Raw genomic sequence first — 144,179 nt, forward strand, 5'->3', positions numbered from 1 at the left:
AAGGCATTTACTATGAGTGTGCCGGCGATGTGCAGTCCACAAAATGTGGAACGCACATTGCGAGTGTCCGTGTTTTGCGAATCCGCAAAACTCTTACGGATGTGTGAATGGACCCTTAACTTGCAAGTAATATCTGCAGTACAAAGCAAGTGGATGAAATTGTTCAACGAGTTTACCCTTAAAGGGGTTGTCCAGGATGTTGATACTGATGGTCTATCTTCAGGATTGGTCATCAATATCCGATTGGTAGGGACCCCCACCAATCAGCTGCCACCCTCTAGCTTCAGCGCCAGAACTACACTGCTCCGTCCCTTGCAGATAGAGCTGGTTACAGCAGCGCTGCTCCCATTTACTTCAATGGTAACCAGCTCTGTCCACTACACAATGGGCAGAGCTGGCGCTGGAGCTACAGGGTCACAGCTGACCGGAGGAGGTGTGCGGTGTCAGACTTCTGCCTATCTGATTTTGATGGACTATTCTGTGGACAGAACATCAATATCCAGATGCTGAACAAACCCTTTAAGGCTGAATTGACAGATTAGCTGCATAAATCTTTGCGGCTGTACTATTCCTGTGAATGAGGCTTGTAGAAATCCACTCATGTGCCACTGATTTGCTGCAGAAGTTTCTGACGCATGTCAATATCTCCTAATACTTTACCTTTAAGCTGGACCCCATCGCGATACGTCTAACCTGCACTGACACACTGTAGCAGACAGGCAGCGAGAGGAAATATTTGTGCTGCTGTAGAGACACAGCTATTACATACACTTGAAACTCGAAAAATTTGAATATCGTGCAAAGATAATTTATTTCAGTATTGCAACTTAAAAGGTGAAGCTAACACATGAGACTCATTACAGGCAGAGCGAGATATCTCACTTTATTTGGTATAATTTGGATGATTATGGCTTACAGCTTATGAAACCCCAAAGTCACAATTTTGAGGTCCCCTTTGCTCAGGGGGTACGGATTAATCAGCTGACTAGAGGGTGACACTTTGATCCTAGAATATTGAACCTTTTTTTCACAAAATTCTAACTTTAAGCTGCATTAATGCAATTCCTTTTAATCTGCATTACTGAAATAAATGGACTTTTGCACGATATCCTAATTTTCAGAGTTTCACCTGTATACCATTCCGGCCCTTATTAAGATGGCTGTGGCCCAGACACATCCCCATCCGTGCTACAGCAGCAGGGCATGTATGAAAACGGGAGCGGGGGAAGGAAAAAAAAAAAAAAAAAAAAAAAAAAAAAACTCCTGCAGGTTAAATGTTTTTAAAAATTGTGTTTTTTTTGTAATTCTATTTTTTTTATGTATAATTTTACAACAGTTCAAAATGACAGTTTGCATAATAATCTAACTCTATTAACAGCCATTCAAAAAATTGAACTACTTTTCCAACACTTGCCATCCGGAACAAAGGAAAGAGGAAGAAGAAAACAAAAACAAAAAAATAAAAAACTGAAGATTGACCCTTTCACTGCAAGAGCAATTCTCTGCAGGCTGGTGGAGCGCTGGAAGGGTTAAATAGGGAAAAAGGAAGGAGGGAAGAAAAAAAAAACAGAGAAGAGCAGTGTCTGGAACGGAGCGCCGCTTACAGCATCTACTCAGGGAAAGGAAGGCGCTCGGGACTTTAAAAAAAATTATACGGAAAGGGGAAGAAAAAATACAAACGGATCACGTTCCAAAATCAATGAGCAGGGTAAGAAAAGTGGGTTCTCTGGTTTTCTTCACATTCCTCGCAGCTACCGCGGTTCTTTGCAGCATCCGTTCCTCCTCACGCTCTAACATGCGCTCACTTTCCCGGGGAGAATGCGCCGGCCGTTTATGTGTCGTGAAAGTCCTTTAACAAAGTTCTTCTACGCTGCTCGGCTATATGCATCTGATTCTCCAGGTCCTGAGGGAGGAGAGGCACGTTCTCATCAGTCACTGAGCAGACTTAAAGGGGCATTAGAAAAACACGGCCGTTTTCTGCTATTAATGGCGCCATACCGGTCCGCTAGTTGTATCTGGTGTTACAGCTCAGCTACACTGAACTGCAGGAGGCTAAACTGCAATACCAGATGCAACCCACAGGCGGGCGTGGTGCTGTTTTTTTGAACAAAGCAGCCATTTTTTTTTTTTTTAATCGTATACAACCCCATTATGCTCCATTTACACGTCCGGAATTGCGGACCCGCACTTCCAGGTCCGCATTTCCGTTCCCGAAAAAAAAAAATAGAACATGTCCTATTCTTGTCCACAATTGCAGACAAGAATAGGCAATAGGCATATTCTATTAGTGCCGGCGATGTCCGGTTTGCAAAATGCGGAACGCACATTGCCGATGTCAGTGTTTTGCAGATCCGTGGATCTGAAAAACACACTTCGGACGTGTGAATGGAGCCTTAAATGCCCACACCCTTGACTACGTATGCCCAAAATTATCTACTGATATATTTTAAATTAAAACTCCTTTCTAAACGTATGACTGTCTCTAGAGCAGGGCTCGACAAATCCCGGGCGCCAGGTCGCCATGGCGACCAGGAATTTGGTCCTGGCGCTTGGGTATTTGTCAGCCCGTTTTCAAAGATGCGCTCTCGGCGCGCACCATGGTTTCCTGAGCGGCACAGTGGAGGAGAGGAGTCCCTCCCTCCCCACTGTGCGCGGCTGCCGCTGGCCACTAAGAACAGGGTAGGAGGAGGAGGGGAGGGACTGTGGCCACTGCGCCACCAATGAATGTGCCGGCCATATCCCGGCCCCTATGACTGCACGCTGTGATCCGCGCGATTAACCCCTCAGTTGAGGGGTTATTCGCGCGGATCACAGCGTCCTGTCAGAGGTCGGGGGCCGGGTTCTTCAGTCTCGACTCTCTGCATTGGTGGCAGTGGGCAGTTCCGATCGGAGTCCCAGCAGTGTAATGGGGGCTCCGATCGGTTACCATGGCAGCCAGAAGTCACGCTACTGAAGTCCTGGCTGCGATGGTATGTTAGTGAGCAGCATTATACTCATGTGCGCCGTGGCCGCCGGGCGCTCTTTCTTCTGTCTGTGCGGCTCATTGCTATGCTTATAGCATTAGCAATGCGCCGCACAGACCTATGAGAAGAAGGAGCTCCCGGCGATCACGGCGCACGTGAGTATAATGCTGCTCACTAACATACCATCGCAGCCAGGACTTCAGTAGCGTGACTCCTGGCTGCCATGGTAACCGATCGGAGCCCCAGCATTACACTGCTGGGACTCCGATCGGAACTGCCCACTGCCAGTGCCACCAATGATGGGGGGAGGAGGAGGAGGGGGACCCTGTGGCCACTGCCACCAATTATTAATACTGGGGAGGGAGGCAGGGTGGGTTTGTTACCAGAGGGGGCTGATAAGAGGGAGGCTGGAGGGGCTGATAAGAGGGAGGCTGGAGGGGCGCTGATCAGAGGGAGGCTGGAGGGGCGCTGATCAGAGGGAGGCTGGAGGGGCGCTGATCAGAGGGAGGCTGGAGGGGCGCTGATCAGAGGGAGGCTGGAGGGGCGCTGATCAGAGGGAGGCTGGAGGGGCGCTGATCAGAGGGAGGCTGGAGGGGCGCTGATCAGAGGGAGGCTGGAGGGGGGCTGATCAGAGGGAGGCTGGAGGGGGGCTGATCAGAGGGAGGCTGGAGGGGGGCTGATCAGAGGGAGGCTGGAGGGGGGCTGATCAGAGGGAGGCTGGAGGGGGGCTGATCAGAGGGAGGCTGGAGGGGGGCTGATCAGAGGCTGGAGGGGGGCTGATCAGAGGCTGGAGGGGGGCTGATCAGAGGCTGGAGGGGGGCTGATCAGAGGCTGGAGGGGGGCTGATCAGAGGCTGGCTGCCATGGTCAGCTCCCTGCTGTTGTGTGCACAAAGCACAGGACAGCAGGGAGAGTGTAAAGTCCTATTCACCCTAATAGAGCTCTATTAGGGTGAATATGACAAGGGTTCTAGCCCTTAAGGAGGCTAATAGTTATTAAATAAAGTAAAAAAAAAAAAAAAAGTTTGAACACCCCCCCCCCCCCCCCCAAATATAGAAAACGATATATTGCGATATACATGCTTAAAATTATATCGCAATATAGATTTTATGACGCGGCTCCGCCTGGCTCCTAACTTTTTTAGCTGGCTCCTAGATTCCAAGGAAATTTGTCAAGCCCTGCTCTAGAGGACAACTGCAAACCTCAGAAAATATATAAAACATCGGCAGGGTATGATAATTAGGGCTGAGGTGTCCAGTGGGCGTGTGCAGGACTTCCAAATGTCCAGATGACTGAACTGTAGCCTGCCCCATCTTTGAATGACTGACCCTGATGGCCCCTTCTACACCCCTTTCCAAATGTATTTCAAGAGCATCTGTCAGCATGATCAACCCTATTAATCCAGACGTACAGCCTGGTGGGGTTGATCATGCTAATTAAAACGATACCCTGATTATGACAGTACGTTGCCCGACTGATGAAAAAACTGGAATTTTAAATGATGTGCAAATAAGCTTACTGGTGCAGCAAGAGGCCAGCCACAGCCCTTGAAGCACCAGTTTGTTCCACCCAGTTGTACTCTGGACACATAACCTTAAGTGTAGAAAGGGATTTACATTATCTACAGCGTGGTGGGAGCAGCTCACAGGGATAAACCTAATGATCGGCTCCCTATAAAAAAAGTGTAAATTCGGTCCGCCTGCAGTCACCACTAGGTGGAGCCTATGGAAATATTGCATAATGTGTACAAGTAGTATGTATTAAGCTCCCTCTAGTGGTGGTTACAGGCAGTTTATTTTAGGTGATGTAGGCTATTTCGATCACAAAAGTTAAGCTCAAACCCAAAGAAAGATCTAAACACATTACAAAATCTTGATTGTTGTACGCCGTTTACATAGCCATGAGTTTAGAAAGGGGTTTACACTTGCCACAGCCCTGGGGGAACAGTTCATAGGGGTAAACCTGGTGGGAGGTTCTCCAACTCCATGAGGTTTAGAGGGGAGGTTGCACAATGTTCTAAAGTTCTAAAACAACGGGGGAGATTTATCATTCCCTTTACACCTGAAAAGTAGCGTTAAAAAGTCACAGGAGCAACTTTAAAAAAAAAAGTAAATTGTAGCATCTTGCCTTTTTCGTGGTCATTGCCACTTTTCTAAAAGAGGGTGTGTCAAGGGTAGCACGGGTGTGTCAATCACAGCAGCAAATTTATCTTGATTTCCGCCCGTTTTCTGGAGTAAATTAAGTCGTAAATGAAATCTATGGCAGCTCTGAGCGGTTGTAGATTTCTGGTTAGCCGCACGGACTGTAGGAGGCATACGTCTCATCATAACTTAGGCGCATCCTCTGGCAGCGTGGGGAGATAGACAGGTGCAGAAAGCGCCAGTCTTTATAAATCTCCCCCAATGTTCCTAGAACTTCAGAAATCCCCACGAGGAAGTCACAAACCATGACACGAGAAGAAGCTTGAGACACACATGCCAGTACTCACCCCCCTGTCATAGCTGTCGGCTCGTTCTACCTTCCAGGAAAGGTTCTCAATCTCGGCCTCTAGCTGGGCCTGCTGATACTCAAACTACAAGGAATCGCAGGTGTCAGATGACAGCAATAAATACGTCATAAACATGCTATAGATGAGACGACGCTTGTGGAACTCACCAGCTTCTTACGCGGGCCGGACTCCATGTAGTAAGCATAGGGATATGTATATTGCAGAGTGTATCGGCACTGAAGATGGAGGAAAGAGAGAACGGCATCACCAGCAGATTCTAATGAATTATACAGAATTTACCAGTATCCTTCATCAGTATAGGCCAGGGCATCAATTACTGGTGAATATGGACTCATCGTAAAGCCTCTCCTGCAGCCTGGCTGCTCAGATTTATACAGGTCCCAGGTAGTGCTGGCTATGATTTGCCCAGGAATCTGTATAGGAAATCTTTCAATGCACATGCAGAAGGTGAGCTACCCATTATGCAGGGTCCTGGGTGAATTTTAAAGGGCTTCTGTCACCCCACAAAAGTCTTTTTTTTTTTTTTTTTTTTTGGATAGTTACATTCCTTATAGTGCGATGTAGGAGAATATAATCTTGTCACTTACTTTCATGCGGCCGTTTCTTTAGAAAACGAAGTTTTATAATATGTAAATCCGGTCTCTACCAGCAAGTAGGGCGTCTACTTGCTGGTAGCCGCAGCAGAAAACCGCCCCCTCGCCGTGTTGATTGACAGGGCCAGCCGCGATCTCCTCCTCCGGCCGGCCCTGTCAGGATTTCAAAAATCGCGCGCCTCTGTTCATTCGGCGCAGGCGCTCTGAGATGAGGAGGCTCGTCTCCTCAGCACTCCCTCAGTGCGCCTGCGCCGATGACATCACCGAAAGAGAAGACGTCATCGGCGCAGGCGCACTGAGGGAACTTCTGAGGAGACGAGCCTCCTCATCTCAGAGCGCCTGCGCCGAATGAACAGAGGCGCGCGATTTTTGAAATACTGACAGGGCCGGCCGGAGGAGGAGATCACGGCTGGCCCTGTCAATCAACACGGCGAGGGGGCGGTTTTCTGCTGCGGCTACCAGCAAGTAGACGCCCTACTTGCTGGTAGAGACCGGATTTACATATTATAAAACTTCGTTTTCTAAAGAAACGGCCGCATGAAAGTAAGTGACAAGATTATATTCTCCTATATCGCGCTATAAGGAATGCAACTATCCAAAAAAATTTTTAAAAAAATGACTTGTGGGGTGACAGAAGCCCTTTAAGAATTAGGCCTCATGCACACGAACGTATTTTCTTTCCGTGTCCGTTCCGTTTTTTTTTCATTCATTTTAATGGGTCCGCAAAAAAAAAAGAAAAAAAGGAAGGTACTCCGTGTGCATTCCGTTTCCGTATGTCCGTATTTCCGTTCCGCAGAAAAATAGAACATGTCCTATTATTGTCCGCATTACAGACAAGGATAGGACTGTTCTATTAGGGGCCGGCTGTTCCGTTCCGCAAAATACAAAATGCACACAGAAGTCATCTGTATTTTTTGCGGATCCGTTTTTTGCGGGTCAAATGTTGCAATTAACATTTGGTCCAAGTTTTTTGTCGTCGTTCATAACCCCCCCCCCCCCCAAAAAAAAACACCAAAAAGCCCTGTGTGATACCAGCTAAAGGGGCGTTTCTCCATCAATCCTGAAAATAAAGGGGCCGCAGCTCTGATTTAATGAAGCGTTCTCTTCTAAGTTTCCCCTGTACAGCAGTTCTCCGGTGGCACGGGAAAACAGAGAAGCGTCTGCAGGACTACACCAGCCCTGTGGCCCTTTCATTATTAGGATCTCTGTGGTGACCCAGAGGTCAGACCCCCCCCCCCCCCCCCCCCCCCCACACCATCATTAAGTGATGGCATATCCTAGCAACATGCCATCAATTTATAAGATGGGAGTACCCCTTAAAATGTATCTGTGGGAGAAGAGGGGGGCAAGCAGGAGAGAAAATGGAGGCTCAAGAATAGAAACTGTAAAGATCCAAAAGCAGACATGTCCCCAGCCAAAATATTAAGCATAATCACTGGATGATGCCGGGACCTGCGTGGCTGCAGACATTATTTATGCTGGAATGTCTCACCTTTGCCAGCAGCTTTGCAGCATTTTGCAGGTACTGCCAATCAATCCAGGTGCCAAGGTTGTTCATTACCCGTTCCTGGATCTTCTCCTGAATTTGCTGGTAGGTTTGAGCTTCCAACTGCAGGCTCTTATTATGATTTTCCCACTGCCGGACAGTAAAATGAGGAGGATGATGAGGGTTGTCTATACGGTTGAATATATCATCTCATTGGCCAATGTCTGTTTCTTGCTGATGCTTACTTACCCTCTCGAAGTAGAAGAGGTATTTCTTGAGGGCCTCTCGTGCCTGAGCCTGCTGACTCTGGTTTACGATATCGGGGTTCTCTTTATATCGGCTGCACTCGTAATATTCGCTACCATGTGTTTTCCAGTCACCAAGGCACATCCAGCAGAAGTCTGAGAACGGACACGTCATATGTTATTTCCTGACCGTAAATATATTTCATCCTGTGGCTCTCTGTGCATGCTGAGAGTTGTAGTTTTGCAACAGCTGGAAAGGATCGCTGGTATGCTGTAATGGTGGCTCTGACTACAACAGAGTTACTTTATTTACTGGCTTCATATAAGGAACGTGTGTCATGAAACCTACACAAATATAATACCCGATATATAAACCGAAGATACTTACCATGCTTGCACTTCGAACATTGCTGTAAGAAATAAAGCACAGTGTTACACGAGGTCCAAAAATATACTCGGACAGGAACGTATGATGCTTGAAGGGTCCCTTGAACATCGCTTAAATGAAACCCCCACCTATCGTCAGAACAGGAGTCCTGTGACCTTTCGGTGGCCTTGAAGACACAGCCACAAAAGGTGTGGAGAAGCCGCACTCTCCATTACTGTCTAGCCTTGCACCGCCAGCCATTCTCCTTCCCTTTGTAGTAGGATCTGACAAAACATGGGACCCCCAATGTGTCTAAGAGTCATGTTAAAGGGGTATTCCTATCTAATAAAATTATGGCATATAGCTAGGATATGCAATCAATTTATGTTCTGAGGGGATATGACCTCTGGGACCTCAAAGTTCCTGAAAATGAAGGGGCTGCAGTGCTGGAGAGCTTGAGCAGTACCCAAGCCATGCACTGTTCAGGGGGAAATTGCAGAACGGCTCCATTCTAATGAGTGGCCCTGCAATGACGTGTGGCTGGGAGCCCCCACTGTGCAGGGAAAGACTGTAAAAAGGTTGCCGCACTAAACCAGCTCTGCAACCCCTCAGGATTGTGGAGGTCCAAGAGGTTAGCCTCCCACTGACCATAAAGTGATGCCATATCCTAGCGATATACGATACTTCATGAGATGGAATAGCCCTTTAAAGACAAGTTACTGGACAGTGATCATCATGTAGACAGACACTTTCTTCTTCCCATTACTTACCATGTGGTTGCAACCTCCATTCTTTTCAATACAGATATTGCACTTGGGACACTAAAAAATAAAATAGAGTTCACAGTAAGTGGAGATAAGCGGTGCCACTTGCCCCTTCCACCTAACGGAATATAATGCGCAATCAGTTGAGTTAAAACTTTATGATAACCATCTGTAGTTGTTGTAATGTGAACAAATGAGTTTATGAAGAAAGCGGGTGAGATTTTCTAGTATGTGATGTGCTACAACACAGTGAACCTGAATACGAGCCCGCTATACCGCTGACGTGAAGCTGGATCACTGACCGGCAGCTCTGACACAGCAAACAGCTGCTGGAAATGCCAGGCTTTGAAAGCAACATCGCGCTTCAAGCCAGCTACAGGGTCGATGCTGAACACGCTCCCTTTCCGTGGACAGCATGTTACAGATGGGAGGGGAGGGTTCCCCGACAGATTTGTGGGTAGAATTTGCATAACTTGTCATTTACCTGACATAGTTATTCCCATCTCAGCCTATCGCTGGGATATGCTCATTACATTATGATCAGCCTGAGGCACCCACAGATCCCGAGAATAAAAGGACTGCAGTGCAAATTCAATGCTCCAGCCCTTTCACAGTCTCTCTGCACAATGGCACCCGGCCATCGACTGAGCAGGGGATCTGCAGCACAGCTTCATTCAAGTGAACAGAGAACAGCTGCACGGGCAGGAGCCCCGTGTGCAGGAAAAGAATGGCAAAGGGGCTGCAGCGCTGACTTTGCACTGTGGTCCTTTCATGCTCAGGATGGATGGAGGTTTCAGAGGTTGACCCAGACTGATCATAAAATGTTATAGCATAGCCTAGTGATAAGTCATCATTTCACGAGATGAGAATAATCCTATATTCCAGGAGATAACATTTGTCACCTATTTACGATTCATGTGTGGGAACCCCACGGATCACTGAAAAAAGGGTACTCCATGTACCAACTCTCTGCACCAGCATGAAGACAATGGAGGACTATGAAATGACATGCATGCTCACCCCTCCATTCGAGTCTATGGGAGTTGGAAATGCACTTGGCCGTTACTATACCTCCCACACAGCTGCATGGAGTGGCAGCGTGCACGCTCAACTGCCACTCCCGACAACACCCTATGACCGTGATAGCTAATCTCCATCACCTTAGGTATGGTGAAACTACGACTGACAGCATGCTCCCTTCATTTCTGTGGAGTTCTGAAAACAGCCACGCAAGCGTGCATCTTGGGAGTTGTAGTCTTACCACAGCTGAGCGCCGGAGGTTAGCCATCACAGCCATTTGAGATCATAGAGCATTCAATCTTGATTGACAGTCTTTCCTTTTCTGAGCACATAAACAAGGAAAGCTGAGAGGGGTTGCTCAGGATTAGAAAAAAAAAAAAAAAAAAAAGCTGCATTCTTCCAAAACCGCCAACAAACCCATCCGAAGGCCGTGTCTAATACTGTTGCCCGGCTCCATTCACTTCAGTGGAGCAGAGCTACAATATCTCACACAACCTGTGGACAGGTGTGGCACTATTTCTGCAAAACCTTTACAACCCCTGTAATTGTAATAAGTCCTGCAACTTTCTAATATACTATACACTGCTGCCAATCTCTGCTTGCTTCCATAAATAGAAATATTTTTCAGCAAGCAGAGATCTTAAAAATTGTGCAGAACTGAAACACAAACCTGATCAAAAAAAAAGGAGCAGAACCTTTCACTTCAGGACAATTAAACCTGAAAACCCCAAGTTCTGCCCTTTCCACTAAAGGTTTTCATCCACATTTTACATCTTACATCTTTAGTGTGAGCACTGATGTAGTTTGCCGTTTCAGAGTCGTCTGCACATTTCGTCAGCCACTTCCGGATAGTGGCGCAGTCTGTGGGAGCATGGTACATTTGGCGGCACCGGAAGCTGATATAAAATAATATGCAGAGAAATTAGTAAGGAGGACAACAGCAGATATGGTGCTTAAAAAAAGTGGAAACAAATATATATGAAGAGGATCTTTACATCTGCAGAGTGGGAGGAAAGTCAACGCAGAGCGAGAAGGGTCAAACTAAATGACAGGGCTTTTATAGAACATGGTGTAGCCAGCGGCCTTATAAAAATAGCCCTGGCAGAGGATGCAAGTCTTCTGACTTTTTCCTGAAACATTAACCCATTTGGGTCAGAAGGGCTTATTGCTGGATATTTCATGCCCATGCTGAATGATCTAGTGAGGACAGAATGCATTAAGATTCCATATTTTGGTAATAAAGAGGATATCTGTGCAAGGTTTGCCAAGAGACTGCAAAACAGAGAACTGTGCACAGTAAAATCTACTACGTGTCTCATCTGAGAGGTTGGCGGTATATCGTTAGGATATCCCACCAATGTCAGATAGGTGCAGGCCCCAGAGGTAGGCATCTCCAGAACAGAAACCCCAAAGAGGATCACAGCTGCCCTCCATTCATTTCTATGGGAGCCCCAAAAATAGCTGAGCGTTGGATTGGCCATTTCCGGCAGTCCCACAGAAGCAAATGTAGCGGTGGCTGCGCTCGAGCGGTCTCCATTAATTTCTAAGGGACATCTGATAAAAGCCAAGCACACTCGCTCTGCTTTTTTTTCCCCCCAGAGATCCCATAGAAATGAATGGAGAGCAAGCTGCACATGGCACTCTCCTTCACTTTAGGTGACCCGTTTTAGAGATGGGTGCGGCTTACAGCACCTAACTTTGATGGCATATCCTAGCGATATGACCTCAAAATTCCAGATCATACAACCCCTCCCTTTAAGGCTGAATTTAAACATGGTAGATTTGCTGCAGATTCAACCTTAATGGGGTTCTCCAGGCTTTTAATATTGATGACCTGTCCTCAATGGGGGTCTGTATGAAGGGAGTGTGCGCGTGTGCCATCTTCCTTCTCTCTTCCTGCTGCTATGTCTATAGTAAGCAGGAAGAGAAAAGACGTGCACTCCTTCCCTTCGTACAGCTGATCGGCAGGGGGTGCCAGGTGTCAGACTCCCGCCGATGATAGGTAATCAATATTAAAAGCCTGGAGAACCCTTTAAGATCTGCCCAGGTAGAATCTGCAGAGGAGCACAGTATAAGGCTCAACAGTGAGCATGCTGCGGACATGGTTGTTCTTTTGCAGATTTTCATCACTTTCAAAGCAGCAAGGGTGAAATACATGGTGAACCTTTGTAGTGCACGTGTTGCTGCTCCCAACAGGTCACAGGACGACAGATCTTTAAATCCCCTTCCCAGATGCCTATTGCATCAAAATTTGGATTGAAGAAACACTTACCAGAAGACCTCGCTGCACCTATTGCACTGCACTCGACGAGCCTTTGGCTCCTGAACCTGTATGACCATTGGGCAGTCAGCACCGGGGCAGAGCTGCAGCTGATAGTGGCTCTGGGGGAGAAAGATAATAGAAATCACACCTCACCTCAATATTTCATCATGAAGCGACACAATTATCGGGAGAGCTGCAAGACCAAACCGGAAAAAGGCCTTCTGAAGAGACATCATTCATACAAGCCAACAGTAAGAAGCAGGACCTGATTTAAACGTCCTTTATAATAAGACTAAAATCAGTGGGGTCCGACCTCTGACCCCCGCAATCCTGAAGATGAAGATGCCCCAGTTTAGCACAGTCTCCTGAGCTGCGAGGGGAACTGCAGCACAAGCCTATTCACATGCAGAAGTTCTATATGGCAACAGTGCTTCTGCCCACTACCAGGGAAAGATGGCCGCCTGTCCCCAGAGCTGGAGCATTGCCTACAGAATCCTTCCAATGATAATTTTATGAGTTTATATTCCTTTCATCCGCACTGCAAGGAAAACCACATCAACATGCACTGACTAAGCACGGAGCTGCAGTGTAAAGCATGGGGCTAGAATAGAGCCTGTGCCAGTGACAAGAGGCGTTCTGTTCCCCCATATTCAAGCAACATACCTCTACATAATCCCTGAAAAGGTATCGCCTGTATTTGTCCTTCAGTTCATCGTTCGGCAGTAAAGGAAAAACAAAGTCTTCTGGTGTTCGGAGCAGGCATTCCTGGGCCATGCAGGAGATACCTTAAGAAGAGAGAGGGGAAAAGTAAGGACGAATTGTTCCAAGAAAGAAGCACAAGATGTCTTAGGTGATGATCTCACCGACGCCGACTCCATCTTTCACTAGGACTGTGCAGTGCTGCTCCCAACAGCTGCGGCAAAACTGATGCTGACAGGCGAGGTACAGCAGGTTCTCCTTCCGGACAAACTGCATGCAGACTGCGCAGTGATGGGAGGAATGTGCCACAACCTGAGGACACAGAGCAAAAGACAGACGGCAGGTCACCAAAGGCCACTGGTTTCATCATGGTGGTCAACTCCAAAATAAAAGACCAATGCAGGTCAACAGTCTGAAACTTGTGGCTGCCCAGCTATGATGCTACTACAACTCCTAGCATTTACAGTGATGTACTAACAAGTAAAAAAAACTCATAGGTCAGTGGTCTGCAACTTGTGGCTGCCCAGCTATGGTAAAACTACAACTCCCAGCATTCAAAGTGGTTAAAGGGCATCTGTCAGCAGATTTGTACCTATGACACCGGCTGACCTGTTACATGTGCACTTGGCAGCTGAAGACATCTGTGTTGGTCCCATGTTCATATGTGGCCGCATTGCTGAGAATTTTTTTTTTTATTATATGCAAATGATCCTCTAGGAGCAACGGGGGCTTTAACATTACACCTAGAGGCTCTGCTCTCTCTGCAACTGCTGCATCCTCTGCACGTTGATTATCAGGACCAGGTAATGAAAACATCACACCATCCGGCCCTGTCAATCAAAATGCAGAGGGAGGGGCAGGTGCAGAGAGAGCAGAGCCTTTAGGTGTAACGGCAACGCCCCCGTTGCTCCTAGAGGCTCATTTGCATATATTAAAACTTTGTTTTTCTCAGTAATGCAGGCACATATGAACATGGGACCAACACGGATGTCTTCATCTGCCAAGCGCACATGTAACAGGTCAGCCAGTGTCATAGGTGCAAATCTGCTGACAGATGCCCTTTAATTCACCATACCTCCTCAGCTCCACGCTAGGAGTTGTAGGTTCAACACAGCTGAGAGGTCGCAGACCATGGACAGAGACAAAAAAAAAAAGTCTCACAAACCACAGACCAGAAATGTATTAACCTGTGAAGTCTGAAAGGAATGGAGTCACCGAGATCATATTCTTTACGGGGACAGAACCGCAGCGTTCCCAATATTAGGATTTAAAGCATATGTCCACCTTTACAAACCTATTTTCTCTTTATTGCTCCAAAGTATCCACAAAAACAAAAAATAATAATAGACTTCATCACATATTTCATACCGTTTGGTGTCTACAGCTCCTATGAGTCTCCATGGTGTCAGACCCATGCCCCCTTCCATCTTTCCGCCTTTTACCTAACGTACATTTGGTAGGTTAGCAGGAGGTAGGATTGCAGGGTCAGACTACACAATGTTTGTTTGTCGTCTGTTACTATGGAGATACAGCTTCTATGCAGACCCTTGAAGACACAAAACTGTAGATTACATCTGATTTTTCTGTTTGTTTCATTTTAGATCCATTGGAGCAACAGAAAAATGGTCGTGACAGTGGACATAGCCTTTAATATTGGATAATAGAGAAAATGAACTGCAGGCACCCACCACATCAGCAGCTGAAGGATCCAGACCCACAAGAAGAAATGTATACAAAGACTCACATGTTTAGACGTTAGAGGCTGAACCCTGGCGTCGACTAACAACTGGACAGAATTCAGATTATGCCTAGAAGGAAGGGAAACCATGAGATCATTAGGAGGCATGGAGTAAGAATGTGTACACACAGGGCCTGCACGTCAGCAAGATCTTCTCAAGACGGGGTGATGTATTCGACAGCAGGTGCCCCCGTGATCAACGCGTCTCTGGGGGATTATCCACTAAGAAGGTCCCTTTTTTACTCCATGTATCCCCTTTGTGCAGAGTAATACCTTTTACATTGCTACATATAAAAAATTGCTTACCGGGGCAGCACTGCCGGAATGATGTGCCGTACAGTGGTCATGTGATCCTAGCCTGGTTACAACACAAGGTGCATGCATGGGAATGAGCCTCTTTGCTACGTCTACCGCTCCATTCACTTCTATGGGACTTCCGGGAGCACAATACTCGGAGTCCTATAGAAGTGAATGGAGCGCCCGCTGCAGGTCATGGGGCAGTTCAGCGGCACTTATAGATCCCGTTTTTGTATTCATTGAGCTCCTAGCGGTCGGACCCCCAGCCACCAAACCATCATTCCTTATCCTATGGATGGGGAATAAGTTATTAGTGGTACAACCTTTTCAAATCAGGCAGTGGCAGTTGGAGTGGGGGCATCCACTGTCTCACTTTCTGCCTTTGCAACAGAGAGGTGGAAAGATTAAAGGGGTTATCCGTTTTTTTTTTTCATGTTCCTGCCCCTCGTGTGAGTAACAACTTTTTCAACTGTACATATTAAAAATTGCTTACCGGGAAAAGCACTGCATTATCGGTCCAATTATATGCTCTTGGCACGTACTTTGTGCAAGTAATCCTAGCCTGGTTACAGACCACAACACATGCATGATAATGAACCTCTTGCTACAGCGATAGCAATTCATTCTCATGCACTTTGTGATGTAACCAGGCTCGGATCACCTACCCAATGTACGACACGGACGCCGTGTAAAATGAGATGGGTGCCCAACGCTGCCCCAGCAAGCGATTTTAAATATGTAGAAAAAGTAAAATGTATTACTCTATACAAGGGTGTATACATGCAATAAAAAAAACTGCTTTAAGATGTGGTTGGAGGGGAGCAATCAGGCTGCGTACTGAAAACGACAAGCTCTGCAGCACAGACTGCAACTGCTCAATCACATTACGGGGGAGCTGAAACTCTTCCCTCATCATTAGGACATCCTCCAAACCCAAAATCATTAGTCTATGATGTGTAGCTTGTAATCTGCAATTATCCCGGATACAGCAAGTTATTGTATATCCACTAGATAGCAGGTTACTGTTAAATCACTGGGGGGTCCAAATGCTGAGACTCCCAATATTCAAGAAAAGGGGGGAGGGGGGGTCATGATTCCCTCACTTGAATAGAGCTCTGGTTACACAGGTTCCCTGCCGCTCTATTCAAATTCTATGGGTTTGCCAGAGACAGCCAAGTGCTGGATTCAGCTATCTCCGGCTGGCCAATAATGATCAGTGGCAGTGTGAATGCTCAACTCCTGCTCTATTGACTGGGTGGGTGGAAGGGAAAGACCCCCATTCTAGTGATCACGCAGTTTGATCCAACCTAAGTGGATATGGGATAACCGTATGCTACTGGAATATCCCTTTAAAGCACATTGCCTCCTTGACCTCTCTAGCATTGTGCTTGAATTAGATCAAAGCTTTTTCTCCACTCACATCCAAAGCTGCATTCCAAATTATGCTGAATTCCTGCCCACCTTCCTTTTGTTGGTGGACGGTACAAAGCATGCTCTGCTGTATTGCATCTGGTGGGAGATGTGTTCACACGAGTTGTAGCCCAATGCCCCAAATAACACCATACACCTCTACCTGTACCTTTGCGCCACAAGGCCTCGCTTGCGTGTGTGTGTGTGTTAGCACAGATTCCAGCAGCTCTGGTTGTGATTGGAGTACAAGGCATTCAGGATCAGTGACTGTAGATTTACACTGGAAAATTATGTGGAGTAACACAAGATATATCCCATATAGAGGTCCTGTCTCCTGTATATTTCCATTGTACACTGTGCAGAAAACTCCCCTCGCAGGGGAAGCAGATGACTGATCAGCTTCTTTATGCTGGGATATAGGTTGGGATCAGAAAAAAACAAAAACAAAAAAAAATAAAAAACTACAGAGGGAATTGATCTAATGGAGCACTGCAGGTGGAAATCAATGTGCAGGCGCTCAAGAACGGTTATTATGAGATTTAAGAGACATTTAAAGGGGGAGGAGGGAGATGAATCGTCAGCAGATGAACTGCTGACAACTAGAATAAGCCGAATGTTACACTCACCGTTCTAAGATTTCGGAGACTTGCCAATGAACGTGAACCAAGATGAGTTTCGCCACTGAATGGGATACCTAGAACAAAAAAATAAATAAAAATAAAATGTATAAATTATACAGCATCCCATAATCCAGAACGACATGATAATCTGGAAATGAGAAGCAGAAGAACAAACAAGAATAAACCACGATACTCTCCGTATTACGGTTCCGTCCCCTATACATGGTTCCCAGTATTAATGGTGTTGTGTGATGTCTGTCAGGCACGTCAGCAAGGGGCACAAAAAATTCTTGTGCCCATGAGGGCATTTTTTAGAGGAATGTCATGCGCCTGTCAGTACACTGGTAAGTTCAGGGAGTAGTGTTGAGCGAACTTGTGTTTTTAAGTTCGGCGTCTAAAGTTCGGGTTATCGAAGAATCGCGTTATGGATTCTAAATTCTGTTATGGTCCGTGGTAGCGGAATCCATAAAGCGATTCTTCGATAACCCGAACTTTAGACACCGAACTTAAAAACACAAGTTTGCACAGCACTATCAGGGAGCATACAACCTAAATAAGTCTGCGGTGATGCCACCGGGGAGCGCAGCCGTGCAGGGGGTGACAGCGGACTGTATTAAGCGTCACTCTAGGTCTATAGTCTAAGAGACTGAAGAGTCATCGTGCAGGGAGGATTATACCTATGGCAGCCTCTGTGTTAACCCTTAGGCACCAGAGAAATGCTCGCTGTGATAGAAGAGCTGAAGGCGTGGCCCTTGCGACATAAGAGCAGCCATGATATGCGGCTTCACAAAGATTTTCTCTGGGCTCGTGGAATGGCACACAGCTCATAGGCCGTTATGTAACCTCAGAACGCAGCACATATCAGCCATGACATTAATATTTTGTAGACTTCTCTTCTGTCACCAAAACAGCCTGACCCATCGAGGTGTGGACGCCACAAGACCTCTAAAAAGGTCTCCTGTGGTATCTGGCACCAATACGTTAGCAGAAGCTCCTTAAAGGGGTTGTCTCTCACTTCAGTAAGTGGCATTTATCATGTAGAGAAAGTTAATACAAGGCACTTACTAATGTATTGAGATTGTCCATGTTGCTTCCTTTGCTGGCTGGATTCATTTTTCCATCACATTATACACTGCTCGTTTCCACGGTTACAGACCACCCTGCAATCCATCAGTGGCGGTCGTGTTTGCACACTATAGGAAAAAGCACTGGCCTATGTGCGCTCCCACGGTCCTGGCTACCAGAGCACAAGCACGGCCACCACTGATTGATTTCAGGGTGGTCTGTAAACTTGGAAAAGAGCAGTGTGTAATGTGAATCCAGCCGGCAAAGGAGGCAATATGGAAAATAACAATACATTAGTAAGTGGCTTATATTAACTTTCTCTACATGATAAACTCCACTTACTGACGTGAGACGACCCCTTTAAAGTTGCAAAGTAAAATTCAGATGCCAAGTCATCACCTTTGATCTTGGTCATATCCCTTGTTTCGCAGTGTGGTCGGGGCATTCTCCTGCTGAAAGAGGCCACTGCCACTAGGGGGCACTGCTGCCATAAGGGGAGGACTTGTCTATACAGTGGTTAGGTACATGTTTCATCCACATGATGCCAGGACCCAAAGTTTCCAGCAGAACATTGCCCAGAGCATCACACTGCCTCTGCCAGCTTGACTTCTTCCCATAGTGCCATCTCTTCCCCGGTTAAGTTACCTACATACCCCCAGCCGTCCATATTTTGTAACCCGATTCATCAGACCAGGCCATCTTCTTACCATAGTGAACCATGGTCCAGTTCTGATGCTCATGTGTCCACTGTAGGTACTTTTGATGATGGATAAGGGTCATCGTGGGCGCTCTGTCCCGTCTGCAACTGCACAGCCCCACATAAAGCAAGCTGCGATGCCCTGTGTGACTGGACACTTCTAATCGCCAGCAGTATCACTGTCAGCGATTTGCTCTACGGTAGCTCTTCTGGGGGGATCGGACCAGACGGGCTAGCCTTCACTCCCCATGCACATTGATGATCCTTGGGCTGCCCTTTCTAGGACTACTTTTGGTAGGCACTAACCACTGCATAAGCGGGAACACCCCAAAAGACTGTGCCTCGGCCATCTTATCCATCACGATTTGGCCTTTATCAGAGTCGCTCAGATCCAAGCCCTTGCTCATTATTTCTGCTTCCAACACATCAACTTGAAGGCCTGGCTGTTCTCTATCTGCCTAATATATCCTCCGCCCTAGAGATGCCACCGCCATGAGAGAGCGTTATTCACTTCACCTGTCAGGAGCGTTAATGCTACGGCTGATCAGGGCACATCGCAGAGGCGCAGATGTCAGCCTGCAACGTGTGGGTCTCAGGAGCACTGTTCACACCCAGCACAAGCAAAAAATAAACTGATGCATCAGACGAGAAAACATACCGGAATGTACTTCATCTATATCAGTGTCTATATGATCAAATATATAAAATGGTCTTCGAGCCAAGCTTGGATGTGCATGGAGGAGTCACGAGGGATAGCTCTTAACCGAGCGAGCATTCCACTGATAGCCGCCATAGAATGTGTATGTACCAGTCTTGGCTGCCATGTGACCTGTTTAAAGGGGTTGTGCCAGGTTTGCAAGTTATCCTCTATCCACAGTGATAAATGATCACGGGGGGTCCGACTGCTGGGACAATCACCAATCTCTGTACTCTGTCAGTCCCATAGAGAATGAAAGGAGCGACAGGCCACATATGCACGAGCTGCAGTTCCATCAGATCGAGGCCCCGTTGTCGGGATTGGTGGGGTTCCCAGCAGTCAGACCCTCAGTGATTACTTCGTTATACCCCATCTACAGGATCCTGTGGATAGGCGATAAGTTGTGCACTTTGCACAACCCCTTAAAGTGTTTTTTTTTTTTTTTTTTTTTTTTTTTTACAAAGGGCGTACCTTTAGTCGCTTGTTTTACATGAGCAATCTACAAGCTGTCCATACAAATCAGCTGGATCTATCATGGACAGTGTAAATGTGAATAATGTCTGATCATCAGGTGTCCACATTATGTAAATGAGGGTTTCAGTGCACGGAGGAGTGAGCCCAACTGTCACGGACGTTCCTGCGACAGGAGATGGGCAACACGCAGTTTAATCTGACATGTTTTCCGTTTGGACCAAACGACGTCTGTGTTGTTTCACACCTTCTTTCCCCAGGTATGGCTATTAGGGTCATTTAACATTCTCTATTGTGGTTTCTCCCACTATGCTGTGCGGTTTATAGCTTCTGTTAGGAGTTGTGAATAGCTGGTGTGTGGATCTCGGCTGAGTTCCTGGTGCTGCCATAGCCACTTGAAGTGTTTTCTTTCCCTTTTGTATTTTGTTTGGGTTATTTTGTGTGTTGCATTTCCCTGTCATTTGTATAAAGGCCCGGGAGAGACTCCTGTTCGTTCTTCCTTTTGGAGGAACAGGTTGTCTCAGTCCTGACATTAGTACCAGGGTTCTATAGGGGGAGTTAGGACACTAGGTATCCGGTGTATGAACTCACCTACCTCTGGGGTCTGTTCATGCTGGTAGTCAGGACTTCGATTAGGGTTGCCAGGCCTTATTCCCTCACCCCTTTCCCTCCTATGTTTGGTGTGGTGTTACCCTCTCACACTTGAACGTGACACTAACCCCTCATTGCGCCTCAGTTGTCCAGCGTTGGCTCTGCCGCCCCTCGGTGCACTGAAGCCCTAATCTTTATAAAGTCAATGTCTCTCTGGAAGGTTGCAACTGATTTTCCCAAGACAGGCATCATTTTAACCAGCAGGATCAACCCCACTGGGCAGTATGTCTGGTTTGAAGAGGTTGTTTCTGCTGTCAAGTGTAAAGTTCTGCAATTATGTAATATGCTTTCTTATTTTATGCTTTGCCACTTGGCTTGCCGTCAGTGAACGGAATTATTCTGGCTTGCATTCAGAGGTTGACAACCCATGCTGATCAAGTCCTGCTGACACCGCTGCACGGTTTGCTGAAGGGCTCTGAACGTAATTATGAATGTTTCCATTCAATAGCAGCAAGCAGAGACTGTGAGGAGATAAAACACCAAGTTGTTCACAGCTGCTCTGTCGTCACCTTGGCAGGGTGGGAAGGCAATGTATGAGGACGGCCGCTTACCTTTAGCAGAGCCGCCAGGCTAGCCATCTGCTCATTGAGTGCACCCTCAGATTCCCTGTAGGTGAGGCAGGTAAACTGATACTCCTCAGGGTCAAAAGAGTCTGCCCCCTGCTGCTCCACGTCATTAGCAACTCCCTCATAGTAGTCCTCTATGTCTCCAGGGTCGTCATCTTCCTCTTCATCCTCCTCCTCACAATTAGGGTCGTAGTCTTCATTGCTGTCTGATCCTTGACTGTTCATATCTACAGACATTATACCATCAGGGGTCAAAACTAAAGCTACAAAATCCCGTGCATGACCCCCTCACAGCAGGACGTAGGGCTGGTGGCCGGCACCCATCTGGTGATGTAGTAGTCTGGAAAACGTAAAGCACAGAGTCAGTGAATGGTAAGATAAGGCCACAAGACACACAGTGTAAGGAGTTACCTACACATCAGACAGACTCCTTCAAGAACATGTACAACAGGAAATGATCTACATCAATGGTCTCCAGCCTTAGGCCTCATGCACACGACCGTTGTGTGCATCCGCGGCCGTTGTTCCGTTTTTTTCCGCTGACCTATTGACTTTCAATGGATCCGTGGAAAAATCGGAAAATGCACCGTTTGGCAACCGCGTCCGTGAAACCGTGTTTCCAGTCCGTGAAAAAAATATGACCTGTCCTATTTTTTTCACGGACAACGGTTCACGGACCCGTTCAAGTCAATGGGTCCGTGAAAAATCACAGATGCACACAAGATTGTCATCCGCGTCCGTGATCCGTGTCCGTTTTTTCCTATCATTTCAAAGGCAAACTTGACTTAGATTTTTTTTTTTCATGTCCGTGGATCCTCCAAAAATCAAGGAAGACCCACGGAAGAAAAAACGGACACGGATCACGGAACAACGGAAACAGTTTTTGCGGACCGCTAAAAAAAAAAATCTGTGTGGATGAGGCCTTAGGTTCATGGTGGGAGTTGTAGTTTGGGGATGACTGGAGACCACTGATGAACTCCAAAATGGTCCAAATGCCCAAATTTCCCTACAATTATTGATCGAGTGATCGGAGGTACACAAAAAAAGCTTTACGAGAAAGCAATCACGAGAAAGGGGATCTGCAAGTGCCGCTAAACTGCGCCATGAAAACGCATCAATGCTGCGTCTACTGCTCCATTCACTTCTATGGGACTTTCAGGAGCACAGAATGTAAGTGGAATGAGCGCCGCGGCGAGTCAGGGGGCTGTTTGGCGGCACCTGTAGTTCTCAATCACCGGGCTCCTGGAGGTCAGACATTGTGCATGCGATCCTATCCTGGTTACAACCCACAGCGCAGGAGCGAGACTTGACCGCCAGCGCTGTCCCCTAACAATGAGCTGATCATGCCTAAAGGGGTTGTCCAGTTTCTAGAAATATCTGCAAATAGGTCCCAATCTATTTTTTTAGTGACATGTCTGCATGTCACAGGCTGGGAGTTGTAGTCTCAAAAGCTGGGACAGCTGCAGGAGGCTGACCCCTGGCCTAGAGTAAAACACTAAACCCAAGGTCTGATCGGTAAGAGGACGGACAAAATATCCCTTAAAATCCCTGCCCCCATGATTACTTTATGCCACCCTCAGTGACGTTCAGACCCATAGATGACTGATATCAGCCACTCTTCTTATGATGCTCCTGTACTGTTATAAGATGACGACTAGATTATTGGTCCTATAGGGCTACCGGCAGACTGTGTGGATTTGTATGCAGAAAATCCACATGAAATATGCACCAAAAACACGCGCTGGTTATTCTGGCTTCTGTCAGCCCATTAAACCGTTTTTTTTTTCTTTACCAATAATCCCTACACTGCGATCTCAGCATACATAAGCTAATTAATGATTTTCGTTCAGTAGAATTTGCTAAAAATCGATTTTTATAATATGTAAATTACCTTGCTACCAGCAGCCGCATCCTCCGATGGTAATGACGCCCCCTCCGCTTGTTGATTGACAGGGCCAGGGAAGGGAATCGTTCTCTGCTGGCCCTGCCTGTTTTCATTCAATATCTGGCGCCTGCGCCGCACCTCTCTTCAATCTGCGCAGGCGCACTGAGAGGCGGCCACTCACTCGGCGCTCGCTCCTCAATGCGCCTGCGCCGAGTGAGCACACGAAATCCCCTTATTTGTCCTGAAAGTTTACATGTGGGGCCCGAAGAGCAGTGAATGCAGTGGAGGACTGGTGGGGAGCAGGAGAGTATGCTCCCCACCACTGATCCAACCGGCGGAGGGGGGATGAGTGGTGGAATAACCCTTTAAGGCTCCTGTGATTGACTACTTCACATTTATATATAAAGTTAGTTCTCATTTTCAACTTTATTCCAAGCTCTTAGAGAATTGTGTCATCAGCTTTTCTCTCCCACAATGTAACGATACATCGGTGACAGCTCTGCCCGCCCACACCGTCAAACCGACAGCTCAGTGCAAAGAGGAGGAGGAGGCTTTCATAGAGCATTTTGCAAGCAGAATCTTGTACTGGACGGTGAAAGACGTTGATATAAGGGGATTTTTTTTACAAAACTCATGCAACAGGCCATAAGGGTCCCTTGAAAAGGGGGCATATCGGCTAGTTCACCACATCGCCAGTGCTCGAAGTTACAGGCCCAAAACCTGAAGCTCCTGTATCCCCATGACTACACTTACTGTCCTCGGGACAATCATCCTCATCATCTACGCTTTGCGTGGATGCAGATCACCATCCAGATAAATGTCTGCATGCAAAGTAGACTGAACACAAGACAGCGTCCCGAAAATCAGGGGCAGGACCACTCCTTGCTCTTTGGCCTCTTATGTGCTGTGGTCATAGGGGAGTCCAAAATGTCCCTTTACTACAAAAAAATAAAAATAAAATAAATTATAGAAAATCTGTTTAATTTAGATAATCAGAACTGAACCAGGTCCCATAAACATTAAAGGGGTATTCCGGGGGGGTAGTACAAGTATCCCCGTATCCAGGAGATCTGAGCACTGGGACCCCCACCGATCCAGAGAACAGGGGTCTGTTCCCCCCATACTAAAGGAGCAGCATGTGCCCGGGAGCTCCATTTATTCTGTATAGGACTGTCGGGCATAGCTGAGCCATCTCTGGCATCCACTACAACCCGTCATTCTTGCTAATGTCCCGCTGATTCAGCAAAGCAGGGAGAGGGGTTCACTGCATTATATACAGGGAGATGGTGCAAAAGGAAAAGCAGAGCAGCAGCTCATGTCGGCCAGCCAATCAGGTTGCTTCATTCATTTACCAAAGGAGACTGAAGAATAAGAGCTGAAATCCGATTGGCTCCCACAAGCAACCACGCCATCCTTCCTCTGCACCAGTTTGGATACATCTCCTTTAGGCCGAGTTCACACTTCACTTATTTCCATCACCGATTGCGAGCCTAAGACCTCATGCACACAAATGTTTCCCCCCCCCCCGTTTACGTACCGTTTTTTGCGTTCCGTATACGGAACCATTCATTTCAATGGGCCCGCAAAAAAAACAGAATGTACTCCGCATGCATTCCGTTTCCGGATTTCCGTTCAAAGATAGAACATGTCCTATTATCGTCTGCATAGCGGACAAGGATAGTACTGTTCTATTATGGGCCAGATGATCCGTAAAAAACGGAATGCACACGGATGTAATCCGTATTTTTTGCAGAACAGTTTTTTGCGGACCGCAAAACACGGAAAGTGCCATACAGTCATGTGCAATAGGCCTAAACCCGTAGTGACGCCTCCACAGAGATAATGTGTTGAACCCAAAATGCATCCAGCGTACATTCGGATTGAATCCGTTTTTCACTGAAGCTCCATTCACTTCTATGGGGCCAGGGCTGCGTGAAAAACACAGAATATAGAACTGCCCGTGTGCATAGACCTATTGAAATAAATTGTTCAGGATTCAGTGCAGCTGCTTTGCGTTCAGGTTACGTATTGCACCCGCGCGGAAAACTTGCACGTGTGACTGAGGCTTTAGGCTACCTGGTGCAGGTTTACAGACAGAAAAATATCCCTTAGCGGAATTGTGTGCATTTCGGCACCAAATACCGCATGTGTTACTGTGTATTTTTTTTAATGCAATTTAGCCACAGATATCACCCTAGCATCGTAAAGAGTGTAATCCACACAAAAAAATTATATACATTTGCACAAACACTTGATATGCTGTGCATTTCCAAATCCGATAAATTTCTGGACAGATGAAAAAAAAAGCAAAGTATAACTGAGATTTGTCTAATCCCATACACTTTGCTGGTACTGCATTACACTGCGGTTTTTCCACACTGAAACATGTGCAGGTAGTCTTATAGGTTGTTTTTTTTTTTTGCAGTTTTAAGGGGTAATTCATTAAAAGGGTACCCTGTGTCTAGGAACCCCTATTCATATGACCAGACAGGACGCAGGAAAGAAAAAAAAAAAAATGACTCACTTGTCACCGGTGCTCCGGCTCTTGGAGTGCGCCATGTCATCTACACGTCACTGCTGCCCGCCTATCAATGGCCTCAGCAGCCATGGGCCATAGAAACCTAGGATGTGTCAGCAGATAAGAACCATTTGGCCCATCCAGTCTGCCCAATATACTGAATACTATGGATAGCCCCTGGCCCTATCTTATATGAAGGATGGCCTTATGCCTATCCCATGCATGCTTAAACTCCTCCACTGTATTTGCAGCTACCACTTCTGCAGGAAGGCTATTCCATGCATCCACTACTCTCTCAGTAAAGGAATACTTCCTTATATTACTTTTAAACCTTTGCCCCTCTAATTTAAAACGATGTCCTCTTGTAGCAGTTTTCCTTCTTTTAAATATTCTCTCCTCTTTTACCGAGTTGATTCCCTTTATGTATTTAGCAGTTTCTCTCATATCCCCCCTGTCTCGTCTTTCTTCCAAGCTCTACATGTTAAAGGGATTCTGTCACCAGGTTTCACCCCTGTCAGCTAAACATATGCTGATGTTCAGGGCCTCATCAGGATTCCTAATGTGGGCTTCTAAATGTGATCCGTAGCCTTATTGTGCTAAAAAACAGGTTTTACTAACCTGTCACTCAAAGAAATAAGGTGCCCAAGGGGATGTCAAGGGATGCACGGTGCCCGCCGCACCCACCGCCGTTCGTGCCCAGCGCCGCCTTTCCAGACTTCTGCACCGCCTCCTAATCCTCTGTGCCGCCTCTCGCTCTCCCTCCCTCCCTCCTCCTCCTGCTGTAAGATAGAGCCCTGTGCGCACGCGTGATATCTTACAGCAGGAGGAGGGGGGAGGGAGGGAGAGCGAGAGGCGGCACAGAGGATTAGGAGAAGGTGCAGAAGTCTGGAAAGGCGGCGCTGGGAGCGGCGGGGACCTTGCATCCCTTGACATCCCCTTGGGCACCTTATTTCTTTGAGTGACAGGTTAGTAAAACCTGTTTTTTTAGCAAAATAAGGCTACGGATCACATTTAGAAGCCCACATTAGGAATCCTGATGAGGCCCTGAACATCAGCATATGTTTAGCTGACAGGGGTGAAACCTGGTGACAGAATCCCTTTAAGGTCCTTTAATCTTTCCTGGTAAGTTTTATCCTGCAATCCATGTACCAGTTTAGAAGCTCTTCTCTGAACTCTCTCCAAAGTATCAATATCCTTCTGGAGATATGGCCTCCAGTACTGAGCACAATACTCCAGATGAGGTCTCACTAGTGCGCTGTAGAGCGGCATGAGCGCCCCCCTCTTTCCACTGGTAATGCCTCTCCCTATACACCCCAGCATTCTGCTAGCATCTCCTGCTGCTCTATGACATTGTCTGCCTACCTTTAAAGGGATTCTGTCATGACATTTTAGGCCTATAACCTAAACATATGGCCAGGTCCGTCCAAATAGCATGAATCCGGAACTGTACTTATTAAATGTGCCTGTGGCTCTATTAGCACATAAAACAGGTTTTTATAACCTGTCATTCCCCTACCTAAGGTGCCCAAGGGGACGTCGCTTCATACAGGGTGCCCGGCTGCAGCCATCTCTGTCTGGTGCCCAGTAGGGATCGACCGATATTGATTTTTTAGGGCCGATACCGATAATTTGTGAACTTTCAGGCCGATAGCAGATAATTTATACCGATATTCTGTGAAATTTCATATTTTTTTTTTTTTTATTCCTACACAAATCTGCTGAAAATGAATATTTTTATTGTTAATGTGTATTTTATTTTTTTGGGTAAATCTTTTTTATTTATACTTAATATTTTGGTGGTTTTTTTAAACTAACTTTTAGCCCCCTTAGGGACTAGAACCCTTATCCTATTCACCCTGATAGATCTCTATCAGGGGGAATAGGATCTCACACTGTCCCTGCTGCTCTGTGCTTTGTGCACACCCCAGCAGGGAGCTGAACATGGCAGCCAGGGCTTCAATAGCATCCTGGCTGCCATGGTAACCGATCGGAGCCCTAGGCTTACACTGCTGGGGCTCCGATCGGAGGGGAGAGGGGACCCTGTGGCCACTGCCACCAATGATTAAAACTGGGGGGCTTGGGTGGCGCACTGCGCCACCAATGTTTTTAATATTTGGGTGGGGGGCGCACTGCGCCACCAATTATTAATACTGTGGGGCTTGGGGGGGGCGCACTACGCCACCAATGAACATAAATCTCTCATTCATTCATATACAGGAGGCGGGAGCTGGCTGCAGAATCACTCAGCCGGCTCCCGACCTCTATGAGCGGTAGCTGCGATCCTCGGCACCTGAGGGGTTAACTACCGCGGATCGCAGCTACCGCTCATAGAGGTCGGGAGCCGGCTATGTGATTCTGCAGCCAGCTCCCGCCTCCTGTTCAATTTGAATGAATGAGTAAGTTAACCTCATTGGTGGCGCAGTGGCCAAAGCCCCTCCCCTCCTCTTCTCATCCGTCTCTTCATTGGCGGCAGCACAGGCGGAGGGAGACACTGCTTCCTTCTCCCCTGTGCTGCTGAGGGAACACGGAGAGCGCCGAGAGCAGCGCGTTCTGTGTTCCCAATACGTTATCGGAATATTGGCAAAATAGATGCCGATACCGATAACTGTCAAAATCCTGAATATCGGCCAATAAGATCGGTAAAACCGACAATCGGTCGACCCCTAGTGCCCAGCGCCGCCTTCCCACTAGAAATCGCCGCCCTCCTCACCTCAGCCCCGCCTCCGCAATCGTCCGATCCCTCAGGTTATGCCTAGTGCGCACGGGCGGTATCTGGCAGAGGGACCAGACAATTGCGGAGCTGAGGTGAGAAAGGCGGCAATTTCAACTGGGAAGGTGGCACTGGGGCACCAGACTGAGATGGCTGCAGCCGGGCACCCTGTATGAAGCGACCGCCCCTTGGGCACCTTAGGTAGGGGAATGACAGGTTATAAAAAACCTGTTTTATGTGCTAATAGAGCCACAGGCACATTTAATAAGTACAGTTTCGGATTCATGCTATTTGGACGGACCTGGCCATATGTTTAGGTTATAGGCCTAAAATGTCATGACAGAATCCCTTTAAGTCTTCTGAAATAATGACCCCTAAATCCCTTTCCTCAGATACTGAGGTTAGGACTGTATCACTGATTGTATATTCTGCTCTTGGGTTTTTACGCCCCAGGTGCATTATCTTGCACTTATCAACATTAAATTTTAGTTGCCAGATTTTTGACCATTCCTCTAGTTTTCCTAAGTCCTTTTCCATTTGGTGTATCCCTCCAGGAACATCAACCCTGTTACAAATCTTTGTGTCATCAGCAAAAAGACGCACCTTACCATCGAGGCCTTCTGCAATTTTGCTGATAAAGATATTAAACAATATGGGTCCCAGAACAGATCCCTCAGGTACCCCACTGGTAACAAGACCATGGTCTGAATATACTCAATTGACTACAACCCTCTGTTGTCTGTCCCTCAGCCACTGCCTAATCCATTCAACAATATGGGAGTCCAAGCCCAAAGACTGCACTTTATTGATAAGTCTTCTATGTGGGACAGTATCAAAAGCCTTACTAAAGTCTAGATAAGCGATGTCTACTGCACCTCCTCCATCTATTATTTTAGTCACCCAATAAAAATAAAAAAATCAATAAGATTAGTTTGACATGATCTCCCTGAAGTAAACCCATGCTGTTTTTCATCTTTCAATCCATGGGATTTTAGATGTTCCACAATCCTGTCCCTGAGTATGGTTTCCATTAATTTCCCCACTATTGATGTCAGGCTTACTGGCCTATAGTTGCCCGATTCCTCCCTACTACCTTTCTTGTGAATGGGCACAACATTTTCTAATTTCCAATCTTTTGGGACGACTCCTGTTACCAGTAATTGGTTAAATAAATCTGTTAATGGTTTTGCTAGTTCACCGCTGAGCTCTTTTAATAGCTTTGGGTGTATCCCATCAGGACCCAGTGACTTATTTGCTGACTGCCCTCAGCAGCTATGGACCATACCTGCTCGCATCACTGCTGCCTGATCATCAATAGCCTTAGCAGTCACAGCAGCCATGGGCCATACCTGCACGCGTCACCGCTGCCTGCCCATTAATGGCCTCAGCAGTGACAGCATCCATGGGCCATGCCTTCGCTCATCACTGCTGCCTGCCCATCAATGGCCTCAGCGGTCACAGCAGCCATGGGCCATACCTGCACGCGTCACCGCTGCCTGCCCATCAATGCCCTTAGCAGTCACAGCAGCCATGGGCCATACCTGCTCACGTCACTGTTGCCTGCCCATCAATGGCCTCAGCGGTCACAGCAGCCATGGGCCATACCTGCAAGCGTCACTGCTGGAACCTAAGCACCAGCTGCTAGGGCACAAGAGCATCCACCATCCCTGCAGCTATGCCAATTTACTGCCCCACAGACCAAACCTTGTACTTCTGGGGTTACTACTTGTGCGAAGGCCCGCACCCCTAAAATTATTGGCAGCTTCCCTGGGTGTGCAGAGACCCTACCACAGAGGGGTACAGTGCTCCTCCAGACAAAATCAGGGGTCACATGTCTTTATTCTACAAAATATAGGGTTGTAGGCAGTCATAACCTTGGCATCAACTTTTGCGCCATCTGAAACTTGACAGAACTTAGCGGCTCTCCGCTGGGGTCACGTGACATGATTTTCGGTGCAGGGTCAGCACTGCACCCCCACCTGTATTACATGAGGCCTGGCTACCCCTGCTGTGCAAAGCCAGCCACCCACCCACCCACCTCCAGGTAAGTCCTGCCACACAGGGAAATTAGTATTAGCCCACTTACATGGACACTGTAACCCAGGAACAGCTGCACCCCTCACATCCCCCACCTATAGAGCTCAGCAGACCCCCATCTCCCCCCATGGAGTTACCACTCACTTCCCTGTGACCCCCTCCTCCTGCTCTCCCCTCCCCCATTATTTACCACTGTCATCTCCATCAAACCCCAATGTCAGGCTCACCTAACCGGGGCGAAGCTCTGTCCCAAGGTCCCGGTGGTAGGCGGCGCTAATCACCTCCGCTAGCTTCTCCACCGACTGCCTACACAGGAAGTGCTTCGCTCCTATCTTACGTCACTTCCGCTAGGAGGCGGCCGCTATGACAACATTCGAAGGCGGGGCTTGTGCTGTGAACGGCGGCTGGGGGCGTGGCCAGGTCAGCTCCTGTTTACTAGTCGCGTGGCAGCCCACAGTGGGCGTGGCTACCCCCGAGGCTTCGCCCTGGTCGCATGGTCACATGGTGCGGCATGAGCTCGGTGCGCTTAGCGCTTGGGGATGGAAGCAGGCTGTGGAACGACAAGTCCCAGCAAACCCCACCCGAAGAATTTAGGTTTCTTAACCCCCAAACTGCCAGTTGTGACGCAGCATTTTATTATTTTTTTTCCATTGGCGTTTTTTTCACAGCCGTAACAGTTTTTTCTTCTTTTAATGTAGCCTGCAGAAGTAATTGCATTTTTAATGTCAGCGTTTCTGGGTAAATATAATGTGTATTTTTATTTTATTTTTAGTGCAAATTTTGGGACCTACTAAAAGGAATGACAGAATGGAATGCCCATAGAGAAGAATGGAAATGTAATATTTGAATTAGAGACATAACCATTTGACATATCTAATAATTATTTAGCAGACACAATCTCCAAGTTCAGTGGGATTATTTAATGTTCAGATTACATGGAATTATCACAGTTTTCTGCAGAATGACGAGGGTGAATGACACAGTGGAATGCCCATAGACTATAATGGGAAGTAAAACGTGATTTGGTGCCTGAACCATTTAACATATCAAATAAATCTGTAGGTTTACTCTTCAAGTTCAGTGGGATTATTTAAAATTGAGATTTAGTGGGATTATCATGGTAATATCCTACATTCATTTCAATGGGTCTGCATAAAAACGGAAATGACTCTGTAGGTTTGCAAGTCAGTTCTGCAAAAAAAATAGAACATTTCCTTTTCTTGCCCGTTTCCCGGACATGGACAGGCATTGTTAACATGGATCCACAACAAAAACAGATGTAACATGGGCGTCACACAGATGTCATCTGTTTTTTTTTTTTTTTTTGCGGACCGCAAAATACACTGCTCAAAAAAATAAAGGGAACACAAAAATAACACATCCTAGATCTGAATTAATTAAATATTCTTCTGAAATACTTCTTTACATAGTTGAATGTGCTGACAACAAAATCACACAAAAATTAAAAAATGGAAATCAAATTTTTCAACCCATGGAGGTCTGGATTTGGAGTCACACTCAAAATTAAAGTGGAAAAACACACTACAGGCTGATCCAACTTTGATGTAATGTCCTTAAAACAAGTCAGAATGAGGCTCAGTAGTGTGTGTGGCCTCCACGTGCCTGTAGGACCTCCCTACAACGCCTGTGCATGCTCCTGATGAGGTGGCGGACGGTCTCCTGAGGGATCTCCTCCCAGACCTGGACTAAAGCATCTGCCAACTCCTGGACAGTCTGTGGTGCAACGTGACGTTGGTGGATAGAGCGAGACGTGATGTCCCAGATGTGCTCAATTGGATTCAGGTCTGGGGAACGGGCGGGCCAGTCCATAGCATCAATGCCTTCGTCTTGCAGGAACTGCTGACACACTCCAGCCACATGAGGTCTAGCATTGTCTTGCATTAGGAGGAACCCAGGGCCAACCGCACCAGCATATGGTCTCACAAGGGGTCTGAGGATCTCATCTCGGTACCTAATGGCAGTCAGGCTACCTCTGGCGAGCACATGGAGGGCTGTGCGGCCCTCCAAAGAAATGCCACCCCACACCATTACTGACCCAATGCCAAACCGGTCATGCTGGAGGATGTTGCAGGCAGCAGAACGTTCTCCACGGCGTCTCCAGACTCTGTCACATGTGCTCAGTGTGAACCTGCTTTCATCTGTGAAGAGCACAGGGCGCCAGTGGCGAATTTGCCAATCTTGGTGTTCTCTGGCAAATGCCAAACGTCCTGCATGGTGTTGGGCGGTAAGCACAACCCCCACCTGTGGACGTCGGGCCCTCATATCACCCTCATGGAGTCTGTTTCTGACCGTTTGAGCAGACACATGCACATTTGTGGCCTGCTGGAGGTCATTTTGCAGGGTTCTGGCAGTGCTCCTCCTGTTCCTCCTTGCACAAAGGCGGAGGTAGCGGTCCTGCTGCTGGGTTGCTGCCCTCCTACGGCCTCCTCCACGTCTCCTGATGTACTGGCCTGTCTTCTGGTAGCGCCTCCATGCTCTGGACACTACGCTGACAGACACAGCAAACCTTCTTGCCACAGCTCGCATTGATGTGCCATCCTGGATAAGCTGCACTACCTGAGCCACTTGTGTGGGTTGTAGACTCCGTCTCATGCTACCACTAGAGTGAAAGCACCGCCAGCATTCAAAAGTGACCAAAACATCAGCCAGGAAGCATAGGAACTGAGAAGTGATCTGTGGTCACCACCTGCAGAACCACTCCTTTATTGGGGGTGTCTTGCTAATTGGCTATAATTTCCACCTGTTGTCTATCCCATTTGCACAACAGCATGTGAAATTGATTGTCACTCAGTGTTGCTTCCTAAGTGGACAGTTTGTTTTCACAGAAGTGTGATTGACTTGGAGTTACATTGTGTTGTTTAAGTGTTCCCTTTATTTTTTTGAGCAGTGTATATACGGTCGTGTGCATGAGCCCTAAACATGCAACTGCAGCGCCCTCTGCACCTTGATTGACAGGACCAGGTGTGATGATAATTTAGGCTACTTTAGAGTTTTCCACGCGGGTGCGATGTGTGAAGTGAACGCAGAGCACCCGCACTGAATCCTGACTCATTAATTTCTATGGGAATGTGCACATGAGCGGTGATTTTCACTTGAGAATCACAACACGTTCTATATTCTGCGTTTTTCACGCAGCCCTGGCCCCATAGAAGTGAATGGGGCTTCAGTGAAAAACGCATTGTATCCGATGTGCTTTTCACTGGTGGTTGTTAGGTAATGTTTGTGGGTATATAAGGTGTGGTAAGCTGGCTCGGTGGGTATATAAGGTGTGGTGAAGTGGCTCGGTGGGTATATAAGGTGTGGTGAGCTGGCTCGTGGGTATATAAGATGTGAGGTAGATATATAAGGTGTGGTGAGCTGGCTCGGTGGGTATATATGGTGTGGTGAGCTGGCTCGGTGGGTATATAAGATGTGAGGTGGATATATAAGGTGTGGTGAGCTGGCTCGGTGGGTATATAAGATGTGGTGAGCTGGCTCGGTGGGTATATAAGGTGTGCTGAGCTGGCTCAGTGGGTATATAAGATGTGGTGAGCTGGCTCGGTGGGTATATAAGGTGTGCTGAGCTGGCTCGGTGGGTATATAAGGTGTGCTGAGTTGGCTCGGTGGGTATATAAGGTGTGCTGAGCTGGCTCGGTGGGTATATAAGATGTGGTGAGCTGGCTCGGTGGGTATATAAGGTGTGCTGAGCTGGCTCGGTGGGTATATAAGGTGTGCTGAGCTGGCTCGGTGGGTATATAAGATGTGGTGAGCTCGCTTGGTGGGTGTATAAGGTGTGATAGGCTGTCTGCACACATATCCCTTGTTGCTGCCATGGGTAAAAGGGGGGATTTATCAGAGTTGCAGAAAGGGATGATAATCATCTTTCAGGCCCCGGGTGTCAGTATTTCTGAACCTGCGCTGTTTGTGAACTGTTCATGCGCTGCTGTGGTGAAAGTGTACAGTGAGTGGACAAATGGCGCTGTTGTGAATGAGAGACGTAGAAACTGCGGAGGACCAGGTGCCATTGATGTGAGAAGTGAACGTCGGAAACATCAGAGAGGGAACGCCCTGCAGCCATTGCTGGAAGAACACAAAAATGGTGGGGGCAGCGTTATGGTCGGGGGAAGGTTTTCGTGGCATTCTCTGGGCCACTTATCCATGTGGAGGGCACTCTCAGATGATTTGGGTATGACGCTATCCTTGCAGATCACGTACACTCCTACATACTGATTGTCTCCCTGGGGCGGATGGGATCTTCAAACTCTATGGATCCTCCCCCCGTGCCCCCTCCAGCAGCTGTGGGATGCTGTGTGGTCAGCATGGCTCCAGATGCCTGTGACAACCGACCAGGATCTTATGGAGTCACTCCGGACCAGTCTACTGCTGCACAAAGCGTAAATCCGTACTACATGTGGATATGCGACTGTTGCAACTAAAACAGACCATACACATTGAGACTAGGGGAGAGCGAAACCCAACGTTTTCAGGTTTGACATTCGGGCAGTGGAGGAATTCCGTTATGGATTCCGTTAGCACGGAATATAACTGAATTCTATGACTGAATGCAAAACGGAAGAGGCTCTGAAAGGCTTCCGTTTTGCATTCCGTCATAGAATTCCGTTATGTCCCGTGCTAACAGAAATTATAACCAAATTCATCAAATGCCAAACTCGAAAACGTCCAGTTCGCTCATAACTAATTGAGACTGTGAGGAATATGGATCATTATTTACTGGCAGCCATGATTTTCATCTGATTCACCTTTGTCAGTGTACATGCACAATAAGTTCTCACTTCAACCCTCGGCTTGTCAGATAGCAGGGGTAGTGAACTCCACAGGATGGCCCTGCTTCAAAGCCCCAGCCATATGGCAGGGAACTTCTTGCAGGCCACCTTTGTTTACAATTTCACACCCCATTCAGACAGCATGGATCCTGCAGGAAAACCTCCCTGCAGGGGGTCTAAGCCATTCCCCAGTTCAATCAAATCTAGCAGACAGATTTATAAGGAATTACGAATCGCCCAGCCATCACAGGCGCAAGCCGGATACATATTTGTGTCCCGGTGGCCACGATGAACATGCCCATGGTCTTAGTTTGCTGGTGGGATGCCAGGGAAGGGAGATATACATATCTCCCCATAGAAACCCAATAACGGTACCATGCTTGGACTCTACTGGTAGCTGGAACCCAGGCGGATCCGTTGGTCCCAGAACCATCTCCCTGTGACCTTCTGGACTGGAGCTATGAACATTAAAGGGTTTTGTGGGTCATTTGCTGCCAGCCCAGCAGAGGGAGGGTGGACCCCTCCCAAAGGCTGGAAGGGGAGGGACCGGCTACAGGTTAAAAGGCTTGTGCCAGCAAGCAGGCGTGTCTTTTTCTGAAGGAGGGTCAGATCATGCCATGTGTTTAGAGGGACCTGCAACCATCTGACATCACTACCCTCCATGTGAATGCAGCAAAGGAACATTCATCTACCCGGTAACTGACTTGTGCTCTGTGAAATCCTGTGTGTACCATATTACTTGTATTTGTAACCTCGGACTACTGTAGATATTCTCTGTATATAGTTTTATATCTAGTGTACCCTTAAGGCGATTAAATATATAATTTAATCTTGTGCTGTCTTGTATCTCAATCACGAATCCCCACGTCTATGTTTCGGCCTAGTTATAAGCTACCGCGGGTTGGCTTCTCACCCTATATAATCCCGTTAGCGGACCGGCCTTATATCAAACAAGAAGCTGGTGGCAGATTACCCGGGCTGAGAAGGCGCTGTTTCACGGCGGCAGGGAAAAGGCTCTCTCAGCTCGTTGCCTCTCTGTGCCCTCGTGGACAGGAGGTGTCTGTGTAAACTGTACCAAGCGGACCTTACCTGCTCCTCCAGGAGGGCGTAACGTCATGTCTTGGTAACCAGTGACCATACCGCGTCTCGTGAGCTCGACGTAGTTGACGTCAAGTGGGCGCGAGGAGTGGTATCCATCACATATTGGTGGCAGCAAAGTGGGATCGAGATACTAGTGAGTGTGAGACCCTTACTCCCAGACACTAAAGACGACCAGCAGTAGCTTTTGACGCTGGAGTCTTAAGATCAGCTCAACACTAGACAGTGCAAATACAATAAGGTGTGTGTGTATCAGGTTGCAGTCTGTGTCAGTGATCATCAGTGGCAATGACGGCCAGTATGACAAGAAGCAAGGCTAAGGAGATGGCCGATGCTATGAATGGTGGCGGGGAGGACGCAGTCCAGATAGGGGGCCGAGAGGGGGTGGAAGGCGACTTTCTTCAAGGCGAGGGGGAGCACAGCCAAAGCTCCCCAAGGAGCCCGTTGTCGGAGGTGAGGTCCGCGGTGGGCCTTACTCCACCTGCCCTTCCCGCCAGTCAGGCTCGGCTGCTCTCCTACAGGCTGCCCTAGACCGACTCCAGGCCAGAGACCAGGCTTCATACGAGATCCTTATGGCAGCTGCAGAACATTGCGAACGAACAGAGGCTGCAGAACGAGAATGACGCGAGCAAGCAGCGAATGCAGAACGTCGTGAGCAAGCACATGCCGAGCGTGAGCACCAGCTACAAGTGCTCCAGCTCCAACTCCAGCAGCCCGATGTGAGTCTCCAGAGATCCGGATTCCCAAACTGCGGGCGGAGGACTTTCCCCTACTGGACAAAGATGGGGACCTGGACACCTTTTTGTTGGCATTTGAGCTGGCCTGCCATCAGTACCAGCTGCCAGAGGACCAGTGGGTCAGATTCCTCACGCCAAGTTTCTGGGGAAAAGCCCTTGAAATCTTCGGGTACCTGCCCAGCGAGACCATCCTGAGCTATGAGGACATGAAGCAGGCGCTGGTAAGGCAGTACTACCTGACCCCGGAGACATACCGTAAAAAACTCTGTAGTTTGCAGAGGGTTTCTACCCAGAGAGGTCGACCAATGGACCACAGGATTGGAGCTCACCACCGTCCATCAGCTCAAGGAGCTCATCGCCACAGAGCAGTTCTTGTGGAATTGCCCGGAGGACCTCCAGCAGTACCTCCGCGACCGGAAGCCAAAGGAGGCCTCTGCAACAGCAGCCCTGGCCGATGAGTACACTAACAACAGGACTTTAGAGGCCCGGAAACCAGTCGGCTGGAGAGGGGGTAAGACTCGTGCTGCATCTGCTACCCCTGCCCCTAGGCCCAAGTGGGCACCAGCCCCTGCTACACTTTCCACGTCAGTGGGGGAACCCCGAATTTGCCACCTGTGTAAGCAGCCAGGACCTTTTAAGGCCATGTGTCCCCAGCGCCCAAGGGACCCGTCCCAGTCATCGACCCGGAAACCGTCCACTGTGTGGGTGGGGGTGGTGGGAGGTCCCTTGACAATTTTTAACTGGTCTCCGTGGGCCAGGCCGTGGTCATGGGACTTAGAGACACCGGCGCAGAGAAGACTCTGGTACGGCCCGAACTGGTGGCACCCCATGATTTATTGCCCGGGAGATCCCTTACTGTCTCCGGGATTGGAGGAGTAGAACCGGTGCTGCCCGTCACCAAGGTCTATTTGGACTGGGGCGCCGGTCGAGGCGTAAGGGAGGTGGGGGTATCCTCAAATATCCCTGCCAGTGTTTTGCTGGGGACGGACCTGGGGCGGCTTGTGTCTAAGTACGTGGCCGCTGACACCCCGAGGTACGATTCCCCAGAATGTGATGTAATGACCCCCCCTGATGATACTGTGAATGTACCTAACATGCCTGTTGATGGGGATGTGGGGGTGGGGGATGTAATGTGGGCCTCTCCCCTCAAGGGGGAGGGGGTCATTCACGCCAGTTGTGCTGAGGCCCCAGGGTGTGGCCAGCAAGCCTGCGGGAACCTGTTGTCCTCAGGTGTGGCTACTGAGGGGACAAGCAGGGGGCAGACAGCTGCGGAGGAGGAGGATGCAAATGAGGTCAGGGCTGTCCCAGGAGAAGTAGGGCTACCAGGTGAAGCCTCAGTGCAGGGTTCCTCCACCACTGGGATGTCAGAGGGCCAGGTTAGTCCGTCTGGACTGTTGACTTGGTCGGAAGCCGAGGGGAAGCAGGCACTACCAGCGGTGGCAGCAGCCATAGCTGCTGTCACGCGCAGTGGGAGTGCTGGGGCTCCTCAGGGGTCTGATGGCTTTCCCCCTTCCGACCAAGTGGCTGCCTCAGGAGTTTCAGGCAGCGTTAGTGGCTGACGCCAGCCTGACCGCTCTCAAGGAGCAAGCGGCACAGCGCCCCCTCAGACTCAGACCTTGAGTGGATGGTCTGGGACCAAGGATGGCTGTACCGGGTCACGGTCCAGCAGGGCTCACCGGAGGCGTGGCCTAGGGATCGACAGCTAGTGATACCCTATCAGTTCAGGACGGAGTTGTTGCGCATGAGATTCCGATGGCTGGACACCTAGGGGTCGCTAAGACAAAGGCCAGATTAGCCCAGTATTTCTACTGGCCAAAGATGGGGGCCGATGTGGTTGCCTACTGCCGTTCATGTGACACCTGCCAGCGGATGGGGAAGGCGGGGCGGCGCCCCACTGGTAACGCTGCCCATAATTGAAGAGCCTTTCAGGAGGGTGGCTGTGGATCTGATTGGACTGCTGTCCATTCCCAGCAGCTCCGGGAAACGCTTCATATTAATGGTAATAGACTACGCCACCCAGTACCCGGAGGCGGTAGCCTTGTCCTCCATACGGGCCGACAAGGTGGCCACCGCCTTGCTGGAGATTTTCTCCAGAGTGGGCTTTCCTCAGGAAATGCTCACCGACCGTGGGACCCAGTTCATGTCGCAATTGATGGAGTCCCTCTGTAGGCAAACCCAAGTGCAACATCTGGTGACCAGCCCGTACCACCCACAGACCAACAGCCTGTGTGAACGGTTTAATGGCACCTTAAAGCAGATGCTTAAGATGTTGGTCGACTCCCATGGGCGTGACTGGGAGCGGTACCTCCCACATCTGCTGTTTGCCTACCGAGAGGTCCCACAGGCCTCCACGGGGTTCTTCCCCTTCGAGCTCCTGTATGGGCGACTTGTGTGGGGGGCCCTGGCTCTGGTAAAAGAGGCCTGGAAGGGAGATGTAGCCACCCCTGGAGTGTCAGTCATTGAGTATGTCATGCGCTTCCGAAACAAGATGCAGGCCTTGTCGCAGCTGGTGCACGATAATATGGAGCGGGCCCAGGCCGAACAGAAGCGATGGTATGACCAGAACGCTTGTGAGAGGACCTACCAGGTGGGTCAAAAGGTATGGGTACTGGTCCCCGTACCTCAGGACAAGCTTCAGGCGGTCTGGGAAGGCCCGTACCTCGTGCATCAGCGCCTCAACGCCGTGACATACCTGGTCACCCTGGACCACACCCAGGGAAGGCGGAAGGCCTTCCACGTGAACATGATGAAGGCACATCAGGAGAGGGAGGCATGTGCCCTCCCTGTCTGCAACCTTCCAGAAGAGAGGGAGGAGGAAACCCTCCTGGACATGCTCGCCCAGGTGAAGGCGGGTGGGTCCATCGAGGATGTGGAGGTGGGCCAACAGCTGTTGAAGGACAAACGGTCCCAGCTATGGGCCACCCTTCACCCCTTTGGGAGTTGTTCAGCAACAAGCCCAGAAGGACAGAGTTGGCCGTCTATCACGTGGACACTAGGGAGCACCCCTCAATCCGGCGTTCAACATATCGGGTTTCCTTGGAGGTGCAGCAGCACATGCGCTAGGAGATTGACGAGATGCTGAAGCTGGTCGTCATCCAGGCATCCAACAGCGCTTCCGCCTCGCCTCTGGTCCTTGTCCCAAAGAAGGACCGGACCACCCGGTTCTGCGTGGACTAGAGGGGACTCAACGCTGTCTCGGTCACCGATGCGTACCCGATGCCACGCATCGATGACCTACTCGATCAGTTGGCCGGGACCCAGTACCTGACCATCATGGATCTGAGCCAGAGGTATTGGCAGATTCCCCTGACCCGTGAGGCGCAGGAACGCTCTGCCTTTATCACCCCCTTTGGATTGTACGAATCCACGGTGATGCCGTTCGGCATGAAGAATACCTCTGCCACTTTTCAGCGGATGGTCAACATGCTGCTTAAGGGACTTGAAGATTACACAGCCGCGTACCTAGATGACATTGCCGTCTTCAGTCCGACATGGGAGGATCACCTAGAGCAGCGGTCCCCAACCGCCGGGCCGCGGCCCAGGATCGGGCCGTGGAGGATTGTTAGCCGGGCCGCGGCGATCAGGGCAGTCTTTAACTCTGTACTAATGAAGCGCTTCCATTATGGAAGCGCTTCATTAGTACAGAAGAACCAGGGAGCGGTGAAGGATCTGTACTCACCACTTCCTGGTCCTCGGCTATCGGCTGTGCAGGGCTGCGCACAGCGTGAGGTCTCTCTGTGACCTCATGCTGTGCGCCGCTATACACAGCCAGCCGACAGCAGAATGAAGAGGATCGCGATGGTGACCAGGAGCAGGAGAGGTAAGTGTTTTTTTTTATTTTTTTTATTTGCACTAGGGGCTAATGGCTGACATGAGGGGCTAATGGGGGGCTTATGGCTGACATGAGGGGCTAATGGGGGCTAATGGCTGACATGAGGGGCTAATGGGGGCTTATGGCTGACATGAGGGGCTAATGGGGGCTTATGGCTGACATGGGGGGCTTATGGCTGACATGAGGGGCTAATGGGGGGCTTATGACTGACATGAGGGGCTAATGGGGGGCTTATGGCTGACATGAGGGGCTAATGGGGGCTTATGGCTGACATGAGGGGCTAATGGGGGGCTTATGGCTGACATGAGGGGCTAATGGGGGGCTTATGGCTGACATGAGGGGCTAATGGGGGGCTTATGGCTGACATGAGGGGCTAATGGGGGGCTTATGGCTGACATGAGGGGCTAATGGGGGCTTATGGCTGACATGAGGGGCTAATGGGGGCTTATGGCTGACATGGGGGGCTTATGGCTGACATGAGGGGCTAATGGGGGGCTTATGGCTGACATGAGGGGCTAATGGGGGGCTTATGGCTGACATGAGGGGCTAATGGGGGCTTATGGCTGACATGAGAGGCTAATGGGCTTATGGCTGACATGAGGGGCTAATGGGGGGCTTATGGCTGACATGAGGGGATTATGGCTGACATTGGGGGGGTTTATGGCTGACATTGGGGGGGTTTATGGCTGACATTGGGGGGGTTTATGGCTGACATTGGGGGGGTTTATGGCTGACATTGGGGGGGTTTATGGCTCACATTGGGGGGGTTTATGGCTCACATTGGGGGGGTTATGGCTGACATTGGGGGGGTTATGGCTGACATTGGGGGCTGATAGATGGCTAAAGGTTTGGGGGTTGATCTGAGCCATTGGGGGTCTGATCTGAGGTCTGATTAACATTGGGGGTCTGATTGCTGGTCTGACCTGAGGTGTAATAAAAAATATTTTTTTCTTATTGTTCTCCTCTAAAACTAGGTGCATCTTATAGGGCGAAAAATACGGTACAGTGCAGCAGAGACCAGTGCAGCAGAGACCAGTGCAGCAGAGACCATAGTCAGTTTATATAGTCATTATATAGTGTTATATATTTTAATATGCACCTTGTGTTTTGTTATGCGCGTGAATCAGTCAGCCCCGCCCACCCCCTAAGCCCCGCCCCAGAACCCCCGCCCCCTTCCCCCCCACACCCGGTCCCTGGGAAAATTGTCTTGCATAAAACCGGTCCTTGGTGCAAAAAAGGTTGGGGACCACTGACCTAGAGCACCTGACGCAGGTGCTGGGGCGGATCCACCAGGCAGGCTTGACCATCAAGCCGGAAAAGTGCCAGCTGGGCATGAGCGAGGTCCACTACCTGGGGCACCAGGTAGACAGGGGGACCCTGAAGCCAGAGCCCGGGAAGGTGGATGCTATCGCATCCTGGCCCAGCCCAAGGACCAAAAAACAGGTGATGTCCTTCCTGGCCATCGCCGGGTACTATAGGAGGTTCGTCCCCCACTATAGTAACCTGGCGAATCCCTTGAAGGACCTCACTAAGAAGAAGCTGCCCTCCGCAGTCGATTGGACAAACGACTGCGAGACGGCCTTCCGGGTGCCGAAAAATGCCCTTTCCAGCTTCCCGGTACTACAGGCAGCCGACTTCACTCGGCCGTTTATAGTACCGACTGATGCCAGGAATTGCGGCCTGGCGCTCCAGCCATACCACTTTGCCATTTGCCACCAGAGAGGGTGCGGATGGGCGCACGGGGAAAGACAGGAATGTGCTTCCCCTAGCGCCCTCTAAAAGGGGGAGGTGTCAGGAATATGGATCATTATTTACTGGCAGCCATGATTTTTATCTGATTCACCTTTGTCAGTGTACATGCACAATAAGTTCTCACTTCAACCCTTGGCTTCTCAGATAGCAGGGGTAGTGAACTCCACTGGAGGGCCCTGCTTCAAAGCCCCAGCTATATGGCAGAGAACTTCTTGCAGGCCACCTTTGTTTACAATCTCACACCACATTCAGACAGCATGGATCCTGCAGGAAAACCTCCCTGCAGGGGGTCTAAGCCATTCCCCAGTTCAATCAAATCTAGCAGACAGCATGGAACCGGCGATTTATAAGGAATTATGAATCGCCCGGCCATCACAGACTCAAACCGGATACATATTTGTGTTTCGGTGGCCACAACATTGTCTTAGTTTGCTGGTGGGATGCCAGGGAAGGGAGATTATCTCCCCACAGAAACCCAATAACGGTACCATGCTTGGACTCTACTGGTAGCCGGAACCCAGGCGGATCCGTTGGTCCCAGAACCATCTCCCTGTGACCTTCTGGCCTGGAGCTATGAACCCTAAAGGGTTTTGCTGCCAGCCCAGCAGAGGGGGGTGTGGACCCCTCCCAAAGGCCGGGAGGGGAGGGACTGGCTACAGGTTAGAAGGCTTGTGCCAGCAAGCGGGCGTGTCTTTCTCTGAAGGAGGGTCACATCGTGCCATGTGTTTAGAGGGAACTGCAACCAGCTGACAGGAGGGGTCTGTGTAAACTGTACCAAACTGACCTTACCTGCTCCTCCAGGAGGGCGTCACCTCACGTCTTGGTAACCAGGGACCATACCGCATCTCGTGAGCTCGACGTAGTTGACGTCAAGCGGGCGCGAGGGGTAGTATCCATCACAGAGACTAACATTGCCCAAAAGCAGCAGCATCGGCCGCCTGTCTCCAGACACTGGGTAGAAAAGCATAGTGCATAGTCAATGGCCGAGTCTTTGATCTCAAGGGATATAATCCACTGGACCTGATGGTGATGGTTTCTGTTGCTAGGCAATCTGCCTAATTTAAAGGGGCTGTCCAGCTTTTTTTTTTTATTTGCACCTAAGCCTTGTGAGTATGGATTTCTTCACAGGCATTCCAGGCTGCAATTTAAAAAATAAAAATAAATAAAAGATTGATAACCCTTTTAATTTGTGACAAGCACAACTGTGTTGGGACATCCCAAACGATTGTATGGTTTACAGGGCTTGTCCCACCTCAGACAATGGGGGCATATAGCTAGGATATGCCCCCATTGTCTGATAGGTGCGGGTCCCAGAGGTAGTACCTACACTCAGAACGGAGCAGGGAAAGTGGTGGCTGGAGGACCCCGGGGTCCGGCCACTGCCAAGCACTCTCACCATAGGATTGAGTGGGACTGCACCCCGCTTGCACGGCCACCGCTCCTATTCATTTCTATGGGCCGACGGAAATAGCCGAGCCAGCTCTCGGCTATTTTCAGTGGCCCCATAGAAGTGAATGGAGGGCGGCTGCACATGCGCAGTGCATCCTCCACAATCTTCAGGGGTCCGTTCTCAATGTATGTGCGGGACCCGCACCTATCAGACACTGGGTGCATATCCTAGCGATATGCCCCCATTATCTGAGATGGGAATACCCCTTTAAGTTTTAAAGAGGTTTTCAGCATAGGTCATCAGTATCTGATCATTGGGAGCCCGAATCCCAGCACTGCCACCGATCAGTTGCTTGAGGAGGCCACCGAGCTCCAGTGAGCGCTGTGGGCTGTTCACAGCATAGCAAGCACAGCGCCATCCATTGTATAGTGGCCGTGTTTGGTATCGCAGCCCAGACCTATTCACTTCTATGGGACTGAGCTGTACTTAGGCCATGTGACCGATGAACATGTCATCACATTGGCTAGGACAGGGATCAGCAACCCTCGGCACTCCAGCTGCTGTGAAACTACAGTTCCCAGCATGCTCCATTAATTTCTATCGAGTTTGGAGTAGAGCAGAGTAAGCATGCTTGCTGGGAGTTGTAGTTTCACAACAGCTGGAGTGCCGGAGGTTGCCTACCCCTGGCCTAGGAAAAGGCCTAACCGCTCACTGAAGCGATGTGGCCTCTTCAAACTGATGATTGGTGGGGTCTAGGAGTTGAACCCCTACCTGAGGATAGGTCGTCAGTATTAAGCACTCAGAAACCCCTCTTTAACCCTTTCTGTCTGATATGTCTTCTGAATGTAAAGTGTACCTCTCATTTTTAGCTTAGAAATTCTGCATAGATTAATTGCTTCATAGATCTTTATACGGCTGGAAGTCCGGCTTTTCTGCTACAGAGTTCCAAATGTTCTGCACTTAGAGACTGTAGCACAAAGCAGCCACTAGGGGGAGCTTACTGCCTACAGATGTGCTCAGTAATAAGTCTGTCTCCATTGAACTCCCCCTAGTGGTGGCTGCAGACAGTCATAATGTTATCATGTACATCCATGCCTGGGTGAAGGGAAGCAGGGGGTTTGGCGCTCTGTATTAGCTCTGAGGCTTACAAAGATATATTATGGAATTAATCCACACGGAAATACTTATTTAGCTGATTGTCTTCCTTATTGAATTTCATGTGTGTTCAACTCTCATCTTCATGAGAACAGTTTGTACTGCCATATTCTGAGATGCCCTGAATTACAATTTTCTTACATTTTTGTCTTTTTACTATAGTGTAAAGAAATATATTTAAAATGCAAATATAGAAAGACTTATTAAGCAGACGTCTGACACATGACAGCGGGTAAGCTAGGTCCAAAACTGATGGAAGTGTCCCAGCGAGCAAGAAAATCAACGTCCGCAGAAGATGAGACACAATCAAGGCAGTGGAAAAAGTAGAAATATTAATGAGTTAATTAACATCGTGTCACTCTCCATCTTGTTTGTATGTGTCGGAGGCCGCGCACCACATGTCGTTGAAGTCCAAGGTGGCACCAGTCATCCTGTGGAAGATGTCCCTAATGTCATCGCAGGTCGTCTCAAAGTGAGTGGTGGCATCGTATGATCGAGAGATAAAAATCTGCAGAAGGAGCATGGAGGTCAATTCAATTTTGCAAACGTTTTATTAGGAGAGGATCGAGGTACTGCCCTGCCAGGACCTTCCTATAAGGCCCCTTTCAGACGAGTGAGTGTCACGCTGCAGACTCGCCGTGCAGCTCCCGTCCTGACCTCCCAGCACTGCCGGGGGGTCGCATAGCATTATATTGATTTATGATGCTATGTAACCCTTAGAGGTCTGAGATGTATTGGATAACACTGACAGCATTATGTCAGTGTTATCCAATACATTCCAGACCTCTAAGGGTTACATAGCATCATAAACCGTTATAATGCTATGCGACCCCCGGCAGTGCTGGGAGGTCAGGACGGGAGCTGCACGGCGAGTCTGCAGCGTGACACTCACTCGTCTGAAAGGGGCCTAAAACAGTGATTCCCTGCGCCCCTTTAAAGTGAGGGTTATGGTTACCAGTGGCACCCACTGGAAATATACATCGGGGAATCCCCTTGTCGTATAATGCTTGCACCACACACTTACAAATTTTGGCCGGCGGTACGCTTTAAAGGCATCCTCTGGCGACTTACAGTGTATGACAAAAGAGTGTTTTATCCCAGGGATCCCCACAAGCAGTAGAACGGGCTGAGCTGCAGTTCCGGGCACAGCCACGTTAGTACATGGGGCGCTGTGCCTGGATAAACAGCGAACCACACATTGGTGCCAATCGGTTGATAGTTCCTACAACCCCTTTAAGACAAGGGTTTATCTCACCCGGGACATTCAATGTATTACTAAAGAGCATTTTACACCAGGGATCACCACGATCAGTAGAATGGGCTGAGCTGCAGTACCGGGCACAGCCACACTCCTATGGTTTCAAATATATGAGCATACAATTAGGGCTCGTTCACATGAATGTGTGAAGCCCGTGCCCGTGCTGTGGACCGCAAATTGCGGTCCGCAATGCACGGGCACCTTCCGTGGGGCAGGCGCATGGGGATCGCAGACCCATTCACTTGAATGGGTCCGAGATCCCTAGAGCATGTTCTATCTTTTTGCGGTGCGGAGGCACGGAACGGAACCCCAGAAAGCACTCCGTAGTGTTCCGTTCCGTGCTTCCATTCCGCATCTCCGGATTTGCGGACCCATCGAAATGAATGGGTCCGCATCCGTGATGCGGAATGACAACAGAACGGTGCCCGTGTATTGCGGGTCCGCAATACGGGAACAGGACACCAACGGTCGTGGGAACGAGCCCTTAGTGTGAGGAGCTCGCTGGAATACAGCACAGCCTGCTATAAATACTATAATGTTCCATACTATCATTTCCTTTTTTAGATTGTTCAATTGGTATTTTTATGTGAATTATTTTTAAAATATAATGGCATGCATGATATATGGAGCCGGCCATTGATTGAACATTGCGGGCACACTCCTCCTACCTATGGCGCTGTGCCTATCAATTAATAGTTCTGACAATCCCTTTAAGTCAAGGTCCTGTTATCTCACCTGGTTTCGCGTTCCATCGTGTTTCGGGATATACTGGTCACTAATGGACACAAACCTGCGGGGGGGGAAAAAGGAGTTGAAAATACTATGAAGAGATACTTTTACATTGGAGATAGTTATGGAAAAGGTGAGAGAATTACTTGTAGAGCAATTCCTTAACATGCTGCTATGAATGGGTTACCTTCCTATACAAATGCATTGCGCAAAGTCAACTTTCCCGCACAGTAGCGTCATATGGCGGCACATAATCCACAAGGCCACAGGATGTGTGCATGGCTGTGTGCGTGAGTCCTAATAAAAACTAAGGACCACCATACTGGATTTATAACATCCCCCAATATCCCTGCTACATTTTTTGTATGGTGCCTACTGTGATTACTCAACAATCCCTATAATGGGGAACTGCTATTTATACAAGTCCTGATTTCCATTTCTTAGAAAGCGGAAGTACCAGTGCCTGGTACTCTTGGATGCCAGGTCATGCCATCAGATTGTTGGGGGTTGGGTCTGACCTCCTGGACCCCAGCTGATCCTAAGGCCTCATGCACACGACTGTATGTAATTTGCGGTCCGCAAAAAATACGGATGATGTCCGTGTGCATTCCCTATTTTGTGGAACGGAACCAGGGCTGGGACAAGGCCATTTGGTGCCCAGGGCGAAGATGGCAAACTGCGCCCCCCCCCCCCCCCGTTTTTAAGAAAGAATCAATGTTGTTTCAAAACAAGAATATACTTAAAGCAATAGAACAAAGGACTGTGGGACTTTGAAAGTCACAGACACTATAAAGTTCCCCCCCATCATCATGTGCCAGTATAAAGTCCCCCCCATCATCATGTGCCAGTTTTGTAATAAGCCCCCCCAATGTGCCAGTAACACTATTGTAAAAAAAAACAAAAAAAAAACACTTATACTTACCTAAGTGTCAGCGATGCGATGCAGCCTCTTCCTGTGTCCCACGCTGTAATGTAAGGCTCAGGCGGCACGATGACGTCATTGCGCCGGCCTCTGATAGGCTGCCGGCCTAGTGCCTGCAGCCAGGGGCGTACATAAAAATCACTGGGCCCCATAGCAGGAATCTAAATTGGGCCCCCATTCCCCTTTTATAGCCCCTCCCTTTGTTCCATGAACTATTCTTGCTGCTGCGTTTTATAATTTATGCCATCAGGGCCGGAATGGGATTACAAAACAGCCCTGGCACACAAAAGAGGTATAATAGATGCAGATGTATATTATATACAGCAGTGTACAGTTATGTGAGGTACGCGGTATAATAGATGCAGTGTGTACAGGTATATAGTATATTCCCTAGTGTTCTGATATGTGAGGTACAGGGTATAATAGATGCAGTGTGTACAGGTATATAGTATATACAGCAGTGTACTGATATGTGAGGTACGGGGTATAATATATGCAGTGTATACAGTATATACAGTAGTGTAATATGTGAGGTACGAGGTATAATAGATGCAGTGTGTACAGGTATATAGTAAATACAGCAGTGTATTGACACCTCGTACCTCACATATCAGTACACTGCTGTATATACTATATATCTGTACACACTGCATCTATTATACCTCGTACCTCACATATATAGTATATACAGAAGTGTACTGATATCTGTACACACAGCATCTATTATACCTCATACCTCACATATCAGTGCACTGCGGTATATACTATATATCTGTACATATTGCATGTATAATACTGTGTAATATATGCAGTGTGTGTGCATGTATGTGTGTGTGTATATATATATATATATATATATATATATACAGAGCAGTGTATTGATGTGACACATAGAAGGTATAATACTGTAGATGCAGTGTTTATAGAAATATGTGGTCAGTTATGCATTATAGTCACTGTGAGATACATGAGGTAGTGGTAACTGAAGTAGTATACATGAGTGAGCAATGAGTAAAAACAGGGCATGGGGGGGGGGGGGGTAAATGATGAAAAGTGGAGGACCTCCTCTTACCTCTCCATTCCAGTCTGTATGGATCAATACAGAGCTGCTTGTGAACTTTTAATACTTGCTGTTAGGGGTTGAAGGACCTGTGATGATGTCATCACAGGTCCTGGCAGATGCACTGTTCTAACCTGGGAACTACACTTTACACTGTGCAGTTCCCTTACAGGACCTGTGATGACATCGTCAAAGGTCCTTTAGCTTTAGAAAGGTAAACAGGAGTAATTAGGGGGCGGGGCCTCTCCTCCACTTCGGTGCCTGCCTGCAGCCTATCAGAGGAAAGGGAAGGGACACGCCTCTCCCTCCCCTGCACCTCCGCTGGCACAGACAGTTTACAATGGAGATGAGCGCAATGGAAGCGCTCATCTCCCTGTGCCCGGCGGCGGCTGCTCACTTGGGGGGGGGGGGGGGTCATTTTAGTTGGGGGGGCACATGGGGGGGCACAGCATAATGTAGGGGGGGCCGTGGCTGGCACTTCACCTGCGCCCCCCTCCTGTCCGCAAATGGTAGCGCCCAGGGCACCCGCTCCTTCGGCCCCTGCCTTGTACCGGCCCTGAACGGAACAGCTGGCCCCTGATAGAACAGTAGTATCCTTGACAATAATAGGGCATGTTCTATTTTTTTGTGGAACGCAAATACGGACTTAAGGAAACTGAATGCACACGGAGTATACGGTCCGCAAAAAAAAAAAACGGAACGGACACATAAAGAATATACGTTCATGTGCATGAGGCCTAAGACTGAAGGGGACGCAGTATTCTCTGCACAGCAGCGCTCCCGGCTCCCCTGGCTTATCGGAGAACTTCAGCCGCCCCTGGGGCCACACTGCAGGAAGTTTTTCGCACTCCCTCTCAGTAAGGCCTCTTGCACACGACCGTGTGTCCCCCGTGGCCGTATTGCGACCCACATGCGGCGGGTCCGCAATACACGAGACACCGGCCATGTGCATTCCGCATCACGGATGCGGACCCATTCACTTCAATGGGTCCGGAGATACGGAACGGACGCACTACGGAGTGCCTTTGTGGTGTTTTGTTCCGTGCTTCCGTTCCGCAAAAACATAGAACTTGTCCTATCTTTTTGCGGAACGGACGGATCGTGGACCCCATTCAAGTGAATGGGGTCGCGATCCGCTTGCGGCTGGCACGCGTTCGCGTGTGAGGTCTAAATCCCATTGAATAACGCTACGATTATCTTCCCTGAAGCGCGGAGTGGCTGATACCAGAGAACAATAAATCACGTTGATCATTTAGACCATGGTGCTCTATCGGCTTCTTTCTTGCGTAATTTCTGCGGATTATGTCTTTGAAGTGTCACTCTCCCCCCTCTTTCTTATGAAGACCAGTTACTGTTAGTGGCAGAATTTTCCTGCTCACCCCGGGAACACTGACTCATCGCCGCCCTATTTCCTGAGTTCCCGTTAGGAAATTTTGCTGCCCACGTCTATTGCAAAACTTAGAAATAATCTTAAAGAAGAGCTGTCACCTCCCCTGACGTCTGTTTTAGTAACCACTTGCATCCCCCAATTCTGGAGCATCTATTCTTATGGCTCTATGTTGTGCCGTTCCTTTATTATTCCTACTAGAAGTTATGAATGAATTACCAGCAGTTTGCAACAAAGGTCTAGCTGGGTGTTACCATACTAGTCTTATGACTCTACGATAAGCCATTCTTCTATTATCCCTACTAGAAATGATGAATGAATTGCTAGCAGTCTGCATTGAAGGTCCAGCTGGGTGTTACCAGTTGGGGGGGGGGGTGTCCCTGCACAGTCTGACATTGGCAGCACTGATTGGCTAGTGTCAGACTGTGCAAGGACACCCCCTTCCCAACTGGTAACACCCAGCTGGACCTTCAATGCAGACTGCTAGCAATTCATTCATCATTTCTAGTAGGGATAATAGAAGAATGGCTTATCGTAGAGTCATAAGACTAGATGCTGCAGAATTGTTATTACATTGGGAATGCAAGCGGTTACTAAAACAGACCTGTCAGGAGAGGAGACGGCTGTTAGAAAGAAATGGCTGATTTCTCTGTGAAACAGCGCTATTCTTGCCCAGGGGTCGTGTTTGGTATTGCAGCTTTGCCCCATTCAGTTATATGATTGACAGTCTGGCTACAATTTAAAAAAAAACAGTTCCAAAACAATTATTTTTTTTCTTTCAAAGGAATTTGGCCTTTAGTTACTTCTGTCATTGAACGCCTGTGTGCTGACCCTCAACTATTCCCAGACATATAGCAGATCATGTCAAGGAGATAACACCTCAATGAGGCACGTCAGGAGAAATAACTCCTAGAAGGCCGACTGACCCTTAAAGGGTTATTCCGGTTATAACAAGTTATCCCCTATCCTGTGGATTGGAGGGGGTCCTACCACTGATCATACCCTGCGGAGCCCCCCTGAAATGGACTGGGTGGTTCGTTGGAAATGTGCGCCACCGCTGTGGATGGGGAATAACCTGTTATAACCGGAATAAGTTGAACAGCCACAGCCAATGTATCAAAAAGAACAACCTGTATAGACCTAATACTATAGTGTTTGCTACAATTGTATCTAGTCCTGACACTCCTCTGTGATCTTCAGATTGATACATTGTAGCTAAGAGGACAGGAGAGATCTCTGTTGCTGCTCCGAGCATTGTTGAGATTGAATACAATTGTAGCAAACTCCTCTATGGTTCCAAAAAGATAGACAATCGCCGATCATTGGTCCAACTTACTTCTGATCGACCGGTTCCAGCAGTTCCAGGGCGGGTTGGATTTCGCTCTCCGGATTCTCGCTTTCTACCGTTGTGCTAATGATGGCGACGTATTTCCCATCTGATGCCACACAGTGCGAGCAGGAGACCATGCACACGTAGATGTCTGCGTAGGGGAAAGACATGACAAATACGAGGAGTTACCACCCAGCTTTCCTAGATCCTTGAAATGCAAATCTGCCTCGTTATGTTTCAATATGAGCTATTAGCGGCAGATAGTAGGCGCTAAATGGGTATATTAATGAGGGCACAGGGGCATTGTCTCAATCTTAGGGCTCATGCACACGGCAGCTTTTCCGTGCATTGGGGACCGCAATACACGGGCAATGTCCGTGTGCGGCGGCCGGGACGGATCGAGACCCATTCAACTTGAATAGGTCCGTGATCCGACCGCACCGCATCTCCGGGTATGTGAATGGGTCCGCATCCGTAATGCGGGGTGCACACGTCCGGTGTCCTGTGTATTGCGGAACCGCCGTATGCTGGCCGCAATATGGCCACGGCCGTGTGCATGAGCCCTTATAGGTAGATCCAGCTTAAAGGGTATGTTCACAGTGTCAAAATCCGCCACGTATCTCATGGCAAAAATCGCTGCTGTGGTTTTTCCTTTTTGAATGCTGCGATCCCGAATGGAGCTAAACCACCAGCAGACTCCCGTTGGGTTTCCCGAGGTGTTTGTGCAGTCTGGAAAACCCCAAAAGTCCTTGGTCACATGAACTGCGATGCAGCTTCCCATTAAAAATAATTGGAGACATAGACATCTTGGGAAGCATGCATTACTTTTTTGCGGTGCGGACCGTCGCATGTGGATCGTGGGCCCCATTCAAGTGAATGGGTCTGCATATGGCGGGCACATGGCCGGTGCGCATGCATTGAGGACCGAAATTTGCAGCCCGCAGAATACGCATAGGCCAACAACAGCCGTGTGCATGAGGCCTAACCCTAAAAATCCACTGCTATGTGTATACAGCTCCTATGCAGACCTAGGGGCCTCCATGGTCACAGATCATAATTTAACCCTGTGTGCGTTCGGATCCCGCAGCCGCTTCTCACCCGATTTTCTGTTGACTTGCATCTGGGGAATAATGATTTGGCAAGACGTGCATTCATTGGTGTTCCTGATTGGATGGCTGAGGATGCAGATGACTCTTATCACCTGCCCAACTTTCTTCACTTGGTCGGGAACGTAACTGGGGTCACAGATTAACAGTTTACAGTGTGCGATCTGGAACATAAGAGATAAGGGGGTTCATACGGGGGGAGCAGATATATTTCTAGGCTGACTACCAGGCTCAGCGTCCTACCCTGAAATGATTGATCATAGAGAGAGGAAACTTAAAGGGGTTGTCCAGAATTAGAGAACATGGATGTTTTCGGAAACGGCGCCTGTTCACAAGCTGTGCGCGGTATTGCAGTTCAACTCTATTCACTTCAATGCAGCTGAGAAAATTCCGCCAGAAAAAACTGCAGGTGCGGATTTTTACAAAGTTGTGAGCTTTTACCACACAGAATAGGATGAGGATTTCTGTACGGATTACATCCCCCATTGAAATGAATGGAGACTTCATAAAAAACGGAACAAATCATTATCTAGGCCTCTTTCACACGAACGCAATACACGGGCACCCACTTCAATGGGTCCGCAAATCCGGAGATGCAGAATGGTACGGAACGGAAGCACTACGGAGTGCTTCCGTGGGGTTTCGTCCCATTCTTCCATTCCGCAAAAACATAGAACATGTCCTAACTTTTTGCGGAACGGCCGGATCGCGGACCCGTTAAAGTGAATGGGTCCGCGATCCGCTGCGGCTGCCCCACAGTGGGTGGGGACGCAGCACGGCCACGGGGCGCACACGTTCATGTGCAAGAGGCCTAACTCTGCAGAATGTTGATTCCACAGAGAAACACGGTGCAGGGACTTCATATAGTTTTACTTGTGTTTTAATACTGCAAAAAAATAAAAACCTTGAAAAAACATATTTTTTACCTTTCATCGCCATATTCTGCGTTTTTTTCACGCATCAGTTCTGCGTTGCGTGAAAAACGCAGCATGTTCTATGATCAGCGTTTTTCACGCAGCCCTGGCCCCATAGAAGTGAATGGGGCTTCAGTGAGAAAACGCATTGTATCCGGAAGCAAGTGCGGATGCGATGCGTTTTTCACTGATGGTTGCTAAGAGATGTTGTTTGTAAACCTTCCGTTTTTTAGCACACGTGTGAAAAACGCATCAAACCGCATTGCACCCGCGCGGAAAAAACGGAACAACTGAACGCAATCGCAGACAAAACTGACTGAACTTGCTTGCAAAATGGTGCGAGTTTCACTGAACAAAACAAAAAAACGGAACGGACATGGAAAGAAAATACTTTCGTGTGCATGAGGCCTAACTATTCAGCCCCGCCCCCCACACCCATACACATGCACCCTGGGCTCAGCTGAGCGTGCAAGTACCCTCATCAGAGAGCAAGAAATGGGCCAGACTCCTCTCCAGTGAGAATAAAAGGATCGGTCCCATTAAAATCCAGCATGCCAGGCCCTCCTTTCCATTTGCCACCTGGGCAGAGTCAAGACAGACCCATATACATTAGATGTTAGTCTTGTCCTCGTCAAGTCTACGGGTTCAGCCGACGTTCATCTCATGGGGATGACCCCCTTTATTCAGGGAAGAAGACTCCGCGGTGACTGCAGCGATCCCTCCACATCACATGCTCCATGGATCAGCAACCTCCGCATTCCAGCTGTTCTGAAACTACAACTCCCAGAATCCCCTTTTCACTTCTTTGGGAGTTACAAGAGCAGCTGAGCAAGTGTGCACGCTGGGAGTTGTAGTTTCACAGCAGCTGGAGTGCCGAAGGTTGCTGAACCCTAATCCACCGTATAAGCACCTCACTGAACAGCTCCTCATATCTCAGCTTCCTGTACCTGTTTGGGCAGGTCGGGAAAAATGGCATTATCCGCAGACACACCTTAAGGGTACGACCACACAGCACTGTCATGTTGCAGTTGGGTAGCGCTGCCGTTCAAGCCGCAGCAAGCCCTAATTAAACTAATGAGGACTGCACTGTTTATTTTCCCTTCATTCGATCACACGACCGTATCCATTTTGCGGTCAGCAAATCATTCATCTGCAAAAAACGGATGCAGTCTGGGTGCAGCCCTCACTTTTCGGGGGCCACATTGTAAAAATGCCTATTCGTGTCCGCAAAAAACAGACAACAACAGCACGTATTCTATCATTTGCGGCCCAGCCACACACATGCAGACAGCACACTGATGACTTCCCTGCGTTGTCCACATTTTTGGCAGCCCCGTGTGAATGGATCAGACATGGACCGAAAATACGGTCGTGTGATTGTAGCCTTAATGGCTGTGTGGGGTTGTGTCATCTCAGACAATGGAGGCTGAACGGAACTCCCCCTGAGCCCGCTCTACCTGAAGCTTGCTGCACTAAGTGGCTTCTGAATAAGTGGAGTTTAAAGAACCGGAGTTTAAGACAAGGAGCAAGAAACTAAGGTTGGATAGATTTTCCTCGTGTTTTGTTGGCTTGATTCTAGCTCGTCCTCCAACTGCAGCAGACAGGGTCTAATTCTAACTCATATTTACTGTTTTCCTTCTTTACTGTTCATCCCCATCTAAACATGTGCTCCATGGACAAGGTACTAAGTGTGTGTCCTGCGCAATGTATGCGAGCCTTGAAGAGCCATTCGAGGGTAAATACATTTGCACTAGATGCAATCATGTTGCATATTTGGAAGCCCAGATCTTGGATCTAAAAAAGCAGCTTGAAATACTTAGGGGCATTGCAGACCTGGAGAGCGGCTTAGACCTCACTGTGCAGGCGCTGACTGGGGTCAGTGAAATGGAGGTGGGAGGAGGAGGGCAAGATCAGGACTATCAGGTCAGCAGTTGGGTTAAAGGGGTTCTTCAGTTTGTTTTAACTGATGATCTATCCTCTGGATAGATCATCAGCATCTGATCGGCGGGGGTCCGACATCCGGGACCCCTGCTGATCAGCTGTTTGAGAAGGCAGCGGCGCTCCAGCAGCGCCGCGGCCTTCTCACTGTTTACCGCAGGCCCAGTGACGTCACGACTAGTATCAACTGGCCTGGGCGCAGTTAAGCTCTGTTCACTTGAATGGAGCTTAGCCGCGCCCAGGCCAGTTGATACAAGTAGTGACGTCACTGGGCCAGCGGTAAACAGTGAGAAGGCTACGGCGCTGCTGGAGCGCTGCTGCCTTCTCAAACTGCTGATCGGCGGGGGTCCCGGATGTCAGACCCCCGCCGATCAGATGCTGATGATCTATCTAGAGGATAGATCATCAGTTAAAACAAATGTAGGAAGAAGGGGTAGAGGGAAAAGTGCCAGGGAGGCTAGTCCTGAGCTGGAACACCCTAGTAAATATGCCTGTTTGGCTGATATTAGGGATGAAAGCCCAGGGCCAGCAACACTGCAGCCGGGCGTTTCTCCGAGCACCTAGGAGGATGACCGCTGCAGGAAGGATGGAAAAAGGAGTGCAGCAAAGGTCAGGCAGATGCTGGTGGTAGGGGACCCTGATGGGGAGGGTGCAACTGCCCTGGGGGGGAAATGGTTAGATGGCTGGAGGAGCTTTTAAACTAGGATCTGGGGGAGGGTGGGGGTTCATACTAATAAGGGGTTAGATAGTGTAGATAGAGAGTGGGATATAGAAGGGGACAGTGGGGATTTAGTGGGGGCTAAAAAACAGAACTGCTGGTAACAAGAACCTGTTACATACAAACATCAACCAAGGTAACCCAAAAATCCCAGATATTCACTTAACAGGTAAAAGTAATTTAAAATGTATTTTCTCAAATGCCAGAAGTCTAGCTAGAAAAATGGGGAATGGCTGAGACATGGTTGGATTCTTCACATGACTGGGCTGTAAATATTGAGGGTTTTACACTATTCAGGAAAGACCGGGTCAATAGAAAAGGTGGTGGCGTGTGCCTGTATGTGAGGAGTGATCTGAAGACAAGTGTGAAAGAGGCAATTGTGGGTGAGGATGTGGAAACCTTATGGGTGGAAGTTCAAAGGGATGTAAACACAGAAAAAATAATACTTGGTGTAATCTATAGACCCTGGCACCAACCTGACCATAAAACTCAGACAAGCTTCCAGGGCTGCCGAGCGGCGATGGAAGAAATCCCATTCTAAAGATCACTTCACTGCATACAGACAATCCCTCCTCATATTCAAATCCTCACTCGCTGATGCAAAACAGGGACTTCTCATCTCTCATATGTTCCCTGTCCCACAGCCCTAAACAACTTTTTAACACTTTTACCTCCCTTCTCCATCCTCCGGCGCCCCCACCCTCTCCTCTCATCTCAGCCGAGGACTTTGCCGCATACTTCAAACAAAAGATAGTCAACATCAGAGAAAGCTTCAGTGCACAGTCCCCACAGACCCTCCACACAACCGCTCGGTCCTCTTCTCCCAAAACCCGCTTCTCCACCATTACAGAAGACAAACTCTCCACTCTACTCTCCAGATCACATCTCACCACCTGTGCCCTTGACCCAATCCCATCCCACCTCATCCCTAACCTCTCCACAGTGTTTATCCCAGCCCTAACTCATCTCTTCAACCTATCACTAACCTCTGGTGTCTTCCCCTCTGCTTTTAAACATGCTACCATTACACCCATCCTCAAAAAGCCTTCCCTTGACCCATCTTCTTTGTCCAGTTATTGCCCCATATCACTTCTTCCATATGCCTCAAAACTTCTTGAACAACATGTCCATTCTGAACTTTCCTCTCACCTCTCCTCCTGCTCCCTCTTTGACCGCCTACAATCTGGCTTCCGACCCCACCACTCAACTGAGACTGTCCTCAACAAAGTCACCAACGACCTACTGACAGCCAAAACCAAGAAACAATACTCTGTCCTCCTTCTCCTTGACCTGTCCTCTGCCTTCTCCATTACTCTGTCCTCCTTCTCCTTGACCTGTCCTCTGCCTTTGACACTGTTGACCACTTCCTTCTGTTACAGATTCTCTCATCTCTTGGCATCACTGACCTGGCCCTCTCCTGGATCACATCATACCTCACAGACCGGACGTTTAGCGTCTCCCACTCCCGCACCACCTCCTCGTCTCATTCCCTCTCTGTTGGTGTCCCGCAAGGCTCTGTCCTAGGACCCCTGCTCTTCTCTGTCTACACTTTTGGCCTGGGACAGCTCATAGTCCCATGGCTTTCAGTATCACTCCTACGCTGACGACACACAAATCTACCTCTCTGGTCCAGACATCACCACCTTACTATCCAGAATCACACAATGTCTATCTTCCATATCCTCCTTCTTCTCCTCTCACTTTCTAAAACTTAATTTGGATAAAACAGAATTCATCATCTTTCCCCCATCTTGCTCACCCCCCCCAACAGACCTATCTATTAGGATCAATGGCTGCACACTCTCCCTGGTCAACCAAGGCCTTGGAGTGACCTTGGATTCTGCCCTCTCCTTCCGACCGCACATCCAAGCCCTTTCCACCACCTGCCGCCTCCAACTCAAAAACATCTCCTGCATCCTCGCTTTCCTCAACTTTGAATCTGTGAAAATGCTTGTACATGCCCTCATCATCTCCCGCCTGGACTACTGCAACACTCTCCTCTGTGGCCTTCCATCTAGCACTCTCGCACCCCTCCAATCTATCCTCAACTCTGCTGCCGACTAATCCCCCTCTCACCCTGTTACTCCTCTGCCTCTCCCTTCACTGGCTCCCCATTTCCCAGCGAATTCACTTCAAATTACTAACAAATACATACAAGGCCGTCCATAACCTGTCCCCTCCCTACATCTCTGAGCTACTTTCCCGATACATCCCCACACGCACTCTCCGATCCTCACAAGACCTCCTTCTCTCCTCTCCTCTTATCACCTCTTCCCACAATCACCTCCAAGATTTCTCCGCGCTTCCCCCACACTCTGGAACTCGCTGTCCCAACATATCAGACTCTCACCGACAGTGGAGTCCTTCAAAAGAAACCTGAGAACCCACCTCTTCAGACAAGCATACAACCAGTGACCCTGCTGCCTCTATACCGCCATGACCAGCTTCACCAGCACCTACTGTGTCCTTCTCCTATACCATGTAGATTGTAAGCCCTCACGGGCAGGGCCCGCTCTACTTCTGTACCAGTCTGTAACTCGTCTTGTTTATGATTAGTGCAATTGTCTGTATTATGTATGTGCACCGCTTATCATATGTACAGCGCTATGGAATGAATGGCGCTTTAATAATAAATAACAATAATAATAATCTATAGACCCCCCCTAACATCACAGAGGAGATAGAAGCTCAACTGTATAACCAAATAGAGCGGTGGCACAGGCTGGTACAGTGGTCATAATGGGAGATTTTAACTTCCCAGACATTGATTGGGGCCATGATTCTGCCTCAACCGCAAAGGGGAGAAGATTCCTCAACTTGCTGCAGGACCACTTTATGGTTCCAGTTTGTAGAAGCTCCCACTGGGGGCAATGTTCTGTTGGATCTGGTAATTTCTAATGATGCAGAGCTTGTTGGAAATGTTACTGTTGGAGAAACACTAGGTAATAGTGACCACAATATAATTATATTCCCCCTAAACTATAAGAAGCAAACTCTGTCGGGCAGAGCAAAGACACTGAATTATAAAAAGGCTAATTTCCCCGGGTTGAGGGCAGCATTTCAGGGCATAGACTGGGAGCAGCTACTGTCACATAAAAATACTGAGGATACATGGGAGAGCTTTAAATCCACATTGAGTAATTGCACTAAAAAATGTATTCCTTTAGGTAACAAGTATAAACGACTAAAATTAAACCCCCCTTACAGCTACTGCAATAAAAGACAAAAAAAGGCATTTAAAAAACACAAATCTGAGGGCTCAGCTGTAGTATTTGAAGATTACAAAGGGCTTAATAAAATCAGTGAAAAGGAGATAAAATTAGCAAAAATACAAAACAAACAGCAAGTGGCAAAAGAGAGCAAAACAAATCCCATACAATTCTTTTAATATATAAATGCTAAAAAAACAAGGTCCGAGCAGGTAGGTCCCCTAAATAATCATAAAGGGGGGGGGGGGGTAGTCACTGAAGATAAAGAAAAGGCAGAGTTACTAAATGTTTTTTTTTAGCTCTGTATATACAAAAGAAGAGAAAGGAGCTGATATCTGTGGTGCTGGGGCTGTTAGTACATCCAGTAATATACTCAACTGGCTAACTGTAGATATGGTCCAAGATCAGATAAATAAGGTAAATGTGAACAAGGCTCCGGGTCCAGATGGATTACACCCAAGAGTTCTTAACCACTTAAGGACCACAGGTTTATACCCCCCTAAAGACCAGGCCCTTTTTTACAAATCGGCACTACACTACTTTCACCGTTTATTGCTCGGTCATGCAACTTACCACCCAAATGAATTTTACCTCCTTTTCTTCTCACTAATAGAGCTTTCATTTGGTGGTATTTCATTGCTGCTGACATTTTTACTTTTTTTGTTATTAATCGAAATTTAACGATTTTTTTGCAAAAAAATGACATTTTTCACTTTCAGTTGTAAAATTTTGCAAAAAAAACGAGATCCATATAGAAATTTTGCTCTAAATTTATAGTTCTACATGTCTTTGATAAAAAAAAAATGTTTGGGTAAAAAAAAAATGGTTTGGGTAAAAGTTATAGCGTTTACAAACTATGGTACAAAAATGTGAATTTCCGCTTTTTGAAGCAGCTCTGACTTTCTGAGCACCTGTCATGTTTCCTGAGGTTCTACAATGCCCAGACAGTACAAACACCCCACAAATGACCCCATTTCGGAAAGTACACACCCTAAGGTATTCGCTGATGGGCATAGTGAGTTCATAGAACTTTTTATTTTTTGTCACAAGTTAGCGGAAAATGATGATTTTTTTTTATTTTATTTTTTTTCCTACAAAGTCTCATATTCCACTAACTTGTGACAAAAAATAAAAACTTCCATGAACTCATTATGCCCATCACGAAATACCTTGGGGTCTCTTCTTTCCAAAATGGGGTCACTTGTGGGGTAGTTATACTGCCCTGGCATTCTAGGGGCCCAAATGTGTGGTAAGGAGTTTGAAATCAAATTCTGTAAAAAATGACCAGTGAAATCCGAAAGGTGCTCTTTGGAATATGGGCCCCTTTGCCCACCTAGGCTGCAAAAAAGTGTCACACATCTGGTATCTACGTACTCAGGAGAAGTTGAGGAATGTGTTTTGGGGTGTCATTTTACATATACCCATGCTGGGTGAGATAAATATCTTGGTCAAATGCCAACTTTGTATAAAAAAATGGGAAAAGTTGTCTTTTGCCAAGATATTTCTCTCACCCAGCATGGGTATATGTAAAATGACACCCCAAAACACATTCCCCACCTTCTCCTGAGTACGGAGATACCAGATGTGTGACACTTTTTTGCAGCCTAGGTGGGCAAAGGGGCCCATATTCCAAAGAGCACCTTTCGGATTTCACTCGTCATTTTTTACAGAATTTGATTTCAAACTCCTTACCACACATTTGGGCCCCTAGAATGCCAGGGCAGTATAACTACCCCACAAGTGACCCCATTTTGGAAAGAAGACACCCCAAGGTATTCCGTGAGGGGCATGGCAAGTTCCTAGAATTTTTTATTTTTTGTCACAAGTTAGTGGAAAATGATGATTTTTTTTTTTTTTTTTTTTTTCATACAAAGTCTCATATTCCACTAACTTGTGACAAAAAATAAAAACTTCCATGAACTCACTATGCCCATCAGCGAATACCTTGGGGTCTCTTCTTTCCAAAATGGGGTCACTTGTGGGGTAGTTATACTGCCCTGGCATTCTAGGGGCCCGAATGTGTGGTAAGGAGTTTGAAATCAAATTCTGTAAAAAATGACCTGTGAAATCCGAAAGGTGCTCTTTGGAATATGGGCCCCTTTGCCCACCTAGGCTGCAAAAAAGTGTCACACATCTGGTATCTCTGTATTCAGGAGAAGTTGAGGAATGTGTTTTGGGGTGTCTTTTTACATATACCCATGCTGGGTGAGATAAATATCTTGGTCAAATGCCAACTTTGTATAAAAAAATGGGAAAAGTTGTCTTTTGCCAAGATATTTCTCTCACCCAGCAGGGGTATATGTAAAATGACACCCCAAAACACATTCCCCACCTTCTCCTGAGTACGGGGATACCAGATGTGTGACACTTTTTTGCAGCCTAGGTGGGCAAAGGGGCCCATATTCCAAAGAGCACCTTTCGGATTTCACAGGTCATTTTTTACAGAATTTGATTTCAAACTCCTTACCACACATTTGGGCCCCTAGAATGCCAGGGCAGTATAACTACCCCACAAGTGACCCCATTTTGGAAAGAAGAGACCCCAAGGTATTCGCTGATGGGCATAGTGAGTTCATGGAAGTTTTTATTTTTTGTCACAAGTTAGTGGAATATGAGACTTTGTATGAAAAAAAAAAAAAAAAAAAAATCTGCATTTTCCACTAACTTGTGACAAAAAATAAAAAATTCTAGGAACTTGCCATGCCCCTCACGGAATACCTTGGGGTGTCTTCTTTCCAAAATGGGGTCACTTGTGGGGTAGTTATACTGCCCTGGCATTTTCCAGGGGCCCTAATGTGTGGTAAGTAGGTAAATGACCTGTGAAATCCTAAAGGTGCTCTTTGGAATATGGGCCCCTTTGCCCACCTAGGCTGCAAAAAAGTGTCACACATGTGGTATCGCCGTATTCAGGAGAAGTTGGGGAATGTGTTTTGGGGTGTCATTTTACATATACCCTTGCTGGGTGAGAGAAATATCTTGGCAAAAGACAACTTTTCCCATTTTTTTATACAAAGTTGGCATTTGACCAAGATATTTCTCTCACCCAGCATGGGTATATGTAAAATGACACCCCAAAACACATTCCCCAACTTCTCCTGAGTACGGCGATACCAGATGTGTGACACTTTATTGCAGCCTAGATGCGCAAAGGTGCCCAAATTCCTTTTAGGAGGGCATTTTTAGACATTTGGATACCAGACTTCTTCTCACGCTTTGGGACCCCTAGAATGCCAGGGCAGTATAAATACCCCACATGTGACCCCATTTTGGAAAGAAGACACCCCAAGGTATTCAATGAGGGGCATGGCGAGTTCATAGAAATTTTTTTTTTTTGGCACAAGTTAGCGGAAATTGATATTTTTAATTTTTTTCTCACAAAGTCTCCCTTTCCGCTAACTTGGGACAAAAATTTCAATCTTTCATGGACTCAATATGCCCCTCACGGAATACCTGGGGGTGTCTTCTTTCCGAAATGGGGTCACATGTGGGGTATTTATACTGCCCTGGCATTCTAGGGGCCCTAAAGCGTGAGAAGAAGTCTGGAATATAAATGTCTAAAAAATTTTACGCATTTGGTTTCCGTGAGGGGTATGGTGAGTTCATGTGAGATTTCATTTTTTGACACAAGTTAGTGGAATATGAGACTTTGTAAGAAAAAAAAAATAATAATTCCGCTAACTTGGGCCAAAAAAATGTCTGAATGGAGCCTTACAGAGGGGTGATCAATGACAGGGGGGTGATCAATGACAGGGGGGGTGATCAATGACAGGGGGGGTAATCAATGACAGGGGGGGGATCAATGACAGGGGGGGTGATCAATGACAGGGGGGGGGATCAATGACAGGGGGGGTGATCAATGACAGGGGGGGTGATCAATGACAGGGGGGGTGATCAATGACAGGGGGGGTGATCAATGACAGGGGGGGTGATCAATGACAGGGGGGGTGATCAATGACAGGGGGGGTGATCAATGACAGGGGGGTGATCAATGACAGGGGGGTGATCAATGACAGGGGGGGTGATCAATGACAGGGGGGTGATCAATGACAGGGGGGTGATCAGGGAGTCAATATGGGGTGATAACCACAGTCATTGATCACGCCCGTGTAAGGCTTCATTCAGACGTCCGTATGCGTTTTGCGGATCCGATCCATCTATCAGTGCATCCGTAAAAATCATGCGGACATCTGAATGGAGCTTTACAGGGGGGTAATCAATGACAGGGGGGTGATCAGGGAGTCTATATGGGGTGATCACCACAGTCATTGATCACGCCCCTGTAAGGCTTCATTCAGACGTCCGGATGCGTTTTGCGGATCCGATCCATCTATCAGTGGATCCGTAAAAATCATGCGGACATCTGAATGGAGCTTTACAGGGGGGTAATCAATGACAGGGGGGTAATCAATGACAGGGGGGTGATCAGGGAGTCTATATGGGGTGATCACCACAGTCATTGATCACGCCCCTGTAAGGCTTCATTCAGACGTCCGGATGCGTTTTGCGGATCCGATCCATCTATCAGTGGATCCGTAAAAATCATGCGGACATCTGAATGGAGCTTTACAGGGGGGTAATCAATGACAGGGGGGTGATCAGGGAGTCTATATGGGGTGATCACCACAGTCATTGATCATGCCCCTGTAAGGCTTCATTCAGACGTCCGGATGCGTTTTGCGGATCCGATCCATCTATCAGTGGATCCGTAAAAATCATGCGGACATCTGAATGGAGCTTTACAGGGGGGTGATCAATGACAGGGGTGTAATCAATGACAGGGGGGTGATCAGGGAGTCTATATGGGGTGATAACCACAGTCATTGATCACGCCCCTGTAAGGCTTCATTCAGACGTCCGGATGCGTTTTGCGGATCCGATCCATCTATCAGTGCATCCGTAAAAATCATGCGGACATCTGAATGGAGCTTTACAGGGGGGTAATCAATGACAGGGGGGTGATCACCACAGTCATTGATCATGCCCCTGTAAGGCTTCATTCAGACGTCTGTATGCGTTTTGCGGATCCGATCCATCTATCAGTGCATCCGTAAAAATCATGCGGACATCTGAATGGAGCTTTACAGGGGGGTGATCAATGACAGGGGTGTAATCAATGACAGGGGGGGGATCAGGGAGTCTATATGGGGTGATCACCACAATCATTGATCATGCCCCTGTAAGGCTTCATTCAGACGTCCGGATGCGTTTTGCGGATCCGATCCATCTATCAGTGCATCCGTAAAAATCATGCGGACATCTGAATGGAGCTTTACAGGGGGGTGATCAGGGAGTCTATATGGGGTGATCACCACAGTCATTGATCATGCCCCTGTAAGGCTTCATTCAGACGTCCGGATGCGTTTTGCGGATCCGATCCATCTATCAGTGGATCCGTAAAAATCATGCGGACGTCTGAATGGAGCTTTACAGGGGGGTAATCAATGACAGGGGGGTAATCAATGACAGGGGGGTGATCAGGGAGTCTATATGGGGTGATCACCACAGTCATTGATCACGCCCCTGTAAGGCTTCATTCAGACGTCCGGATGCGTTTTGCGGATCCGATCCATCTATCAGTGGATCCGTAAAAATCATGCGGACGTCTGAATGGAGCTTTACAGGGGGGTGATCAATGACAGGGGGGTAATCAATGACAGGGGGTGATCAGGGAGTCTATATGGGGTGATCAGGGGTGATCAGGGGCTAATAAGGGGTTAATAAGTGACGGGGGGGGGGGTGTAGTGTAGTGTAGTGGTGCTTGGTGCTACTTTACTGAGCTACCTGTGTCCTCTGGTGGTCGATCCAAACAAAGGGGACCACCAGAGGACCAGGTAGCAGGTATATTAGACGCTGTTATCAAAACAGCGTCTAATATACCTGTTAGGGGTTAAAAAAAACACATCTCCAGCCTGCCAGCGAACGATCGCCGCTGGCAGGCTGGAGATCAACTCTCTTACCTTCCGTTCCTGTGAGCGCGCGCGCCTGTGTGCGCGCGTTCACAGGAAATCTCGGCTCACGCGAGATGACGCCTATTGGCGTTAGCGTAGCCTGGGGGAGCCGCCGCAATGACGCCTTTCGGCGTTACAGTTGCGGGAAGTGGTTAAAGAGCTCAGTTCAGACATTGCTGTGCCCCTGTTTATAATATTTTAAGATTCTCTAGGGACTGGTACAGTGCCAAGTGATTGGTGTAAGGGAAACGTGGTGCCCATATTCAAAAAAGGATCTAGGTCCTCCACAGGTAATTATAGACCTATAGGCTTGGAAAGTATAGTTTGTAATTGGATTGAAAACTGGCTGAAGGACCGAGTCCAGAGAGTTGTGGTCAATGATTCCTATTCAGAATGGTCCCGTGTTATAAGTGGTGACCCCAAGGTTCAGTGCTGGGCCCTCTATTATTTAATGTATTTATTAATGATATCGAGGACGGGATTAATAGCACCATTTCTATTTTTGCAGATGACACTAAGCTGTGTAGTGCTGTGCAGTCTATGGAAGATGTCCATAAACTACAAGCTGACGTGGACACTCCGAGTGATTGGGCATCAACTTGGCAAATGAGGTTCAATGTGGACAAATGTAAAGTTCTGCATCTGGGTAGTAATAATCTCTGTGCTTCATATGTCCTAGGAGATGTAACACTGGGGGAGTCACTTATAGAGAAGGATTTGGGTGTCCTTGTAGATGGAAGATTAAATAACAGCACAATGTCAATCAGCTGCTTCTAAGGCCACCAGGATATTGTCCTGCATTATACGAGGCGTGGACTCGGGGGGCAGGGATGTGATATTACCACTTTACAAAGCGCTGGTGCGGCCTCATCTGGAATATGCAGTTCAGTTCTGGGCACCAGTCCTTAGAAAGGATGCTCTGCAGCTGGAGAGGGTACAGAGGAGAGCGACTAAACTGATAAGGGGCATGGAGGGTCTGAGTTATGAAGAAAGATTAAAAGAATTACATTTATTTAGTCTTGAGAAGAGATGTCTAAGGAGGGACATGATTAACCTGTACAAGTATATAAATGGGCCGTACAAAACATACGGTGAAAAACTGTTCCATGTAAAATACCCTCAAAAGACAAGATGTCCCTGCCTCCGACTGGAGAAGAAGAAGTTCAGTCTCCAGAAGCGTCAAAGCTTATTTACTGTAAGAACGGTGAGTCTGTGGAATAGACACCTCAGGACGTGGTCACAGCAGGAACAGTGGACGGGGTTAAAAAGGGTTTAGACGAATTCTTAAAAGTAAACAACATTAATGACAATGTGTAGAAGTCTCACTTCCTTCTAGGATTCGCGTCCCGACCTATCCCTTGGTTGAACTTGATGGACTTATGTCTTTTTTCAACCGTATCAACTACGCCCCCATTGTCTGATAGTTGCACCTATATCGAGAACGGAGCCCCGAAAGTGATGGAGGGAGCACTGCGCCCCCGCCCTCTATTCATTTTCTATGGGGCTTACGAGAGTAGCTGAGCACTGTCTCGGCTATTTCCGTTGGGCCCATAGAAATGAATGGGAACAGTGGCTGGTCATGCGCCGTGCACTCAGGGGTGAGGTGAGGCGATCACCTCGGGCAGCACAAGGTAGGGGCAAGAGGGGGGGCAGCAGAAGGGCCATGGACAATGAGCGCTTTCATTGTGGTAAAGGGGTTAGGTAAAGAAATTGGCATGGGTGGGGGGGTGCCGTTTTCAGTTTTTGCCTCAGTCAGCAGAAAGGCTAGGTGCACCTGCGTGTGGTGGTCCTCCAGCCACCACTTTGCGGGGCTCCGTTCCCGACCTAGCAATATGCCCCCATTGTCTGAGATGAGACGACCCCTTTAACAATGCAGACCAACTAAACATTGGGGTCCTCTGTAGTTCAGTTACGGAATGCTGCAGCCTAAATGGCCGACGATACCCGGGTGTGGCGTGGCAACACGGCCGCACTGTGTGGTCATACCCTAAGGTGCCCATGCACATTAGATGAAAGTCTGTCACCCCTGTCAATTTTAGTGTGATCAATTATCTCATGTATAGCGGCCTTCCAAATCTCGCCCAATGGCAGATGTCGTCAGAAAGAAGAATCGGGCAGCTGGATTTCAATATGCCCGATCCTTTGTTTCTGTGGGAGATAAGCAGCTGCCAGCGGAGTCTGGCAGCGTCTAATTGCTCTTTCCCCATTGAAGAAAACATGCACACTTGGCTGAGCATACATGTATAGGGGACAGCTGCCAGTCGAATGGACACCTATTGAAGCCTGCAAGCCTGAAAGAGAATACACATGACCCACGACCCATGGTCTCACTGCTCACCTTGCCCTCGGACTTCACTCCGACTACTTTCCCCTTCTCCATCAATATCTCGTCCACAGGTTTTTTGAGCATATAGATCCCACCATACAGAGCGCTCAGCCTGGGGGGGGCAGAGGGGAGACACCTGAGAGTTCTGCAATTAGTTAAGACTAAGCAGTCTGAGACTACAGCTCCCAGCATGCTCTGACAGTAGTTTCATTGGGGGTCATTTACAAAGACAGGCTTTTTACGCCCTCTGGTGGAGAAAGTGCCTAATTTATAACAATGCCAGAGCCGGCAGTCTGTGCGCCTGTCAGGGACTGGACTCGTTTTTTTTTTTTATCCCACTTTTACGCATTCTACGTTTCCAGAAGTAAAACATGGTTAAAGTGGCGAGCATGGCATATGAATGCCCGTGCAACAAAATATTGTCACACAGTTGCAAAAGAAGGTCTTGTGACTTTTTTAAGCCAAAAACTGGCATAGCGCCCATCGTAAATGACCCCCATTAGTTTAATTAAGGAGGCAAATTTCAAGGGCAGATGTATAAGAGGCATGACACTCAGCGAGGCCGGCTGTGATAATGAGGGGGAGCAAGCGTGCCAAATTTTCATCGTGCTCCAGATAAATATTGGCGACTGCAGAACCAGGGTTCTGGGATGTAACATGGCCGTGACCTCACCTGGCAAAGCCCTGCGGCAACTCCCCGAGACCATACAGAGGGTAGAGGTAAGGACTTTTGCTATACCTCGCCAGGGACTCGCAGTACAGTTTGATTCGGTGGATGGTCTCCAGACATGGTTGGTCCAGGTAGCTGCAGAGAAGAAGCAGATTATGTCTGACAATAATCTTCATCCTGAATCCTTCCCAAAAAAATGGAAGATCTGCCGTTACCACTAGGGGGAGCCCATGTGTTTACTGCATACTGTTACATTACTGAGATCAATGCATAAACCAATGCAGTAACTCCCCCTAGTGGTACAAATTTCCACTTCCATTTTCTAGGATTTTAATACCCATGGTGTATCCTGAGGATAAGCCATCAATATCTAATCGGTGGGTATCCAGCACCCCGCAGCCCTGCTGATAAGCTCCCTTCATTGGGTGCAGTGCTGCAGTAACCAGCTCCGTCCACTACACGATGGGTGGAGCTGTGTAGTTTCGGCAATAACTTCCAGCACCAGAACTATTGCAGAACTTCTGATTGGCAGGGTTTGGACTGTCACGCCCCCTCTAATCAGATATTGATGGCTTAGGCCTCTTGCACACGACCGTATGTATTTTGCGGTCCGCAAAAAACGGATCCTCAAAAAATACGGATGACATCCGTGTGCATTCCGTATTTTGCTGAACGGAAAAGCTGGCCCCTAACATGTTCTATTTTTTTGCGGAACAGAAATAGGCCTCATGCACACGACCGTTGTTTGGGTCCGCATCCGAACCGCCGTTTTGGCGGCTCGGATGCGGACCCATTCACTTCAATGGGGCCGCAAAAGATGCGGACAGCACTCCGTGCGCTGTCCGCATCCGTGGCTCCGTTCCGCGGCCCCGCTAAAAAAATATAACATGTCCTATTCTTGTCCGCGCTTTGCGGACAAGAATAGGCATTTATATTGCCGGCGCCTGTTCCGTTCCGCAAATTGCGGAAGGCAACTCGGACGGCTTCCGTTTTTTGTGGATCCGTGATTTTCAGACCGCAAAAAACAGCACGGTCGTGTGCATGAGGCCATAAGAAAATGGAATGCACACAGAGTACCTTCCGTTTTTTTTTTTGCGGAACAGAAATACAGGCATAAGGAAACGGAATGCACGTTTTTTTTGCGGACCCATTGAAATGAATGGTTCCGTATACGGTCCGCAAAAAAAACGGAAATGACGGGATGAAAATGTCCTGCGGATAGTTCATCAGTGTTAAAATCCTGAAATACCCCTTCAATAACGCTATGGACCCATTAATGTCTTCTCAATGACCTCCAATCACTGTATGAATAGTCCTATATACTAGTTAGGACTGATTATATCCCCTTAAGGAGCTGTAATGGTAGCCATAATGGTTGCCACCCAGCTCTCCCAGAAGCTGATATAACTAAAACGCTGGGATCCGATATAGATCGCCATTTGTGATATACAGTACCATAGCGCTCGTCTGTTCTAAGAGGATCTGGTGGCTAAGGTTGTAAAGCTGGAGCAACTTTTCAGAAAATTCTGCTTTGTGTCATCCCTCTGTTATTCCTCCTGGAAATGTATGAATAAGCTGACATATGGGTGTTGCCATTGCCCATGTCAATAAGGACATCTCCCTACGCAGATTGGCATACCGCAGTCAGTGTCGGCAGTGTCATTCTTTGGAGATACACCCCCAATGACAAAAAGAATGACAAGAGGAATAACAGAGGCATGTCACAATGTTCTAAGAAAAGCATTCCATAGGGAGTTTACCAGTACGGACATACAGTATGTGAGCGATGACTGACGCTTCTTCATACAAATCGCCCCCTTCAACTTACTCATCTGTCCTGTACAATGCCAGCGCATGCCCAGTGAATGCCATCACCTCCGGCCCAAGGTCGAACTTCCTGTACACCTCACGCATGGTCATTCTCCTGGGATCTATGTCCTGATGATTTTTAACGTCGTGATCATTGAAATGTAAGACAAACAGTAAGAATTTGCGGAAACGTCTCTTTTCGAACATCCCCATTAAATCTGAAAACAAAGGCAATGAGAAATCGTTACAAAATTGACTTTCTTAAAGGGGTCGTCTAGGTGTTTAACACCTTCAGGACCTTGACATTTTCAATTTTTTTTCCATAACTTTTTGTATTTCTCTGTTCACATCCATATGAGGGCTTGTTGTTTGCATACGATGTATTAGAAACTGGAAAAAAAAAAATCTAAACGGGGTGGAATTGGTGAAAAAAAAATGCAATTCCACCACAATTTTTTGGGTTTCGTTTTTACGTTTTTCCCTATGCAGTAAGACTGACTCGTGCCCTTCATTCTCCGGGTCAGGGCTCATGCATGTGACCGTATCTATTTTGCGGTTCGCAAAATACGGATAACCTCTGCGTGCATTCCATATTTTGCGGAATGGAACAGCTGGTCCCTAATAGAACAGTCCATATCCTATAGTAGGACATGTTCTACTCTTTTGCTGAACGGACATACGTAAACAGATTGCACACGGAGTAAGGACTCATGCACACGACCGTATGTATTTTGCGGTCCTCAAAAAACAGATCTGCAAAAAATACGGATGACGTCCATGTGCATTCCATATTTTGCGGAACAGAACAGCTGGCCCCTAACAGAACAGTCCTATCCTTGTCCGTAATGCACACAATAAGGGCTCATGAACACAAACGTATTTTCTTTCCATGTCCGTTCCGTTTTTTTTTTCAGACCGTATGTGGAACCATTCATTTCAATGGGTCTGCAAAAAGAAAATGGAAGTTACTCCATGTGCATTCCGTTTCCGTATGTCCGTATTTCCGTTCCACAAAAGAATAGAACATGTCCTATTATTGTCCGCATTACGGACAAGGATAGGACTGTTCTATTAAGGGCCAGCTGTTCCGTTCCACAAAATACAGAATGCACACGAACGTCATCCATGTTTTTTGCGGATCCGTTTTTTTAAAGACCGCAAAATAAGTATGGTCGTGTGCATGAGCCCTAATAGGACATGTTTTAATTTTTTGCGGAAGAAAAATACGGAAACGGAATGCACACGGAATAACTTCCATTTTTTTTTGCAGACCCATTGAAATGAATAGTTCTGCACATGGTCCGCAAAAAAAACGGAACAGACACGGAAAGAAAATATGTTTGTGTGCATGAGCCCTCAGTATGATTACAGCGATACTACATTTATAGAGTTTCTCTCGTGTTTTAATACTGAAGCCATTTTTTTCCTTCCATTGCTATGTTCTGACCGCCAACTGTTTTAGGGCTCATGCACACGAACGTATTTTCTTTCCGCTTCCGTTCCGTTTTTGTGAGGACCATATGCTGAACCATTCACTTCAATGGGTCCGCAAAAACAACAGAAGGTACTCCGTGTGCATTCCGTTTCCGCATTTCCATTCCACAAAAAAGTAGTGCATGTCCTATTATTGTCCACAAAAAATCCGGAACACACACGGAACACATCCGTATGTCATCCGTATTTTGCGGATCCATACTGTAGAAATGCTATACCCAGGCCATATTGCTCATGTGTTTAGTGATTAATAAGTTACTGTTTCCATTTCCGATCCGCAAAAAAACGGATCGCATACGGAAACCATACGGATATGTTTTGTGGAATAACGGAACGGAAGAGGACTTAAATCAGAAAGACAAAAACTCAGATACGGAACAACGGATCCGTGAAAAACGGACCGCAAAACAACAACGGTCGTGTGCATGTAGCCTTATATTTAGCAATGGCGTTCAGTACATTTTTTAATAGAAAATTCAGTATATTCCAATGTAGTGCTGCCACCTGCAGGACTACATTTAAATATAAGGCCTCTTTCACACGGGCGTCGCGTGTGAGGGCCGATAGGATGTGGGTGCGTCGTGGGAAAATGCGCAATTTTTCTGCGTGAGTGCAAAACATTTGAATGCGTTTTGCACGCACGTGAGAAAAATCGGCATGTTTGGTACCCAGACCCGAACCCGAACTATTTCACAGAAGTTCGGGTTTGGGTTCGGTGTTGTGTAAATTTTATTATTTTCCTTTATAACATGGTTATAAGGGAAAATAATAGCCTTCTGAATACAGACTGCATAGTACAATAGGGCTGGAGGGGTTAAAAATAAATAATTAATTAATTAAACTCACCTCATCCACTTGTTCGCACTGCCCGGCTCGTCTTCATTCTTCTTCTTTGAGGACCTGAGAGGAAAAGGACCTCTGGTGACGTCACTGCGCTCATCACATGGTCCATCACCATGGTGATGGACCATGTGATGAGCGCAGTGACGTCACCAAAGGTCCTTTTCCTCCCAGGTCATCAAAGAAGAAGACAGAAGAGATGCCAGGCTGCGCGAACAAGTGGATGAGGTGAGTTAAATTATTTTTTTTTTTAACCCCTCCAGCCCTATTTTACTAAGCATTCTGTATTAAGAATGCTATTATTTTCCCTTATAACCATGTTATAAGGGAAAATAATAATGATCGGGTCCCCATCCTGATCGTCTCCTAGAAACCATGCGTGAAAATCGCACCGCATCCGCACTTGCTTGCGATTTTCACTCAGCCCCATTCACTTTTATGGGGCCTGCTTTGCGTGAAAGACGCACAATATAGAGCATGCGTGAAAATCACCGCTCATGTGCACAGCCCCATAGAAATGAATGGGTCCGGATTCAGTGCGGGTGCAATGCTTTCACCTCACGCATTGCACCCGCGTGGAAAACTCGCCCGTGTGAAAGAGGCCTTACTGAAAGGCCTGGTCGTCTCCAGCAGGCTCAGGCCTATCACAAGGAACAAATGGCTTTTCTGGATAGGTCATCAGTATCAGATCAGCGGGGTCGACTCCCAGCACCACCCCTGATCAGCTGTTTGAGGAGGCTAGAGCCGTGGCCTCCTCGCAGCTTACCAAACACAGCGCCATCCAATGTATAGTGGCTATCATTGGTATTGTAACCTAGGCCCATTCACTTGAATGGAACTGAGCTGCACCTAGGCTGTGCGACCAATGAACGCGACGTGAAGACAGTGGCCTCTGCCAAGACCTGACCGGACGGGGGTCGGAAGCCGGATCCCGCTGATCTGATATTGATGACCTATTTTGAGGATAAGTCATCAACATCAAAATCTCAGACAACCCCTTTAGATCTCCAGACTGAAATCATCCTCTGATATGTCATACACACAGCGGTGTGAGATACTCATTGGTCTCGTTATCTGATGCCCCCATGAAGTGGCAGCAGCCCCATTTTTAATACATGAGGTCCTGTATCCCTGCCGCATGCCAGCTTCTGTGAAACTACAACTCCCTGCAGGCTTGATTCACTTCTAAAGGAACAGCCCATCGAGTGTGCATGCTGGGAGTTGTACTTTCAACATAACTGGAGTGTCAGTGCTGACCTTTGCTATGGGGGGTGAATAGGCGGCAGTTGGACCTGGGTCATGGTGCCCAAAAGGACCCCCAGCCACATCACAGGACACGTGGAACACATGGAACATGGTAGTTTGGAGGGTCCTGTTTGGAGCCCAGGAGCTTCAGTGCTGAGTCCATCCACTCACCAGAGACCGAGGCTTCCTCCTCCGTACAGGGCACCTTGTGGATCTTCCCGGCTTTGTACACGTAGCTTCCATCCACTACTTTGAAATCGATAAACTGAGTGACTTCTGTGTATAGCAACATCTTCACCAGCTGACCTAATAGACACAGACATATTGGGAGTCATAATACTAGTCAGGCCGCCAATATTATTTAGTTCATAAAATAACAAAATATATAAAATGGTTTCTAAACCTAAAGTCTATATTTACTTTTACTACTTTTACTGTACAATTTAATACAATCTATTGTTATCGGCTATCAGCCATCTCAGGCTAAGAACGGACAAACTGGTGTTTCCTCAATTAGGATGAGTGATAGATAGTCAAGAAAAACCCCTGCCCCATGATCACTGCTTTATGTCATATGTCCAGTGTTCCTTCTTATGACGCTGCCCATTAAAGATTCATTGGGGCTTTTCCCTTTCCTACCATTGGCCATGATAAACTTAGGTACAAGATCAACATTCCATTCTCTGCCTCTGCCCATTGGCTCTGGCGGACCGATCACATTAAACCTTCTGTAAAGCTGAAAAGAAGAGAAAACTGTTTAATTTTACTATCATACAGCTCTATATTACAGGAATATAACTACTATAATACTGCCTCCTATGTCCAAGAATATAACTACTATAATACTGCCTCCTATGTACAAGAATATAACTACTATAATACTGCCTCCTATGTACAAGAATATAACTACTATAATACTGCTCCTATGTACAAGAATATAACTACTATAATACTGCTCCTATGTACAAGAATATAACTACTATAATACTGCTCCTATGTACAGGAATATAACTACTATAATACTGCATCCTATGTACAAGAATATAACTACTATAATACTGCTCCTATGTGCAAGAATATAAATATAATACTGCCTCCTATGTACAAGAATATAACTACTATAATACGGCCTCCTATGTACAAGAATATAAATATAATACTGCCTCCTATGTACAAGAATATAACTACTATAATACTGCTCCTATGTACAAGAATATAACTACTATAATACTGCTCCTATGTACAAGAATATAACTACTATAATACTGCCTCCTATGTACAAGAATATAACTACTATAATACGGCTCCTATGTACAAGAATATAAATATAATACTGCCTCCTATGTACAAGAATATAACTACTATAATACGGCCTCCTATGTACAAGAATATAAATATAATACTGCTCCTATGTACAAGAATATAACTACTATAATACTGCTTCTATGTACAAGAATATAACTACTATAATACTGCTCCTATGTACAAGAATATAACTACTATAATACTGCTCCTATGTACAAGAATATAACTACTATAGGGCGGAGCCGAGCCACGCTGCTGAATGGCCGCACGAGCTTGAGCTCCTCCAGCATTCCGGCTCATTTGCCCTAAATTAAGCTATAATTTGCACTAATATGGGGAAGACTGGCAAGGACAAGTCCAGAGGCAGTTCAGAGACGACCCCACTACACTCTAAGCAGCCAGAAATGGAAAAGTTCCTCAGGAAAACTCCGAGGCTCGCGGTGCAGAGAGGCCCTAACATGGCGGCATCCATTACCCACGACTCCGATGCAGGAGACCTCTCGGACGCGGGAAGTGGCTCTGATATTTCAGACAGACGCCCACGCGACCCACCGCTTTCTGAACGGACCCTTAAGAGAGTCCTAGATTCAGCTCTCTCACCTCTCAAGCAAGGCTTATCTGACATTAAAGACGACTTGAAACACTTAGGCCAGAGAGTCGTTTCCCTGGAGTCTGCTCAAGAAGACATCATGGCGTACGAAAGTAAAACCGCAGATGTGTTAGCGACCCACAAGGCCTTATTGAATGAAGCATACCTGAAACTAGAAGACCAGGAGAACCGCAGTCGCAGGCGGAATATCCGCATACGGGGCCTACCGGAATCGCATGCGGTGGAGGCCTTGCCGTCGGTTGCGCGCGAAATATTTTCAAGCCTACTGGGCGCAGAGAGGGCGGCCGTAATAGTGATCGAGCGTATACACAGGGCACTACGCCCTAGACCAAAGCCGCAGGAACCACCGCGGGATGTGATCTGTGGCTTACTGAGCTTTGTCGACACTGCGGCCCTCCTACAGAAACAGCGGGAATCGGAAGCCTTGGAGTACGAACATGCACCGATCCAGATGTTTCAAGACCTGGCTCCGTCTACTTTGGCCAAACGGCGCCTGTTGCGGCCTCTTCTAGATGTCTTGAAGAAATCAGCGATTCCTTTCCGTTGGTTGTACCCTTTCGGGTTGGCGATTTCCAGAAATGGTAAATTACTTACCGTTCGTTCTCCTCAGGATCTGGCCTCTGTCTGGGAAGCGCTTGGGGTACCCCCTGTTGACATTCCTTCATGGCTCCCGGCCGACCAGGATGGCCCCCTACCAGCTCCACCTCGTGTTGCTAACTGGCAGAAGGTGTCGGCTGGAAAGTCTGACCGTCTGGGAAGGGGCAGGATGGATAAGAGCCCCACCTGATCGCCATTTCCTAAACGCATGACGACCTATGAGGAGTTTTCCTCTTCTGCTGTTCTATGTCCACTGATCTGTTTTACATGACAGGACGATAAGGAAACTCTCCTTTGTTTTTTCTGGACATTGCTCCTGTTGTTGCAGGTATCGTTACCCCTATGCAGGGCAGGGACCGGCAAGATTCCTGTGCTGGACATATTTTTGTTGGTCCATTGTTAGAGACCGCAAGGTGCTTTACTTGCCCCCTCGCCAGCTCAACCCTGTCTGAGCTGACGATAAGTGAAGCATTTACTTCTCTACAGATCTCATGTTTTCTGTGCTGGTTTATTACCGGTTTGTTATTTCACTGTTTTATTATTTTGTTGTGTTTTGTCTATCCCTCCTTTCTACCTTCCCTTTCTCTGCTCTGAACCACTGTGTGCTACTAAGCATTTCCATGGTTATTCTGTGTAGGCATCTGTGTGATTTACTAATGCAATGGCATCTATTGTAGTTGCTTCTTTAAATGTACATGGTTTGAACGAGCCATGCAAAAGGTCCCAGACTCTCTCCCTTCTTTTGAGGGACAAAGTTTCAGTGGCTTTCTTACAGGAGACTCACTTTAAATCGGGCAAGGTTCCTAACCTTCCCCCTAGGAAGTTTGCCCAATGGTTTCACAGTACCTATAGCACCGCCAGCAGGGGGGTTAGTGTGGCTGTGCACAGAAGCCTCCCCTTCAAACACTCTGCTACTGCTGTGGACCCAGAGGGCAGATACCTCTTTGTGAAAGGTGTTTTAGGTGAGTCTCCTGTGACTTTTGCCAATTTGTATGCCCCTAATAGAGGCCAAGTCCCATGGCTCGTTCAAACCTTAAGCCTTCTTTCCTCGTTCACAGAGGGATTGCTTGTTCTGGGGGGTGATTTCAACGTGGCCCTAGACCCTGCCATTGATACTTCCACAGGCAGACCTTCTGTTTCTTATAGGCTCCTGAGACGGTTGAAAATCTCTCTGAAGAAACTGAAGGTCTTAGATGTATGGCGCTCACTAAACCCCAACGGCCGGGATTTTTCCTATTATTCCCATGCCAAGACTTCCTTTCACAGGTTAGATTACTTATTCCTCTCTGAGTCACATCTGCGTAATGTCTCCGGAGCCCGTATAGGTCCCATTACACTTTCTGACCACGCTCCTGTTATCATCCACTTTTCCCTGTCTGACCCTCAGAAAAAGGAACGTCTATGGCGTCTAAATGACACTTTGATTTTGGACCCCGTTCACGCTTCTAAGATTAAAGCCTCCATCTCTGAGTTTTTTACGCTAAATGATACACCCGACTCCCCTCCCTCCCCTTCCATATTATGGGAATCTCATAAGGTAGTGTTAAGGGGGGAACTCATTGCCTTAGGGGCTTATGTGAAAAAACAGAGGACGCAGGCTTTAGATGCTCTATTGACAAAAATTGCCCGCCTTGAATCCTCGCACAAGGAATCACAGGCCCTTCATACCCTTGCAGAACTCACGGATGCTAGGACACATCTAAAAAATATGCTAAATGTCACTTCGGCAAAGCTGGTACTGCGTTCCAGGTTTAAGGCCTACGCCCATGGAAATAGAGGAAACAGATTGATGTCAGCCATAGTTAAGAAGCAATTCTCTGACTCCTTTGTTTCCTCTATTAAAGACCCGAACGGGAAGGTGCATAAATCCACCCCTGATATCGCCAAGGCTTTCTGCACCTTTTATGAGGCTCTGTATAACCTACCTCCCCCCAACGGGGACACCCCTGGTGTCCTCTCAGACGCCACGGACAAATTCCTACAGTCTCTGGACCTTCCTTCCATATCCCAAACAAAAGCGGCCCACTTAACTAGACCGGTTACTGACTCTGAAATCCATAAGGTGCTCAGGTCCATCCCCTCGGGTAAAAGCCCGGGCCCGGATGGGTTTCCCATTATTTACTACAAATCCTTCCAGGATATCCTTATCCCCCGTTTTAAGAATTTGTGCAATCACCTCCTCTCTGGAGGCTCCCTTGCCCCTCATTCCTTAATGGCGCACATTACAGTCTTACATAAGGAGAATAAGGACCCGACTTGCTGCAGTAATTATAGGCCGATCTCCTTGCTCAATACTGATGTGAAGTGGTGGGCGAAAATCTTAGCTACCAGACTTCAGGATGTACTTCCTGACATTGTCCATGGAGAGCAAGTGGGCTTTGTCCACGGCAGACAGGGGTCGGAAAACACGATTCGGCTTCTTCACCTTATTCACAGAGCCAAGAAATCTGTGAAACCTTTAGTGTTGGTGAGCACTGATGCGGAGAAGGCCTTCGACAGGGTCAGCTGGCAGTTTATGTCTCGGGCCCTGGCGAGGTTTGGTCTCTCTGATCAGTTTATTGCTGCCATTTACACCTTATACTCGGCCCCCTCTGCCGTGGTCAAAGTTAATGGTACGTTATCCCCTCCATTTCGCATCACTAATGGGACAAGGCAGGGGTGCCCCCTGTCTCCGGCATTATTTGTGTTGGTGATGGAGACTCTTCTGTGCAAGATTAGGGCGGACCCAGATATAAAGGGCCTCCAAGTGGGCGCCGGCACCCATGTTACTGCAGCATTTGCGGACGACCTTTTGGTTATAATATCTAACCCCAGAGAGGCCTTACCTAAGTTATTGAATATATTTGAGAACTTTGGGTTCGTATCTAATTTTAAAATTAATTATGGGAAGTCTATGGCACTTAATATTTCATGCTCCCAAGCTGTGATTAATACGCTTAAGCGCGACACTCCATTTGTTTGGGCATCCAGGGACATTACGTTCCTAGGGACACGTATATCGGCCAATATTCATGAGTTGGCCTCACTCAATTACACGCCGCTGCTTCAGTCAGTTCGTACCCACCTCCAGACCTTGAAACTACCTTTCGTATCGTGGGTTGGTAGGAAAAATTACCTTAAAACCTTTATCCTCCCCAAATTCCTATATCTGCTACAGGCCCTCCCTATTTGGCTACCAAACTCATATTTCGCAGAAGTACGCCGGGTGTTCACTCGCTTCCTCTGGAATGGCAAATCTCCTCGTATTGCCTATTCAGTCCTCACTAGGGATAAGAAGCTTGGAGGCTTTGGGATGCCAGATGTTAAGGTTTATTATACTGCAGTACAACTTTGTAGATGCGTAGCAGCTATGTCTCGTCAATCCAACTCCCCTTGCTCTCGCCTGGAGTCTGCGCTGCTCACTAACCAAGATCAGCTCACCCTGTGGGGTGTCCGAGCCTTTTCGGCTAACCATTATGCATCCTCCCTGGTCTGGAAGGGTATGCTGGTAGAGTGGTCTAAAATGGTCCAATCTCAAACATTCAACTTTCCTAACCCAGGTATGCCACTGCAACTGCTACAAAACTACCTCCATCCATCCATCTTAAGCCCCTCCGGTATTTGGCCTAGGCTCGCTGGCAAATTTCTGCGGGATGTCCTCTTACCGGATGGCAGCTTGAATTTGGATTTGTTGCTGGGCCTCCCCGAGGTCAAGACTGCGCCATTTTTCCATCTGGCTGACTTTAAGAGAGATATTACAGGGGGTGTTAGGTCCCTACCTGTTAACAGCTCTTTATCTTGGCTTGAAAAGAAGGTCATGGCCACTAAACCCGCCACTAGACCGCTGTCTCAGATGTATAAAGAAATACTCTCCTCACTCCCCCCGGAGCTCCGTTTTCTGACCTCCTGGGAGAGGGAGCTCTCTTTGTGCCTCACGGAGCCGGAAAGAGCCTTTATTTTGGCACATTCACATGGCTTTAACCGCTGTGTGAGGATTCAGGAGAACTCTTTCAAACTACTCAGTAGATGGTATAAGACGCCTGAGTTCTTACACAAGTTGAACCCGGAAGTTCCAGAAGCTTGTTGGAGATGCGGCTTGGAAATTGGTTCCCTGTCGCATATTTGGTGGTCTTGTCGGAAAATCCAGACATTTTGGAAATCAATTGAGCCATTGATCAACCAAATTTGCAATTCTAGGATAGTTCTGGATGCTAAACTTATTTTGTTATGGTGCCCAAATACAACCCTCACCCCTGCTAAGGATAACCTCCCGACCATGTTGCTCACGGCAGCTAAGCTGCTTATTCCTTTTCTATGGAAAACTGACTCTCCCCCGACCACCCTAATGTGGATAGACAAGGTAGACCAGATCTACCGTTTTGAGGAGCTGGCACACTGGGAAACTAACTCACGTTCCCGCTTCTTAAAACTATGGTCTCCATGGAAAACTTACAGAAACTTTGCTTAGCAGAGCAGAATCTCCCATTTCCCTGTTCTCCCCGTTCCTTCCCCTCTTGTGTGTTCCCCCCCTTTGTCTCCCAACCCTTGACTGAATTTTATTTTATGTTTGATAATTGTGATTTTATATCAAAACACGGAGGCTTCATATTGCTTAACTCTTTCTTTACTTGAAAATAGCAGCAAAGAAGATAATCTGAAAAAATCATTATTACAGAGGTAACGTAAGCCCCTCCCCCTTAGTCCTCCATAAAGGGACCTCCTCCACGTCTCCACTTCCTCTTTCTTTGCTGCTGCTATTCAGATAAGTACCCCACCATAGTCCTCTGGGCTATGGGGGCAAGATTTCTGTATATTTATTGATTTTGTTCATATATTTTTGCCTTAGACATTGTCTTAGCAGTTGTTTGTTCCTTAGGGATTCATTTTAAGGGTCGCGTTTCCCCCCTTTGTGATTTATTTGTATCGGGGGTCTTTTGTCCCCCCGTTTTCATTTTCGTTCTCGGCATTGTCTTGCCATTTTCTTTTCGTTCCGGAGGCTAATCCCATTCTCCGGTGGTCTCCGGCCGCATTGCGGCCTTAGTTTTTTCTTACCGGTCTCTGGTGGGTCTCCGGTTTTTTCCTTCTGCGGTCCCGCTTCGGCGCCATTTTCTTCTTCTTATCCTTCTTCTCCCACGTCTGTTGTATCGCGGGAGTTCGGCGGCCATTTTGGGTTGCGCCCGAGATCTCGCGATTGCGGGATTTCGGGCGCGCGCGCACTCACCGGCCTCTTTTGGTTTTTTTCCCAGCTCCGAGATCGCGCGAGATTTCGGAAGGATTTTTCTGTGCAGCGTCAACGGTCACCTCGGCTTACCGCTCCTGCCTGTCGCTTTGTTAAGTTTACCTAATAGGGTCTTTATTTTAGGTACTATTGATTTACCTATTCCTGCCATCATGTCCCTGGTTCCAGTCCCCTCTCTGGTCGCTAACAGCCCCTTGCTAGCTCCCAATAATGTGGCTCCCCAGGCTGTGCCCCCCCATGCTGGGTCAGCTACTCCTTCCTTGGCAGATGCCCAGGCTAGGGCCTTACAACAGTCTATTTCAGACGCTATTTTGTCTGCTATGGACTCTGTTTCCTCAGCCCTCACTAGCTCTCTGTCTCAGGTCCTCTGTGCTCAGACAGTTACCATGACACATGATACTACTGTGTCTTTGCCTAATACCTCCAGAAACTCATTGACCGATGGCTTAGTTCCATCATCTGACAGCGCGCTTCGGTCGCGCAAACGAGCCTATCCGCGCAAGGCAGAATGTGCACGGAACTGGAAGGCGGCTAGAGCCCAACCGCAACCAGAATCTGACTCTCAGGAGTCTGAGGAGGAGGTTGAGTTACTTTCCCCAGTTAACTCTGAGGGAGATGAGTTTGCCCTGGATGAGGGGCAGCCTGATCCGGTTTCCCGACCCTCTACGTCTAAGTCGCCTGCTTCGGCCGACGCACAGACACCCCTTACGGATCCATCTGGTTCCCCATTATTTGACCCGGACTCACTACATCATCCCAGGTCATCCGAGTGGCTGCCGGCTCCTCATGTCACTAGCTATATTGAGACCATGGCCCGCAAGCCCCTTAGCAAGGAGGCTAGGAACAAACTGAGGGCTGAATGCCCACGTCCAACTATACCAAACAGGGTATGTGAAACGCCCACAGTCGACCCTAAGGTCGTTCAATTTCTGTCTAAGTCGGGGTTTAGTCCCCGTAGAGGCCTGGACTCAGCCCTTCGGGCATGCCAGGACAAGTTGTTGGACATTATGGGGCCACTCGCAAAAATTTTTGACTTGGCGGAATCTGCTAAGTCTGAGGGCAGGCTAGTAGACCCGGAGGAACTTAGAGGTTGGGTCCAACGGGCCATATGCCTGGCAGGCAACGCCAATACCTCTATTGCCATAGAACGCAGGAAGGCCATCTTAATCAAGATGGAACCTAAGTTAGCCAATATGGCCCTTACTGAATCGGGCAAAGACGCCCAGGGACTCCTTTTTGGTGATCCCTTTATAAAGGAGCTGGGAAAGTTTGTGGGCACATTCACTGCCCTTGATAAGGCGCAAACCTCTATGCGCAAGGTTTTCAGTAACCGGGTTTCCTCCAGGGCCGGCAGTTCAAGGGGCCGTCTGGCCGGCCGTTCCTCCTTCCAGTCCCGTGGCGCGGGACGAGGTCCCTCTTCATCATCCTTCCGGTCCTTTGGTCAGGACCCCAGACAACCTCCATCCTTCTTTCCAGCGCGGGGTTCGTTTGGACGAGGCAGATCCTATCGGGGAAATCCGAACATTCGACGCCCTTTCGGTAAGTCAACAGTTTCCCCCCCCTTCTTCGGACCTATGTATAGGGGGCAGACTCCGTTTCTTTTCCCATGTGTGGGCCACTGTCACTTCAGACCCGTGGATTTTATCCACAATATTAGGGTTCCACATAGAGCTTGTGTCAAACCCGTATCTCTTAAGGTCCCTTCCACACATTCAGGCGTCCTTGTCGACCCAACTCCTCATAGACGAGGAATTAAATCAGTTGCTCCTGAAAGGAGCCATAGAACCAGCCTCCCGGTCCCCTCAGGGAGTGATCAGCAATATCTTCCTCGTGGAGAAAAAAGGAGGTCAATTCCGGCCAGTTATAAACCTGAAGGCCCTAAATTCCTTTGTGAGATACCGGCATTTCAAGATGGAGGGCATCCATCTCCTTCGGGATATGCTACTTCCTCAGGATTGGCTAGTAAAACTAGACCTAAAGGATGCATACCTTACTGTACCAATTGCTCCATCCTCAAGGGATCTGTTGCAGTTCCGTTGGCGGAACGCCCTGTGGCGGTTCACGTGCCTCCCCTTTGGCCTGTCATCCGCCCCATGGTGCTTCACGAAATTACTTCGCCCGGTCATGGCCTGGCTCCGCAGCCGAGGGGTGAGGCTTATAGTATATCTAGACGATATCCTGATCATGGCCAAGGATTACTCCACCATCCTGAATCATCTTCATCTGGCAATGTCCCTTCTCACCAGTCTAGGTTTCATTATCAACCGGGAGAAGTCCTGTTTGATCCCGTCCAGGGCTTTGGAGTTCCTAGGTTTCCTGGTGGATTCAGAGGCTCTGTCTCTCAGTCTCCCCACTGTGAAGGTCAGTTCCATACGCAAGGAATTGCGTCGCACGTTGGCTCTGCCTCAGGTATCTCTTCGCCAGTTGGCCAGAGTGATAGGTCTCCTATCGTCCTCTATCCAGGCGATTTTCCCAGCCCCATTGCATTATCGGGCCTTGCAACGCCTGAAGATTGCTCATCTGCAGGCGGGAGCCACCTATGCGGACCTCGTCATTCTAGACTCAGACACTCGGGACGAGCTAGTTTGGTGGATTGCCAATTTGTCCGCGTGGAACGGGAGGGCCATTTTTGGCCCTCGCCCGGACCTGGTTGTGGAGTCAGACGCCAGTCTCCTGGGCTGGGGGGCCCATTGCGAGGGGATGTCCACCGGAGGCCCTTGGGCGTCCTCGGAGACATCCCTGCACATCAATGCCCTGGAGCTCCTTGCGGGATCCTTTGCGATCCGCAGTTTTGTCAACGGACGGGCCAGAGCGTGTGTACGCTTACGGATGGACAACGTCTCGGCGGTCCGGTATATCAACTCCATGGGTGGCACCCGTTCCAAGATGTTAACTCATCTGGCCAAGGAGTTTTGGGACTTTTGCCTCTCCAACAACGTCTCGGTGGTGGCGGAGTACTTACCGGGACTCCACAATACTCGGGCCGATTGGAGCTCTCGTTTCATGTCCGACTCCAGCGATTGGAGATTGGACGAGGAAATCTTCGCTTCTGTGTTATCCCTCTGGGGTCCGTGTTCCATCGACCTCTTCGCATCCCGTTGGAACGCCCAGCTCCCCAGGTACTTCAGTTGGAGGCCGGACCCATCTGCGGAGGCAGTAGATGCCTTCTTACAACGGTGGTCAGGGAACCTGATGTATGCCTTTCCTCCTTTCTCCCTGATTCCACGGGTCCTGGCCATGGTGCGTTACCAAGAGGCGGAGTTGGTCTTAGTGATCCCGTTCTGGAACACTCAATCGTGGTTCCCTCAGCTCCTGGAGTTGTTGGTGGACTATCCTCTGTTGTTGCCCCATTCAGCGACCCTATTGCGGGGGCCGTTGAATCAATCACACCCTCTTGTAGTTTCGGGCTCCCTTCGCCTGCTGGCTTGCAGGATTTCGGGAACTCCGATTCGCCCACGGATGTTTCGGAAACAGCTAGGTTCCTATTGGAGAGCGCGTGGGCCCCTGGCACCAGACGAGCTTACAAGTCAGCATGGCAGTCTTGGTCTGGTTGGTGCCTGCTCAGGAATCTGGATCCCGTTACAACCTCGGTGAATAATATTATCTTGTTCCTTTCTTCTTTGTACAAGGATGGTAAGGCTTATCGTACCATTAATGTTTTTAGGTCGGCTATTTCGTCTGGCCATAGAGGGTTCGAAGGCTACCCAGCTGGGCGTCATCCCCTGGTTTGTCGTTTACTTAGGGGCTCTCGCCTTACACGTCCTCCCCGTCCTCGTTTTTCGAGTTCTTGGGACGTATCCATAGTTTTATCTTTTCTGTCGTCTTGGCCGGTCAATTCGGAACTCTCTTTGCGTCAACTTTCGGCCAAGTTAGTTACTTTATTTTGTCTGGTCTCCTGTAAGAGGGTTTCGGACGTTCGGGCGTTGGACTACGATGCTCGTTCGTTTACCCCGGAAGGTGTGACTTTTAATATCTCACGTCGCACTAAGACCAGTATTAAGTCTGTGGATTATCCGGCTTTTCAGGAATCCTCTATCCTGTGTCCGGTTGCGTGTCTTAGGGAATACGAAGCGCGGACTTCGCATCTGCGGACTACTTCTCATTCGCAGCTGTTCATCTCTTTCCGTCGACCCCACCTTCCTGTCACTAGTGTCACTTTATCACGTTGGGTGAAATGGATTTTATCCCTATCTGGCATTGACACCTCCATTTTCACGGCGCATTCGGTTCGAGGTGCCGCGGCCACGTCCCTTACCCTATCGGGGGCAAAATTGGAGGATGTCATGAGGCTAGCAAACTGGTCTCGAGTTTCTACCTTCAGGGATTTCTACTTCAGACCGGGCCCGCATGTGTTTTCTTCCATTGTGAGTCGGCTTTAAACTAGCAATATGAAGCCTCCGTGTTTTGATATAAAATTGTAGGATTTTACTAATTTATGACGTAAAGTCATGATTTTATGAAAAACACGGAGGCGAGTATTGCCCCACCCTCTCTTTTCTCCCTCCCTTTATTAAATATTAAATATTTTGTACTATTTTGTTATATGCATAAAATTGATGTTACTTTGCGTTACCTGTGAGGTATCAGTACGACTATTTGGAGCTCCTCTTGGCTCCTTGCTATTTATTTTTATGTTTCTTTCCAGGTTGATTACAAAGTCCAGCAGTCTGTGGTTGCTGTTCCCCAGTGTTGTCACGTCCTACCAGGATTTCGTTTGGGGATCGCTCAGTTGTTAAGCATCGTTTGAAGTCACGCCGGTTGTTTGGATTCTCGGCGGTTTCCAGTTCGGTTTGCAGATCCGTTACCAAAGAAAGAGGAAGTGGAGACGTGGAGGAGGTCCCTTTATGGAGGACTAAGGGGGAGGGGCTTACGTTACCTCTGTAATAATGATTTTTTCAGATTATCTTCTTTGCTGCTATTTTCAAGTAAAGAAAGAGTTAAGCAATACTCGCCTCCGTGTTTTTCATAAAATCATGACTTTACGTCATAAATTAGTAAAATCCTACAATTGTATATGATGTCTATGCATGATGTAAATGTGGGACTCATATTGTGATTCCTTGTCACTGTGATGTAGTCATGTATGGGCGTTTAGCCTCTGCTTTTTCTTTCAATAAAAAGAAATATGGTTAAGAATATAACTACTATAATACTGCTTCTATGTACAAGAATATAACTACTATAATACTGCCTCCTATGTACAAGAATATAACTACTATAATACTGCTCCTATGTACAAGAATATAACTACTATAATACTGCCACCTATGTACAAGAATATAAATATAATACTGCCTCCTATGTACAAGAATATAACTACTATAATACTGCCTCCTATGTACAATAATATAACTACTATAATACTGCTCCTGTGTATAAGAATATAACTACTATAATACTGCCTCCTATGTACAAGAATATAACTACTATAATACTGCTCCTATGTACAAGAATATAACTACTATAATACTGCCCCTATGTACAAGAATATAACTACTATAATACTGCATCCTATGTACAAGAATATAACTACTATAATACTCCCTCCTATGTACAAGAATATAACTACTATAATACTGCTCCTATGTACAGGAATATAACTACTATAATACTGCTCCTATGTACAAGAATATAACTACTATAATACTGCTCCTATGTACAGGAATATAACTACTATAATACTGCTCCTATGTACAAGAATATAACTACTATAATACTGCCTCCTATGTACAAGAATATAACTACTATAATACTGCCCCCTATGTATAAGAATATAACTACTATAATACTGCCTCCTATGTACAAGAATATAACTACTATAATACTGCTCCTATGTACAAGAATATAACTACTATAATACTGCTCCTATGTACAAGAATATAACTACTATAATACTGCCTCCTATGTACAAGAATATAACTACTATAATACTGCCTCCTATGTACAAGAATATAACTACTATAATACTGCTCATATGTACAAGAATATAACTACTATAATACTGCCTCCTATGTACAAGAATATAACTACTATAATACTGCCTCCTATGTACAAGAATATAACTACTATAATACTGCTCCTATGTACAAGAATATAACTACTATAATACTGCCTCCTATGTACAAGAATATAACTACTATAATACTGCTCCTATGTACAAGAATATAACTACTATAATACTGCTCCTGTGTATGAGAATATAACTACTATAATACTGCCTCCTATGTACAAGAATATAACTACTATAATACTGCCTCCTATGTACAAGAATATAACTACTATAATACTGCCTCCTATGTGCAAGAATATAACTACTATAATACTGCCTCCTATGTACAAGAATATAACTACTATAATACTGCTCCTATGTACAAGAATATAACTACTATAATACTGCTCCTATGTACAAGAATATAACTACTATAATACTGCTCCTATGTACAAGAATATAACTACTATAATACTGCCTCCTATGTACAAGAATATAACTACTATAATACTGCCTCCTATGTACAAGAATATAACTACTATAATACTGCTCCTATGTACAAGAATATAACTCCTATAATACTGCCTCCTATGTACAAGAATATAACTACTATAATACTGCCTCCTATGTACAAGAATATAACTACTATAATACTGCCTCCTATGTACAAGAATATAACTACTATAATACTGCCTCCTATGTGCAAGAATATAACTACTATAATACTGCCTCCTATGTACAAGAATATAACTACTATAATACTGACTCCTATGTACAAGAATATAACTACTATAATACTGCTCCTATGTACAAGAATATAACTACTATAATACTGCTCCTATGTACAAGAATATAACTACTATAATACTGCTCCTATGTACAAGAATATAACTACTATAATACTGCCTCCTATGGACAAGAATATAACTACTATAATACTGCCTCCTATGTACAAGAATATAACTACTATAATACCGCTCCTATGTACAAGAATATAACTACTATAATACTGCTCCTATGTACAAGAATATAACTACTATAATACTGCCTCCTATGTACAAGAATATAACTACTATAATACTGCCTCCTATGTACAAGAATATAACTACTATAATACTGCTCATATGTACAAGAATATAACTACTATAATACTGCCTCCTATGTACAAGAATATAACTACTATAATACTGCCTCCTATGTACAAGAATATAACTACTATAATACTGCTCCTATGTACAAGAATATAACTACTATAATACTGCCTCCTATGTACGAGAATATAACTACTATAATACTGCTCCTATGTACAAGAATATAACTACTATAATACTGCTCCTGTGTATGAGAATATAACTACTATAATACTGCCTCCTATGTACAAGAATATAACTACTATAATACTGCCTCCTATGTACAAGAATATAACTACTATAATACTGCCTCCTATGTGCAAGAATATAACTACTATAATACTGCCTCCTATGTACAAGAATATAACTACTATAATACTGCTCCTATGTACAAGAATATAACTACTATAATACTGCTCCTATGTACAAGAATATAACTACTATAATACTGCTCCTATGTACAAGAATATAACTACTATAATACTGCCTCCTATGTACAAGAATATAACTACTATAATACTGCCTCCTATGTACAAGAATATAACTACTATAATACTGCTCCTATGTACAAGAATATAACTCCTATAATACTGCCTCCTATGTACAAGAATATAACTACTATAATACTGCCTCCTATGTACAAGAATATAACTACTATAATACTGCCTCCTATGTACAAGAATATAACTACTATAATACTGCCTCCTATGTGCAAGAATATAACTACTATAATACTGCCTCCTATGTACAAGAATATAACTACTATAATACTGACTCCTATGTACAAGAATATAACTACTATAATACTGCTCCTATGTACAAGAATATAACTACTATAATACTGCTCCTATGTACAAGAATATAACTACTATAATACTGCTCCTATGTACAAGAATATAACTACTATAATACTGCCTCCTATGGACAAGAATATAACTACTATAATACTGCCTCCTATGTACAAGAATATAACTACTATAATACCGCTCCTATGTACAAGAATATAACTACTATAATACTGCTCCTATGTACAAGAATATAACTACTATAATACTGCTCCTATGTACAAGAATATAACTACTATAATACTGCTCCTATGTACAAGAATATAACTACTATAATACTGCCTCCTATGGACAAGAATATAACTACTATAATACTGCCTCCTATGTACAAGAATATAACTACTATAATACCGCTCCTATGTACAAGAATATAACTACTATAATACTGCTCCTATGTACAAGAATATAACTAGGGCTGGTATATGGTAATGGCTGATACCTGCAGGATGTAGAACTACAAATCTTACAGTCCTGGGCAGTGATAACTTACCTCTTCCAGGGGTGTGATTGACGCACTTTCTCCTCCATAATAGTCGTTTCGATCTATGTGCAAAACTTTTTTCCCATTCACGGACATTATCCCGGACAACACACATTCCTAAAGGTGAGATGGGATAAGACACATTGTGTTTTTCTTATCATTCTGACCACTAGGTGGCAATGCTCTCCTACAGTATTCTACATATCAATACAGTGTTTGTGCTGTGTTTATATTTATCTGACACATTTTAATGCTTTTTTCAGATCCAATGTTCTGTGTTTCACATACCGCCCTATTGTTGTTGTTGTTGTGATGAGTCAAATCAGGCTAATCCCTCTCCTCTGACATATTAGAGATTGGTGACGGTGTCTTAAATCCCCCAAGCAGATTAACCATGACAGCCTCGTTGATCTGCCAGTGATTTCAGCGAACGCGCGGAGGGGACGTGAGCGTGCGAAAGGAACACTCCAGGCAATACTGGCACAATGTGTTAGTGCAGGATAAAAGGGGGTGGAGCCTGACACAGGGATCCAAAGAACAGCAAAGAGAGAATCCCTGTGTCAGGCTCCACCCCCTCCAGGCCCTGCTTTAGGCAAAACACTGTGTATCAGATTTTTCTAGAGTATTCCTTCAATTCAGAGTGAAGCGGAGCTGAATGGAACCTCATAAGCCATATGGAAAGGGTTAAAGAGCACCCATCAGCAAAACCAACCCTATTAAACTAGGCATAAAGCCTGGTAGGGTTTATCATGCTGATTAAAATGATACCTGTCTTGTGAAAATCGTTTGAGGGGTTCCCAAGATTATGCAAATTAGAGCTTCCTGCTGTTTTACACAGAATTAACGCCGATCATGGACTTTTAAACCCTCAGATGCCACGGTCAGTTGCGACCGCAGCATCTGAGCTCTCTTTTCCTGGGAGTGCTTCACTCCCGGGGACCAAGAGGCTTCCCTGTGCCGACATAATGGGAGCTGTTTGGTTGCTATGGCAGCCTCGGGCCTTCTGAAGTTCCTATTAGGCCCTGCCTGTGGCAGAGATTGATAGGAATGCATTAATTCTTCTATAGGTTGCAATAATAAATCATTTCAGTCTATGGGAGAAGCAATCAGATGATTACATGTTAGTCTTCTAATGGCTCAAAAAATAAGCGTAAAAGAAGTAAAAGAAAATAATTTTTTTTATAAAAAAGAAAAATTGTAATAACCCCATTTTTTAAATTATAAAAATAAATATATTAAAAAAATAAGCGTCAAGAAAAAGTTAAACCACATTGATCTGCAGGGATGTCACCTGGTAGGGTTGATTCTGCTGATTAAAATAATGCCTTGTGAAAATCACTTGCCTTGTTCCTCAGCAAAAGACTTTTAATTGTTTATGCAAATGAGGTATTCAGTATTTTAATCAGCCCTCCAGTGCTAGCTACGCCCCTTAGTGCACTCAAGCCCTCATTTGCACAAACAATCAAGTCTTTTTTTTTTCGGGAAGAAGAAACTATTTTCACAAGACAGGTGACATTTGAATCAGCAGGATCAACCCTACCGGGCACAGAGATCATAATGATTAATTTATATGCACATTATTAAAAAAATATGATTCAGCTTGCATAAAAGATATACCACAGGGAATGAGATACAGTGGGACGACCTGTTTTGCATCATGTAAGTGACCCACATACATGGTACATGTGAGAGCTCGTGCACACGGCTGTATTATAACTCAGTGCACCATTATATGGCACCGGTACGAGTCTATGGCCCTATTATACCTTATTATATCTCCAGTGTCATATCGAGAAAAAGCATCATCAGTATAAGGCTCCATTCACACGTCCGCAATTTAGTTCTGCATTTTGCGGAACGGAATTGCGGACCAATTAATTTCTATGGGGCAGCACATCATGCTGCCCGGACACGGAATTGCGGAAACGCACTTCCGTTCCGCAAAAGAATAGAACATGTCCTATTCTTGTCCGCAATTGCGGACAAGAACAGGCATATTCTATTAGTACCGGCAATGTGCGGTCCGCAAAATGCGGAACGCACATTGCCACTTTCCATGTTTTGCGGATCCGCGGCTCCGGGCATCCGCAAAACACGTTGCGGACGTGTGAATGAAGCCTTATGGGGGTTCAGGAGAGCATGGAATAGTTCCATAACATAGTGCGGTACTGAGCACTATATGGCGGCACACATAGTATGTTATGTTACCTTCATGCACTAATGTGGCAGAAAAAAAAGAAAGAAAGAAGCAAAATAAAATACAGTTTTCTATATGATATAGGTCACCAATGCAAGAAATGTCACTAATAAGTGAATTCAAATGAAATAAAGTTGTGAAGGTTTGAATCCTATCCTGGGTCCACAGCGCCGCGCTGCATGATCCCGATCGGGGAGGGATGAAGCGTCCCAGGATCCAGATGCTTGAAACCAGAATCCACTGGATCTTGGGGGGGACATGGCCACCTACCTTCAGCCCCGTTCCCAGCACGATGACATCATACTCTTCCTCCATGCCCGAGAGACGGGTCCGCTCCTCACATTCGCGGCGACCCGTGTTGTTGGATGGAGCAGTCTGTTGTACTAAGCTGATCTGCCAGACATAAGTGATAAGCCAGCAGCTTTCAGACTGTCACTAGCCCCGGTGACCCAAAGCCGGGCCACCTGCCTGTAATCCAGCGACATAACACGCCAATGGTTATGCCCCCACCGGGATGTGCAGGAACTGAGCCCGGGGGCCAAAGGGTGAAAAAAAAAAACTATTAATCAAATGTATTTTTTAGGGTGCCTTCACGCATTTTCCGCAACTGAAAATCAGTTCCATTCATTTGGATGAGGTGGATTTCTGCAAGCCTCGTTCAGGTGGATGGGACTGATTTTCAGTCACGAAAAATACTGCAAAAAAATCTGCCGCGCGTAAAGGCGCGCTTATATGACAGGGACAATGAATGCCGCCTATTATTAGAGGTGCGGTCTACCGGGACAGTCTACTGAACGCTACAGCTTTACTGCTGTGGTTATTGGATTTATACCAGGATCATAATCAGGACAGCCCAGGAATCAGACCTTCCTTTTCTGGGAAGTGACTTCACATTTCCAGCCCATTTGGATCAAGGAGCAGGCCCTACAGACCCATGGGCAGGAGTCAGGGCAGCCTGGGGCATGGATCCCTGGAGGCAAAGAAGTTTGGTTTGGTTGGAGTCTAAGAACTGTCACTGCAGCACACAGTTTCTGGGTCCGTAGGCTATGGTAGACTGCATGCTATCATGCTATGCACCTATTAGATCTAAGGAGGCCACAGGCACAGAACTCCAAATTGGCCGCTGCACGGCTCTTTTCCCTGGCTCTGCTGGTTTCCTTGCCGTGTCAGGTTGCTAAGGCAAAAGGCACCCGGAGAGGCCACCGGGTGGGATGGTCTAGGGGGAATCATTCTGCCATACTTTGATAGTGTTTGAGGTTCATTCCTATCCTAATTTGACTCCTGACCTGACCTTGGCCTTGTCCCTGTATAGCAACGCTGCTTTGTCCCTTAGAGCGTTTGCCTCGTACCTGCTCTTCTACTCCTGGTCCTGACCCTTGGCTTAGTTCCTGACTTCTTCTGTCTCTTCCTGGCAAAGCCTCTTGTATCCGGTTCTGATGATGCTACTGCATCTGCTCTGCTCCAATCTATAACTAATCTGTAGATCGCAACATGGGGATCTTCCTGCAGCAAAGTTTATACCTCCTTGTCAGGGTGCACCCCCTAAAATTCCAGTCACAATTTGTCCCCATACACTATTAGCTACAGTCTCACCCCATACAGTACCAAACACATGGTGCAGAAAAAGCTCTGGTGCCCAAGGTACGGGTTTCCGGATCTGCCCGCTGTTCGGCCTGGGAACACCGTGTGATGGACAGTACAAAGAAATGTAAAGGCAGAGCATTGATTTGATCCATTTACCTCTTGGTGCACTAGGTGGCCACCTACCCCCTCCAGCCACTCTGTCCCTCATACACTGCCCACTTCAATGATAGATTGTCAGCTCATTGGGTTCTGTGAATGAATATTTCCAAAAAGTTTTCGTACTGCAAGGCAATACCTAAGGCCTCATTCACACGACCATTTTCAGAACAATTTTTTTAGCGGGCATCAAAAAATAGGACATTCTATCTTTGGCCATTTTCACAGCTGGATGGACCCAATGGAGCAGTTTTCAATGGCCACTTAGACAAAAGTGCACTTGTCTAATGGTCATTAAAAACGGATGCAAAATGGCCATTAAATACATATAGACCACCAGCAAATGGATGCACACATATGAAAAACTGACAGTCCATCCGTTTTTAATGTCCGCCCCCCCCCCCCGCTGACGTGTAAACGTACCCTAAATGTTATTGTTATTGTTATAAAAAAGGCCAACGAGCTAAACTCATCCTACAGACTCCCAACCTATGAGGGGTGCAAAAAGTGACCTCATGTAGCATAAAAGGTCCCCTATAGGAGTTTAGGTGGAGGGGGCTCCATGCTGCACCGCCGCGCTTTTATTTTGCTACAGAGAATAATAATGGACACAACATAGAAAAGAATCCACGAAAGATGGACAAGGCCGCCCCCTACTGACCTGAAGAAGAATGAGCAGAAGGACCAAAATCCGAGATTTGTAAGGCTACTTTCACATCTGTGTTTTTCCTTTCGGCTATTGAGATCCGTCATAGGATCTCACTACCAGAGGAAAACGCTTCCGTTTTGTCCCTATTCATTGTCAACGGGGAGAAAACGGATCGGAACGGAAGGTACCGGAGTGCTCCTGAATGCATTCCGTTCCATTTGGTCGCGTTCCCGTGCCGGACAGAATAACGCCGCAAGCAGCGTTTTTGAGTGCGTCCTGGGATGAGGAGCAAGATGGATCCGGCATGAAACAATGTAAGTCAATGGTGACGGATCCGTTTTCATGGACACAAAAGAAAACGGATCCGGCACCCATTGATAATGGTTTTAGTGCCGGATCTGTCATGGCTATTTTAGAGATTATACAACCGGATCCTTCAAAACGGATGCAGATGGTTGTATTATCAGTAACGGAAGCGTTTTTGCTGAACCCTGCCGGATCAGGCAAAAATGCAGATGTGGAAATAGCCTAATATCAATGGACCTTCAGCTGTGGGCACAACTATAGCCATAGCAGTCATAGCGATTGCTATGGGACCCACAAGAACAATGCACCTTTTTCTGGGGAATAACAATATGGCGGCTTTTTGCTATAATGTGCGTTTTCTAATTTTATGATGCTACTATGTACATACCTTTATTTATTGCTACTTATGCTGCTGTTTTAATTTTCTTAAACTAGGTGGTGGGAGGCACTAATGGGGGGATTATTAATTCTGGGGGACGCCAATGGGGGCATTAGTAATTCCGGGGGGCACTAATATTACTGGGGGGGGGGGGCTCTAATGAGGGCACTTCTAAATCTAGGGGGGTACTAATGGAGGCATTAGTAATTCTGGGGGCATTAATATTACTGGGGGGGGGGCTCTAATGAGGGAACTATTAATTCTAGGGGTACTAATGGAGGCATTAGTAATTCCAGGGGGCACTAATGGGTTCATTAATATTACTGGGGGGCTTTAATTGGGGCACTAATAATTCTGGGGGACACTACTGGGGGCATTATTAATTCTGGGGGCACTAATGGAGGCATAATTACATACCTCCCAAGTGTCCCTCTTTTTGACCCAAGTACCTCTGTCCCTCTTTGCTCCATAAATGTCCCCCTTTTTGCTCTGAGGTATAGATTTGCATTATTACATTTACAATATTGAGCCAGAATGTGTTTCCCTGGTTCCTATCTAAATAATGAAGCCCCCTTGCATATTATTTCCTTATTTGATGTATTTTGATTTTAGAAATCATTTTATTCAGATATTTTTTGCACTATTGAAGTATAAATATGCAGGGAAAGTGCACCTTTCACATAATAAACCATAAGTGTCCCTCTTTGACTGTCCAGAAAGTTGGGAGGTATGATATTAATTCTAGGGGGCACTAATGGAGGCATTACTAATACTGGGAGCCACATTATGAAATAGCGACTTAAAGGGAACCTGTCACCGGGATTTTGGGTATAGAGCTGAGGACATGGGTTGCTAGATGGCCGCTAGCACATCCGCAATACCCAGTCCCCATAGCTCTGTGTGATTAGATACATATGCAAATTAACCTGAGATGAGTCCTGTCCCTGACTCATCTCACATACAGGACTCATCTCAGGTTAATTTGCATATGGATCAAATCGTTTTTTTTACACAATAAAATCACACAGAGCTATGGGGACTGGGTATTGCGGATGTTCTAGCGGCCATCTAGCAACCCATGTCCTCAGCTCTATACACAAAATCCCGGTGACAGGTTCCCTTTAACACCCCATTAAGCAATGCTGTGGCTTAACTTGGCTGGTATTTTTTGTTGGGAAAGGTGACAACCCTATGATAGGTCATAAACGTCCAGATGAAAATACTGCCTTAAAGGGGTATTATCAACACGCCGTTTCATACTTACCTGCTCCCGGCGCGCTGTCCACTTCCTGGTTTTGGCAGGGGGCGGGCTCCATCTTGATTGAAGTCTTCTCCCGGTCGGGCTGCGCGCTGGACTGAACGTGCACGCCGAGGCCGCGCATGCGCCCTGGTGACTTCTTCCTGGCAATTATACAATACTGGCCAGGAAGAAATTACCATAGCGCAAGCGCGGCCTCGGCGTGCGCTTTCGGGACTGCGCGCGGCCGGCCGGGAGAAGAGAAGTCGTCTGCGCAAGCGCGGCCACCGCGATTCCTGAGAAGAGCGGTGGCCGTAACCAGGGGAGACGGAAGACAACAGTCAGGTAAGTATATGTTTATTTTCTTCTAAGGGGTGGGAATTAGTTAATTAAATATATTTAGAAAAATGATCACTGTTAAATCATTAACAGATTTAACAGTGATCATTAAGATGATAATACCCCTTTAATTCAGATATTTGAAAATGGCTTTTCTATAACTGTAGTCATTTTTGTATACCGTATAAGAAATAAATGGTAAAATGCAGCAGTGCCCAGATTGCCCATTTCAAAGATGGCGTGGCACATATGCCTCCACATGAAATGCTCAGTGCTCAGCTATGAAGCCGCCTTAGGGAGAACTGGAATGCTGTTTTACCTCTAGTGACCAAACAGACTTATCAGGGGTAAGCTTCCTTTAAGAAGGCGGGAATTATAAATAATCAGTTCACTGATAGGTGTATATGGCTGTCAATCATCCAGTTTGCGCGGACGTCGCCTGCAGAAATCCGGTAAGGGCGGGGCAATATGGAAAATAAGCTCGATGATTGGTGAAGAGGACTGTCAGTCAGCACGTGAGGGCGGAAGTTGTTGAGATTGAAGTAGTCTATTGGCTGCAAGTAGTCAGCAGTGAGCGCTGTGATTGGTCAGTTTATCTGTATGGCAAAGTAGGGCGAAGGTCGCGGCTGCAAACCTTGTCCTGAGTGCGGGAGGCGGCTGTCACGGTGCGGAGTCCAGGGGCTACACTGCAGTCACCATGTCCGAGAAGAAGCAGCAAGTGATCAGCCCCGTGAAGAACTTCTTCGCCGGGGGCTTCGGGGGAGTGTGCCTGGTGTTTGTTGGACATCCTCTGGACACCATAAAGGTGCGAGCTCCGGGGACCGGCGGGGACCCCGGGAGACTCGTCCTTCATTCAGCGGCTCTTTATTGATAAGCATTAGAATGACAACTTAGAAAGAGTTTCTGGGTGTGAATGGTTGAAAGTTGTCAGAAAGTGGGGGGCACAGAATGGGATGTCTGGCAGAGATGGTGGCGTGCTGTGCAGAACGTGGGTGAGGGCAGTGGGCTTAGGGTGCACTGCCAAAACTGGTGGGGTGCAATTCTAAAAAGTGTAGTGTGGGGTGCAGTGTAGTAGGTGGCGCCATTTAGTCGGGTGCAGTGCAGCAGGTGGTGCCGTTCAGTGGGGTGCTGTGTAGTAGGTGGCGCTGTGCAGTAGAAGGCGCCGTTAAGTGGGGTGCTGTGTAGTAGGTGGCGCCGTTCAGTGGGGTACTGTGTAGTAGGTGGTGCTGTGCAGTAGAAGGCGCCGTTAAGTGGGGTGCTGTGTAGTAGGTGGTGCCGTTCAGTGGGGTGCTGTGCAGTAGGTGGCGCCGTTCAGTGGGGTGCTGTTCAGTAGGTGGTGCTGTTCAGTAGGTGGTGCCGTTCAGTGGGGTGGGGTGCAGTGTAGTAGGTGGCGCCGTTCAGTGGGGTGCTGTGCAGTAGGTGGCGTTGCTCTGCTCTGCGGCAGTTGATGCTGTTCAGTGGGTGTGGGGTGCTGCAGAAGGCAGTTGGGTAAAGTCTTTGCAGAGTCATTTGCATAAGGCACGGGCAGTCTGTAAGGAGCTCCTCTGGAATTTTAGTCTTTGAGTCTTTAAAAAAAAGTACTAAATGAAGGGGGAGAGCAGCAGTTTCGGATCCCGGAGGTGACGGTGCACTGAAAAGCTGACAGTCACCTGCACCATGGCCTTGAGGGAACTTGCATAAAGGTGACCTGCAGGGGGCGCTCGTGTTCTCACAGCATAGTAGGTGAAAGGTTACAGTGGTAAAGGTTCTCAGACGCTGTCACATTGTCACAATCATGGAAAATAAAACTTAGATACTTTGTTTTCATTTCTCGTCTCTTTCAAGATCTCTGGTTGCTGTCATCCTCCTCAGTCAAATTGTTAAAAATTTGGCTGTATCTGTTACTGGGAAAGCTGGGTGACAAATCTACCCATATGTCATTTCGGATTGTGGTAAAGCACTTAGGTTGGCACCCAGCTTTCCCAGAGACACATAACTAGAAGTAACGTTCTGAAACCCAAAACTGTGTTTTGTGATGTTGCTGGAAATATTTATATTTTTTGTGTTTTTCCCCCCAATATTTATCTTGTAGGTTCGGATTCAAACACAGCCGAAGCCGGGCCCCGGGCAGCTCCCCTTGTATTCGGGAACCTTTGACTGTTTTAAGAAGACTCTTGTAAATGAGGTATTAACATCTAGACTTTATGGGTGCTAGGGCGGGCTCCGGCCCCCAGCAAGGGTAAAGTTAGGGGCCCAGACCCAAATGACGGACAACTTCTATGATGTGAAAAGGACACAGATCTCCCAAACTTTATCCATACCAGGAACAGGTGCCATGGTGCCATATAGCACTGCGGTTGCCCCCTGTACCCGCCCCTCAGTGACTCCAGCTGGCCATGCACGTTAGATGTGTATCGGTCGAACCCACCGATTTTTAGCTACTTCTGCCGATCATCTAATGTGTATGGCGTCCTCCTGCCTCTTCCCTGACGGCTGTTGTCAGGGAAGATAAGGATCGGGCATGTTGGACTTCAGCTGCCCAATCCTTTTGAAAAATCCCTGTGAGAGGCATCTGACAGCAGCTTTCTCCCATTCACTACCTATGCTGAGCAGAGCATGCGTATGTATAGGAGAATAGAGAGAAATCGCAGCGCAGCACCCGTCCTGACCTCCCAGCACTGACTGGGTTGCATTGCATTATACTGATTTATGATGCTATGTCAGTGTTATCCAATACATTCCAGACCCCTTAGGCCCCTTTCACACGGGCGAGTTTTCAGCGCGGGTGCAATGCGTGAGTTGAACGCATTGCACCTGCACTGAATCCTGACCCATTAATTTCTATGGGGCTGTGCACATGAGCTGTGATTTTCACGCATCACTTGTGCGTTGCGTGACATTCGCAGCAAGCTCTATATTCTGCGTTTTTCACGCAATGCAGGCCCCATAGAAGTGAATGGGGCTGCGTAAAAATCGCAAGCAAGTGCGGATGCGGTGCGATTTTCACGCATGGTTGCTAGGTGACGATCGGGCCGGGGACCCGATCTGTATTATTTTCCCTTATAACATGGTTATAAGGGAAAATAATAGCATTCTGAATACAGAATGCAAAGTAAAATAGTGATGGAGGGGTTAAAAATAAAAAAAATTAACTCACCGAGCCCACTTGATCGCGTAGTTGCGGATCTCTGTCTTCTTCTGTAATGTTGAGCTGCCGGCTAAGGACCTGTGGTGACGTCACATCACATGGTCCCTCACCATGGTGATGGACCATGTGATGAGCACAGTGACGTCATCAAAGGTCCTATTCCTGTGCACAGCAAAGAAGAAGACAGAAGAGAAGCCGGGCTGCGCGATCAAGTGGATTAAGGTGAGTGAAATTATTTAGAATTTTTTTTTAACCCCTCCAGCGCTAGTTTACTATGCAGTCTGTATTAAGAATGCTATTATTTCCCCTTATAACCATGTTATAAGGGAAAATAATACAATCTACAGAACACCGACCCCAAGCCCGAACTTCTGTGAAGAAGTTCGGGTTTGGGTACCAAACATGCCGATTTTTCTCACGCGGGAGCAAAACGCATTACAATGTTTTGCACTCGCGCGGAAAAATCGCGCATGTTCCCGCAACGCACCCGCATCTTATTTGGGCAAAAAACATGACGCCCGTGTGAAAGAGGCCTAAGTGTAACATAGCATCATAAATATATATAATGCTATGCAACCCCGTCAGTGCTAGGAGGTCAGGACGGGAGCTGCGCGGCGAGTTTGCAGCATGACACTCGCTCGTCTGAAAGCGGCCTAAGGGTCAATTCACACACAGCAGATTGGTTGTAGATATGTCTAGTCTTACGACCCTGTCTTTCTTGAATTTCTGGTGTTCAGGCGGCGCGGGGCTGCATTCTTCTCCATGTCCACCTGTCACCTGCATAGTCCGGTACTGCTTCCTCCATGGTTGTCACCCAACTTTCCTAGTGTCCTGACTGGGGAAAGCTGTGTGACAGATCCTGAAGTAGGTATCACAGGGAGCCTTAGGTTTCCTACTGGTAAAGGCGGGAGAGTAGGCATGGCATACAGTATGGCTGCAGGTTCCGCTTGCATAGGGAAAGCTATGTGACAAACCTTAAAGGGCATCTGTCAGCAGTTTTGTAACGCCCCCGTTGCTCCTAGGGGATCATTTGCATATATTTATTTATATTTATCACTTTTCTCAGTAATGCGGGCACATATGAACATGGGACCAACACTGATGCCTTCAGCTGCCAAGCGCACATGTAATAGGTCAGCCAGTGTCATAGGGACAAAACTGCTGACAGATGCCCTTTAACAAGACGGCTGACTACAAAGTATCTATAATGATTGTCACCCAGCTTTACCAAAGACAGATATAGAAGAGTAATGCATCTCATTGGCTTGTACCTGCAGCTTACCATTCGCACAGCAGTGGTGATAAGCGGTGGAAACGGGCTGACAGCCACTTCTCTCCAAGGCCATATCTATGATTCCTGTACACTGGCCTCGAGATAGCCGAAATTCAGGGAAGTAACCGTTCTTTTGTTTTATTTGCCGCAGGGCATCAAAGGTCTCTACAGGGGGATGGCGGCCCCCATCATCGGCGTCACCCCAATGTTTGCCGTTTGCTTTTTCGGTTTTGGTCTTGGGAAGAAACTCCAGCAGAAACATCCGGAAGAAGTTCTCACGTAAGACACGGACTCCTCCGAGTCTTGGGAGGGGGGGAAGTAGCCGTCTGTTAATTAATTTCTTCGGATAATAAAGCGATTTCTCCCCCGAGCATGCCAGTTCTCGTTAAATTAATTGCTGCTAATTAAACTTTAGTCCCTGCAGCCAAAGCGGCCTTGTGCGGCGGATGCTGGGGGTTGTCCTTCGTGGCAGCGCCTGTGCAGTGTGTGTATATAGATCTATCCAGAGGGCCTGTCTGCATAACTGGTATCATAGCACCATTGTTTATAGTGCTCATCACTGTAGCAAATCCTCCGCTGTGAGAAGTATTAGGTCTGCCAACAGATGTAAAGGGGAATGTTCCCATTCCCTGACAGCAAGCAGTTATTGAGCCTGGGCAATGGGTGAAGATCACCAAAACCTAAGGAGAGGCACATAGGTAGTGGTCATTGGCCTTGTTATGTCACTGAAGACTGCTACAGTCTGCCTCTCCCCCTGGGTGTAGTGGCTGATAACAGGGAGCAGTAGCCTTAAAGGGGTTGGCCCATCTCCTACATTGAGGGCGTATTGCATGGATATGCCCCTAACGTCTGATAGGTGCGGGTCCCACTTCTGGGACCTGTACCTATCTGTAAACGGAACCCACAAAGTGAGGGAGAATGGACTGTGCCTCTGTGACCGCCCTCCATTCATTTCTGAAAATAGACGAGCGGCGCGCTTGGCTATTTTCGCATTGTGCAAGCGCAGCTACTGCTCCACTATGGGACTGACGGAATTAGACAAGCCAGCGCTTGGCTATTTTTGGAAGTGCCATAGAAATGAATGGGAAGAGCGGCGTGCAAGCGCAGCTACCGCTCCACTTACTACTGTGGGACTGACGGAAGTAGACGAGCCAGCACTCTGCTACTTTCGGCAGTCCCACATAAATGGTCCGCTCTCGCTTTGTAGGCTCTGTTTTAGATGCAGGTCCCAGAGGTGAGACCTGCGCCTATCAGACAGATCCTTGCGATTTTTTGACCCCTTTAAAGTGTCACTAACTTTGAAAAAAAAATAAACGAAAAACTTTTGATATGTCATAGAGACATACTGAAAGCGTAGAGCGCTGAGACCACCACTGATCTCTAGAACGAGGGGAGAGAAGTGCTCACCTATCACGGTCTCTCTCCTTGCTGCGTGAGACTGGCTCCATAGAAGTTCCAATTTGTTCTCGCTTCTCTCTCCTCGTTCTAGAGACTGGTGGTAGTCTCGCCGCTCAGTCACCACCGATCTAAACTTTTCATATGTCTCTATGACCTATGTATACGTTTTTTTGAAAAGTTAGTGACCCTTTAAGATTTTGTGTCCCTTGAATACTATGCGTGGACCTTAATGCCGTGATCTTCCGGTTCCCCCCCCCCTGTCTTAATTGCTGCTTTTGCAGGCCTTGCATACTGGAGGGGTATGATCCCGCCACCCGTCCCCCCGCCCGGCCTGTGTAAGGTACGTGTGCCTTGCCGTCGGTGTACATATTTTGTTTTGGTCTCTTGGTTGTATTTGTGCCCTCCATTCCACCTCCGCTCCAGTCTTCTGCAGATTAGGCACATCGCAATGCCCGTTTTTACTATTATATGCATGTCTATATATCATATATTTATTATTATAATATATATTTTTTTGTTTAAAGGTATCCCCAGCTGTTTGCAGCTGGTATGTTATCTGGGGTCTTTACGACGGCGATCATGGCACCTGGTGAAAGAATCAAGTGCCTCTTACAGGTATGCTGCCCACAGGAGAATAAAAGTGAATTAGCCACGCTGTAGACCAGTGTCACGGCTCTAGTGCATTGTAGAAGATGTAGCATTTGGAACTGAATAGTTGTGCTTTTTTTTTTTGTGTCATTCCTTCCCGTGGCCAGCAGGTGGTGCTGTTGCTGGTAATGATGAGACTGCACTACAGCATCCGCACGTACAAACCTATAAAGCTGTGGGCATATATCGCCTCCCTGCAGGTCGTCCAGGATAAAAAAAACATGGCTGCTTCCAGAAACAGCACCACATCTCTCCGTGGGCTCTGCCTGGTACTGCAGCTGAGCTCCATAGAATTGCATGGAGCCGAGTTGCAATACCACACACAACCTGTGGACAGTTGCGGCACTGTTTTTGGAAGAAAGCAGCAATTTTATTAAAATCCTGTACAATCCCTATAGCTTGACTTTTGGCTCAGGAGGGTTTTCAGTTAAAGGGTTTGTTGACATGCCATAAATGTCCAGATGAGACAATCCCTTTAAAATGGCGATTTGTCCCCGTACCAACCAGACATCTTGGAGTATTAGACTGTTACAAAGGCGGGGCCCATGCTGACGGAATACAGTAAATTGTAATTCTCCTTTGCGATTCATACAGCCTATAATTTTGTCTTCCAGATTCAGGCCGCCACCGGAGGGGTGAAATATAACGGCCCCATGGACTGCGCCAAGCAGATCTACAGAGAAGCTGGAATTAGGGGAATATACAAGGGAACGGTGCTGACGCTCATGAGAGGTATGAAGGACGGATGGGAGGCACATGGGGAATTTCACACTGCAGGTTTCAGCAAATAACACTAGGGGGAGACATTACAGAGCAGGAGATGTCCGCCTGCAGCTATACAGTGGGGGTCAGACAGCGGAGGTGAAGGCTTGATAGGTAGGGAACCCTCCGTGTATTGTCTCCTACTTGAGCCAGTTCCGGGGTACTTGGCACGTGATGGTATTCGGATGATTACACTCGCCGGCCCCTTCTGCAGATGATTAGATTCAGGAGCGACGTGTCAGCCTTCCGTTGATTAAATTTCACATCCTAATCAGAGGCACAGCCGCACAATTCTGTAAAAAGGCGTAAAAGAAGGTCAGCTAATTGTATTCATCACGCCAGCAAGAACCAGCACCCAGATCCTGGGAGATTACAGATGATCCAAGACGGTATAACTGTCTCTTTAACGGATAGGTATAAGTGAGGGCGCCGTACTGTATGTCCAGAGCAATACAGACGCTTAGAACCGGTGACTTCACTGAGGCTGGAGGTGCAATGTACCTCATGCCTCATTGACTTTACTGCTAAAGAGTCTGTAACATATTCAGTGATGGAAGTCAATGCCAATAAGGCACTGCAGTCGCTTCATTCCCAGGATAGGATTTTTTTAAGGGATATTAAAGTGCATCTGTCCGAAGATTTGTACCTACACCGGCTGACCTGTTACATGTGCACTTGGCAGCTGAAGACATCCGTGTTGGTCCCATGTTCATATCTGCCCGCATTTAATTAATATATGCAAATGAGCCTCTAGGAGCAACGGGGGCGTTACCATTGCACCTAGAGGCTCTGCTCTCTCTCTCTCTCATTAACTGTCTCCACTTTGCCAGAGCAGGCAGTGAAAACATCATCACACCTGGTCCTGTCAATCAAAGTGGAGACGGTGAGGCAGTTTGCAGAGAGAGCAGAGCCTCTAGGTGTAATGGCAACACCCCTGTTGCTCCTAGAGGCTTTATTTGCATATATTAATGCGGGCAGATATGAACATGGGACCAACACAGATGCCTTCAGATGCAAGTGCACATGGAACAGGTCAGCCGGTGTCATAGGGACAAATCTGCTCAGACGCTCTTTAAAAATGTGATGTCATTACTATGATGGGCCATCACTTCATGATCATTGGGGTCTGACCTATGGGAAAGTGATGGCATATCCTAGATGGGAATACCTCCATCTGTGTCTAGGAAAGCTGTGTGGAATCTGCTACAGATGTTAGTGGTTGTCACCTAGCTTTCCCCACCCCCCTGTAGGGCAATGTGCGTAGGTTGTCAGTGGTGCATTCACTTGTATCGGTGCACAACTAGACGGTTTGACTTATTGGGGCTGTAGGAAAGCTAGGTGACAACCCCATGGGAGAAAAGTCTTAAATGTCAGCAGAAGATGCCTTTCTAATTATCTGTTGCCTCGTTACTGGAGGTTGTTACTGGGAACCAGTGTAGCGGGTGAACTCTGTGTCTTTGTCTTGTAGATGTTCCGCCAGTGGATGTACTTTATGACCTACGAATGGCTGAAGAAACGTCCTCACACCGGAGGGCCACAGGTAATCTGCGGGAAGGGTCAGCTCTGCTCAGTGGACTCTCGACAGGATCATAGACGGTCACTGGACTTTATAAAAAGACGACGTGGGTACCATATAGTGATTGTCAGTAATGGTAGTGACAGGGGGTGGATAGAGAGCGCCCAGGATGACTGACCAGGACTAGTGACATCACTGAGTCTATACCATGACATCACTTAGGAGATATCAGAGGGTGAAGTAATCTGCTGTTTGTAACAGGAGACCACCATTGTCTGTGTGAAGGGCTCGTGAGCGTGGGTCTTACGCGGTTTGTATCTATTGACAGAGAAAAAATCTTTACAGTGGATTGCTGCGGGCCAGTGACATCATCTCTTTCAGGCACATGCTAGGCACAGTCCCATTCAAGGGAATGGGGCTGAGCTGCAATACCAAGCACAGCCACTATACAATGTATGGCGCTGTGCTTGGTGAGCTGTGAAGAGACCGCAGTAATCGCCGCAGCCCTCTCAAACCGCTGATCGGCGGGGGGTGCTTAGAGTTGGACCCCTGCCGATCAGAATTTGAAGACCTCTCCTGAGGATAGGTCATAAATATTAAACTCACGAAAAACCCCTTAATATTAATGACCTATGTTCAGTTTCAGATCGGTGGAGGTCTGACTCCTGGCGCCAACAACACGATCAGCTGGAGGCGCCTCGATGGTCAGGTGAGCCTGCAGCCACTTCAAAGTTTTCCAGGCACAGCACCAGCGCCATACATTGTGTAGTGGCTGTGTCTGGTATTGCAGCCTCACTTGAATGGTACTAGGTATAGCCACTATTAAGTGTATGGTGCTGCTCCTAGTAAACTGTGAAGAGGCCGCAGCACTCTCCTGCCACCAGTCAGCTGATCTGTATTGGTGCCTTGAACTGGAACCCCCACCGTTCTGATACCAATGGCCTATCCTAAGTATATACCGTCCCAGAAAACCCCTTTAACTGCTGGGACCCCCACCATTCCCTGCCAGTCGCTTGTCCTCGTTCCCCGCCTCTGGGACATTGCCTGCAGCAAAATGGTTTGTTTCTGAAATACAATTTAAGGAGTTTATTTCTTACCCCTGTGAACGGTCGATCTGAGCCAGAATATCCGGTCTGGCGGGTACGCGGCGTGGGGCGGGCTCCTGTCCTTGGTTTGATGTGTGCACAGATATAATTGGTGTAAATAAAGTAAAGCCCTGTAATCATCATGTTATTGCACTCAAACCACAGTACAGAACCTCCTTTATGATTTATAGAGTAAATGGGGGTGGGGTGAAAATAGAAGACCCAGAATATAAATATAGATGCAGCAGAGCCCAGAGTGTTACTATTATATCCCTTTTGTTCTGTGGGGTTTTACATAGAAAGTAACGCTACTGTGTTAAATTATCTCATAATGCACAGACAACCAATACAGCTCTGCTGCATCTCTTATCCACCTATAGAACATATGGCAGTAGGGATGTGTGTGTAGTTAGGTAGACTATTCTTGTGTCCATACCACAAAGGGTTGAGAGAATGTGACTGTAAATCTGTTCAGTAACCGAGCAAGCTGTGCGGCTGCTCTTACTGCTCCGCAGGGATTATTTCGATTGTATGCCCATGCACGCGACGCCCCCTCGCCCGCTTCATTCTCGACCTGCTGAGCAACTAGACGAGTTTGCAAAGAGAGCAGCTACATCAGCAGAGGTTCTCGTTAAGGTTGCACATAGCTGGAGCCGTAAGGGGAGGCCATACATACAGGCTGTGACCACCGTGGAAATGAATGGAAACCCGAAGGTTTTTTTTACCCCCAGCAGGCCCGGATGGATGGGGACAGTTATGTGGATGTTCCTGCCTCATTTTAGTGGTGTGGGCCCCACTCATTCATGGTCACCAGCCACATCGCAGCTGTGTATAAAGGGGCACAACTTAAAGGGTTTTTTCCATGAACTACACTTGTCACCTAAGAGGAATGGGTTTCCTATGTCCTCTGTTTGAATGGATCTGCAATCACACATGGCCGCTGCCACTCTATTCAAACTCTACGGGACTGACTGAGGTAGATGATGTAGACATACGGGCTCCCATTCTTGGAGTCAGTTGGGTGCCCATCAGTCAGACGTTGTGGATTGGTGATAAGTGTTGTTCGGGGAAATCTCCTTTAAAGGGCATCTGTCAGCAGTTTTGCACCTATGACACCGGCTGACCTGTTACATGTGCGCTTGGCAGCTGAAGACATCGGTGTTGGTCCCATGTTCCTATGTGCCCGCATTGCTGGGAAAAATTAGGTTTTAATATATGCAAATGAGCCTCTAGGAGCAACAGGGGCGCTGCCATTACACCTAGAGGCTCCGTTCTCTCTGCAACAGCTTCGCCCTCTGCACTTTGACAGAGCCTGGCGTGATAATGTTTACACTGCCTGGCCCTGTCAATCAAATTGCAGAAGGCACGGCAGCTGCAGCAGAGAGAGCAGTGCCTCTAGGTGTAACGGCCACTCCCCTGTTGCTCCTAGCAGTTCATTTGCATATATTAAAATATTTTTCTCAGCAATGTGGGCACATATGAACATGGAACCAACGCAGATGCCTTCAGCTGCCAAGTGCACATGTAACAGATGCCCTTTAAGCGGGCCATAAGGGCCGTTCACACTGAGGTTTTTGGGCTGATTTTGGTGCATTTTCTGCTTTGGAATCGGAGCCAAAAGACAACTCCAAGCAGTTTGTCATTCATAAATTTTTAATTTTTTTGGGGAAGAAGCATGTCCTATCTTGGAGCGGAATCCGGGGTTTTTTGGTGCAGATGCGCATTAAAAAAAGCAAGCAAAAAATGCAGTTATAAATTAAAGTATACACCCCCAAAAAAGCGCGTCCAAAACAAAAAGCTTCAATATCCGCAGGAATTCTGATCAAATTTTTGGAGACTGATTTTCAAAATCAGTGGTGTGAATGTAACCCTAAAGGTTATTTCTGTGTACACTGGAATGTTTTACTGTTACACTGTAACAAACCTACAGGGACAGAGATGTGTGCTGCTGCGTTTAGATACAACTGTAGCGGCTCCTCAGCTGTGAGGTGTATTCAGGCTCAGCTGCGATATTACAGGCGCACAGCCGTAGTCACGCTATAAGTTAATTTGTTCTTTTTTTTTTTTTTCTCCCCCCAACAGTGTCAGTGAGCTGAGTGTTCCTCGAATTCTTTTCGCCGGTGGTATGGCTGGAATCTTTAACTGGGCTGTCGCAATTCCCCCAGACGTGCTAAAATCTCGTTTCCAGACAGGTGGGTGATCGGCTGGCTGTGCGGCTAGGAGTGTTAATGGGGACTTGTATTTCATTAAATCCCCGTCGTATTCTTCTTTCCTCCTTCTTTTTCCACCTCTTCAAGTGCTAATAATTTCCGAGCCTCTTGTGAATTGAATTACACTCTGCGGGTCTGCGTGCCGATAACTGGGAGGATGTAGTAGAGCTGAGCTGCGTGCAAAATAATGAAATGATTCCAGATTAACATGCAGAGCATAAGAATATGGAGATAAGCAGCACAGGCCAAAGATCAGTGGTGCCCAACCCAAGGCTCGTCATACTACAACTTCCAGCATTGCAAACTCTTGATGTGGGCATACAACAGGACGGACCGCTAACCCCCGGGGTCGGTTTACATGTCTCTCCTTAGTAAGTACCTTGAAATTGCTGGGGTGCCATTCGTCGAATTTTGCTTTGTTGTTCCTCTGTTATTCTTCCCTGAAATGTGTGTATAAATTGATAACTGGGTTTTCCTATTTCACTTCTCAATAGGAGGGTGACACTACACATTCTGACAATCTTTACAGACAGTATGAGTGTGTAGGGACCCATCCTATTGACAAGGAGCAAAATGGTATCAGCCAACATTTCCAGGAGGAATAACAAAGGAGCAGCTAAGCAAAATTTGAAGAACAGTGCCCTAGCATTGCAGTTTCAAGGTATTTACTAAAATAGATGTGTCAGGGCAGATGACCGGTCCGCTAGAAACTGCTCAAGCTGCGCCGTTGGTTTATATATTTCCAGAAGGAATAACGGAGAAATGGCACAATGACGAAATCTAAGAATAGATGCTTCAGAATTGGGGAATACAAGTATTTATAAAGTCCAGAGTTAAGAAATGAAAGCTGAGAGGGATAACGTGTTGCTCTGGGCAACAAGAAAGCTTTGTCTTTGATCAATGAGACCTAGCTGGGGGGGATTTCATGAAAAAAATGGTGCCAATACAATAAGTACATGGAGTGTGCAAAATGTAATAGGTATTTTTAGAATAGATTTCAAAGTATCTGCCATTTTTTTTATGGGCGCCATATATTACTGAATATAGCCCAATTTGTCAGTCGTGCGCCCCCCACTAAACTATTAAATAATCTCAGCCAATGGGCCCCAATTATCAAATTTGTCTGACAGAATATCTGGCCTTGTCGCCCATAGCAACCCGCCAGAGCGCAGCTTTCATGTGCCCAGTTTCTCTGTAAGCTTCGTTGTTCCGGTTGGTTGCTATGGGCAGCAAGGCCTGTTCCTCTGCGAGGCCTAACTAGGGCAGATGAAGCCTGCCTAGCAGTGAGGCTCTTTATGTTGACCATATCAACCAATCACAGCGCAGATTTCATTTTAAATTCTGCTCTTGAAGAATGAAAGCCGTGCTGTGATTGGTTGCCATGGGTAACAGGGACAGTATGGTAAATCTGTCCCTTTCTGTTTCTCTGCATGGATTTTGTGTGAAGTTAAAATGGGACTGTTGGGGACAAATAATGTTTGGGGGGGGGGGGGGGGATAAAAGCAGGTTGTAAAACCTATTGGTGGTGAGGGGTGGATTTGGTATGTCTGGGGGTCTCCATGGCACAGGTAAGCTCCGCCCTGTTGTCACATTCTTGGCTTAGCAATGCAGCCTGGGCACTTAGACCCTTCTTCTACAGCTAGCCCCTGTGAAGCTCAAGCACCTCCAAGGCATTATGTCCACCTTTTTTAGTCATATTTTTATTTATTTTTTTCAGCCAATTTTATACTTGCCAACATTGGTAAAATCGGGGCATCCGCCTGGGAACGCCCCAACTCTGTCTGGTAACGCCTACTTATGGGCAGAATTATCACTAGCCCCGACCATTTTCAACTCGGGACAACCTGAATTTGCCAGGACTGTCTCTAAATATCAGTGACAGTCCCTGAAAATTCGGGACAGTTGGCAGCTATGCAACTTCATGTAGTCAGCAGGGGGCCCTCTGATCTCTGGGGCCCAGAGCATTTGCTTGGTCTGTGTAGTGGTAAAGTCTGCCCCTGAAGTGACTATAAATGTCTATAATCTAATCTATTTCTCTATCTCCCCCTCAGCGCCTGCTGGAAAATATCCCAATGGATTCCGGGATGTCTTGCGTGAATTAATCCGCGAGGAAGGGATCGGATCGTTGTATAAAGGCTTCACAGCCGTCATGCTTCGGGCCTTCCCAGCCAATGCTGTAAGTGGCAGCTTGCCTTTAAAGGGGCACTCAACCTACAGTCTGATCTAACCATTTCCATTGCTGTCCGGGCCAGGGGCGCGCGACATTAATTGCAGTGTCCCGCTGCTAAATCGCAACTCATTATCGTGAATGGGATCAGGTTGCGAGCTGCAGGTTACTGCAACACAACAGATGCCCAAAATACTAACCCTCTGGATTTCAGTGTGACGACATTCAATATCGTTGGCTGCGATATTAGCAGTGTGACATTGCCGTCTTAAAGGGGTTTTACGGGAGTAAAATATATTAATATAAAAGGGCATCTGTCAGCAGATTTGTCCCTATGACACTGGCTGACCTGTTACATGTGCGCTTGGCAGCAGAAGGCATCTGTGTTGGTCCATGTTCATATGTGCCCGCATTGCTTAGAAAAATTATGTTTTTATATATGCAAATGAGCCTCTAGGAGCAACAGGGGCGTTGCCATTACACCTAGAGGCGCTGCTCTCTCTGCGTCTGCCGGGCTCTCTGCACTTTGATAGAGCCAGGCGTGAGAACTTTTTCAATGCCTGTCCCTGGCAATCAGAGTGCCGAGGGCGCGGCAGGTTGCAGAGAGAGCAGAGCCTCTAGTGTAAGGTAACGCCCCTGTTGCTCCTAGAGGCTCATTTGCATATACAAAAACATCATTTTTCTCAGCAATGCGGGCACATATGAACATGGACCAACACAGATGCCTTCTGCTGCAAGCGCACATGCGACAGGTCAGCCAGTGTCATGTACATATTATTCAGAAGTTTTGAACGAAGCGACTTTGGATGAAGCATCCGAAGCTCGCTTTGTTCAACACTACTCCCTACTATACCGCCATTTCATGATGGCAGAACTTAACTGTCATGTTATCCCTGCATCCTGACATAATAGCACATCAAGGGCTTCTGGGAACTATTGCTCCCAGTTATCAGCCGTTTCACGATGGGGCGGAGCCTGAATGTAATGTTTTTCAATGGGATGATTGACAAAGTCCAGAAAGCCCCCGGTGACACTGCCTCATGTCACATCTCTCCAGGGCTGAGATACTACATACACACTGGCGTCAGCCGCTGCTGTTATAAGCTTCATACAGGCGACCGACTTGAGGTTTAGTTACCTGGAGCTGAATGTGGTGGTGTCACCGCGCTGCTCCACCATTAATATAATTGATAGTTTGAAAACCATTAGGGATTTCCAGACCAATCCCAAAAGACCATCCATAATCCCGGATTGACCAAATTGGAAATAATCTTTAAATCCATAGACTGTAAATAATTTGAATTTAATGTGCACCCCCCCCCCCCCTTAATACCCCTGCAAAATAATCACCTTAAAGGGATGTACCATGATATCAAACTTATCCTTATACGCAGCATCTGTAGCAGCAGGTCGATAGTTGTGTGCTGGGCCGCCCCATTCATTCTCTATGGGACTGTCGGAGAGTGCCAAGTGCTGTCCTGTGAAAGTCCCATAGAGATGAATGGAGCGGCAGCGTGCAAGCCCGACCTGTCACTGGGCACATGTGACCCCTATTCTTGTGATCGGTGGTTGCAGCGGCAGACCCCAACTAATCAGATATTTAGGAAAGTAAACTAAGTAATCAAATCTGTTAATTCCGTTTCTTGAAAAGCTGGGTGACAGCCTGCAGATTGCTAGTGTACTAATTCTACAGTCCATAGTCATGCAAGTCTGTCGTTCTGAAGCCCAATGCAGATATAACCACGAAGCAGCGGAACCCACCTTTATAACAGGTCCACCTAACGACTACACGACTAATGAATCTCCTCATCTCTCACTATCCACAGGCTGTTTCCTGGGATTCGAAGTTGCCATGAAGTGCCTAAACTGGGCGGCGCCAAACTTGTGAGAATACCCACCTCGTCATAGAAAACCGGCTGAATTCATGATACCTTCCTTCGGGTAGAATGAACTGTTCGCGAATTAAACAACTTGCCTTAGACCTCCCCCGTGATCAGCGGGGCTTCTCCATGACCTGGTGCCGGGCCGGGGTACCGAAGTGGAAAAAAACTTGAAACCCAAACGTTTCGAATGTAAGAAGCTGCTCGTGTTTTTACGGACTGCGATGAATTAGATATTAATTTACAGGCAATTTATTTTTATCTGGTAGATCAATAAGGCAATGACCGGCGCTGACCTCTGTCTTAATCTCCACTGGTGTTGCGCCGCAGGACCCGGGAAACAATATATCTCTTCCCATGTAGCAGATTGTATAGCAACGACCTGCAGCTGTCAAACCATAAGCCATAGATGAGAAGACTGGGTACCTGTCCTGGCTTTACCTCACAGCACCCAGTGCCCAGCGCTGCTCCCCTCCCCATATGTGGGCACATCTTTCTTCCATCAATGATCGTGGGTAACCTGAGCAGCGCAAACCCCTAAAACGTATACAGCTGCAGGTATTAAATGTCCGCACATGGGCCGAGGATTGCGCAATGCCTCATGACATATCATCCCGGCCCTCATGGCCTATGAATTGGTTTTACCCATCCTGACGTGAAATTTGGGGGCAAGGGAAAAGATTTTATATTGTACGGACATTTCTGTCAGCAGTAAATCTTTGCCTTAATCACACAGCTTTTGTGATGTGTTATTTCCAGAGTGGTGATTCGGACTTTATCAAACCCATTGTTGATGTGGGAACAGTATGGTTACCAGCAGGCAGCCCTTACAGAAATACTCACAGGATTTTTACCTGCAGATTTGTGCATGGAAAATCCACAGAGCAATACAGCAGCAGCCAGGTGGATGACGTTATATAAAGTGCTGCAGAGATTTTCTGCACGGGCATCAACCGGCTGTGCAGATTTTAAAATCTGGAACATGTCCCTTCCTGCTGTAGATTCTCACTGGAAACTTTCAATGGTGCAGGGGTGAAATCCGCAGCAAAAATCCGCATGTCCCGCACATACGCAGATTTTGCCACTCATGCGCCATGGAGTGAAATCCAATGAAGATGTGTGGCAGAACAACACGCTATGTGGTGACCGACCCTGCCAAAGCAGAGCATTGCAGTCCTAGACTTAAAGGGGGTGTCCTTTTTGGATATTACTGACCTGACGAAGTGCATGACCCGCGTATAAATCACGTTGTCCGCTCGATCATTGTAACAAAGCGTATTTTTAGGACTATAAGAAAGCGACAGGAAAATCAGCATGCAGGAAGAGTGGGGAGCGGTGAGGAAAGCACTGCTCTGGCTGTACTCACCCTCCCTGGTCTTCTGGGCACCTCACTGCACGTGTCCTCACTGCATACAGCGTCAGGACGTAGTGCATGTAGGTGCACACTATGACCTGACACTGTGTGACATCACGTCATGCTGCAGCGTGGGCCTGCAGAAGACCAGCAGTGAGTGTCAGAGTGGTCCACAGCAAGAGAGGTAAGTTCCTTTTATTTGTTTGTCTAATGGAGCTTGGAGGTCTGATCTGAGGTCTGATGGAGCTTGGAGGTCTGATCTGAGGTCTGATGGAGCTTGGAGGTCTGATCTGAGGTCTGATGGAGCTTGGAGGTCTGATCTGAGGTCTGATGGAGCTTGGAGGTCTGATGAAAAATATAATTATTTTTTTTCTTATTTTCCTCCTTTACATTCTAGGTGTGTCCTATAAAAAAAATACACTCTCGTTCTGTATCTGTGATTTCTTTGTCAAGTTCTGCAATGGGTAAAAAAAAAGATCCAATCACTACTACAAGGAATCTATTTGAATAGTTATATCCTATTAATAGGTTATGTCATAAATGTCCGATGTCCTGTCTCAAGAATGGGGACCTCGTGTGAATGGAGAGTGGACACTGCGAGTGGACAAAGTCTTCTTCATTCACTGCCATGTGATTTCCGAAAATAGAGAGAAGCACACACAACTATTTTCAGAAATCCCACAGCAGTGAATGGAGAGGACCCCACACATGCACAGCCACCCTACCATTCACTAAGGGACTTCCGAAGATAGATTGTTTTCAGAAGTCCCATAGTGGGGAATGGGGGGTAGCCACACATGCGCGGCTTGCTCTCCATTCACTTCGTGCCCTGTTCTTCAGAAAGGAGTGGGAGCCGCACCTATCGGAGAAATACGTAATTTCCTATCTATATGCAATCAGTGCCCAGATGGTATATCCCTTTAAGGCACCCATAGGTATTGATGAAAGTCAGTCAAATCTGCTGGTTTCAGCAAGAACAGCTGACTATCTGACTCTCACCCCTGATGGCAATGGAGGATCACCCCCCCCATGGGGAAAAAGTGCATGCTCAGCCAAGCCTAGTGTGGAGGACTCAGGAGGCATATCTATCAGCCACAAGAGTGTTTTGGCCGTGTGGATTACGTGTTACTGCACAGATACACTGTAACAAACATATATGCTGATGGTATTTCACTCGTAGAGGATTGTCTAGCTGGATATAACTGCAGCAAACCCTCAGCTGGATAAGTATTAGATCTGAACAGGGTTTTCAGCTCCTGATTGTAAGCAAGATTGTTTCTGTTCGCTGACAGGAAGAAGAGATATTGAAAATGTCGAAAGAACACAAAGCATATTAGAAAATTGCATACAGCTTCATTATACTGCACATTTATTTAGAAGGTCTTCCCCATTTCTGTGCACGGTCATGTTTGCAGAGCATAAAGGATAGGGCCTATAGGAAAAGGATTAGATTCCGGTAGGACAAGCTGCCGCACTGTGCGAGTTGATCCTTGCAGATCTGCTGTCACCTGCCATGTTTATTAAGGATATGAATTTCCCCTTTAAGTACGTGGTATTGGAGCATAATTAACGTGTAAGGATCCGCTGAAGAGCGGATCGTCCATTGCTGGTGGGAAATGACACGTAGGGTGACGGTGCAGTGAGTAATGTGCAGGTCTGTAGGTGTGAGTGGGCAGCAAAGAAAGGTACTTCAAAAGTAGGAGATGAAATGCTACAACACAGCAGCGAGAAGTATCTCCCATCTCTCTCTATTATATCTATCTGAACATCTGTCTGCCCTGTCTATTTGTCCTACCTGTATCGTCTATCTATTTCCAGATTTAATCTATTTTAATATCTAACTACCTTATAACTATATATCTGTATGTCTATTTACCTAATATCTGTCTCAGATCTATCGATCTATTATATTTTCTGTGCAGACGTATGCACCGAAAAATCACAGCATATTGCAGTACCGTTCATCTAGCTGCATGCTGCAGAATATTTCTGCATGGAAATTGTTTTAAAAAACACATCCATCTTTATTGTGCTGATTTGCAGCACAGAATCCGCACCGCAAAGCTGCAGCAATACCGCAACATCTGACCCCGGTCCGAGTATATGGGAACTTGTAGCAGAATTGCTGTGGAAAATTCTGAAGTAGTTCTACAACAATCCACAGGGAAATCTGTAGCAGACATCCTGTAGATTTTGGTGCTTTTTACATGCAGATTTTACAGGTGAAAAAAAAAAATAACAAAAAATACTCTCCTGTTTATGACTCCCTTGACTGGTCCCTTTTCATTAGAAATTCGCCATTCTACCCAACACACTGCCTTGTAGGACTAAGCTGAATGTAGTGATACTTTTCACTTGGCGATCTATTGCTTCATTCTGGAGATAAAGTACTTGTAATACATATGCAAATTAGCAGTAAAGTGCACTGAGGGCGGGCCCAAGCCCTTCTGTGCACCTGTGCTTTTCCTGCTTCCTCTGCTAGCCCCTCACTTTCCTTCTTGAACTGGTCAGGCTCCTGAACTAGCGCAGTCCTGAGAATGACCCAGTGCTTGAGCATTTGTAGAGAAACAGCTTAAAGGGGTTGTCTCATTACAACAACCTACCCACAGGATTGGGGATGGGTTTCTAATCAACAGGGGCCTAACTGCTGGGGCCCCTACCGAGGCTGTGCTCCTCCATCCAGTTCTGTGAGACTGACAGATACACCTGAGCACTTGTACTCTGCGGTCCCATAGAGTTGAATGGAGCATTAGGCACGCGTGCTTGTTTGCCTCTCCATTCAAGCAAGGAGCATGGGCCCCTGTTGTCATGAGTGGTGGGTGCACCACCAGTTGGACCCCGACGATCAGACACTTCTCCTGTGGTTAGAAAGTCGACGTAATGGGGACGACCCCTTTAAATAAACCCGTCCCCGACAATCAAACATTTAAGGCTACTTTCACACTGGCGTTTTGGCTTTCCGTTTTGGAGATCCGTTCAGGGCTCTCACAAACGTTCCAAAACGGATCAGTTTTGCCCTAATGCATTCTGAATGGAAAAGGATCCGCTCAGAATGCATCAGTTTGCCTCCGATCCGTCTCCATTCCGCTCTGGACGCAGCGTTTTGGTGTCCGTCTGACGAAACTGAGCCAAACTGATCCGTCCTGACACACAATGTAAGTCAATGGTGGACGGATCCGTTTTCTCTGCACAATGAGAAAACGGATCCGTCCTCCATTGACTTTTTTTTATTTTAAATCAAAGCATTTTTATTGATTTTCTAACAGAGTTTCAACAATCCAATAACATATCCCCCCCCCCCCATGCAGTAAGAGCAGTTGGAGACTCGATGAGCTTCACTCACTGCTACCACCGGCAAATCTCCAAGACTTTCTTCCCATTGTTCCAATATCTTGCAGCCATTTCAGATGTAGGGGCAGTGGGGGCGGTTTTTATATAGTGCCTCCATAAAACTCAAATAATGCGATGAAATCACACCTTTTGTATCCCCGTGAGAGGCCGTAAGGTCAATAATCTAATGTTTATCAGCAGGTACTGTTTTCCCCTCACGGTCTTGCGTCTGTATGGCGTGTCGTACTTGAAGATACACATAAAATGAGGACTTACAGTCCAAACTTATTAAATTCCTTAAGGGAATAATTTTCAAACAGCTGACATAAACGGGTAAGACCGTAAGTGCCCCAAATTTTTACACTGGTTACTGTATTCAATTCTTTATACAGATAATTAGGCCAGATTGGGGTGAATTGTGTATATCCTTGAATCCCCACGATCTCTTTAGCTTTCCACCATACTGCATGTATAGTACGCAATATCCCATATTACCCTCCCTTGTCATAGAAAGTGCCATCCTCCAATGCTGCCATTATACACTTATTATTAACAAGATGTTGCACAATCCGCCCAGCTGTGTTCCTCTTATCCTCCTCTCGCCAACCTCTAAGGTGTTGCATTTGGGCTGCCAAATAATACATCCACGGGTCTGGAACGCTCAGCCCCCCAGAGTGGTAAGCTTTATGCGAGGTGTTCTCTTTTCCAGACAAGGTCTCTAAATATTTGCATTGATAGTATAAAATAATCCAGGACGGGGCATTATGTCCCACTGACTTTCAATGCAGTTCATGACGGATCCGTCTTGGCTATGTTACAGATAGTACAAACGGATCCGTTCATGACGGATGCATGCGGTTGTATTATTGTAACGGATCCGTTTTTGCAGATCCTTGACGGACTCCGCCAAAACGCAATTGGGAAAGTAGCCCTAATGGAGGTCTTTTATTAAGCAACGACATTTTTTGGCAAAGTTTTGTCGCTTGAGCGTTTTTACTTTTATCTTTAACCACTTTGCAGTGGGCGGCCTGGAATTCAACCCCATCAAATTTACCATCTTTACGCTTGGAAACAGGATGTGAAACTTACTTCAGTCAGGGGCCGGAGTAGATTTCACTCTAGGCACGCGTCTCGTTGTAAATTAGCCGAATCCTCCAGCTGCCAGAGGAGAAAAAAAACGGTCTTTGTAAATGACCCCCAACATTTTCACTCCTTTTCGGCACTGCCCCTTTAGATATGTGTTTTTTAGACAAATCTCCTGTTGTCAAACACATTGAAGGTCAGACAGCGGGCGAGAGGTTCATGAATAGCGCTGTGCGCGCGCTCACTCGGCTTGGAACTATTTCCCCAAATATTTGTGCTGCAGAAAAAAAGGATTAAAATAGTAAATGGAATCTGATGAAGTGTTTAGCGAGTTGTAAAAGATCGGGGCAGGTGACTTGCGGCGCTACTGACGCCTCGTGTTGCCCGGCACGGATTGGAAATTAACGATTTAGGCTACTTTCACACTAGCGTTCGGAGCGGATCCGTCTGAGTTTCATCAGACGGATCCGCTCCGATAATGCAGACGTTCGCATCCGTTCAGAAACGGATGCGTCTGCATTAAAACTTTAGAAAGTTTTCTAAGTGTGAAAGTTGTCTGAGCGGATCCGTTCAGACTTTACATTGTAAGTCAATGGGGAACGATCCGCTTGAAGATTGAGCCATATTGTGTCATCTTCAAGCGGATCCGTCCCCATTGACTTACATTGTAAGTCTGGACGGATCCGCTCGCCTCCGCACGGCCAGGCGGACACCCGAACGCTGCAAGCAGCGTTCGGTGTCCGCTCACTGAGCGGAGCGGAGGCTGAAACGCTGGCAGGCGGATGCATTCTCAGTGGATCCGCCTCCACTGAGAATGCATTGGGGCCAGACGGATGCGTTCGGGGCCGCTCGTGAGCCCCTTCAAACGGTGCGCACGAGCGGACACCCGAACGCTAGTGTGAAAAGTAGCCTTACAAAGGCTGATTTAATAATGCGGGCGCGCGCTCCCGGGCTACAAAACAAAAGACCTTGAGGGTGTAGGACGAGCTGACAGCTTGTAGCGGGATTAATGCATTACGGGATTACATAAACCTCTAAGAGAGCGGTGACGTCAGAGCACTTTGTGGGAGGGGGGCAATTACATGACAGGGGTAATTAACCCAGCTGATGATATCCCGATTACAATTGTTTCACTAGGCAACAAGAATGTACGTTTCTAGTGGATTCCCTCCTGCGATGAATGCAGACCTGATCTAATTACAAGGCAAAGCGATTGTCACGGCGACGCCGCGCAGTGTTGGCTTCTGGATATACACTACGTAATATAAAGCTTGCATGCTAAATCCATTTATAATGTCGGAGCCACTTGTTTTAAAGCCTTGGATGCTGCCTTGAAAGCCAAAAACCTTGCACCATCTGTCAGCAGGATCAACCCTATTAAACCAGACATAATCCATGGTGGGAATAATCCTGATGATTAAAAGGATACCTTTCTATACAAACCAGTGGCTTTATTCTGGAGAAAAAGGTGCTTTTAATCCATATGCAAATTAGTACTTAAAGCGTTGTGTCATCTCAGACAATGGGGGCATATCACCTCTGGGACCCGCACGCTATCTCGTAAATGGAGCCTTGAAAGGCACAGAGTGGTGCACCGTGCTTGCGCGGCCACTGCTTTCCCATCAATTTTTATTGGGCTGACGGAAATAGCTTTCAAAGGCTACATTTACGAGATATGCCCCCATTGTCCGAGATAGGAATACCCCTTTAAGTGCACTGTGTGCACCCTTGCTCCTCCTGCTTCCTCTGCCCCCCACTACTCCTCCCTCCCCCTCCTTGATTGACTGGGCAGGAATCTGTCAATCAAGGAGAGGCAGGGGCTGCAGAGGAAGCAAGGGGAGTAAAGGTGCACAGGATAGCCCTTGGTGCACTTAGCTGTTTACTTGCATATGATTAAAAGTACTTTTTCTCCAGAATAAAGCAACATGTCTGCATAACAAAAGGTAGGCTTTTAATCAGCAGTACCAACCCTTCCAGCTATTTATAGGGTTGTTTCTGCCGACAGATGCTCTTTCTGAACGATCCCCTGAAATGTCCATTTTTAGAAAATTACTGCAATTCGTATAGATATACATAGCCTTTTTTTCTTTGTACACTGTCTTATTCCTGCTAGAAATGTATCAATATAGTAAGGAACTGGTTGTTAACATTCTCCATGTCAAAATGGTGTGTCTGTACACGTCTGCTACCCTTCTGTCAGGGTCTGTGGGACTGTGTAGGGATATACCCTACTGACAAGGAACGGTAACGCACTGTTCTTTGCATTTTCAGTAGGAATAACAAAGGAATAACACACCACAGAACTTCTAAGATGCTCCAGAATTATACAAGTACACTGCTCAAAAAAAATAAAGGGAACACAAAAATAACACATCCTAGATCTGAGTTAATTAAATATTCTTCTGAAATACTTTGTTCTTTACATTAGTTGAATTGTGCTGACAACAAAATCACACAAAAATAAAAAAAAATGGAAATCAAATTTTTCAAACCCTGGAGGTCTGGATTTGGAGTCACACTCAAAATTAAAGTGGACAAACACACTACAGGCTGATCCAACTTTGATGTAATGTCCTTAAAACAATCAAAATGAGGCTCAGTAGTGTGTGTGGCCTCCACGTGCCTGTATGACCTCCCTACAACACGCCTGTGCATGCTCCTGATGAGGTGGCGGACGGTCTGCTGAGGGATCTCCTTCCAGACCTGGACTAAAGCATCTGCCAACTCCTGGACAGTCTGTGGTGCAACGTGGACGTTGTGGATAGAGCGAGACATGATGTCCCAGATGTGCTCAATTGGATTCAGGTCTGGGGAACGGGCGGGCCAGTCCATAGCATCAATGCCTTCGTCTTGCAGGAACTGCTGACACACTCCTAGCCACATGAGGTCTAGCATTGTCTTGCATTAGGAGGAACCCAGGGCCAACCGCACCAGTATATGGTCTCACAAGGGGTCTGAGGATCTCATCTTGGTACCTAATGGCAGTCAGGCTACCTCTGGCGAGCACATGGAGGGCTGTGCGGCCCTCCAAAGAAATGCCACCCCACACCATTACTGACCCAATGCCAAACCGGTCATGCTGGAGGATGTTGCAGGCAGCAGAACGTTCTCCACGGCGTCTCCAGACTCTGTCACGTCTGTCACATGTGCTCAGTGTGAACCTGCTTTCATCTGTGAAGAGCACAGGGCGCCAGTGGCGAATTTGCCAATCTTGTGTTCTCTGGCAAATGCCAAACGTCCTGCATGGTGTTGGGCTGTAAGCACAACCCCCACCTGTGGACGTCGGGCCCTCATATCACCCTCATGGAGGTCTGTTTCTGACCGTTTGAGCAGACACATGCACATTTTGGGCCTGCTAGAGGTCATTTTTGCAGGGCTCTGGCAGTGCTCCTCCTTTCCTCCTTGCACAAAGGCGGAGGTAGCGGTCCTGCTGCTGGGTTGTTGCCCTCCTACGGCCTCCTCCACGTCTCCTGATGTACTGGCCTGTCTCCTAGTAGCGCCTCCATGCTCTGGACACTACGCTGACAGACACAGCAAACCTTCTTGCCACAGCTCGCATTGACGTGCCATCCTGGATAAGCTGCACTACCATGAGCCACTTGTGTGGGTTGTAGACTCCGTCTCATGCTACCACTAGAGTGAAAGCACCGCCAGCATTCAAAAGTGACCAAAACATCAGCCAGGAAGCATAGGAACTGAGAAGTGGTCTGTGATCACCACCTGCAGAACCACTTCTTTATTGGGGTGTCTTGCTAATTGCCTATAATTTCCACCTGTTGTCTATCCCATTTGCACAACAGCATGTGAAATTGATTGTCACTCAGTGTTGCTTCCTAAGTCAACAGTTTGATTTCACAGAAGTGTGATTGACTTGGAGTTACATTGTGTTGTTTAAGTGTTCCCTTTATTTTTTGAGCAGTGTATTTACTGAAACAGAGGCGTCAGGAGAGCTCATTACATGTGCAGTTTTCTAATATTCTTTGTATCCCCTTCCATAAGATCACCGCTTGCAGGCATTGAATGGAAAATCTTTATTGTTTACTTCCAGGGATGACTATCTGCTCTGGTTATGTGATGCTCATACAGCCGCATGGTTTGTTACAGAAATGTGCTGTAATTTGGGAAGGGAATCTACAACTATATTGCTCCATTGGTTCTGAGAGCTTAAATGAGCTTAAAGGAGACCTCCCACTAAAAGCTGCCCCATGTTAGCCCCTTATTTACTTTTATGACCTGTCTGATTGAGTTTCTTGGGGGTTCTGACCTCTGTGACCCCAACCATGGCCAAAAATGAGGGGGCTACAAATCCCTGTTCTTGGCCGATGACCATTAGAAGCATGTGGACTACTTTCCATAAAGATTAAAGGGAGTTTTCCAAAACAGCCGATGCTGTGGTTGGGGGGGGGGGGGGGGGGAGGTTACAGTGGTTGATCCACCCTGGAGGTGCAACCTTACGTTTATGGGCCCCAATGCAAAAGGGGCCCCGTCAGCTAAAAATCTGTGACAGAGAGACTTTTTGAGCTCTCTGGTTACAGTGACAACCATTGCACCCAGTATAATTATGCCCCAGACCCCACTCAACTTATTTTTATGATCTTTGGGATTGGAGGAAGGTCATAGAAATCATTAAAAAACTGTTTTCATGGGACTACTTGGGAGTAGTAGTTCAGTAGTTCAGCAATCAGATGGGAGTGCCACTATAGTATCCTGATGAGGGTCTTCCCTCCTGCTGTAGGTCTGGATTATGGAGAGTAAACTGGCGTAAAATATGATTAAAAGCTTTAGCGGGTGTCTGGAGGGTGGGATTAGGGAAGCGCCTCGTTAAAAATTGAAACCCCTAGAATCAATAAGACGTGACACACAACAGAGGTGTAGCTTTCTGAATCCTGAAAAGCAATGGCCTCCGACCTGTGCCTGTCTAGCTGCCAGGGCATACTGGGAGTTGTAGTTTTGCAGCAGTTGGACTGTTCCAGGTTGGAGGCCTGTGCTATAATGGAACAGGAAAGAACTCCAAAAATGTCAATATGTTTCTGAGATCTAAGCAGCGCTAAAGATGACTGGGAGCTGCTTGTCCTCCTCCATGGGGGACTTCACATAGTGTGAGCTACAGTCCCAGGGCTTTGTTAGGAGGGGGTCTATGGTCAAGACTCTTCGAATCAATATTTGCATGCTAATGGCCCACAAATAGGAAGGTATTTCAGGGACAGTTTGGCTAGAAAGTTGTCAGCTGTGCACACAGATGATGTCAAAATGAGGTGTATACCAGAACGTTGGACCCTGACACCTACCTGACCTCCAGAATATACTCAGAAAGGTCTGCTGGCTTCAGTGAGAATACATAAAGGGTTGGTATACTTTTGCAACCATGTTTGTATTTCTGTCTGTATACAGTTCCAATGCAGACCTAGTGTGTCTCCAGGGTTTACCGTGTGTGAACCTGCAGTATCTACTGTATGAAAAGGGGACAAAGGGAGTAAAGTAACACATGACTGCAAGATCAGACTACATGCAGAGTTTGTAGTCTGTCACCATGGAAACACATACAGTATATCTGCATAGGAGCTGTATATACATGAATGTAGGATGTATTCAAATCACAGTGCAGCACAACATACCTCCTCAGCAGTGCCAAACAAATACCACGGGGCAGCACAACATACCTCCTCAGCAGTGCCAAACAAATACCACGGGGCAGCACAACATACCTCCTCAGCAGTGCCAAACAAATACCTCCATGCAGCACAACATACCTCCTCAGCAGTGCCAAACAAATACCACGGGGCAGCACAACATACCTCCTCAGCAGTGCCAAACAAATACCACGGGGCAGCACAACATACCTCCTCAGCAGTGCCAAACAAATACCACGGGGCAGCACAACATACCTCCTCAGCAGTGCCAAACAATTACCTCCATATAGCACAACATACCTCCTCAGCAGTGCCAAACAAATACCACAGGGCAGCACAACATACCTCCTCAGCAGTGCCAAACAAATACCACGGGGCAGCACAACATACCTCCTCAGCAGTGCCAAACAATTACCTCCATGCAGCACAACATACCTCCTCAGCAGTGCCAAACAAATACCACAGGGCAGCACAACATACCTCCTCAGCAGTGCCAAACAAATACCACAGGGCAGCACAACATACCTCCTCAGCAGTGCCAAACAATTACCTCCATGCAGCACGACATACCTCCTCAGCAGTGCCAAACAATTACCTCCATGCAGCACAACATACCTCCTCAGCAGTGCCAAACAAATACCACAGTGCAGCACAACATACCTCCTCAGCAGTGCCAAACAAATACCACGGGGCAGCACAACATACCTCCTCAGCAGTGCCAAATGAGTACCACGGGGCAGCACAACATACCTCCTCAGCAGTGCCAAACGAGTACCACGGGGCAGCACAACATACCTCCTCAGCAGTGCCAAACAATTACCTCCATGCAGCACAACATACCTCCTCAGCAGTGCCAAACAAGTACCTCCATGCAGCACAACATACCTCCTCAGCAGTGCCAAACAAATACCACAGTGCAGCACAACATACCTCCTCAGCAGTGCCAAACAAATACCACGGGGCAGCACAACATACCTCCACAAAAGCGCCAAACAATTACCTCCATGCAGGGAGAAAAGGAGACATCGGAGGTAGCGTTCGCTGTGAGAGGGTGGGTGGGCTGTGTTTTTTCAGACCTTTACCCAAACCCTACAAATAGAGACCATGTCCCAAATACCTCCCATCAAACTCTTTCTGGAGTCGAGAACTTTTTTTGGGGGGTGTCTCCCCGACATTTTTGGATTGTAATCCAGGCGGAATGATGTCCTCTGGTAAATCCTAAGTACCCTGCTGCCCAGGATTCTGGGAAATTTTGGTGACAACCATTTTGGGAGCTGCAATAACAGCCTTATGAGTTATAACCCAGTTATATGTTTAGAGTTTTTCAGATATTTTTTTTCTCTCTGCTTTCTAATTTGTTTTTGCTTTTTAGGTGTAAATTACGTAACCGTCCTTAAAAAATATCTAATCCGTTTATGTTGCTGTTGTGCATTAATTAGCAGATATAATAACGCCCCCATAAATAGGTCTGGCGCTAAACCCAGGGCCCGTGCAGGACCCCTCCCCCCCCCTCCGTTGTTGATGAAGTGGAGAGGGGGGGGGGGGGGCATCATTGGCTTTGTATAGAGAAACATCTCTCTTTGGTAATGTTTCCATGTCAGGCTCAGTCCTGGGGAGATGCTCTCATGACAGCAAATAGTTGCCCTTCAGCATGGAACTTGTGAAAGCCCCATGTTGCTGATCTGAGAGGAAATCTCCCCCCTCGTAATTAACCCCTTTTAGGGTTGCCGCACATGACCCAATTCAACTTCCCCCCCCCCCCCCCCCGCCCCCCTTCAGCTTCATCAAATTTTTTCATTCTGGGTTTTCCGAGGATTTCATAAAGTAATTTTGTCCATTCTGATCCCCCAGCTTCATGAATATAAAGCTAGTGGTAAGGAACTGCCAGAAATTCTGTACGACATACAGTAGGCATAGAAGGAGGAATAGGAGGAGTAATGGAGGACACTGGACCCCTAGTATCCCACCATCAGTGAACCATCAAATAAGGAGGAGTAATGGAGGACCCCGGGACCCCAACTGTCCCACCCAACAACTAGGTTCAGGCCACTTTCCGTTTAACTCCTTAAATCCTACTCCCCGCAGTCAGGGAACCATTATAAATGGCTGCCGTACTTTTTTAATTATCTATCTATCTATCTATCTATCTATCTATCTATCTATCTATCTATCTATCTATCTATCTATCTATCTATCACCTATTTATCTATCTAATATCTATCTATCTCTCATATCTTTCTCATATCTATCATCTCTAATCTATCGTATCATTCTATCCATCTCAGGGATGCTCAACCTGCGACCCTCCAGCTGTTGCCTAACTACAATTCCCAGCATGCCTGGACAGCTGGAGGGCCGCAGGTTGTGCATCCCTGATCTATCTATCTATCTATCTATCTATCTATCTATCTATCTATCTATCTCACCTCACAGTCACCCAGTGTGACCCCTTGCCTTATCCCGTGTGCTCCATGGCAGCAATGTATATGGCTTATAACTCCAGCCTTCATACATCGCCCTCCAATGAAATGACATTTTCTGAATTAGCATGGCTTATCTGTGCACCGCGTGGCGTATACCCGGCTCCGGCATGTGAAGTGCTTGGAATACGATCTGTCACCCCGATCTACACCTTTTGTTCCCCATTCAATTTAGTGAAGAGCCCCTGTTCCTTCGGCGGGGTCTCCATGGAAACCTTACTCCTATAGCGGGCGCTCATTGCCAGATGAAATGCGCTTCATTCAAAGAGAGGAAAAATACGAAAGAGAAAAAAAAAATAATGAGATAAATTAGTTCCACGATCCCCTTATCACATGGTTATCGCTTATAATTTACATCCAGACATCATTTACAAAGAAAGCCATAAAAACAATTCAGAAAAAAAAAACATAAAAAAAACTTTAAAAATAATAATAAAATATGTATAAAAAAATTAAATATAATTTAATGTAGGTGTAAAATAAACCTTTATGAAAGGTGAATGAATTTCTGGTGGATGTAGGTGAAGTATGTCATCCGTATTTCATCCGTATTTTGCGGATCCATACTGTAGAAATGCTATGCCCAACCCATATTGCTCATGTGTTTGTGCATGTGATTAATAAGTTAATGTTTCTGTATACGATCCGCAAAAAAAACGGATCAAATACGGAAACCATACGGATATGTTTGTGCAATAACGGAACGGAAGAGGACTTAAATCAGAGAAGAAAAAAAACTCAGGTACGAAACTATGGATCAGTGAAAAATGGACTGCAAAACAACAACGGTCGTGTGCATGAGCCCTTAGTCCCATGTTCATATGATGCCCGCATTGCTGAGAAAAATGATGTTTTATCATATGCAAATGAGGCTCTAGGAGCAACGGGGACGCTGCCATTACACCTAGAGGCTCCGCTCTCTCTGCAACTGCTGCAACCTCTGCACTTTGACTGACAGGGCCAGGCAGTGTAGATGTCATCACGCCTGGCTCTATCGGACATGGCAGTTACAGAGAGAGTTTGAGCGTCTAAGGTGTAACGGCAACGCCCCCATTGCTCCTAGAGGCTCATTTGCATATATTAAAACTTCATTTTTTCTCAGCAATGCGGGCACATATGAACATGGGACCAACACAGATGCCTTCAGCTGCCAAGTGCACATGTAACAGGTCAGCCAGTTTCATAGGTACAAATCTGCTGACAGATGCCCTTTAAATAATAAAACCCGCAGAAGAACTAGGGTCTGGAACCTCCTGCGCCTCAACTGTTGTGCAACTATAACTCCCAGCATGAACACTCTGTTCCAGGAACTCCTATGAATGAGTGAACGGAGCAAGCTGGAAGTTGTAGTTTCACAACAGCTGAAGTGCCGACCCCTGCATTAGAATCTCATGGTGGCAATAATACGGCGATGTTCCCCGTATTGGAATCTGATTGGTTGCTATGGGCAACTAAACCCATTTTTCCTTTACGTCGGTTTTGATAAATCTCCCCCATAGTGTAAAATGCTGCTTTCTTCTAAAATGGATTCATGGCGCTGTATAAGTCACATACATCAGCGATGGCACGCTGTAATCATTCTCGCATGCAGCCTGGAGCAGAAGCCTTTCTATACTGCTAAATACCAGTTACGCCATATTTACCCATGTAGCCCTCCGCGCATAAATTAATTCTCGGCAGCGGCGGTGTTATCTTATCCATCTGCCCGTACATTGTTATTCTGCTTTTTTTTTTCAATTTTTTAAGTTCTACCGATGCTGAGGGTATAGCATAGCACAAGCCCGTATGAAGACATGATGGCAGCCAGTTGCTATGGCAACAAGGAAAATGTCACTGCAATAATTAGGCCTGGATTTTTTTTTTCCTGGTATCCCGAAGAAGGGGATATAGGAAGACAAGAATGGGAGATTTTTCACCACTATCAAAACTGGAGTAAAGGAAAACTGCCTGAGTTGCCCATAGCAACCAATCAGATTCCACCTTTCATTTCTCAGCGCTCCTCTGGAAAATGAAAGGTGTAATCTGATTGGTTGCTATGGGCAACTCAGGAAGTTTTCCTTTGCAGCAGTTTTGATAAAGCTCCCCCATTGTCTTTTCATAAATAAAGTTAATTGAAAAGAACATTTTAGTCATATTTTTGCCTCTGTCCGTGGATGGGGTAACATGGGGCCTATGTATACCTCTTCCTTCTGTAGCTATGGACATAACGGCGCTGAGGCCTTGTAGCAGGGTCCACAAACTCCGGCACGCCAGCTGTGGGTGAAACTATGATTCCCAGCATGCACACTCACTTGGCAATACTTGAAACTCCAATAGAAATTAATGGAGCATGCTGGGATTTGTAGTTTCCCAAACTGAACACAGGCCTAGTGCGGCAGCGTATTCCACATCTGTGAAAAACCTGTGTCCTACTGTTTTCAACGAGAATCCACGTTTCCATTCATAACGCCAAAGCTGATTTTTTTGTCTTTCGCTCAGGGATTTGTAATCCGCCCCAGGAAAGGGGTTAATACGCGGTCGGATTTCTGCCACGGATTCCATAGCAAATACACGTCACTTTTGCATACCGGATTTGTGGGGGGGAAAAAAAATCTGCATCACGTATTATGGTATAATTGCCATTGTGTATCATTGAAGCTCTAATGCAAGTCTATGAGAGACGGAAAGTGTAACATTGTATCTGTTTGTGCTCAGTTTCTCCACTCCACCCCTCCCACTAGAAGGGTCTAGATCAGCCAGAAACTGTATATAAGGAGAGCAGTCAGAGCCCCTAGTGTGCTGCAGTTAGGAAGATGAGACTCTGCCAGACTACTGAGTGACCAGAAGAAGACGCTGAGATGGGGATGCTGAGCCACAGACCCTGGCCTGTGTTTGGCCAGGTTAGCAGCCTTCTGATAGAAAAGGAGAGGGACAGCTAGCTCAGGCCTTTCCTCGGCATCAAACCCTTTTTCTGCCAGGGAGGAGACTGGAGAAGCGAGCTCAGTGCACTGCCTGTACTGTTTTGCACCTGAATTCCTCCAGTAAGAAGCACCCTGGTTACTGCAGACCCTGACTCTCTGGACTTAATTCCCATCATCCCTTCCAGAGAGCAGCGAAACATGGTGACAGCGTAGCATTGGGGCCACCGCAAACCCGGCCACTGCACTTGCATCTTCTGTCTGGAGCATCTTTTGTTATGGTGCTGTCCCTCTGTTATTCCTCCTGGGGGGGGACTCTTGTCAAGAGGAATGGAAACATCCAACTGTCAATGTATTTATTCATTTCCGGGAAGTATAACAGGAACGCAGAATTGTTCTAAATTGTGTTTTTTTTAAATGAAGAATGTGCAAGTATTTACTAAAACAGACATGACAGGAGAGATGACGGGTGCTTTTGTTTAAACAATTCCCCCAGGAGTAATGACAACGCCCCCGTTGCTCCTAGAGGCTCATTTGCATATATTAAAACATAATTTTTCTCAGCAATGCGGGCACATAGGAACATGGGACCAACACGGATGTCTTCAGCTGCCAAGTGCACATGTAACAGGTCAGCCGGTGTCATAGGTATAAAACTGCTGACAGATATTCTTTAAAGCAGGCATCCTCAAACTGCGGCCCTCCAGCTGTTGTAAAACTACAACTCCCACAATGCCCTGCTGTAGGCTGATACCTGTAGGCTGTTCGGGCATGCTGGGAGTTGTAGTTTTGCAACAGCTGGAGGGCCGCAGTTTGAGGATGCCTGCTTTAAAGGAACAAGAAAAGCTTACAAACAGCATTTGCACGGGCCTTAGGAGGGGGGAGCATGACACGATATAGAGAATATCTGTCAATCCCTGCAGCCTCAGACCACACGTACCAAGCAAGAGGGGGTGGGTATGACACAGTGTATCAGTCCTTCCAGGAGTGGTCCTTTAAAGGGGTTGTCTCACCTGGAACATTGGTGGCATATCGTTAGGATATGTCACCAGTGTCATATAGGTGTGGGTCCTAGAGGTGAACAGAGCACCCAAAGTTCAAGAGAGCACACCGTTCATGTGCATCTGTCCTCCATATAGAAATGAATGGAGAACACACTGTGCAAGCGCAGCCACTACTCCATTCACTTCGATGGAACTGCTGGAAATAGTGAGCACTAGGCTATTTTCGGCACTCCCATAGAAACGAATGGAGGGTGTCCAAGCATGCATGGTGGGTTTTCGATCTTTTTGATAGCTCAATTCTAGAGATAAGTGCTGGTCCTAGAGGCGGGACCGGCACCTATCTGACTTAGTCATATGCCACCAATGTTCCAGGTGAGACAACCCCTTTAAGGTATTTTATAGGAGGGAGCTGCCCTTTAACACTTATTGAAATTTCTTTTAAGTTGAATATGTTAAAATAAAAAACAGACGGTAACATGTTTTGCAGATCGGGTTACGGCAAGGCGAGAGCGAGGAACACTTGAAAACGGCACCTTGTTAAATCCAATTCTGAGAACATCCAGGGGGAAAAGTGAGCAAACCTGGAAGGCACATCAAAGGGAGGAATCATCAAAGTAAGGATGCTTTTCATTTCCGAGCCGAAACATAGCACCAAATGCAGCTACACCTCCACAGCCGACTGTATGAGAGAGGGCAGGTTCACAGGTCTCCGTATTAAGGCTACTTTCACATTAGCGTTTTTTTGCGGATCCGTCATGGATCTGCAAAAACGCTTCCGTTACAATAATACAACCGCATGCATCCGTCATGAACGGATCCGGTTGTTCTATGTCTTCTATAACCATGACGGATCCGTCATGAACACCATTGAAAGTCAGTGGGGGACGGATCCGTTTTCTATTGTGCCAGATTGTGTCAGAGAAAACGGATCCGTCCCCATTGACTTACATTGTGTGCCAGGACGGATCCGATTGGCTCCGCTTCGTCAGGTGGACACCAAAACGCTGCAGGCGGCCTCCAGAGCGGAATAGTGACCGAACGGAGGCAAACTGATGCATTCTGAGCGGATCCTTTTCCATTCAGAATGCATTAGGGCAAAACTGATCCGTTTTGGACCGCTTGTGAGAGCCCTGAATGGATCTCACAAACGGAAAGCCAAAACGTCAGTGTGAAAGTAGCCTCACATGCAGACACACCAGGCCGAATATTCAGGGGCTCAGAGGAGCTGGTGTGATGCAGAATCTGGGAGACGGCGTTCTTCGGCATTTCTTAGCCATATCTGTTCCTGGGAAAGCTGCGAGATACCAGTTCTGAGAAGTAAAGTATTTATGCTCCATGAAGCAACATGTATTAACTGTTTGCATGGCCCCAGAGCTCTGCTATAGTCATGTGTAAAATCTCATTCATGTTCACTTTTCTGTGTGGGCCTGGCTGGTCTGTCATCTTCTGCTGTCAGCGGCTTCATTAATTGAACGACGCAGGTGTCAGTACAGCGAGCCCCTGAGGAACCAGTGCAGAGAATGGGAGTGGTAGTGGCCCTGATGAGACGCTGTGTCACGGTGTACTCCCTGGGGATCAGTGCAGTGGAAAGGGGATTTCAAGAATCGGACCAGAAGTAAACGCACAAAAGTCTCTCTTCACATAACGTGTGGCACATCCAGCAGTAGTAAGTACAAAGTGCAGTTTCTGGCACCAGGTGATGAGGTATGGTGGCTGGTTGGATGGCTATTTAATAGCACTTGTGGGTATAGGTGTTCACTGTATAATACAGGCTTGAACCTAGTATAGCCTAGTGGTTATTCTAGGTGATGGGTGTCTGGCCTGTTTTCCTTCACCGGCAGCAGGGTCTGTGAAGCTGAATCTTGCTGGTCAGTTTTCTGACTTGATCCGCTGTAGCCTTTGGGAAAGCTGTATCTTGACAGTGGTAATCTTCCTGGAGTAAGGGTCTGACAGGAGAATAGTATCAGGCTCATGGAGTAGGAGCTCTGGCATGTGCTTCCTCTCCCTGCACTCTCTACTCTGGAACTCTCCCTCCTGACAGAAAGTAGGACCAGCCTACTCCTACCAAGAGTGGAGGAACAGGGTCGTTGCCAACCATTGCCAACCATACCACATCTGCTAGTATACGTGTCTAAACATAACAATACATAATAAAACATTTGCAGATACCCCCAGGTCTGTGGTACTGCACCAGCAGCCTGCGCAACATTTTAGCCGGCAGCATGATGTCGTTGCGGCTGCTAGGAGGAGGAAAGTAAAACAGTGGGGAAGAGTGGGGGTCCACAACAGATAAGTACAGCCCTTGGGCTCTTTTCAACCTAATTAGCATATTAATTCCAACATTTTTGGGGGGCTAGAGAACATAAATTTAGATATAAAAGGTAAGTACAAGAACCCTAAACTAATACAGACACTAGCCCAAATCCCATAAAAATACAAATCCCCTGAACTAACAAACTCCAGACCAAACAAATAAATTCAGACCTGGGACCAAACTCTTTAAATAAATACAGACAGTAGACTCGACGTGTAAAAATAATACACACCATCCCCTAAAATATACAGACCCCTTTAACCACCTCAGCCCCCAGTGCTTAAACACCCTGAAAGACCAGGCTACTTTTTACACTTCTGACCTACACTACTTTCACCGTTTATTGCTCGGTCATGCAACTTACCACCCAAATGAATTTTACCTCCTTTTCTCTCACTAATAGAGCTTTCATTGGTGGTATTTCATTGCTGCTGACATTTTTACTTTTTTTGTTATTAATCGAAATTTAACGATTTTTTTGCAAAAAAAATGACATTTTTCACTTTCAGTTGTAAAATTTTGCAAAAAAAACGACATCCATATATAAATTTTGCTCTAAATTTATTGTTCTACATGTCTTTGATAAAAAAAAATGTTTGGGTAAAAAAAAAAAAATGGTTTGGGTAAAAGTTATAGCGTTTACAAACTATGGTACAAAAATGTGAATTTCCGCTTTTTGAAGCAGCTCTGACTTTCTGAGCACCTGTCATGTTTCCTGAGGTTCTACAATGCCCAGACAGTACAAACACCCCACAAATGACCCCATTTCGGAAAGTAGACACCCTAAGGTATTCGCTGATGGGCATAGTGAGTTCATAGAACTTTTTATTTTTTGTCACAAGTTAGCGGAAAATGATGATTTTTTTTTTTGATTTTTTTTTTTCTTACAAAGTCTCATATTCCACTAACTTGTGACAAAAAATAAAAACTTCTATGAACTCACTATGCCCATCAGCGAATACCTTGGGGTGTCTTCTTTCCAAAATGGGGTCACTTGTGGGGTAGTTATACATATACCCATGCTGGGTGAGATAAATATCTTGGTCAAATGCCAACTTTGTATAAAAAAATGGGAAAAGTTGTCTTTTGCCAAAATATTTCTCTCACCCAGCATGGGTATATGTAAAATGACACCCCAAAACACATTCCCCAATTTCTCCTGAGTACGGAGATACCACATGTGTGACACTTTTTTTGCAGCCTAGGTGGGCAAAGGGGCCCACATTCCAAAGAGCACCTTTCGGATTTCACAGGGCATTTTTTACACATTTTGATTTCAAACTCCTTACCACACATTTGGGCCCCTAGAATGCCAGGGCAGTATAACTACCCCACAAGTGACCCCATTTTGGAAAGAAGACACCCCAAGGTATTTCGTGATGGGCATAGTGAGTTCATGGAAGTTTTTATTTTTTGTCACAAGTTAGTGGAATATGAGACTTTGTAAGTAAAAAAAAAAAAAATCATCATTTTCCACTAACTTGTGACAAAAAATATAAAATTCTAGGAACTCGCCATGCCCCTCACGGAATACCTTGGGGTGTCTTCTTTCCAAAATGGGGTCACTTGTGGGGTAGTTATACTGCCCTGGCATTTTCCAGGGGCCCTAATGTGTGGTAAGTAGGTAAATGACCTGTGAAATCCTAAAGGTGCTCTTTGGAATGTGGGCCCCTTTGCCCACCTAGGCTGCAAAAAAGTGTCACACATGTGGTATCGCCGTATTCAGGAGAAGTTGGGCAATGTGTTTTGGGGTGTCTTTTTACATATACTCATGCTGGGTGAGAGAAATATCTCGGCAAAAGACAACTTTTCCCATTTTTTATACAAAGTTGGCATTTGACCAAGCTATTTATCTCACCCAGCATGGGTATATGTAAAATGACACCCCAAAACACATTGCCCAACTTCTCCTGAGTACGGCGATACCACATGTGTGACACTTTTTTGCAGCCTAGATGCGCAAAGGGGCCCACATTCATTTTATGAGGGCATTTTTAGACATTTGGATCTTAGACTTCTTCTCACGCTTTAGGGCCCCTAGAATGCCAGGGCAGTATAAATACCCCACATGTGACCCCATTTTGAAAAGAAGACACCCCAAGGTATTCAATGAGGGGCATGGCGAGTTCATAGAAATTTTTTTTTTTTGGCACAAGTTAGTGGAAATTGATATTTTATTTTTTTCTCACAAAGTCTCCCTTTCCGCTAACTTGGGACAAAAATTTCAATCTTTCATGGACTCAATATGCCCCTCACGGAATACCTTGGGGTGTCTTCTTTCCGAAATGGGGTCACATGTGGGGTATTTATACTGCCCTGGCATTCCAGGGGCCCTAAAGCGTGAGAAGAAGTCTGGAATATAATTGTCTAAACATTTTTACGCATTTGGATTCCGTGAGGGGTATGGTGAGTTCATGTGAGATTTTATTTTTTGACACAAGTTAGTGGAATATGAGACTTTGTAAGAAAAAAAATAATAATTTCCGCTAACTTGGGCCAAAAAAATGTCTGAATGCAGCCTTACAGGGGGGTGATCAATGACAGGGGGGTGATCAATGACAGGGGGGTGATCAGGGAGTCTATATGGGGTGATCACCCCCCTGTCATTGATCACGCCCCTATAAGGCTCCATTCAGATGTCCGTATGTGTTTTGCGGATCCGATCCATGTATCAGTGGATCCGTAAAAATCATACGGACATCTGAATGCAGCCTTACAGGGGGGTGATCAATGACAGGGGGGTGATCAATGACAGGGGGATGATCAGGGAGTCTATATGGGGTGATCACCCCCCTGTAAAGGCTCCATTCAGATGTCCGTATGTGTTTTGCGGATCCGATCCATGTATCAGTGGATCCGTAAAAATCATACGGACATCTGAATGCAGCCTTACAGGGGGGTGATCAATGACAGGGGGGTGATCAATGACAGGGGGTGATCAATGACAGGGGGTGATCAGGGAGTCTATATGGGGTGATCACCTCCGTCATTGATCACTCCCCTGTAAGGCTCCATTCAGACGTCCGTATGCGTTTTGCAGATCCGATCCATCTATCAGTGGATCCGTAAAAATCATACGGGCATCTGAATGCAGCCTTACAGGGGGGTGATCAATGACAGGGGGGTGATCAGGGAGTCTATATGGGGTGATCACCTCCGTCATTGATCACTCCCCTGTAAGGCTCCATTCAGACGTCCGTATGCGTTTTGCGGATCCGATCCATCTATCAGTGGATCCGTAAAAATCATACGGACATCTGAATGCAGCCTTACAGGGGGGTGATCAATGACAGGGGGGTGATCAGGGAGTCTATATGGGGTGATCAGGGAGTCTATATGGGGTGATCACCTCCGTCATTGATCACTCCCCTGTAAGGCTCCATTCAGACGTCCGTATGTGTTTTGCGGATCCAATCCATCTATCAGTGGATCCGTAAAATTCATACGGACCTCTGAATGGAGCTTTACAGGGGGTTATCAATGACAGGGGGGTGATCAATGACAGGGGGGGGGTGATCAGGGAGTCTATATAGGGTGATCAGGGGTGATCAAGGGTGATCAAGGGTGAATAAGGGGTTAATAAGTGACAGGGGGGGGGGTGTAGTGTAGTGGTGCTTCGTGCAACATATTACTGAGCTGCCTGTGTCCTCTGGTGGTCGATCCAAACAAATGGGACCACCAGAGGACCAGGTAGCAGGTATATTAGACGCTGTTATCATAACAGCGTCTAATATACCTGTTAGGGGTTAAAAAAATCACATCTCCAGCCTGCCAGCGAACGATCGCCGCTGGCATGCTGGAGATCCACTCGCTTACCTTCCGTTCCTGTGAACGCGCGCGCCTGTGTGCGCGCGTTCACAGGAAATCTCGCGTCTCGAGAGAGGACGCGCCGGCGCGTCCAGGAGGAATGAATCAACCACCTCCAGGACGCGTCTGTGCGTACAGCGGTCCGGAGGTGGTTAAAGAGGACCTGTCACCTTTACTGACGTGTCTGTTTTAGTAACTACTTGCATTCTCCATGTAATAACAATCCTGGAGAATGTATTCTTATGACTCTATGTTGTTGTGTCATTCCTTTATTATTCCTCCTAGAAGTTCTGAATTCATTTCCAGCAGTCTGCAGTAAGGGTACAGATGGGTGTTACCAGTCAGGGGCGTGTCCCTGCACGGTCTGACTCTATCCAATCAGTGCTGCCATTGCTATACCGTGCAGGTACACCCCCCAGCTTGTTACCACCCCTCTGTACCCTTACTGCAAACTGCTGGAAATCCATTCATAACTTTCTAATTGAAATAATAGAGGAACGGCACAGCACAGTCATAAGAATAGATGCTCCAGAATCGTTAGTACATGGGGAATGCAAATAGTTACTAAAACAGACGTCAGGAGAGGTGACATGTTCCCTTTAACTAATAAACACTCGGCCAGACCCCCTAAATAAACGCATACAATAGACCAGACAATAAATACAGATTCCAGATACCATATAGACACCAGACCACCCCGCTCCCCACCAAATACAGACATGTCTAAACTAACAGACACCAGGTCAGACCCCCTAAATAAATAATACCTTAAACCAGACCCTCTAAATCAATACACACCCTAGACCAGTAAATACAGATTCCAGACCCCCTAATCTAATATAGATACCAGATCAGCCCCCCTAAATAATTACACCCCCCTCACTAAACTATAGACACCAGACCAGACACCGTAAGTAAATACAGACCCCCCCCCCCCAAACTAATAGACACCAGACCAGACACCCTAAATAAATACAGCCCCCCCCCCACTAAACTAATAGACACCAAACCAGACACCCTAAATAAATACAGCCCCCCCCCCCCCACTAAACTAATAGACACCAGACCAGACACCCTAAATAAATACAGACCCTCCCCCACTAAACTAGTGGATACCAGACCCGACCCCACAAATAATTACACCCCCCTCACTAAACTTATAGACACCAGACCAGACACCCTAAATAAATACAGCCCCCCCCGCCACACTAAACCAGTAGATACCAGACCCCTCAAATAATAACACCCCCCCCCCCCCCCAACTAAACTTATAGACACCAGACCAGGCAACCTAATTAAAAAGACCCCCCCAAAATAATTACATCCCCCCACTAAACTAATAAAAACCAGACCAGACCCCCCCAAATAATTACACCCCCCCACACTAAACTTATAGACACCAGACCAGACAACCTAAATAAAAAGACCCCCCAAAATAATTACATCCCCCCCATACACTAAACTAATAGACCAGGCCCCCTAAATAAATACAGACCCCAGAAGAAGACTGCCAGGATATGGTGCCCGGGAGACATGGCCACTCTTTCGGGAGGTCTCCCATCACTTTCTGGGAGTCTCCTGGACATTTGGAGAGGGTCACCAGGTATGTTAATATGGCCAATATTACAATTGGTGACAACCCGCTTGGGACCTGTAAATGCAGCCATATTGGTTGTCAAGCAGTTATTGTCACTATAAGACGGCTCCAGTTATACAAACATTGAGTTTAATGTGCACCTCTGTGTATCTTGGCATCCACGCCTGGCAGACGTGTGGGCAGTTTACCTGCAGGGGCAGGTGTGTAAGTTACTTGTGAAATAGTTGGAAAGATGACTGGAAATTTCCTAAAGACGTTGTAACCTCTAGAGTCACTGGAGTTATGGTGCCTCGTGCCTCCAGTGTGACCTGCGCTCGCCTCAATGTTCCTTGTTCTTCTGGTGACACTATTAGGCAATCGGCTCTTTCAGCCCTTCTCGGCGAGCTTGTGCTTGAACAGACGGAGCTGCAGTGCAAAGCATGGCGGCAGAAGAGCAGGAGATGGATTTCAGCCAACCACAGACTCCAATGGACGGTGTAGCTGAAAACGAGTCTCTGACCATAGCTATGACCAAACCCTAATTAGCAGATCCCCCAAAGGGTATTGACTCACACATAACCGAAATGATGATATGCAAAGACGTATCGCCCAGAGGAAGAGAACGTCTCGCTAGTGCCATGTAGTGGAAATGGCTGTCTATGCTTCACTGTTCAACAAGACTTGGGACATGACAAGGAAAGACAGCCAAGCCATGTAGCCATCTGCAGTCAGCAGTTTTGGGGTGTGTGCCCCTCAGCAGTATACCACTGGATTCTGATGCCTTGGATACCTATGCACATATGCACTGCGCATGCGTGACCGTCCTCCATTCATTTCTATGCTATTTCCAAAAATGCTGACTTGGCTTTTTCTGGCAGTCCCCAGAGGTGGGGCCCACACCTATCTGACATTGGTACATTGGTGGCATATCCTAAATATACACCAACAATGTGTGATGGGACCACAGGTTGCCCTTATAGACCGATTACATAGCACTTTAGCATAACTATAGATCAGTCAAATGGTGCCTTTGTCTTTGGTCAGCGTACTGGCCGAGATCCCGCCGGCGCATGCGCACTATGATGACTATTGTGGGCAGCAGCATCGTTCCATGCAGTGCGCATGCGCCGGCGGGATCTCGGCCAGTACACTGGATGACGTAAGTACAGGGCGGGCAAAGCGCCAGGCTGGGGAGGGGTTATGTGAGAAGAAGGAAGAGCGGCCGGGGCACTTGGGGCCCTCATTTACATATGAATAAAACTCCATTTTTGCCCCTGCTGAACATCCAAACAAAAAGACAAAGGCACCATTTGACTGATCTATAGTTATGCTACAGTGTAGCGGTCTATAAGGGCAAATTGTGGTGACAGACTCCCTTTAAGAAGAGCCAGTACCTCCCCTTAAAGGGGTTATCCCATGTATAATGTAAAAAATTAAAATCAGACATCATATAGCACATGACAATACCTTTCTAACAAAGCTAGAACCTGCCCTGTACCTCACATGGATCCAGAGATCTCCACATTCATTGCTCTGCTAGATTTATATCAAGCTGGCAGCTAAAGGGGAGTGTCCTTTCTGCTGCAGCTAAGGGGGCGTGTCCAAGCTCTACCTATCACAGCTCTGGAAGCAGTTGAAGGATGAAACTGAGCATGTGCGGCCATCTCAGTGAGCCGGACAAAGAAATAAGAAAAAGAACAAAGAGCGGGTGGCGCTATACAAATAGATTTTGTTGAATAACTCAGTGGCTATGCTAAATTTTTAATTACAAAAGTATTCAAATCCAGGTGCTGGTCTGAAAACTGTAGAACATCTTTTGTGGGACAACCCCTTTAAAGAGACTTACTAGCAACGCTCTATGGCAGGAATGCCCCAACCTGCGGACCACCAGCTGCTGCAAAACGACAACTCCCAGCATGCCTGAATTGCCTACAGCTATTAAGGCATGCTGGGAGTTGTAGTTTTGCAACAGCTGGAGGGCCGCAGGTTGAGCATCCCTGCTCTATGGGAAACTAATATGCAACGAGGTAGCCACTTCCAATAGGTGGCGCTAGCGAAATGGTCCTCTCTCTGGGAGATACCTATTTGCATATTATTTTCCCATGGTGCATTGCCACTAAGTTCTCACACACCCAGCTTGGTCTCCTTAAGAAGAGACGTTCCTTCCCCTAAGCTACATACTCAAAATGTACATAATAAACTGCATATACGTCACTCCTGAATCCTACATAAAGATACCGCTATATACTGCGAGAGACATAAAATTGCCTGTTTTTATTCTATGGGTGACCCGTGATGACACCTGCAGTTGCATATAGTAGTGCGATGTTCAATTTAATGTCCGCAAAAATGCAGATCTGTTTTTTTGCGGACAGTTCAGCATGTCTGCTTTCCGCATTTTCCACGTGCTGTTTTTCACTGACAAGCATAGGACATGTTTTATTTGTTCTGCGGGGGCGGTGGAATGGAAGTGTACTGTCCGCATCTTTTGGGGCCCCATAGAAGTGAATGGGTCCGCATCTAATCAGATGTGGAAAGCAACATACGGCCGTCTGAACGAGCCCCTATGGATGTGATCTCCTGACTGGGAACTGCCGGGGATCTCAGACCAATGTTTGTCCCCATGGTGTATCCCCAAATGACTCTCCTGACATATATCATAGAGTTGTGACCCCCTTCCGTTCTCCAAACAAATGGTCCTACGTCATCTTTTGAACGCCTAGGCTCGTTTTTCAGCTGCTCAGATATTTCCATCCTTAGAAATCTCCAACTTCAGGGTTTCTTGAGATTGTCCCATCTCATGGTTTTGGGGAATGGGTGAGGGACGTAGTGGATGGACGCCCACCTAGGACATCACCTAACAGGTCAGTAGTGGAGAGAGCCCTGCCTTCTACTATTGTTCCTGTGTCATAGAGGGCTCTTTGTGCTTTATTGGCGGTATGATTTAGACAACGCATTAATCATATGGAGTCAGCCTCACCAGGAACACAAGCCGCCACTGTGCAGCGTAAGGTAGAAGGCCGCCACTGTACAGCGTAGGGTAGAAGGCCTCCACTGTGCAGCGTAAGGTAGAAGGCCGCCATTGTGCAGCGTAGGGTAGAAGGCCGCCATTGTGCAGCGTAGGGTAGAAGGCCGCCATTGTGCAGCGTAGGGTAGAAGGCCGCCACTGTGCAGAGTAGGGTAGAAGGCCGCCATTGTGCAGCGTAGGGTAGAAGGCCGCCATTGTGCAGCGTAGGGTAGAAGGCCGCCACTGTGCAGCGTAAGGTAGAAGGCCGCCATTGTGCAGCGTAGGGTAGAAGGCCGCCATTGTGCAGCGTAGAGTAGAAGGCCGCCATTGTGCAGCGTAGGGTAGAAGGCCGCCATTGTGCAGCGTAGGGTAGAAGGCCGCCATTGTGCAGCGTAGGGTAGAAGGCCGCCATTGTGCAGCGTAGGGTAGAAGGCCGCCACTGTGCAGAGTAGGGTAGAAGGCCGCCATTGTGCAGCGTAGGGTAGAAGGCCGCCACTGTGCAGCGTAGAGTAGAAGGCCGCCATTGTGCAGCGTAGGGTAGAAGGCCGCCATTGTGCAGCGTAGGGTAGAAGGCCGCCATTGTGCAGCGTAGGGTAGAAGGCCGCCATTGTGCAGCGTAGAGTAGAAGGCCGCCATTGTGCAGCGTAGGGTAGAAGGCCGCCATTGTGCAGCGTAGGGTAGAAGGCCGCCATTGTGCAGCGTAGGGTAGAAGGCCGCCACTGTGCAGCGTAAGGTAGAAGGCCGCCATTGTGCAGCGTAGGGTAGAAGGCCGCCATTGTGCAGCGTAGAGTAGAAGGCCGCCATTGTGCAGCGTAGGGTAGAAGGCCGCCATTGTGCAGCGTAGGGTAGAAGGCCGCCATTGTGCAGCGTAGGGTAGAAGGCCGCCATTGTGCAGCGTAGGGTAGAAGGCCGCCATTGTGCAGCGTAGGGTAGAAGGCCGCCACTGTGCAGCGTAGGGTAGAAGGCCGCCATTGTGCAGCGTAGGGTAGAAGGCCGCCTTCTATTGAGAGCGGTGTAAAACTGCATGTGACAGGTGATCTCCCATTTTTCCCACCAGATAAGGTGGAAGCCGTTGGCTTTATGGCCATCGACAAGTGACTTGACAGATTTGTTGAGCCGGCGCTGACGGGGGGAATGGTGTTTGATGTCACAGTACAAAGGTTCATTGTAGATGAAACGCTCAGGTGCGCGTCTCTGCCTCCGACCAAAAATTCTCGCATTCTCTGTTTTCTATGGCGTGCGTGACTGTGTTGAAAAGCTGCTAAATGAGGACGTGTCATCTTTATTGGAAAAACACCAGTCGAAAATAAGGCATGGAGTCGCAGTCGCACCATAATAATAGTGACCAATGTCGCAGGCATTTTGCTATTTTATTTCCTCGTGGATAAAAGGAAATAAAAAAATTAAGATATATTGTGCCGAAATAACAGTGCTATGCCGCACACAATTGCATGTCTCGAATATATGTACCTGAATGTATGTAGAATAAAAGTGCCTAAATAATAGTATCGTACCATGTTCAATAATACTGCCATGCAGTGTACAGTGCGCAAATAATGCCACTATGCACAGCCCAAATAATACTATGTAGGACCAAAAGAAACCTTTATACAGTGCCTAAATCAAATAAAAGTGCTATACTGTACCCAAATAATATCACTCTACCATATTTAATAATACTGCCCTGCAGTGTCCAAATAATACCCTATGTATAGATTCTATATAACAATACTGTACAGGACCAAAAGGTTACCAACATGCATCAACAATGTCAAATAACAGAGCTATACTGTACCCAAATAAAATCACCATACCATAGTCAATAATACTGCCATGCAGTGTCCATCTAATGCCCTCTGTAGAGTGCCAAAATAACAGCACCAAGCTATACAGGACCAAAAGATACCTCTATACAGTGCTCAAAAATAATTTGTGCTATACTGTACCCAAATAAAATCACTATACCATAGACAATAATACTGCCATGCATTGTCCAAATAGTATCCTGCATACAGTGTCCAAATAACAATACTCTACTACAGGGTCAAAAGACCACTACTACACAGTGTCCAAAAACCGTCACATGGTGCCGTAAGATTACCATTACACAACACCGATATAACAGTACTATATACAGGCTGCCATAAAAAGTCAAACTAATACCTCCATAAGCTACTATATAGTGTCATATTATAACACCTCAGTAACACTGCCATACATCGCCCAAATCAATGCTATGCAGTACCCAAACAACATCCCCATACCATATCCAATAATGCTGTCAGTGTCCAAATAATACCACCATAAACCGCCCAAGCAACAATACAGGACCAAAAGACCACCGCTATACAGTGTCCAGTCACATTACAGCCCGAATAATAACATCCACGGTGCCATGTTACCGTTATACAAATAGCTATACAGAGGCTGCCAAAAAGAGCCCTCCAAAAACGAGTAAAATAGTGTCATATAATACCTAAATAAAACCGCCATATAGTGCCCCCAACATCAGGATTCCAAGTCTGTCTATGACGACAGAAAAGGGATTTAGTTAACCCCTTGGAAGAAGCATCCTGATGAGTTGGTGGAGGCCCAGGGTGATTCCCTCTTTCTATACTCTATACCTGCTGCAGATATGGCAGTATTTGGAGAACACTGAGACCAAAGTTCGGTATTATTATGGTTAAA

The 144,179-nt window shown here is 47.0% G+C and overlaps 3 protein-coding genes across 3 annotated transcripts; 1 reads left to right on the forward strand and 2 right to left on the reverse strand.

Annotated features, from left to right (window-relative positions):
* Nucleotides 1-1,275: 1,275 nt before the first annotated feature.
* ARIH2 (ariadne RBR E3 ubiquitin protein ligase 2) lies at nt 1,276-30,614 on the reverse strand. Its single transcript, XM_040407642.1, has 15 exons — nt 30,498-30,614; nt 21,106-21,460; nt 16,980-17,047; nt 14,653-14,716; nt 13,073-13,220; nt 12,873-12,994; nt 12,219-12,328; nt 10,725-10,842; nt 8,933-8,983; nt 8,184-8,205; nt 7,800-7,951; nt 7,557-7,700; nt 5,618-5,686; nt 5,451-5,534; nt 1,276-1,903 (listed from the first exon to the last, which is right to left on the reverse strand). Exons 2-15 carry the CDS (start codon nt 21,355-21,357, stop codon nt 1,832-1,834), a joined length of 1,476 nt encoding a protein of 491 aa, XP_040263576.1. The 5' UTR covers nt 21,358-21,460; nt 30,498-30,614; the 3' UTR covers nt 1,276-1,831.
* Nucleotides 30,615-45,060: 14,446 nt separating this feature from the next.
* Nucleotides 45,061-90,470, reverse strand: LOC120979389 (rab GDP dissociation inhibitor alpha-like). The gene is made up of 10 exons (XM_040408113.1): nt 90,106-90,470; nt 74,561-74,657; nt 74,093-74,227; nt 70,362-70,560; nt 68,537-68,668; nt 67,876-67,975; nt 52,803-52,974; nt 51,711-51,855; nt 47,012-47,066; nt 45,061-45,526 (listed from the first exon to the last, which is right to left on the reverse strand). The coding sequence occupies exons 1-10, from the start codon at nt 90,190-90,192 to the stop codon at nt 45,374-45,376; spliced, it is 1,275 nt and encodes a 424-aa protein (XP_040264047.1). The 5' UTR covers nt 90,193-90,470; the 3' UTR covers nt 45,061-45,373.
* A 7,070-nt stretch (nt 90,471-97,540) lies between these two features.
* SLC25A20 (solute carrier family 25 member 20) lies at nt 97,541-113,742 on the forward strand. The gene is given in 11 exon segments (XM_040407221.1): nt 97,541-97,748; nt 99,015-99,107; nt 101,495-101,622; nt 103,266-103,356; nt 104,004-104,121; nt 104,210-104,211; nt 105,620-105,664; nt 105,666-105,691; nt 108,835-108,944; nt 111,014-111,142; nt 112,956-113,742. Coding segments are annotated over 11 exon segments (912 nt in total). The 5' UTR covers nt 97,541-97,640; the 3' UTR covers nt 113,018-113,742.
* Nucleotides 113,743-144,179: the final 30,437 nt, after the last annotated feature.

This window comes from Bufo bufo, chromosome 9 (assembly GCF_905171765.1).
Source record: "Bufo bufo chromosome 9, aBufBuf1.1, whole genome shotgun sequence".
Classification (NCBI taxonomy): Eukaryota; Metazoa; Chordata; class Amphibia; order Anura; family Bufonidae; genus Bufo; species Bufo bufo.

Excerpts from the sequence above, each read along its gene's own strand:
- LOC120979389 (XM_040408113.1), bottom strand. The coding sequence starts at position 90,192 with ATGTCCGTGAATGGGAAAAAAGTTTTGCACATAGATCGAAACGACTAT. Across the intron at positions 51,856-52,802 it reads GCAAGTCAACAGAAAATCGG|ACATCTACGTGTGCATGGTC; the intron begins GTGAGAAGCGGC and ends TCCCCTACGCAG. Across the intron at positions 47,067-51,710 it reads CTGGAACCGGTCGATCAGAA|GTTTGTGTCCATTAGTGACC; the intron begins GTAAGTTGGACC and ends CCCCCCCCGCAG.
- ARIH2 (XM_040407642.1), bottom strand. The coding sequence starts at position 21,357 with ATGTCTGTAGATATGAACAGTCAAGGATCAGACAGCAATGAAGACTAC. Across the intron at positions 14,717-16,979 it reads GTCTCCGAAATCTTAGAACG|GCATAATCTGAATTCTGTCC; the intron begins GTGAGTGTAACA and ends CCTTCCTTCTAG. Across the intron at positions 1,904-5,450 it reads CCGACAGCTATGACAGGGGG|GACCTGGAGAATCAGATGCA; the intron begins GTGAGTACTGGC and ends CTCCTCCCTCAG.